General features: G+C 39.5%; 3 protein-coding genes across 9 annotated transcripts; 1 reads left to right on the top strand and 2 right to left on the bottom strand.

Annotated features, from left to right (window-relative positions):
- Positions 1-5,453: 5,453 nt before the first annotated feature.
- On the bottom strand, positions 5,454-31,797 carry Sac1 (phosphatidylinositol-3-phosphatase SAC1). 5 transcript variants are annotated; one of them, XM_076183806.1, is made up of 3 exons: positions 31,620-31,770; positions 20,222-20,482; positions 5,454-8,975 (listed from the first exon to the last, which is right to left on the bottom strand). In XM_076183806.1, exons 2-3 carry the CDS (start codon positions 20,456-20,458, stop codon positions 7,413-7,415), a joined length of 1,800 nt encoding a protein of 599 aa, XP_076039921.1. In that variant the 5' UTR covers positions 20,459-20,482; positions 31,620-31,770; the 3' UTR covers positions 5,454-7,412. The 5 variants fall into 5 exon arrangements, with proteins under 5 accessions (XP_076039921.1, XP_076039922.1, XP_076039923.1 ...); XM_076183807.1 differs by lacking the exon at positions 31,620-31,770 and adding an exon at positions 31,410-31,523; XM_076183808.1 differs by lacking the exon at positions 31,620-31,770 and adding an exon at positions 24,314-24,452.
- A 35,465-nt stretch (positions 31,798-67,262) lies between these two features.
- Positions 67,263-73,153, top strand: Trx2 (Thioredoxin 2). Its single transcript, XM_076183804.1, has 4 exons — positions 67,263-67,411; positions 69,194-69,298; positions 69,463-69,588; positions 72,277-73,153. The coding sequence occupies exons 1-4, from the start codon at positions 67,388-67,390 to the stop codon at positions 72,340-72,342; spliced, it is 321 nt and encodes a 106-aa protein (XP_076039919.1). The 5' UTR covers positions 67,263-67,387; the 3' UTR covers positions 72,343-73,153.
- A 4,617-nt stretch (positions 73,154-77,770) lies between these two features.
- On the bottom strand, positions 77,771-130,664 carry LOC143024725 (uncharacterized). Of its 3 annotated transcripts, none has more exons than XM_076183803.1 (10): positions 130,515-130,664; positions 105,615-107,194; positions 101,982-102,106; positions 97,326-97,406; positions 92,757-92,908; positions 90,128-90,191; positions 89,737-89,822; positions 83,722-83,851; positions 81,492-81,640; positions 77,771-78,604 (listed from the first exon to the last, which is right to left on the bottom strand). In XM_076183803.1, exons 2-10 carry the CDS (start codon positions 107,022-107,024, stop codon positions 77,799-77,801), a joined length of 3,003 nt encoding a protein of 1,000 aa, XP_076039918.1. In that variant the 5' UTR covers positions 107,025-107,194; positions 130,515-130,664; the 3' UTR covers positions 77,771-77,798. The 3 variants fall into 3 exon arrangements, with proteins under 3 accessions (XP_076039918.1, XP_076039915.1, XP_076039916.1); XM_076183800.1 differs by lacking the exon at positions 130,515-130,664 and adding an exon at positions 114,382-114,416; XM_076183801.1 differs by lacking the exon at positions 130,515-130,664 and adding an exon at positions 114,326-114,369.
- Positions 130,665-135,000: the final 4,336 nt, after the last annotated feature.

Raw genomic sequence — 135,000 nt, 5'->3', positions numbered from 1 at the left:
CTTCCCATTTCTGACTCCAATTCCATACCTTATTCAGGTCTTCCTATAGTGATTCTCAATCCGTTTCAGTTTTTACTTTCCTTAACAATTTAGCGTCGTCTGCAAAGAAGCTCATGTAACATTTCACATCATCATCCATGTCATTCACATAAATAGCAAACATTATTGGAGCCAATACAGATCCTTGCGGTACTCCACTGATCACCTCTTTCCAACCTTAATGTTTTTCTCTGAGCACTACTCTCATCTTTCTACCAATCAGGAAGTCCTCCATCCATTTTAGTAGGTTCCCTTGTATCCCTCCTATATGTTCCACTTGTAAATATTAAATCTAGTCTCAACGACTACTCATTATTTCTATATCTGGTGTTTTCACTGTGTGTGTGTGTGTGTGTGTGTGTGTGTGTGTGTGTGTGTGTGTGTGTGTGTGTGTGTGTGTGTGTGTGTGTGTGTGTGTGTGTGTGTGTGTGTGTGTGTGTTGTGTATACATTTGTGCTTGGACGAATATTTCTATGCGCGTGAACATACGTGTAGGTTGTGTATACGTTTGCGTATGAGTGTGTGTATATTTGCGTGCGCGTCCGTGTATATATTTATCTAATTTTATCACACAGGAAAGAAGCAAAGCTCATCGGATCCTATCTCTTACGTGTGCGTGTGTTTACTTAATTACATACAGGAAAAGAGTAAAGTTCGTTGAATCCCGTCTCTTATTCTCCAATTCACCATACCTAACCTAGAGTTCATGTACTGCTCCAACATGGTTTATATATTTATACATCTAATTCCCAATTATAAACTTTTCATTTCATTTCGTGTATTTTCCCAGCTTTGGGCTATATCCCCTTCTAGACTATTCCAAAATGTCATGCATCTATATCAGTGGTTCCCAAACTAGGGGGCGCTCCACCCTACGGAGCTCAAAAACATTTAATTAGAATAATACAATCATTCAAAGAACAAATATCTATCATTACATACATGCAAAGTATAATTATAGGAGTCACTCCAACCCGGTTTCTATAAGCTAGTTCTCCTTACACGTTTTGGACACGTCACCGATAACAACCACACTGATGCCACTGAGGGACTCGTCACAAACTCCCAATACTTCAATCCTAGAATTTCTAATCTTGTAAGGAAGAAGCAGCAGCATCCATCTCACTAAATTAGTTCATAATTTGTGCATTAGTCTCACCCGAGTCTTTCCAAATATTATATGCTATATTTTCAAATTATCTATTCTTAAAGTTGCAAATAAATTTTGCCAATTTAATGTTCAAATTTTTTTTCGCTCCCTTTGAACCAAATGTTTCGTTTTTCGTTACTCAGAAAAATGTCTCTGGAATATACTATTATTTGAGTAGCTTTCATTATCAAATTTTAATACAATCAGAAATATGTTTTCCTGAACAATGCTAAGAAATAAATGCAAGAATCATTTAACATGAACAAAAGAGGGAGGTGGGGCGTGTGGGTCTACTGGAAGCAAAAAAGGGGGCGTCAGGTACGATTTTTGGGAACCACTGATCTATATGGAAAACTATTTCTTCACATCCTTTGAACATGAAGGCGTTCTTGATTTGTTTTCATTACCTCTAAAAGCACGTGCATGTTCAATGCCCTGTCAATAGTCATTACAAGAGAGTAGGGTGGCAGCAGGGAACTGCGTTAGGTCGGAGAGAGCATTTACTCTCTTCCTTCATTTGTATTTTTTTGTTTTCCTGCTGTGGCTGCAGATCAGGTGACCCTGTATGTGCCATACCCTAACCCTTTCCTAGTGTGGGGGTGAGCAAAGTGGATCCTGAAATGGGCTGCTCAGTGAGTCAGACATACAGCTGGGTGATGAATTGAGGTGTCTTGCCCCACTCCTTGTAATGGACAACCACTACCCTTCATTGCTCCATTGCGAGTTGTGACAAGGGACTTCCAGAGCTCACCACCTCTTAGCCCCATCATTGCACACTATCACTTATGGGACTTCAATTAGTAACATGGGAAGAACAGTCATTGTAAGGAGGAAAAGATATTATAACTAATCATACTATGTAACTATCAGTCTCACCACCTTATACTTAACATTAACTTCCTTGGTGGGTATCAATCTAGGAGGGTGTCACAAGGTGATGAGCCGGAAGTTTACTTTTCCAAGAGAGGAAGAAATCTTAAATCCTCTATTGTTAGTACTTTATAAAACACAGATTTTGGGAACTAATTGTAGTCAGTCATTTAATCACTAGCATGCATTCTGCTTTAAATAAAGGCCATGTGAAAGTATCCTAGCAGTAAGGAGGTAGACCATGAAAGTCTAAACACAAGCACAGGCTTTGATACACGCATTCCTACAACTGTGCTCTGAAGAAACAGATTCATTCTGCATGTACTGAATTGCATAGTGGGAGATGCACATGAGGGGATGATGTATTTATGTGCACATGTTAAGGTATATATACTCCCTATTGCACATGCTTTTTCATTGATACAGTTCAGTCAGTCAATCCACTGCCTTAGGTCTCTTGCAGAGGATCCATGGTTCCCAACTAACTGGCAACTACCACCAGACTGGCCCACAAGTCAATTCAAGGAAAATATATTGAGTTGTTACTTGGGTATGACTTGTGATTCACCACCATGGTCTTTGGATCACGTGCTGGACTCATGATCGACAGTTAGTTCCCTCTCGGAAGAGAGCTCAGAGCTTGTATGACCGATCTATGGGTAATACTGTGACCTTACACGCACACACACACCCAACTCCCCACCCACAAGAGTTGGAGTAATGACTTAAAGTGCAGCGATACTGAAATTATTTCAGCCCTGGGCAGGATTCGAACCTGGACCGCCGTAGTGACAGTCAGGGACTCTAGCAACTGCGCCACCAAGTCGTGTGAGATTGGTGCTACATGATGCACTGGCAAGTGGCAGAACTGATGACTAGAGGATGCTAGACAACCTTACAGAGAAGACCCAAAAGCCTCCCAGTTGCAAAGGCATTGACCAAACTCCTGAGGAGCTAGTACAGTACCTGGTCTTCAGATCAAGCCCAGAAACTCACTCTATCCTCTCCTTTACAATTGTAAAGGCATTCACTAAAAAGCAAAATTTAGGAACAAAAGTACAACAGTTTTTTTCAAATTCTTTATTTCAGTAAGAAGTTGTTAGCATAAGTAATATTCAATGGCTTATAGAGAAATAATCCCGGTCCCAATGTTTGTACAGAACTCACTTCTTCACTATATGACTACAGTTTCTGAAGCCAAGTGACACTTTATTTGAGGTATGGTTTTACCATCCCATACAATGCCTATTAACGTTTCATCACGCTGTTACTCAAAGCTTTTTCACTTTAATCTATAGGATGAGAAACTGTACAAAGTCTCACAAACAACCTTCATATTCGCATACAGATCATTACCAATTATTCATTACTCCATTATGCACCAGTCTGATTAATCTCTCCGAAGTCGTACATTTTTTTAAGTCTCCTATGGCACACTTTCATTCATTACAGATATTTGCTTAAAACACTCCCACGTCAGTGCTTGATTTACAATACACTATGATTCAACAATTTTCAATCTGATATTGCATAGATTTTTCACATCTGTTCTCAGACAATACTTCTGACAACCAAAATCCAAAACTACATATCTCATGGTTGAATTCCCTTTCATGAATTACTTTTATCATAATTTCAAATGTGGATAATCTATGTTTACAAAGGTGGTTCAGTCCACTTCTAGTAACAGAATAAAAACAAATACTAGAGAACAAATTACCACCAAACAGTCTTGTCCATGAGAACAAATACAATTAAACTATACTAACAGCTTTAAAATCAACATAACTGTAATCTCCTTTAATAACCAATAATGAATATAAACACATAAACACACAATCCATATACATACACTTATATATATACACACACACACATGAGTATATATATATATATATATATATATATATATATATATATATATATATATATACATACATATATATATATATATATATATATATGTGTGTGTGTGTGTGTTGAAAACAACAGCATTTTTGTGGTTATTCAACTTTTTCTGATATTCTCAATGTTTCAAATCCATACTAGATATACTGTATGTTTAGCCAACATTTGACTTTCCATCAAGGTGCCATAAAACAATATCACAAATTACGCCACAATCAAGAAATTTGCAGGGAATGATTGATTAATTCCACTAAAATCACTGGGAGTTGTCAGGAGCCCAGAGGACTTTTAACTGCTCAAGGCAATGGATATCAAAGTTAGTCTCATCCCTCAACATCCAATCCAACAAGTTTTCTGTCATGCCTTTATCTAATTTATCCCTTACGAGTACAACCCAGGCAGATTCTCAATCAGGCACCTCTTCACCCTCCTCCCCTTCCACATCCCACTCCCCTCCTCAACCAACCACCATAACCTTAAATCAATCATGAAGATCAGACTGGCTTAAGTGGGTGAAAAAAAAAAAAAAAAAATCTCTTTCCTCCACCCCCCCTCCAACACAACCATCATCAGTAACTTCACCACAGCCCCCTCTTCCACCCCACCCTACTCCACCTGACAGCAGAAGGTGCACATATAAAAGGCATATTACCTTTTAGTTTTTCCCTATTGTCCGTATTAGATGTAAGTATCAGCCATCATATGTATTAATTTTTCATTCCTGTTATACTATTTGTTTTCATCACACTATTTGTAATTATTTGTCTTGTCATTACAGACAACACTGAAGATGTCTTATTAAAGATGAAATATTGAGTAAATGGAAGATTATGCGAATTTAGTTTGTGGTCATCCGCCTGAAGTAAAATCCATCATTAAATAACTGCAAAAAGGCTGTAGTTTTCAACTCCAGGTCTTCTTTTACAAACAAACACAAACATATATGCATATAATTATATATATACATATATATATATATATATATATATATATATATTATATATATATATATATATATACACACACACACATGCACACACACAGATAGAATACTGCATACTTATATATACATAAATATACAGAGAACAAGATCAATGGATTGATACAAATACACATGCATGTGCACACACACCCTCACATACATGCACACACACACACATACACACACACACACAAACACGCACATACAGCTTTCATCATGTGTTGATTACAAATCCAACACATGATCCATAACCATGGAGAATCATGCACACACACACCCACATGTGCACACACACACACACATTATATATATATACATATATATATATATATATATATATATATATATATATATATATATATATATATATATATATATGTATTTTTATGTATATATGCATACATACATATATATTTATATGTATATATGCATACATACATTATATATATATATATATATATATATATATATATATATATATATATATATATATATGTATATATAAATATATATATATGCAGTTACTTTAGATACTGCTTTAAACATTATATAACTACCTGTGCTTCTGGAACTACTATTCTTATAGTAATTCTTACAGAATCTCAGAATAAATCCTGGTCACATTAATAACAATCTTTCAAATCAAATCAGAATTTAGTTTCAATTACATACTCAATAGAATATACATAACTATATGCAGTACATTAAATCAATTAAATTCTATAAATATAGGAATCATATATAGAAGGTAAGCTATACTCATCACCAATAATTCTGTATTTGCCCTGATTATAAATAGTTAATAAAACAACAGTTACTAAGTGCCAAAACAGGCTTAGCTTGACACATTTCACTGACAGAAACAAAATAGAGTAAATATCATTATCTTACCATGGAAAGGAATGGTGATAAAGCTGGTGGAACAACAACAAAAAATAAAATAAAACAATAACAATAATAATAATAAATTAGGTAAATAGTACCACAGTATGTGTGCCCTCATCAATTAATCTTGGTATGAAAATACTGGGAACAATATATAAAATTTAGGATAGTAGTCATCACAATGTTTTGACTGATCCATTTAATAACAGGTTACTAGCTTCTCTTACACCCTTTTCGGAGATCAACATTAACATGCTGCCATAAACATCTTACACCTTCCAGACTTCTACCATATTCCAATCCTTATATACAACATGACACATTTCAATTACCATATGAACATATAAAATGTATAACAGATGATGAGGCATAATACCCCCTGCTTAGACTTCTAATCATTGTCTGATAAGAAGCATGAATGGAAATGTAGGTGTAAGGCAGTTAGTGCTTACAATGAAATCTGACCCCTCATCAAGCAACAAATCTTAGTGCACGTTTTTGCTACTAGGGTAACACAATAACATCATCTACATTACTATAGATTTGTCCAATTTTCCAAAAAAATTTGTTTCATGTTTCAGTTTCAGCAAGCATGGCAATAATGCTTCCAGGTTAAGCAAAGTATTTTGTGTTTTCTCTGCATGGAGTTCATGTATGCGTATGTGTAAACCATAGGTCATTTCCCCCTGACTGTGGGGTGGCTGAATCAAAGCACACACCCACATCATAGGGACCAATGATGGGTGCCTCCTTCTGGTGGTCCTACAAGGGTGACAGCAGAGAGAACTGTCTCCTCACAGCCTATTTTCAAGAACCATCAACCTAAAGTGACACAATGTCTCCAGACTGGGCCCATGATCTTTATCAATTTGAATTGTATTTCTTCCACCTTTTCACATATGAGGAGCTAATAACCAGCAACTAGTGACACAGAAACGTAAGTGCAACATGGGCATCAGTCCAAGGTTTCTTCCCAGAGAGATCTATGAGAAGGTCCAAGGACCACTGTCAACTGCTATGGGGGTTACAGGTCTCCGACCAGTGAAGCTTGATGCAACAATCATTATCATCATTATTACTTACAACATAAACAAATAAAACCCATTTAATCACCCCTCCTACCTCAACACCCTGGAACTGAAGACTCACCCTGTCCCATGTGCTGTTGGAGAGATCTTGGGCCAAGAATGTGCACCAAAGATCAGGTTCTCCAGGCTGCACCTACAGATGAGGGTGAGAATGTCAACAGGTGGGCAGCAGAGAGATAAATTTCTTTGACATCCATCTTGTAAGACAATCAATTTGTAGGTACCCGTCACTGGTCCCTGGGGTATATTTTGGTATATTTTGTCATATAAAGAAATTCAGTTAATGTTTTTTTTTTTTTGCTGTACACAAATTACTTAAATCTTGGTGTTTAAGATTACACAGCATGTGATCCAAATTCTTTACTAATGTGAACATACCTCCTTTGAGTTTCCAGTGGTAGCATCTTTCTACGAGTGCAAGTGACCCTACATTGGTAAATGCTGTAAGTGATTATTTCCCTGTAACAAAACACTAATGCACAACTTCCTTTTAGCCTACACTTGGAGGAGAAAGTAGACTGTTAGTACCAACTGGACACAGTTTTGGAGCATTGACCAGCTGACTCCCCTGGTGCAGGGTAGCTATGAAAGCAGAAACTGTCATTCCTGCCCAGAAGAGGAGAGAGAGCAGAGTGTAGGATGTGTAGTCTGATGGTAGAAGGATGGAGGCAAATACCATCAAAAGGCTGAAGAAGACAGCAAGAGGAAGGAGTAACAGGCGAGGGTTGCGGGTTTCCTTGAGAGGACAGGGCTTATTAACACCTTCAGTTGGTTCTACTAAATACTTACCCAGGAAGAGATCAATGGCATCCTGACGGTCACCATCAAAGAAGTTGTTTTTTATGTACCTGACAAGCGAGTTCCAGCCATCCTTTACCAGTCCCATACGCGTCCTCTTCCCAGTCCTTGTGAAGTCGGTCTTGAGAGCTCCAGTTCCAGCATATTCAATGCTGATTGTATCAGCATTATCAGCCCAAACATTGCGGAACATGCTAACAAAAGCATATTGGTCGTCAAGGTTCTGATTATCATGAAGTATTCCCATCTTCATTAATGCCACTTGCAGCTGACGTTTTGCTAGCATTGACTGTACAACATTAGTACGATCTAGGCAGTCAATGCAGTTGGTACGGAAGACCCCATCTTGTTCTTGCATGACGACACCGTCACGGAAAAGAAAATATCCCAATGCCTCTTGCTGGGGAGCAATACGATCCATTAAGATGCTTAATCGATCCCATCTCATCTTTCGGCACTCATGATGGAAGTCAAAGTATTCATAGGAAACCTTGTCCTTGATGATCTGCTTTGTACTTGACTGGACGAGACGCTTGAAGTTTTCCTGAAGTTTACCCTCTACACCTTTCTGATCTATGAGGTTAACGGAAATCTGGGTCCCGTAACATAGCACCTCAGATTCAAAGTGACGTATGAATGCCTCCTCATGGCTGGCCAATGCAATTTTGGGTGGGGGTTTGTACCGCAAATCAGGATATTGTGACCAATGAAGAGGAATAGATCCTCTTGACTGCACAAAAGATGACCTAAAGTCCCTAAATTCAATAATTTGCTCCGTTTCAACATAATTTGCAACAAAACCATCTGGATCAATTCCCCTGGTCCACATACGGGTGCCAGCTCGGTAAACACTTCTACGGGAGACAACAATCCACGTGAACCATTCGCCACCAATGCTGCACTGTTTTATAGACACAAAACCGTGAACAATGGGGAGGCAGAAGGGACTTATCTCACTCTGAACGCACAAATCACGAAGTAGATGTTGGTTCCAAACAAAACGCACATCAGCTCTTTCGTGCAATGGCATCTGTAAGAAATCTTCAGCAGTGTAGTATAGCCTCTGCAGGGTATGGGTGAGGTCGTACGAATACGAGAAGTAGAAATGAGGAGTCGCTAGTACGTGCTGTACCATGGACAAGTATTTATCATTAAACACCTTCTGTTCTTGTGTGAGGGCAGCAGTAGACCGGGCGTATGGAACAATCTGAGTGCTTGCCATCCTCCATATTGTCTGGCTGTTCAGGGTACCCACCTGTTAGAAAAACAAAAAATTTACTTGAGAGGAGTAAAATATAAATTTCACAAGCTAAAGAACAAGCTCCTTTTTGAAACCTTAAAAAGTTATTGAATATTTCTTAAGCTGCTCTATGACCAATGTGGTCGGAAACCTTGGTTCTGACCACCTTCCAATCATCATCACCACCAAAACAAGATGCACCCCAGTTGGCCAGACACACATACACCAATTACAAGAGAGCTAACTGGGAAGCTTTTACTGAAGAGACAGAACAACATTTTGAAACACTTAACAGTACACCAATCACAAACATAAACAATGCTGTGCACACTTTTAATACAATCATACAAAACGCAGACAAGAGATACATCCCTAGAGGCAACAGAAAATCACACAACCCCAACTTCACACCAGAAATCCAAGGCCTCATCAGACAACGAGACACACTTAAACACAATACCCCCACACCTATCCCTCAAAACATAGCAAACCAAATACAAACACTAAACACTGTGATTGCCAATAAAATACATGAACAAAAAACACAAAATTGGCAAAACTTTATCAATACACTTGATCACAAAACAAACACCAGCAAATTGTACAAAACACTCAACAACATTACACTATCCAACAGTAACACAACACGCTCTTATGCAGCAATAATCACAACAACAGACAATCTACCCTCAAACAGACAACAAGCAAACGCACTCATAAATTATTTTGCACAGACAAGTCATCTCACTTCTCACCCTGACGACTGACGCACTATTCGACGTAAGAAAGACTTTCCCACAGACTCAGACTATACACCCTTCATAGACAGTCAGACAAAACACATAATACATAATCTCAAGCACTCATCTGCCTGTGGCCCTGATAACATAAGTAACATCCACCTAAAACACACTGGACCACAAGGTATACACGCACTCACAAACACTGCAAACTACAGCTATTCACGCAACACTATACCTGACATCTGGAAGCATGGTAAAATAATCACCATTCCAAAACCGAACAAAGACCCAACAATCCCACCATCGCACCACCCAATCACACTTCTCTGCACCCCCTCTAAAGTCATTGAACGCCTAATACTTAAACTTGTCACACCACATATTCCCCTTGCTGACTCACATCATGGTTTTTGGCCACTACACTCCACAAACACTCTTCTGATAAATCTCACACAAAGAATTTTAGATGGCATCAATTCAGATAGGCCCCACCAAAGAACACTTCTTATAACATTAGACATTAGTAAAGCTTTTGATGCTATCCCCCGCCACAACCTAACAAATAAAATATATAACACAGACATGCACAATAACACCAAAAGATGGCTGGCCAATTATCTGGCAGGTAGGAATGCTTACGTGTCATATAATGGCCAATCATCACACATCAGAAACATTAAGAATGGAGTATCACAGGGCTCTGTTCTATCCCCCACACTCTTTAATCTATACATGCATGACTTACCCACACCAGACACCTCAGAAATACAAATCTCTTCCTATGCAGACGACATAACAATCACATGCACACATCGTAACACAGACAAAGCTGCAGAAATAATCCAGCCATACCTTGATACACTCAACACATGGTTCATCACAGACTCAAAATAGCTCCAACCAAATCTACAGCAACACTTCTCACCAACTGGACAAAAGAACACAAATACATACCTCATCTCTACATCAACAACACTCTAATATCACACACAAACACACCGAAAATTCTTGGCGTAACATACAATACATCCATGTCTTTCAAACAACACATCACAAACATAAAAAACAAATGCACACCTAGACTTAACGCACTAAAGTCAATCACTGGAACAACATTTGGACAAAACAAAGAAACCAATACAACAATATACAAACAATGCATACGCTCAGTGATGAATTATGCGAGCCCTGCATGGGCTCCTAATTTCAGTGAGACACACCACAATACCCTTCAAATCATACAAAACAAAGCCCTAAAAACAATTACAGGCTGCACAAATATGTAATTTTCGCAGGAAAATTAATTTTTCCCTGATACAAACCTGAGGTACTCCTTACAATAGGATACTTTCGCGTAGCGCGAATATTTCTACTGCGAAATTAAAATCCACACTCTGTGGGTCTGGGCAACGCTTATCCTCAGTAAGGGGCCCCATTGGGGCAAGGGGGGGGGGGGCCCTTGCCCTCCACCACAAGTCTCGCACACTATAACCATTCTCTGAGCCAGGTATGAATTAAGCACAAGGTTTGTCAGGCAAGGAAAAGGAACTGTTTAGAGGGGTGGTTGAGGAGGGCCATTAAAGGTAAGGAGTACCTCAGGTTTGTATCAGGGAAAAATTAATTTTCCTGCGAAAATTACATTTGTTCCGAAGAATACAAATTCTTCGGTACTCCTTACAATAGGAGACTCGGACTTAGGAGGGAAGGAAGTTGTTATCTAGCCTGGGAAACCGCTGTAAGGAAAATCTAGTGTGCTAAGACTATGTTGACCAGACCATACATTCCTCTCACTTTGAAGTGCACCCCTTTCTGTTCCCTGGAGTGGAGACAGACAGGTTATAATCACTTTTGTACCACTGAAGGGCTTGAATTGATTCCCTTGGAATGCTTGAGAGCCCGTGGGTGAGGTAAGGGAATGTAAGAGTATGAGAAGGACTTTGGAAAGTTATCCCTGCAGTTGCCGATCCAGAACCTGGATGAGTTGTCAGGGTCGGCTGTGTGCTCTTGAGGAGGGGTATATCATTTTCAGGACTTCTTGGGCGGCCACTATGGGGCCCAAAGATAAGTTACATACATACTTACATACATGCATATACCAAAGGCTTTTTCCCCCTTATACGGGAGGTAGCCAAAAAACAAAGGCATAAACCACTCCCACCCATTCCATCCCCTACATACTCCACTCCCCTCTACCCTCTTCCCTCTGTCAATAATATTACCCAATAGGGATCAAAGCTCCCCATTTTCAAAACCTATCAATTCCCTCACCTCCGTCAGGAGGTGCAGCCCTGAGGGGCTGACACTTAGTCTCCAGACTGGGCCCAAGATCTCTCTCTTTCAACTTCAGCTGTATTTCATACTTTTTCATACATACAGAGCTGACAGCCAGTGGCTGCCCTCCTCTCTCTACAACCTTAAGCAAGTGACAGAGAAAAAGTCCCACATTGGTACAACACTGAGAGCAGTCCAGTTTCTTGTTAAAGAAATCTGTGGAAGGTTCCATAGACTGTTGCCAGCCCCTGTGAGAATGCAGGTTTTCCACATAATGAAACTTGAGGCAACAATTGATTATCCAATATGGATTACTGCAAACTATTTCTTATCATGTAGGAATGCTTTATAATGCAAATAACTTTTCCTAACTTCCAAACAAAATATAAACACAAGGACTGGTTCTGATATCTGAAATGTTCTTGATATATATATATATATATATATATATATATTGTGCCATATATATATGGCACAATAACTGGTACAAGCTACAATAATAGGATTGTGGGAGAGATATATGTACTGCTGCAGAAGACTGAAGTGGCTTTTCACTATATGGATGAAGAGATGATGAAAAAACTCGTCAAAACTCTGACCCATCCAAGGAAGGAATATGCATCAGTAGTATGATCCCCAGAGTGAAGGATAAACACAAGACCAAAAAAATAAAAAGGGCAGCAACCAAACTAGTCCCCAGCCTGGGAGATAAACCATATAAGAAAAGACTAAAGGCACTGGGTCTGCCAACTTTGAAAGATCAAAGAGAATGAAGTAATATGAGTAAAGGGGATAGACTGCATCAACAAGAGATCTCTCGATTAAAGATGGGAGGGCGTTAAAATGCCATGGGAACAAATTAAGACTACATGTCTAAAGAATATGAAGAAATACAATTTTCCATATAGATGCATACATACATACGAATATACATATACCAAAGGGCTATTTCCCCCTTACAAAGGAGGTAGCCAAAGTCAAAGGCATAAATCCACTCCCACCCATTTCATCACCACATACTCCATGCCCATTCACCACCCCTCCCTCCCTCTTTTCTTGGCTCCTCATGGATGATGGGTCATCCCTGCATCTCACCCACTGCCCTGGGTCAGAAGCAATGTAGCAAGACAGAGGACATCCTCTCCGTCCCCTTATGCAGAAAAGGAGAAGACTGGAAGAAATCCCTTTGGACTGTGTCAGAATGTCATTCACATCCACTCCCTCACCCCCACATCCTGCACACATTCCCTTTCATGCATCACACCATCATCCATACACAACCATTCTCCACTCACCTCTATCTTCTGTCTTCTCCCTTCCTTCCTCAACAGACATCTCCCTCTTTCCCAATGCCCCCTTTACCCCATCCATCCATCTCATCCTTGGTCACCCCCTCACGTTCACTCCTTCCACCTCTGTCTTCCACACTTCTTTTACTAATTTTTCTTCAATCATTCTTTCCATTGGTCCAAACCATTCCAATACTCTTTCATCAACCCTATCTCCCAACTTCCTTTCCAACCCTGCCCTCCTCCTCAACTCCTCTTTTCTCACTCTATCCAACCTAGTAACCCCTACCATACTTCTCAGGCATTTCCTCTCAAATACATTTAAACTCTTCTTCTCTTATGTTTCATGTTTCTGCCCCATACAGTGTTGTCGGCACAATCACCCCTTCATACAATCTCCTCTTAGCATCCATTTCCAAATGTCTATTTCTCATTAATTTTTTAATACCCCAAGGCATTTACTTGCTTCTCTCAATCTACATTCTACCTCCACCTCCACTCTCCCCTTTCCCACCACATTCACACCCAAGTATCTAAAGCTATCAACTTCATCCACCCTCTCTCCCTCAATACTAATTTCCAATTTGCTGCCATCCTCTTCCCTTGTACATCTCATCACCTTACCTTTACCAACATCTATCTTCAACTTCCTTCTTTCGCACACCTTACCAAACTCCATCACTTCCTTAATCCCTCTCATTTGATTCTCTCATCCTATTTTGCAACCAATCTGTAAATGTTCATTTCTTCTCTTCTACAACCTTCTTTGCTTCATCATCCCACCACTCACTACCCTTCCTTCTATTTCCTCTCATCCTCCTTGTTCCACACACCATTTTTGCACATGTGACTCCTTGAAGCAACCCCATTCCTCCTCCACTCCTAGTTCTATTTTATTCTTCACTCCCTCCCACTCTTCTCTCAGTTTCTTCTTATACTCCTCCTTTTCTTTCTCATTTAAGCAGTTTACTCTAAGCAACTCCTTCGGTCCTTTTCCTTTTCCTCCATCTATCCTCCACACTAAACTTACCTTCCACCAAAAAATTATCTGATATTCCCCTACTCTCTCCCCTAAGATCATGTACATCCAAAACTCTTCCTACTCTTCTCCTAGTTACCACTATATAGTCTATTAAAGCCCTATCTACCACCGTTCCATCCACCACCCTCTCCCATGTGTACTTATGCTTGATGTTCTTCCTAAACACTGTGTTAGCTATCATCAGCTTTTTTTCTAGACACATCTCCACCATCAACTCTCCATTATGATTTTTTCCTGGCACTCCACACTTCCCAACCACTCACCTCATTTCTCATCCTATCCATCCTTGAAATCCCCACCATACTTCTCAAACATTTCATCTTAAATGCATTTAAATTTCTCCTTTCTTCCTTTAATGCCAAGTTTCCACCTCATACAGTGTCATAGGCACAATCACCTCTTCATATAAGCTTCTCTTTGCATCCATTCCCAGATACCTATTTCTCATGACCCTTTTAATTCACCCAAGACAAATCTAAGTACAGACATACATACAAATACCAAAGGCTTTTTCCCCCTACACAGGGGGTAGCCAAAAAGAAAAAGGCATAGAAACCACTTCCACCCATTCCATTTCCTATATATTCCACTCCCCTCCACCCTCCCTCTTATCTTGGCACCTCCTGGATGATGGGTTATCCGTGCATCCTGTACACTGCCCTGGGTCTGAAGCAGTGTTGCAAGATACAGCACATCCACAGCAAGGCCACTTCATAAATTCGGCAACCCCCCTCTCCATCCCCCCATGCAGAAAAGGAGAAGACGGGGAGAAATCCCTTAGGGCTGCGTCAAATTTTTCTCAAACATACTTCCTCACCCCCCATCCCCCACCCACTCCCCCTCATGCATCACAGAATCATCTATACACAACCCCTCTCTATGTATGATAAAATATTGCTTCTGCATTGCTTCTGACCCAGGGAAGTGGGTGAGATACAGGGATGACCCATCATCCAGATCAGTGGTTCCCAAACTAGGGGGCGCATCTCCCTAGGGAGGCATGAGGAGGATACAAGGGGGGCGTGAAGTCATCTGCTCTAAAATATTTGTTTAATTAGAATAATAAAATCATTCAAAGAACATATATCTGCCATTACATACATGCAAAGTATAATTATAGCAGTCACTCCAACCCGTTTTCTATTAAGCTAGTTCTCCTTACACGTTTTGGACACATCACTGATACCAACCACAACTTGCTAATGTTCAAACTTTTTTTTTCACTCCCTTTGAACCAAATGTTTCGTTTTTAGTTACTTAGAAAAATGTCTGGAATGTACTATTATTTGTTTGCGTGGCTTTCATTATTAAAATTTAATACAAACAGAAATCTGTTTTCCTGAACAATGCTAAGAAATAAATGCAAGAATCATTTCACGTGAACAAGAGGGAGTGGGGGCGTGCGGGTCTACTGGAAGCAAAAAGGGGGCGTCAGGTAAGATAGTTTGGGAACCACTGATCCAGAGAGAACCAAGATGAGAGAGAGCGAGGGGTGGTGAATGGGAGTGGAATTATGCCTTTTGATCTTGGCTACCTCCCTGGTAAGGGGGAAAAACCCTTGGTATACAAAGCGGATCATATTGCATACTTGGGAAGTATCCACAAAAATTTTCAATAAAATTATTTTAAAAAATACAAAAAATAATTAGACACTTATGCCATCAATGCTACTTCCTGATGGGGAAGCCCTTGGCTTTGATGACCTACTGGAGTCTCTTGGGGACAGAATCAGCCAAATTCTGACAGTGGGAGGCAGGAATTTCCTCCCATACCTTACACCTTACGGATGGCTGTCTCAAGCTTGGGAATTGTAGACATGTCCTCCTGACAAAGGCATGCCTTCATGATGGCCCATGAGTTTTCTATGGGAATATTGGGTGACTGAACAGGCCAATCCCCTACGTAGTCAGCCTCACTATCAATGAACCACTTTTTGGCTGCCCTTGAGGTATGGCAAAGGGCACCATCCTGCTGAAGGATCTCACACCCAGTTTTTGCAACACACTCCCCTAAATTCTCCTGCAGGAGGTCAATATAGAGTTCAGAGTTGACAGTCTGGCCCTTAGGGTGTATTACAAGGTTCCCCAAACCACCATAGCCAAGGGTGCCCCACACCATAAGATAGGGCAGGTGCTTAACTCTCATCACTGTCAAGTGTGGGTCACATGCTGACATGGTAGGAGACTTCCACACCTTTATTCCCTTGCTCTCACTTATACAAAAGGTCACTTTGTTGGTCCAAAGGACCTTACACCACTGAACAAGGTCCCAGTCTTTATGATCCTTGGCAAATTGGACATGGCAGCACCACTGTTTTGCAGTGACAAGGGGCTTCACACATGCTTTCACTTTCGAGTAATTTAACATACATACATACATATACCAAGGCTTTTTCCCCCTTGCAAGGGAGGTAGCCAAAAAGGGAAAGGCATAAAATTATTTCCACCCATTCCATCCCTGAATACACCCCACACCCCTCCACCCTCCCTCTTATCTGAGCACCTCCTGGATGACGGGTCATCCCTGCACCTTGTCCACTGCCCTGGGTCAGAAGCAGTGTCGCAAGACACAGCACATCCACAGCAAGGCCGCTTCATTAAATCGGCGATCCCCCCTCTCCGTCCCCCCATTGCATAAAAGGAGAGAACAGGGAGAAATCCCTTTGGGCTGCGTCAAATTTTGCTCACACATACTACCTCACCCCCCCATTCCCCCGTCCATTCCACCTCATGCATCACAACATTTTCCATATACAGTCAAACCTCGGTTTTCGAACATAATCCGTTCGAGAAGGCTGTTCGAAAAGCGATTTGTTCGAAAACCGAAACAATTTTTCCCATTATAATCAATGTAAATAATTTTAATCCGTTCCAAGTCTAAAAAACAACTTTTTCTAATTTTTTTTTTACTATTTTACACCATAAACTGCACTGTATACTGTTTACCATAAATAAGTGTATCCCACTTCTTTTCTTAAACTTTTCAAACCACCCTCTGCTTGCTTTAAAATCAAACCCTTCCGGAATAATGCTAGGATCTTTTTTTATCAAATCTTCATACAATTGTCTTGCTTTGGCACAAATTGCATCTTCACTAAGAGTATCACCTGCTAACTGTTTCTCATTTACGAAAATCAGCAAAAGTTTCTCCACTTCCTCCAATACCTGTGGCCTTTGTTTGCTAAAAACACTTGATCCTTTAGCCACATCACTTGCTTTAACCTGGTCTTTATTTTTTAGGATGGTGCTTATCGTCGATTTCGCCATCCCAAACTCCTTAGCCAACGCAGACACACGAACGCCAGATTCATATTTCGCTATTAATTCTTTTTTAAATTCAATAGTTTTGCGCACTACTTTCCTCTTTTCTTCACCACTTGAACTTGCTTTCTTTGGACCCATGATTAGGGGCTAATACACGATGCAAAGATGAAAAAAAGTCAGATTTACGTAAATAAGAACGAACACGTCTGCTCGGAATGAACTTTAATCGCAAATGCGCTACAGAGGAAGCGTCCTTGGCGTTCGAGTTCTCTCGGCTCGCGAGTGAGCCGCGTTCGGGTACGCTCGGCTTCTTTCGATTTGTTCGAGAGCCAAAATTTGGTCGAGTTCTGAGACGTAAAATTCTCGAACTTTTTGGTCGAAAACCGATTTGGTCGAGAACAGAAGCGTTCGATAACCGAGGTTTGACTGTACAACCATTCTCCATTTACCCGTCTTCTGTCCTCTCCCGTCCTTCCTCAACAGACATTCCCCTCTTCCCCAAAGCCCCCTTCACCCCATCCATCCACCTCATACTAGGACGTCCCCTCATGTTCACTCCCTCCACATCTGTCTTCCATACCTCTTTTACTAGTCTTTCTTCACTCATTCCTTCCATGTGTCCAAACCATCCTAACACTGTTTCATCAACCCTATCTCCCAGCTCCTTTTCCACCCCTGTTCTCCTGCTCACCTATTCATTTCTCACTCCAGCCTAGTAACCCCCATCATACTTCTCAGACACCTCATCTCAAACACATTCAAACTCCTTCTCTCTTCTTCTCTTATGTTCCATGTTTCTGCCCCATACAGTGCTGTTGGCACAATCACTCCTTCATACAGTCTCCTCTTAGCATCCATCCCCAAATGTCTATTCCTCATTACACTCTTTAATCCACCAAGGCATTTACTCGCTTCTCTCAATCTACATTCTATCTCCACCTTCACTCCACCTTTTCCTGCCACATTTGTACCCAAGTATCTAAAACTATCCACGCCCTCCAGTCGCTCTCCCTTAATGCTCACTTCCAGTCTACTGCCACTTTCACCCCTTGTACATCTCATCACCTTACTTTTATCTTTAGCTTTCTTCTATCACATACTCTCCCAAACTCTGTCACCAACTTCCTCAATCCCTCCTCCGATCCTGCCACAAGTGCAGTGTCGTCAGCAAACAACAGCTGGCTCACCTCCCACTTTTCTCCATTTTCTTTAACCATCTCCAATCCCTTGCCCACTACCCTTGCATTTACCTCTCGCACCACCCTATCCATGTATAAGTTGAACAGCCAGGGTGACATAACGCATCCTTGATGAAGTCCCATCTTTACCTCGAACCACTCACTCTCTCCATTTCCAATCCTGACACAAGCTCTACTACTCTCATAAAAACTCTTGACAGCTCCCAGAAGCTTTCCTCCTATCCCGTATATCTGCATAACCTCCCACAGTGCCTTTCTGTCTACCCTATCATAAGCCTTTTCCAGATCCATAAAAGCCCAAAAAACATCCTTCCCCTTTCCTATAGCTTTCTCACATATCTGTCTTACCACAAAGATCTGATCTACACAACTTCTACCTGTCCTAAATCCACACTGTTCCTCACCAATTACTCCTTCTGTAATTTAACCACTTCTGAATATTTTCCTGAATTGTCCTGATGGAGTCATCACTGAGGAACTTAGGGTTCTTTTCCTACAATTCCTTTACAGTTGTAGAAGGGTTATGGTCCAACTGATATTTTACAAGCCTTAAAACCTTCGGGTAAATCTTCAGGGCCTTGCACCTGGCATGTTTGTGGAGGGGCACAGTATCAACCCCTCAACCCAAGTGCCTTTTTGTTAGGAGTCAGGACAGTACACTCAGTCACACCTGTTGCCTTGGCTATTTCTTGATTATTCTTTCCCACTTTGTGTAGTTCAATCACTTTCACAATGTTATCATGCACTGTGCAATTTCCAGGCAAAAGGGCAGGGCACACCCCAAAAGTCAGTGAACACCATGAGGAAAAACAAAGAAATTCTGTGACAACACAAAAAAATCACTTCCACTGAAGGACAGTCACAGACTGACCGGCTTTGTCTCACATGGCTATTGCATGGGTGAATGGCTGAAGGTTGCCAGTTAGTCACTTTCTCCCGCATGGTTTTGTGAACAAGATATCACACGGGTCCTAAAAACACGGACTGTTATGCATACTCAAAAAGTTTGCAAAGTGGTCCGCGCTAACTGTATAAATGTAAGATAAAATTGGAAAATAAGGAGACATTGCCCCATTTCAAATCATATGTGACTACCCTTAGTCAGCTAGAAGGGCCGGACGTTGAGTGAGTGAGTGAGCAGTGTGAGCGAGTGATATTACTCATCATGTATATGGTGGCGTATACAAGAGTAACTGACAGAACCTCTTGAACATTCCTGAAAGAGAAAGAAAAAAACAGAGAGGGAGAAAGTGAGTGAGGGAGTGAAAGCAAGAGAAGAGAAAGTGTGAGAAACAGAAAGAGACAGAAAGAGAAACACGAATATAGAATACTATGAAAGTCTTGAGAAGTGATCTTGAGATGCAAGAGGTTTCAAATGAATGGATGGATATAGAGAGGATAAAAGAAGAAAATGAAGGTTCTCATACACAAAGACTACAATTTGCATAACCCACCTTTTCCCTTTTAGTGATCAATATGAGATAAGGCCCAGCAATGAGATGAATTATTCCCACGATGCCGTATATAGTCTTCCGAGAAGCACTGAAGGGGATCTGTCCATTATTTTCCTCTAAGAAGACATCTGCTGAAATTCGGTCAATCACAAGGAGTTGCTGTGAACCTAGTGGCTCAATGAAGAACCTGTCATCTGTACAATGAAAGACAAGTTCTTGGAACACATCCCCAGCCATCCTGCCAAATCTTCACGTTTCACCCTGAAAAAATAAATCAATCAATCAATCAATCAATAAAATCAATAAATAAAAGATATGGTATAATCAATCAATCACTCAATCAATAAAATAAATAAATAAAAGATATGGTATATTTGTGAATTAATACTATTATCTGTTTTTCTTTCATTGAATATGGCAATGGACACTTATATTACCTAGACATTATTACTGTACAAATTTAGATTTTTAACAATCATTCCAAGACTACAGTGTACTGTACTACATTACCAATACAATACATACACTTTCACCCATATACATAACATGGTATCACAATATTTGACATATTTTTCTAATTTGTGCAACATACCATTATTCTAATCTGTTCAAGTAACTTAGTGTTCATATTTCCAAATGAAACCTATTGAGTACAATCAAAAGGCTGTAGTAAATGCTTCCAAGAAAACCATGTAAAAGCAGGCAACAAAAGCCAACAAAATGTGGATGAAAACATCATTATGAGGGCTGTAGTCTACGTTAGAAGCTGATTATCATAAAGGTTAATCGTGGCAACTACTGGTAAATTATGGCAGAATATTCATGCACATAACCACTCCTTCTCGACAAGCGTCAAAAGCACGAATCACCAGAGGATGATGTCACCCTGCACTGGTGGAACGCTATTCCTCGTGTTCAACCACTCCTCTTTAGCAACGATTGATACAGATGCAGAATACTGAAGATACAGCAAAGCTGCATCTCTCTGCCCCTCTGTCTGAAGGCAAGAAATAACCTAAGGATTTATTTTTGTTTTTAAGTTTGTTCATAATACAGTAAAATTATATATATTCTATAACAGCAGAATGTCAATTCAATGTTTGAACTTGCTTTACATCAAATTCACATTAAATCATGAATTACAGAGGAGCTTAACTTTAATCAACATAACATTACATCAAAAAAATATTTCATTGAAATAAATCGCTTTGTACTTGAAACAGGGAAATATTTCAGGTGGGGTTGGAGCACAAGAGAGATATTGGTTTCAAAAGGGCTATTGTTCCCTCATTGCTGATGTTGTTTCATTATCATTCATGTTACATTATGAGTGACAACTCAAAGAGGTGGCTCCCCAGACAGGTTAGGTTTGGGGAAACTATGTTCAACATTACATTTCTAGCTCTTTCCCCATGTGGGATGAGAGTAAAAGATCCCAAATAGGACTGCACAGTCATGTTGCTGCCAAGCAGTCTTACTCCCTGGTCCTACCACAAAGTGATCACTGGGCTTACGGTGCCTGCCATGCGGATTACGAAAACAGGCTTCAAGTGATCACCATCTCCTGGCCCCAACACTATGCATCATTCCCAGAGGACTTATGGTTGCTAGTTGGAAGAATGAAGTTTTGTTGATTTGTGGAAAAGATGACTGACAATGACTGAATATAATGATCCTTATCTATGTAAATGATATGATGAAGATACAAGCTATGCAAACATGTTCACAGATGATGCAAAGATCACAAGATAAGAGGGAGATGAGAAATATAAATTGTTGAAAAAATAAAATGGAGCCATAAGCAGAAAATGAATGTCAATGCCAGAAAATATCAAGTACTGAAGATGGGTAATAACTCAAAAAGACCATTGTTGAATTATTCAATGGGAAACTTGTTAATTACAAAGATGAAAAAGAGATCAGGGAGTGCTGATTAGGAACTAACTGCCACATGACAAACCAGTAAGATTGTGTGTGTGTGGGGATGGGGGGGAGCACATAGATGGCTCAAGAACATAAAGGTGTCCTTTCAATACATGGATGAAGAAATTAAGAAAAATCAGACCTTAATCTGTCCAATAATGGAATAAGTTGCAGTGATATGGTCCTCACACAAATTGAAAGATATGAGGAAGATCAAAAGAATACAATATAATTCCTAGCCTTGCAGGTCAGTTGTGAGGAGACTGAAAGCACTGGATTTGCCATCACTAAGGGATCAAATAAAGAGGACTTCAGTACTGTGTTCAAATCATTGGCAGGATTGGACAAAGTTGACAGAGAAGTTCTCTTCACTTGGGATAGGAGGGCATCATGAAGTCATGGACACTACGGGTCACTACGAGCATAGCTCTCCTCCCACAAAATACAACTAGGTAAATACAAGTTAAAAAGGACCACATTCCTCAAGTTTGTGAATAAATACAGTTTCCTATACAAATCAATCAATCAGTCAATCAAATCAGCCATCCTGAGTCTACTGCTGAACAAAGGTCTCTTTCACAGCATTCCATGATTCACACAACCATGCCAACCTGTCACATCACTCCTCCAAACTTCTCAATCTCGTCTCTCCACCTTCTGTCTGGTCTCCCTCTTCCACACTTCCCATCTCGCAGCGTCCACTCAATAACACATTTGCTCTATCGCTCATCAATCGTTCACACTAACTTACCTACCCAATTCCACTTCCTCTCTTTCACCGCCTCCACAATATCTTTCACTCTAGTCTGCTCTCTCACCCAACTTGCTCTCTTTCGGTCTACTAGCGTTATTCCCATCATTGATCTCTCCATTCTCCTCTGTACCATCCTTAGCTTTGTTTCCATTGCCTTCATCAGTTTTCAAGTCTCACACCCATAGAAACTGTATGTTAACTTTAGGAATAGCCTATGAACTGATACAATATGGCACAAGCAGGGTTATACTGATGACAACTGAAGTGCATAAAGGATCTAAAGAATTATAATTTTTCATACAGATGACATAGCAAAACCTAGGCCTGTACATAATTTAAAATAAGTCATGATAATTGGAGAAAAAGACAAGAATCCATAAGAGCAGCCCCCTTGCTGTTCCCTACAATTGGGTAAACAAGTTTTCATGATATTTTAAGGAAAATAACTACTAGATGGGGTACTGTACCCCCAAGTTCTGGGAAATGAGGCTAGCAGTCAGTCAATTGATGTTAGGAGTTTCAGCACATAATCCCTAATTAGCGTCAGGCAATAAAGCTACACAGAGGGGTCCATGGATGCATCCCCTGGCTAAGTCCTAAATACATGTTAGGTTGAGAATTTGATTAGGCCAGGTGAGACTATGGAGAGTAAGATAAAGTTAGGTTGGGAAGCAGATTAGACTTCAGCTGGAAACATGTACGAGTGATCAACCAATCCACTGCCTTGGGTCTATTTTGCAGGAGACTCACTTCTCCCAGGTAACCAACAATAGCCATTGGATTGGTCCATCAGTCATTATGGGATGAAATATTGTATTCTTTTCTGGGTATGACTATGGTGGGTCACTGTTTTACTATGGGCTCATTCCCAGATTGTTGGAATTTTCTCACACTTCCAGGAGTGAGGGCATATATATATATAAATATATATATATATATAATTATATATATATATATATTTTTTTTTTTGGGGGGGGGGGGTCAAGGTGTTTTAGATGGTACAAAACAGAAAAAAACATTGGCGGAAATCAATAACAGAAAAGATGGTATCTTTTTTTTAGAAGTGCACACCTTTGTGGTATAGCATTAGAAAATCAAATATTAATTTTGTAAATTATAATACATCAATGTAATAGATATAATAGATATTTTACTTGGCAGAAATCAATATCAGAATATGTTGCTAAAAGCTATGCAGAAATGAATGAAGATGCATCAACTCCTTTAGACACCATCTTTCTTTTGATATACTGTATTCAGGGGTCAGAGACAATGACAAAGACCTGATGACCTCTAGAATTACAGGTACCAACTTGTGTACAATCCAGAATTATACAAAACTTAAGGGGCGTATGATAACAGTATATGAAGTGTAAAGCTCTAAAATAACAACTTGAGTAACCAAGACTGCCTGCCTGCTTGCTGACTTGACTGCCTGGTGGTTAGTACTGTCCCCCATCCATATGAATAGAGGTAGGAAAGGTGCAGGTAGGGGAGGTGTCACTGTTCATCGGCCCTCTCTTACGTCCAGCTCAGCTGATCGCCGCAGTAGTGTTGGTAGCCCTGTAACTCATGTTGTTCAGAGTCAACAGAATGTATCAACTGTGCTGGATGGTGCATCAGCAATAGTTTGTGGTACTTGTAAGGATGTTGTCGGTAATGACGCTATTGGATGCGACAAATGTGACCGATGGTTCCACCCCACATCTATGTGTCTAGGATTACCGGTCAAGGTAATTGATGATATTGTAAAACTAGAAGGGGATGGAATTTTGTTTGTCTGCTTGATATGTAGGGTAGACAAGCAAAACAACCGAGCTGGCACAAGTAATGTAGACAAAGGCACAATTAGACAACTTTCTGAAATGGTCATGGCCCTTTGTGCTACAGTTAAGACATTAACCCAGAAAGTTGATAATTTAGTCTCTCAGGGGAATGCGAGTACCTCACTCCCTTTGCCAGTTTCTAATAATCAGCTGTCAACTAGACAGGTTATTAGGGAGGAGATTAGGGAATTACAGGACAGAGAGCGGAGGAAGGACTCTATAATTTTGAGAGGCCTGACAAATGAAAATGAGGATGAAGTTAGGTCTAAATTTAAAGAAATTTCTTCTCTTCTGATTAATAAGGAGGTTACTTTGGATGAGGTTACCTGCTTAGATGCAGGCAAGGGACTTTTCAGGGGAAAGATATCGAATACTCAGGACAAAAGGACACTCCTGCAAGCAGCACCAAGACTCAAGGACTCTAAATTCAGTGGTATCTATTTGCATAGAGACTTAACATACATTAAGCGTCAGGAGCTGCACAACAGACGTGCCGCCAGGGCGACTCATGAGACTGTTTCCCATGGTTCCCAGGTCACAGTACCCACTACCCAGGTCCCTATCAGTTCTTTAAATTTTTAAGCCAAAGTTGTATTCATAGTACTTCCACATTTTTCTCTTTGTATTTTGCACACGCTAATGTAAACTCACTTGTAAATAAAATTAATCATGTGGATAATGATATATCGGTATTGGGTATTAGTGAGACTTGGCTAACTTCAAATATAGCTGATGCTTGTGTTGCTTTACCTCATTACGTACTGTTACGTAAGGATGCAGTAGATAATGTTAAGAAGCATGGGGTATGTTTATATATAAAGGACAGCATTAAATATATTGAGATTGTTGTTGAGGTTCCTAATATGCTAGTTGTTTTTCTTCCAGACTATTCTCTATATTTCATTTCTATATATCGTCCACCATCTAGTACTACCACTGATAATAGCACCCTAATTAATTTCCTTACAGAATTTTGTTTGGGTAAAGATGTAATCCTAGTTGGAGATTTTAATTTACCAACTATCAGATGGAATGATGACTTAATCTATACAGGACTCTCAGCTAATGATCTAATTTTTTATAATTGTTTTAACCTCTTGGGATTCACACAGTGGGTTCATGAGACCACTTATTATAGTTCAGGTAATATACTTGATCTAATACTTACTTCTGAAGACAGGGTAATGGATGTGCAAATATTGCCTCCTTTCCCTAATTGTGGTCATTCTCCAATCAAATGTGAATATATATCTCAACATCCTCCTTCGAGCGACGAATTACCACCACATAGATTGTGGACCAGAGGGAAATACAATGTGATTAAGGAGCAATTGTCGCAAATTGACTGGGATTACGAATAATGTATAATATCTTCCTTGAGTATGTTCATCATTTGATAGAGTATGTACCAGTTACTACCAGGCTTCATAGTGGTCCTCCATGGCCAGTCAAACCTCCTTTATCTCTTAAAAAAGCTAGATCTTTAATGTGGAGTAATTATAAAGAAGTCCGCTCACAAATTGGCAGAAATTCAGTTGAAGCCGGAGAAGCTTTACATCAATTTCTGCAAATCAATTACCAATACAAAACCTTTGCCATTAACAAACAGTCAGAATATGAGCTTTCTTTGGTAAATGACATGGTGTATAACTCTAAGCTTTTTCATGCCTATATTAGGAGAAAAAAGGTAGCAAGAGTGGGTGCAGGACCTTTAAAATCTCAAAGCGGGCAGATTGTTAATGAGGCAATTACTATGGCTGATATATTTGCCACAGCTTTCACATCAGTGTATATACAAAATGTCGAGGCTAACCCATTACCTCATCAGGTTCACGGAGGTACAATAGGGGATCCTGATATATCGCAAGAATCTGTGACTAAGGCAATTGCACAGCTTAATTCTTTTTCAGCCATGGGACCAGATGAAGTGCACCCTTATTTTTTAAAGACCTGTATTGAACAGTTATCTTACCCATTAACACTCATTTTCCAAAAATCATATGCAACGGGCCGGTTACCAGCTCCATGGAAAACATCATTTGTTGTGCCCATTTTTAAGAAAGGTTCCCGTGCAGATCCATTAATGTATAGACCTGTATCATTAACATCAGTTGTGTGCAAATCCTTAGAAAGAATACTTGCTAAACTAATATATGATTACATTGAGGAAAATAATTATATCTGTTAACACATGATCAATTTGGTTTTCGCCCTGGAAGATCTACCGAAGATCAGTTATTGATCACGTATGATGAAATTACTCTGGCACTTGATCGTGGAAAAACAGTCGACTTGATTTTATTTGACTATTCCAAGGCCTTTGATGTTGTTAATCATGACATTTTGTTGGACAAATTGATAAACCTAGGGATTACAGGCAAAGTTCTTTTCTGGATTAAAGATTTTCTTACAGAACGGGTAATGAATGTTGTTGTGGCACATGCTAAGAGTTCACCTAAGCAGGTAACCAGTGGAGTCCCTCAGGGATCAGTTTTGGGGCCTTTACTCTTCTTGCTGTACATTAACTTCATTACGTCAAATACCAGGTCTCCTACTAAGATATTTGCCGATGATTTGAAGCTGTATGTTAGTATTGAGGTAGGTTCAAAAGCTAAGATGCCTTGACTGCGGTGAGAAGATGTCAGGTGGACATTGATACTCTCTACCAGGTATCTGAATCTTGGGGACTTGCACTCAATCCAGCAAAGTGTGTGGCCATAAGGTTTACCAGAAGCAATGCTTTTTGGACAGATTTGGTAGATGTTCATTATCATGTCAATAACGTATCTATTCCATTTCAGGAATCAGTTACGGACTTGGGTGTGTGTATTGATAACAAACTTAAATTTCACCAACATATTTCTAATATTGTACATAAAGCAAGTGGAGTATCAACCAGTATTCTCCGATCAACAGTTAATCGGCAAGACTCTTTTATGCTTCCCCTTTTCGCCACACATGTGCGTCCTTTGCTTGAATATGCATCCTCAGTTTGGAACTTGGGTTATGTAGGAGATGTTAGACAGTTGGAGTCTGTACAAAGGAGATGGACAAGGGAGATACATGGATTGGAGGGTTTGGATTACTCGCAGCGACTTAGGACTCTTAACTTATATTCAATTAAAGGGAGATTACTTAGGCATGATATAATTAAATGTTGGCATATTTTGCATGGGAAACTAGCAATTTCTCGTGATGACTTGTTCCCTCGACCCTTGTAGCACAAGGGGCCATGACTTCAAAATTGGTCACACCAGAACACAAGTAGAAGTACGGAGAAGGTATTTTAGTATTAGATGTGTGAATCTGTGGAATGAATTGCCAGCAGAACTTGTTAACTGCAGTGATATTGATGTGTTCAAACGAGGTCTTACCGCTTATCTCGGTGATATATCATTTGATTATATTGCATAAGGCAGTACCAATCGACACCTTGACACAGCTCCATGCAATGTTGCTGCTTATGATACACTATCCAGCCAGTTGCAATTAATATATAAAGGTCATGTGTAGAATTATGGGCTGGCGTATCAGCAGAGTGCGGCTTCCTTGCCTACATCACAAGCTGGATGTGGATGGGAAGCCCACCAGGTAAGAGAACCACATTACTAAATGCAGGTTAGGTTAGGTAGGTAGGTTATGTTAGAATAGACAAATTGATCATACTTTAATTTCTTTGACCTCTGCCTGTACCAAAACAAATATGGCATCTCAAGTAGTCAAAGTGGCCATGTTTGTTTGTTTACAGCTTTTAGCAACTTTTTCTATGATTGATTTCTGCCAAGAATAATGTATACTATGTTGATATAAATGACAAAATTATTATTTAATTTTCTGTTGCTGTATGACATAGGTGTGTACACTTCTAAAAATTTACTGAAAAGATTTCTAAAAGCAATATGCTTATGAATGTAGCCACTGAGACTGCTTGAGATGCCATTTTTGTTTTAATAGATGCTGTGGTCAAAGAAGTATGATAAAGTTGTCTACTCTAACCTAACCTAATCTGCATTTAGTAATGCGATACCTATAATTCTATAGGTCAATAGGGTCATCATTATCAGTGATATTGACAGCCAGTTTAGGTATCTGATCAAACTGTGGGGTGTACAGGAGTTGCACAGCTTTAAAAAATACACGAATCTCAGCTCTGTAGCACCATTTTAAAAATATGTATTGTGCGAAGTACTGACACAAGTACTGAGGGTGTATTCCAGATCCTATGGTCACAGCTTCATTAGGTAGTGTATTTGCTTTTAGCGGGACTGGACAGACAACATGGCGTCTCGATCCTAAGATCACAGCTTTGTACGGTAGTGTATTTTCTTTTAGCAACTTTTTTTTGTTATTGAATTCTGCCAAGAAAAATATATATTACATTGATGTATTATAATTTACAAAATGAATAATTGATTTTCTAATGCTATAATGCGTAGGTGTGCACTTCCAAAAAAAATACCCAAAAGAAAATGGGTAATACATATAACTCTGAATAAAAAAGCCAATTTTATATATCTAGCAACTGTCAATTTCTTCTTTATATATAATGTGACATGCTATTACTACTGTATGGCCATGTTTTTGGCAGAAAAACAAAGACCAGTTATTATTCTCTTTATTAGATTTGGCCAAGGTTAGGCTAGGTCAGATCGCGTCTTCCCAAATATTAGCCGAAGCATCAATATTAATTCTTACCAACAATGGTGCTGATCTAACATGGCTATTAAACTAAAATATCATGAAAATAGGTGTTTTACTTTTGTTTTTGCCAGACTTTTTACTACAAACCTGCATGGTAATGACCCCTTCACCTAAGTTCCAGGCAAAAAGTAACTGATCAAACCTTATCTTCAGCCACCCAAAAAAGTGAACAGAAGGAAAATGTAGCTCTAAATAAAAATGGGAAATGTTATGCTTGCCAAACAAGCTGGTCAGAAAATGATGGACCACTGTATAATCACAAACAGGAAACGGGCATCATCCTTATGTTTACTGAACACGTTTGCTAAAGTAAGTTCCTCCCTCATACACAGGGTTAAACCTATTTCAATCAAACTTTTGAGAGCAAAGAGTATCCTACATGTAGGTAGGTCAAACACCACCAGAGGCGCCACCGTCGATGACGAGCACAATAGTGCGTCATTTTATGCGCACGCCATTCAAACGGCCAAATTTACATACCGCAGGAAATTTAATTAATAAAAATGTTGTGTGAGTGTATTTAGTACGATTGTAGTAAATTTCAGACATTCACATCATCAGTTACATGTCGGTCAATAAAAACATAAGATAAACATGGCGGCCTGCATTCAGCAGTAGATCGAAAATTGGTATATGTTTCAACGTAAAAAATGAGCTAACAAATTTATCGTGCGGGCAACTGACCATAATTAACCAAAACTACTAGTATCGCGGATTATTCTAATACCAAAATAAAGTCAGTGTGTTACGGTAGAGCTGAGAAATCGGTGGTTTTAATTGTTTTTTTTTCTATCGGGTCGGATTATCGGATAACAACATCAACATCCATCCCCCCATCTTATCTATCACTGGTGGTATGGACCAAACTTCACTCTATTAAGTTTCTTACTATTATGTTATTAGTGTAATAGACTTATAGTTGAATTATTTGAAATATTTCCTTTAAAATGTGTGATTTTCATGTAATTTGATCGAAGAGAAGTTACGTTTTCATCCTCCGTAATATTACGGACCACAGCTACGATTCGTCCTGCCCACTATCTATGATCACTGGTGGTATGGATCAAACTACACTATTAAGTTTATTACTATTGGGTTATTAGTGTAATAGCTTGCATATAATTGAATTATTCAAACTATTTTCTTTAAAATGTGTGATTTTCATGTAATTTGACGGTATTTGTAGCTGTGGTGGGTAATTTTGCAGAGGATAAAAACGTAATTCTATTATCAAATTACATGGAAATCACACATCCTATAGAAAATAGGTCAAATAATGCAACCATATGCTAATTTTTTATATAAAATTGTGCCTGTCAGTAAAAACCGTTATTGTTTACGTTTGATTGGCGATTAGTCAGACCGCACGTTTCGGCCCGATTTCCTCGGACAAAATAGGCCCAATTTAATTCCATTCAAAATGCAATATCTCGAGAACTAGGACAGCTAGATGGATCATTCAAATTGCATTATACTCATAGCGACTTTTTGCATCCCATGAGAACTACTTCAGCTCAAATATCAGGAATTCCATTTTCATATTGACCTAGCTACTACATGTGTATTCTTGACACCATGTTATTCTTTTTACTATTAACAAAGAATACATCACTCTACCACTGTACGGGTTAAAAACAGATATTGCATTTTAAAAGAACAAACAAGGGCTGCCATCAGTAGTAGTACATATTCTTAACACAATATGCAACTGTAGAACTGGGTAAAATGTTCTCATACAAGCAGTTTAACCAAACACATGACATCTCCCATATCAGAAAGTACAACACTGAGAATAATCTACCATGATATGACGTGTAATAATATATAACTGCCGTACTCTTTTAACAGTAACCAATTTTCGGGGTTTACATTGTAAATAACTTGATCAATTCGATTGGGGAAAGATTAAAATAGTGTGACAAACGTTACTTTAGACTTTAGTCTTGTTTACAACGAAGTAATATGGACAATGGCAATCAAATACCCTGTGCTGGTAGTACAGATATAATCCGAAACCTGAAAAAGGCACCAGTTGACGCCTCCTCTTAGCAGGCTGCAACCTACTTTTCGTACACCTAGTGACATGTACACAACATGGACTTCAATACAATTCGCGAATCCATACTTTTTCTGTCAAAGAAGTCAGTATAACAAACAACAGACATGAGAAGTTGAAATTATTCTCGTAACTTACTATACTCTTTAAAACATGCTTACTCGTCAAAGAAGATATGTATTGGTACAACTTCGTGGTGTGACAATTTTCTCGTAAACAAACAAAACAGTCAGCTGTCCCAATAGCGCACGGATGTGCCGGGTTTCATCTCAGATTACAAGGTACTCAAATTGTATTGTCAGACTTCCTACCAACCTAGAACCAATTTTGACATATGAAATTATTGCAAATAGTGTTAAACGTATTTATTATGCAGGGGAAATATGAAAAATAGCAAAAGTATAATAGATGCCCTTTTATTTTCAAAAGTTGACACTTTACTCATCAAACAAGAAACTAAAATTACTTTTACTAAATATGATTCTATATTAACTATACTCATAATAAGAGTGTCAATAATAAAAAAGAAGAAATAGATTTTGAATGAAATACTTCTCTACATTCATTATTCTCAATATGTCTATATTTGATATGAAATATTACAATATTATCTAGATAAAATAAAGAAAATTAAAGAAGATACCGTGGCCAAAATATCAACGAATGATCGTATTTAAAAGATATGGTAATACATTTGTAGTAGTTACAAGTAAAGTTTATAACGTCACCCCTGTTTGCCATAATAGAAAACAGTTGTTTGGGAGAATGGAAATGCATATTGCACAAAATTACCTAAAGAGATAATGCCTGACGTTCCCATAGCAACTCGTCGCATGGAATTCAAGTTACAAAAACAAGAAAAAACATATATATGTTTGTATAATATTAATACACCCATTTCCTTATACAAAATACCACATGTTTGGATTGTCTATGGTGACGTGTGCACAACCTATATAAATAATTAAACAAATAAATGACTAAATGTACACACACACACACGCACACACACACACAAATATATATATATATATATATATATATATATGTATACATATATATATACATATATGTATACATATATATATACATATATACATATATATATATAATGTATATATATATATTCTATATACATATATATATATATATATATATATATATACATACATATTCTCTTACAAATTTACAAACTCATTATATATTCCTGAATATGTAGACATAAACATGGCATATAATTCCCTGTGGAATAAAATGATTTCCGATGAATACGTCATCGACCAAGATCGATAAATGGCTGGGTTACTTTTGTTGGTGTGTTTATAATAGTTTAGCCCAGTTCAGTGATAAAGCTTGTCCCTAATGTATAATTTTAAAACGAAATATCAATTAGATAATAATTATACTTTACATCCTTTTTCTCAACCCCCTTATAAAGATCATGCTTGGCAACCTACAAGTTTTGAAGTTTGCAACTTGGTTATATTTGCCCTTAGAATAGTGTAATAAAATCAAGGGGGGTATATAAATGCACTGGGACTGGTAACGATATATATTGAAATGCCATATCAAATTCACAATATTCACCTGTACGGCAAATGCTAAGGACAAAACGAGTGTTCCGAAAGCTGCAGATAAAAACAAATGGCTCCCCCAATTGGCGTTGGTTAACTTGTTTACGCAGCATCTCGATATGCCATGAGTTGAACAAAAACAGCCAAGTTATAAATGTATTCCATAAATGAGATAGTATTTGTAGTTTCTCGCGCTGATTTGATATAAAGATATTGTGGTCATTGAGCAACGTATCACTTACTTTATCCACGTTATTTCCTGCTTCTTCGTCGACCCCGATGACGAAGACTCTTCTAGCTAGTTTCTCTCTCGCTCGTATCGCCTATCAATCCTATCTTAGCTAATTATTCTTTATATTTTTCTTCCACTGCACTTTTCTCACTCGCTCTCTTCCCATCGTTCGCTTCAAATACACACTGCCCGTACACATCGGCCAACAGGGTTCGCTTCCTTCTACACAGTTACCTTTGACCCCGTACCGGGTGTGTCAACTGCACACCGATATTCGCATCACATCCACCACATTCATATCACGCCCACCTCTTGATCTCGAGATCAACATATTCTTTGTCTTCTTCGTTTCCTCCATTTCATACTTCGTCCTGCAGCCATACCGGAGGATGTCTATTACGCTGCGGTCGTCGAGGCGTTGCTCCCCCATCCACTACCGCGTCGTAATTCTCTCCATCGTTTTCTCCGCCATCCACCATACGACGAAGATCCAGGATATGTTGTGATAGTCCCTCGACAGAGATGATGTTCCGCGAATTTACCTCCGTTACGATAACCTTCGTCCACTGTGAGGTGCATTTATCATCCTTTGGCTTCACCCATACCTGTTCCCCCATCTATAATAAGACAGCGTCAGTCATATTTAAATAAGGCCTGATCTAGGGGACATATACCAAAAGACTGCCTCCATGGGCACTACAGTATTAGTGCCCTTCCGGCGATGGACTTAATAGTGCGATGGTGCCGTTCTACTATTATATTTCCGCTCGGCTTGTAATCAGTCCTAAAGAACGTCTCGTGCTCCATTTATCCAGCATTTCTTTCAGTGCTCCCTTTGCGCGGGTGATGAACGATGTATTTCTGGACCCCGTTCCTGAAATACATTATTCATCACCTGCGTAATTTCCAAGGTGCCATTTCACAATGACCTCTGCTGCCCCTTTCGTGCGTATTCTCTTCTCAGCAGTCAGTATTGAGTTCATCCATCCCGCCACCGTGGCTGAGTCTGTCCTGATTTTGATCTCGCGATTTCATCGCCAAATTGACTTCTTTTACAACCACATCCAACTCCGATACGTTAATGTGATGGTAGCCACCTTTTTTGCGCTGCCACGCCCCATCTTCGACTACCCCACCTCCTATCTCCAGGATTACACCGATTGCTATGCTGCTAGCATCAGACCATATTACACCTACAGTATATTCTATTGTGGTGCACCCCACTGTCCTTTCACTGTATTGTCGCGTCTCGCCTGTCGTACGACGTCACATATCATCGTGAGCGTGCCCTCATCAACCTTGTCTCCCCAACTCTTCAACCCTGACCGCCTCTTAATATAACTGCACGGCACACGGAGCCAACCTGCGATCGGGTAGTGGCCAACCAATTTGCCACACAGGGAGAAGAGCTCTCTTATGCTCATCTCGTCCGTTACATCCGGGATCTCGTTGCCTCTCCCAACATCGTTCCTCCTTCCATCGGTTCCGGCTCATTTGAGGCCAACCCAAACCGAGCTAAGTGTTCCACTGCGTCCGACGCCGGTACAACAGTATCATCCACTAATATGTCATCGAGGTAAGAATCCGTGCCCTTCTTCATCACTTCAGTCTTCTCCTGCACTGTCTCCAGGATTTTCGTCATTATTCTCGGAGCTGAGCACAGCCTGAATCCCAGTCTGGTCAAGCAACATGCTTTATCTTTATATTTTATTAGTTGGTATTTCCATAGCTTCTTTGCCACGTGAATTTGCAAATAAGCCGCCCGTAGATCTACAATCGTGGACGTAACCCTCATTTGGCGCCATTTGCGTAGAGTCTCGTTACATATGTCTACAAAATCATCACCAGTGTGACACCTTACAAACTGGTTCAACTCTCGGAAGTCCAGCACCGAACGTACTTTGTTCTTGGTCGGCTGCACTACTGACATCAGAGGCAAGACTCCACCCTCCTCCGGTTCCTCCCAAAGACTCAAATCTCCCTCATCAATCCACCTCTGCACTTCGATGTCAAAGTTATCCCTCACCCCCTTTCCAAGAGTCCGTTCATAGCAGCCGACTTTATTCTTCAATATAGGCGAGCCTCCTTTGAGGTACCACTCTACCCCCCACTTCTGGACATCAAATTTCGCAAGAAAGTCTCCGTCCTCAATTGTACATGGTGCCGCCTTCTCGTCAGGGTCGAGCTTCGTGGTGACACTGCCCTCCACGGCCCTCATTGTCATTCCTACGTCTGTTTCCGGCATCTGACGGCGCCTCTCTCTCCATTTCGTACTCGAGTTACGTATTGCCCCAACCCTCACTTGTCTGAAGACAGACGTGACTTCTCCGAGCTGTGTTATTGCATACACTCCCAGCACCACTTGAATTCCCTCTACGACCGTTCTAATAACAAGCACCTTTAGTCGTATCGGAATGCCCTCCACCTTCATTTCAACTTCTTGGTCGCCTTTGCATTTTGTCTCCCTTCCGTCAACTGTCATCAGGGCCGCCATATCTCCCTGTCTGAATCCTTTAATCAGGTCGGCCGTTACAATCGTGGTTGAACAGCCGGAATCTACTAGTACTCTTACACGTCTTCCTCTCAGCCAGACATCTACAGTTGGCATACAGTTGAGGAGCGCCCTTACATTGGTTGGACGGCAGTTCACACAACAGCCGCCCCTTGTCCGTTTCCCTGCTCGCATTGTCGAGCGATATGTCCTGTTTCTCCACATTCGTAACATATAGGCTCCGTCTCTCCACAATCCCTCGCGAGATGGCCCGAGCGCCCACACATATAACAACGCATCCTAGGTAGTCCCCCTCCGTCCGCTGTAATCACCCCTGGACTTCCGCGTTTTCCCTTTTTTATCGGCCGGTGGACTCTGACCCAGCAGGTCTACCCCCTTCCCGGATGAATCATCGTAGTGGCATCTCGATCCTCGGTCTCGTGCAAGGCATTTTTATTTCTCTGTCGCTATTGCATCCTATCATTCTGTGTCCTTGTGAAAAGTCTAGCACGGACTGACTACCAACGCGCCCATGTTTGCAGACACGGCATCATCTACTTCCTGTAGCCCAGCGGATACGTGATCTGGGAAGCCATTCACAAACACCATTCTAACTACTTGTTCCAAACCTTCGCCTTTAAGTCTCAACAGTCCCGTTAATCTGCTAATTTCGTTGACAAAGACGTCGACCTGTTTGCCAGCCCAGTGCATTCTTTGTAGCCGATTAAACGATTCGAACGCACTCTCAGCGAATGCCTCTTCGAGTCTCTTTTTCAGTTTTTCTGCAGTTGTGGAACCACCTTTTTTTCGGGATTAATCAGCCCCGATGACTGGAAATTACATTGTCCAAGCATTATTTTTTCTGAAGCAGTCCCTAGTTATGTATAGAAATCCTAATGTATGGCGGATGCCAGCCGATTATTGTCATACAAGTTTCACAGGATGATACAACTACAATGAGCATTACTAACAACAATGGCGTCTGCCGGAATTTGCCGAAGTGCGTTCGGAAATCCTCGGTAAAAAGGGAGGGATCGGTGGATTTTCTTGTGATCACAATTTTTTTTTTTTTTTTTTTTTCTAATGCGACAATTTTTGGAGAGAATAATTTTTGTTGCCAATAGAATAAACAAATAAAAATGTATGTAATAACCTTATTTTGATGCAAAAACATATTTAATTGCTTTTTCATTACTTTTTTTTCAGAATTTAAGGACTTTTCAGTACATGATTTTTACTAACAGAATACAAAAATTCAGTACTTTTTACATTTGCGTCTGAACTTACATTTTCATTACTCTGAAGTGTTTGAAAGAAATTATATTGGAAATATATAGATAACGAAACAAAATATTTTATTAGTCACGCTACCTTTCCAACAACAGTTATCTCAGCCGATCTTGGTTCTCATGAACAAAACTGATACAAAACTGATACAAGACATTGGCAGATTGGAAAAAGTACAACGGCGAGCCACAAAACTGATTCCAAATATAAAAAATAAATCACCCAAAAATCGACTAAAATATATAAATCTGTTTCCCTCCCCCCCCCAAAAAAAAAAAAACACGTAGACTCAGAGGTGACTTGATACAGATCTTAAAGATTCTAAAGGAAATTGACAACATCAAAAGTGACAAAATTTTCACACTGAATGAGAATCCGACAAGAAAGAATGGACTTAAACTGTTAGGAAATAAATTTAATTTGGAAGTGGGTAGAAATAACATAGGTAAAAATAACAGTAAGTACGATTACAAGTTATTTGGAAATTCGTTAACAAAAGTGGATAGTGAAAAAGATCTCGGCGTAATTATCAGTAACGACCTCAAATCATCCAAGCAGTGTATTTCAGCCTCTGAGAAAGCAAATAAGATTCTAGGACTGATTGCGCGATCTTTTGATTTCAAAAGTCCATCACTCATTAACAAGCTATATAAATCGTTAGTTCGTCCACATTTGGAATATGCTGTTTCCGTATGGTCACCGAATCTCATTAAAGACATTGACAGATTGGAAAAAGTACAACGGCGAGCCACAAAACTGATTCCAAATATCAAAAATAAATCATACGAAAATCGACTAAAACATATGAATCTGTTTTCCCTAAAAAAAGCGTAGACTCAGAGGTGACTTGATACAGGTCTTTAAAATTCTAAAGGGAATTGACAACATCAAAAGTGACAAAATTTTTACATTGAATGAGAATCAGACAAGAAACAATGGTCTTAAACTCTCCGGAAATAGATTCAATTTGGAAGTAGGTAGAAACAACTTTGCCAACCGTGTAGTTAATGAATGGAATAAACTTCCTGCACAGGTAGTGCAATGTAGTTCAGTTCAAAGCTTTAAGAATCATTTAGATAAATACCTAAGTAAGATGCTGTAATGATTATAATTTATCTTATATTATTTGTTTTTGTTTTGTTATCATTTGTCTGTCTGATTTTTATTTATTATTAGTTATATGTCAATTAATTATTATTTACTATTTACCTGTTTGTTTATTATTTAACTATACCTATGCATTTATTTATGTATTTTATTTGTTATTTACATTATCATATTTTTTATTTTTTATTTTATTATTAATATGATTTTTTTTCGCATCCGACCTAGATATGGATCAAAAGGTCTCCTGTCGGCATGCTCCGCCTTTGTAATCCTTTGTAAACAACTTCGCCAACCGTGAAGTTAATGAATGGAATAAACTTCCTGCAGAGGCAGTGCAATGTAGTTCAGTTCGAAGCTTTAAGATTCGTTTAGATAAGCACCTAAACAAGTTGCTGTAATGCCTGCCATTTGTTTTATATTATTTGTTTATTTGTTTGTTATTATTTCTGTTTATTATTATTTGCTTGATTATCATTTATTATTATTTATCTGTCAATTCATTATCATTTACTATTTACCTGTTTGTTTATTATTTGATTTTACCTACTTACTTATTTGTTTATTTATTATTATTTATGACATTATGATTCTTATTTATTTACTTATTGTTAATTTTTTTCGCATCCGACCTAGTTATGGATCAAAAGGTCTCCTGTCGGCATGCCCCTCCTTTGTAATCCTTTGATAAACCAGCCACGAGCCAGACATCGTACATGGCAGACAGAAAGAGTTTCCCTAATTTAGACAGGACTTTGTTTTTTGACCGCGTCAGGTCCCGGTCGGTGTGTGTGTGTGGGGGGGGGGGTAGCCTTCATTCTTTTGAGGGTTCGGAAGACCCCGTCCGGAGTAGTGGGTAAAGAATTAATGGAGTATCCGGGCAAAATGGACGAACTGGCCTCGTGTCTTCAACATCCGACTGTTCAAAGATCGGACTTCTAAAGAAGATGATATCCTGAGTTTATGGTGTCGATGGCTCTTCCCACTTTCCAGAGAGAACAGTCTGAGCTGTTTTCTTCCTGTACCTTCTAAATAACTCCTGAATCCGCTGGTACTCAGCTCTTTTCGTTCTACACCCGAAGAGAGACCTCCTCAATTCGAGATCGAGATTGATCACCCACTCTGAATTCAAGACCTCGGTGCGTGCCTCGATCGCCTTTGAAACATCTTCCTTTCTCGAGGTCAAGGCATAAATTACCGTCACTACTTTCTAGCTCGACCCTCAACACAGTGAGTAGAGCACTCTTGTAATCGCGTTTGCTATGGGCGTTTTCCCCATTATCTGTCGATGCAGATGGTAGCCAAGACCAACACTCCACCGAACGCAAAGGGGCCTCTAGGAGGTGATGTGGACTCCTCCGAACAGTCAGTGTCAAACAGGGGTCGAGGATCAGAAACTGGAGCTGACGTTACGGTGACCCGCCGCTCCACTAACGCCTTATACCCCTGCCTTTTTCTCTGGCCTTTGTTGGACTCAAGGAACCGGGAGGGGCGGTCCATCAACCGTTGGTTGATATTGAGGATCCACTCCTCACACAGAATAATCGAGGATTTTCCTTGCGCCAAAATGTGGGCCTTTCCAGGGTCCTACTTTGCTCCCTGTCTTGCATCCAGATCTCAAGTTCTAGTCTCAAATGCCCGGGGTTGCACCACCCCGGCCCAGACCCTCCTTGATCGTTAACTCTCGGCCACATTCAACGCACATGAACATGAAAGTGATATGGAAGTGCTTACTGCTACACGATCTCGTGTGCACCCTTACGGTATGATAGACCAGCTAATGTGTCATAAAGGTCTCGGGAAGAAGATAACCGTACTTTTTAGTAGCCCGAGGCAGCTCACCATTAAAACAGAAAACCTCACGCCGGGTTATATTATGTGAGAGGCTCAAACTCTGGCTGAAAAAAATATCTGGAGTTAATAAACACTATATATATATATATATATATATGTATATATATATATATATATATATATATATATATATATATATATATATATATATATATATATATATATATATATATATATATATATATATATATACTGTACATGGTGGAATACTTAGCTATTAGCAGCGATGTAATTCATATAATCAAACCCGGCCGTCGTGAGTCTCGATCGTAGGTCCCCTGAGCGTGAATCCTGCTATCTATCATTAGGCCACACTGAACGTACAAAACTATCTATATCCTAATGCATATACTATCATCAAGGGTCAGGACCGGCTGAACACTTCATCCCTGAAGTCCGTTTTCTACGATCGCCAAGGTCAACGGGATTCACGCTCAGTGGACCTGCGATCGAAACTCGCGGCGGCCAGGTTTGATCATTCAAACTACATCGCTGCTAATAGCGATATGTTTCATGGGAGTTCCAACGGCGAAACGAACAAAAGCTTCGTGGCTGCTTTGTCCACGAGTGACGTCGGTGATCATGATTCACCACCATGGTCTTGGATCAGGTGTTAGACTCGTGATCGACAGCAATTACCCTCCCGGATGAGAGCTTATATATGACCCGATCCATGTGTAATGGTGTAATTTTACACACACACACACACACACACACACACACACACACACACACACACACACAACTCCTAGCCCATTATTTTGAGTGACGGTTCGTAGTGAAGTGATGCTGAATTTTTCAGGCCTAGGCGGGACTCGAACTCGGATCGCTGAATAATCGGTCGAGAACGGTACCATAGCAACGTCCAGCCGTGTTTGCGTGTGTGTGTGATTCATCATGGTCTTGGATCACGTGTTGGACTCGTGATCGACAACCATTAACCTCCCGGATGAGAGCTCAGAGCTCGTATGACCGATCTATGGGTAACACTGTGACCTTACACGCACACACACACACCCAACTCCCCGCCCACGAGTTGGAGTAAAAACCCGCAGCGCAGCGATACTGAAATTATTTCAGCCCTGGGCGGGGAACCCGGACCGCCGTAGTGGCAGGCGAGAACTCTAACCACTGTGCCACTAAGCTGTGTGTGTGTGTGTGTGTGTGTGTGTGTGTGTGTGTGTGTGTGTGTGTGTGTGTGTGTGTGTGTGTGTGTGTGTGTGTGTGTGTGTGTGTGTGTGTGTGTGTGTGTGTGTGTGTTTACTTAGTTGTATTATACGATAAGGGGAGCTATGCTCGTAATGACCCGACTTTACCTCGCAACATCTAGTTCGTTCTTAAATTCTTGTATGGTGTGTGTGTGTATTCACCTCGGATCTGCTGCAGTCTCTCGAGACAGCCAGACACCACCCTACGGCAGTGAGCTCAGAGCTCATTATTTGCCGATCTCTGGGTAGGTCTGAGACCACTCACACACCACACACCGGGACAGCAAGGTCACAACTCCTTGACTAACATCCCGTACCTACTCACTGCTAGGTGAACAGGGGCTACACGTGATAGGAGACAAACCCAACTTATCTCCGTGTGTGTGTGTGTGTGTGTGTGTGTGTGTGTGTGTGTGTGTGTGTGTGTGTGTGTGTGTGTGTGTGTGTGTGTGTGTGTGTGTGTGTGTGTGTGTGTGTGTGTGTGTGTGTGTGTGTGTGTGTGTGTGTGTGTGTGTGTGTGTGTGTGTGTTCTACCAAATTAACTAAATGTGTTCAGGGAGAGACCTATGTCCTTGGGGGTATCTTCTCTGTGCGTACGCATGCACGCGAACGCCTCATACAAAACCTGTTAGCATAACAATAAATGCACGACCTTTCTAAGCGGCTCAACTAACGGTGATGCAAATGCAATTCAACCGAATGCGTGCGAGTCTCCGAATGGTTGTCGATACAGTCTCGCTGTCACTTGGCTCAGGTTTTGTTTGACGGCAAGCGGTTTTATCCGGTTTACAGTAACAATCGGGATGTAGATGAGGAGGAGGTATGAGATCTTCATCGACTCGGGCCGCCGAGCCGGGTCGTGTCGGCCAGCCGGCGACTCTGACGACTCGAGAGCCTCAAGCGAATCAGGCGACAGACGCCAACGAGACTCGACTCATCTCTTGTACTTTGTACTTGGCAACTCTGTCGCCGAATAAAGAATTATCACATTACTGTGGTATTTCTCTGGGCACTCACTAGCAGCGATGAGGCAGAAATCCAGGTTTGTGGCATTTCCATAAACTTCAGTGGAAGAGTTAGTACAACGACAAGGCACTTACAAGAGGTGAATCTTATGATAGTAATAGTTATAATAATAATAATAATAATAATAATAATAATAATAATAATAATAATAATAATAATAATAATAATAATAATAATGATGATAATAATAATAATAATAATAATAATAATAATAGTAATAATAATAATAATAATAATAATAATAATAATAATAATAATAATAATAATAATAATAATAATAATAATAATAATAATAATAATAATAATAATAATAATAATAATAATAATAATGATAATAATAATAATAATAATAATAATAATAATATTGATAATAATGATAATTATGATAATAATAATGATAATAATAATAATAATAATAATAATAATAATAATAATGATAATAATAATGATAATTATGATAATAATAATAACAATAACAATGATAATAACAATAATAATAACAATAATAACGACAGCAATAATAACAACAACAATAATATTTCCCTCTGTGTGGGAATATGTTGAACCAAGGTACCTCCAATAGCAGGAACAAGAAGTTACGGACCATAAAATTCCTCTCCCTTACGGACCCGAGTTTCGCAGCATTCTGAGTGTTGATTAATCTCCACTCTAAGAAGAATGTTGACCATTTCTAGAAAGCATTATCCCTCCTTTCTAATAACCTTCTCAAATCCCCCTCTGAACGCCTGCATGGCTGCTTTTTGGTAGGATATTGTCTACAAGGAGAAAAACGCTAATTATCACGGACAACGAAAAGCAATATCCTAGCCTATTTTCCAAAGACTTTTTTCGTTCCTAATATTGGGAATTTCCGAATTCTAGATACTCCTAACATGATTCCTTTCAACTCGGACCGAATAATCCCGGGTTTAGAAACTAACACAATCTTAGATTAGCGACACACTAGGCTAACATGCTAGTTGCTTTTGTTGGGTTACAATATTCTAGACTTCCGTATGAACATCTCAGTAATGTGTCTAACATTCGTATTCTAGATTTAACTTCTCTTTGTTCGTCATTCAGCTTTTCACTCTATGACGTCATCAGGAGTAATTTGACATTAGGAAAATTCAAATGCAAAATATCGTCACCGAAGTCGTTTCTACTCAAACGAAATAGCAAAAGTAAGTAGCATGCTAGCGAGAAATGCCTAGTGTGCCGCCATCTTTAAACGCATTTACTACTTCGCAATTTGTTCATCAAATGGATGGGCTTAGTCCGTCATTGGGAATAGTCTACTATGAGGTAGAAATCATCTTTCACGGGGAAGAAGTAGAAACGAGTTTAATGTTATTTATAATTGAGTCGAGGTATTTTCTCTTTATTTGATTTGTTATTATAATATAAAACAACTAAAGGTAATATAGGAATAAATTAAATTGAAACAATATAAGGGAAAACACAGCTTTATCATTATTAGGAGAATAGATGAATAATCCTGGTGGAATGCATTTGTCAACATAGAGATTAGAAAAAAAAGGGACGAAACATTAATGTAATGTAGCGAAATTACAAATAAACTATTCATCACCATTAACCGAACAAAACCTCCTGCAAGCTCAAATGAACAGATGGTATGAGCGTGCGAGTTTGGTCACTGACTACCTGTAACATTCCCGTGAATCAATCAATAATGCGACAAGTTGCCCATACCAACGCCACAAACATCAGGATACACATATCGTCTACCCACTCCACGCGAATCAATAACAATTATCCTCGCGGTGCGTGCGATCCAATTCCTTTAGAGAAGTGTCTAGGTAATTTGCAGATCTCCAATGAGCTGGGTAATGGCTTGGGTCAGTCAACTAGTCAACGATAGGCGATGGACCATCCCCGACCTATTTCATGATTCTCACGACTGCGTCAGCCTCTGTTATGTTACCCCCTGCAAATTTGTCTACATTTCGTCTCTTCACCTTCTGTCACTTCTTCGCTTTCCATCTTGCAATGTTCAGTCAACAGCACATAAGCTTCGTGTGCCACCTTCCTTTCTGGCTACTTGCACTCTTTAATCTCATTTCCATTCCTTTACCGCATCCACAGCATATTTTACTCCAGTATGTTCTCTTACCTAACTTACCCTCTTTCGGCCTTTCTGTGTTACTCACAGCACTGATCTCGTCATTCATCACTGTGCATTCTCTAGCTTTGTCTCCATCGCCTTCGTCAAATTCTAAATCCGTAGATCATAAATGAGACTATACACTGACTGTAAACTGTCTTTTAGATATATTGGTGAAGAGTTTTTCAAGGTGCTCGCCCAGCCACCCAAACAATTTTTAATCCAGTGTGATCTTTTAATTTAACTTTCATGATCTTTAGTAAGTTTTAGCATGAAGAATTCACAATTGTACTCTTCAACGTCAAGATTCTCACTATTTACTATAAATGTTTTACTTTAAATTTCATAGTTGAACATCACTTTAGTTCCACCCTTGGTCCTCTTCAAACCTACCCAGTAAATACCCCGAAGTTATAAGTGTTATCTAATGAAAAGAAGGAGCATGCAGATTATAACTAGATGGGACAAAACAGAAAGAGCTGAACTGGACAAGATCTTACATAAGGAAGGGACCAGACAAAAGGAAAAAGAAAACATGAATTCCATATATATATTCTTGATTGAGAGGATCAGGAGAGGAACAGAGGGAGTAATTGGTGAGGAACAGTGTGGATTTAGGACAGGTAGAGGTTGTGTAGATCAGATTTTTGTGGTAAGACAAATATGTGAGAAAGCTATAGGAAAGGGGAAGGATGTTTTTTGGGCCTTTATGGATCTGGAAAAGGCTTACAATAGGGTAGACAGAAAGGCACTGTGGGATGTTATGCGGACATACGGGATAGGAGGAAAGCTTCTCTGAGCTGCCAAGAGTTTTTATGAGAGTAGTAGAGCTTGTGTCAGGATTAGAAATGGAGAGAGTGGTTTGAGGTAAAGGTGGGACTTCGTCAAGGATGCGTTATGTCACCCTGGCTGTTCAACTTATACATGGATGGGGTAGTGCGAGAGGTAAATGCAAGGGTAGAGGGTCAGGGATTGGAGATGGTTAAAGAAAATGGAGAAAAGTGGGAGGTGAGCCAGCTGTTGTTTGCGGACGACACTGCGCTTGTGGCAGGATCGGAGGAGGGATTGAGGAAGTTGGTGACAGAGTTTGGGAGAGTGTGTGATAGAAGAAAGCTGAAGATAAATGTGGGTAAAAGTAAGGTGATGAGATGTACAAGGGGTGAAAGTAGCAGTAATCTGGAAGTGAGCATTAAGGGAGAGGGACTGGAGGAAGTGGATAATTTTAGATACTTGGGTGCAAATGTGGCAGGAAAAGGTGGAGTAAAGGTGGAGGTAGAATGTAGATTGAGAGAAGCGAGTAAATGCCTTGGTGGATTAAAAAGTGTAATGAGGAATAGAAATTTGGGAATGGATGCTAAGAGGAGACTGTATGAAGGAGTGATTGTGCCAACAGCACTGTATGGAGCAGAAACATGGAACATAAGAGAAGAAGAGAGAAGGAGCTTGAATGTGTTTGAGATGAAGTGTCTGAGAAGTATAATGGGGGTTACTAGGCTGGATAGAGTGAGAAATGAGGAGGTGAGGAGGAGAACAGGGGTGGAAAGGGAGTTGGGAGATAGGGTTGATGAAAGAGTATTAGGATGGTTTGGACACATGGAAAGAATGAGTGAAGAAAGACTAGTAAAGGAGGTATGGAAGGCAGATGTGGAGGGAGTGAACATGAGGGGACGTCCTAGGATGAGATGGATGGATGGGGTGAAGGGGGCTTTGTAGAAGAGGGGAATGTCTGTTGAGGAAGGACGGGAGAGGACAGAAGACAGGGGTGAATGGAGAATGGTTGTATATGGAAGATGTTGTGATGCATGAGGTGGAATGGAGAGGTAGTGTGTGTGAGCAAAATTTTGACGCAGCCCGAAGGGATTTCTCCCCGTCTTCTCCTTTATATGGGGGGACGGAGAGGGGGGGTCGCCGATTTAATGAAGCGGCCTTGCTGTGGATGTGCTGTGTCTTGCGACACTGCTTCTGACCCAGGGCAGTGGACAAGGTGCAGGGATGACCCGTCATCTAGGAGGTGCTAAGATGGGAGGGAGGGTGGAGGGGTGTGGAGTGTTTTCAGGGATGGAATGGGTGGGAATGATTTTATGCCTTTTCCTTTTTGGCTACCTCCCTAGTAAGGGGAAAAAAGCCTTGGTATATGTATGTATGTATATATATATATATATATATATATATATATATATATATATATATATATATATATATATATATATATATGTTCACTGTAAACCCACTATCGGAGAAATAATAACGGAAATAAAGAGAAACTGTATATTTCGACTACTATCTGTAGTCCTCTTCAGCGAAATGCATTCTGTAAGCATTCTGCTGAAGAGGACTACAGATAGTAGTCGAAATATACAGTTTCTCTTTATTTCCGTTATTTCTCCGATAGTGGGTTTACAGTGAACTTTTATAAATGTGTTATGACATACCAATCTCCAATATATATATATATATATATATATATATATATATATTTATATATATACATATATATATATATATGTATGTATATACAGTATATATATATATATATATATATATATATATATATATATGTATATATATATATATATAAACACCAACGGCTACGTCAAAATATCATTCACACATACTCCGTCATTCCCTGTCTCCCACCCACTCTCCTCCATGCATCACAGCATTATCCATATATAACCATTTTCCACTCACCCCTATCTTCTGTCTTCTCTCGTCCTTCCTCAACAGACATTCCCCTGTTTCCCAATGCCCCTTTTACCCCATCTATCCATCCATCTCATCCTTGGTCGCCCCCTCATGTTCACACCTTCCACCTCTACCTTTCATACCTCTTTTACTAATCTTTCTTCACTCATTCATTTCATGTGCCTAAACCATCCCAATACTCTTTCATCAACCCTATCTCCCAACTCCCTTTCCACCCCCGTTCTCCTCCTCACCTCTTCGTTTCTCACTCTATCCAGCCTAGTAACCCCTACCATACTTCTCAAGCATTTCATCTCAAACACATTTAAAGGTCAATTGAGAAGGTTTTCAAAGAGGTTGTGAATATTTGATAGATGTATGGCTTAGTCACTTTTTGATAAAAAATAATGCAAAAATAATGCCTTATTATTACTTAATGTGATAAAAAGGCCTATCAAAATATCGATAGCAGAAAAAACATTCCTTCGCCGACCTTCGGCTGTTGTCGTAAGGCTGTTAAGTCAAGCTTGCTGTTTACATTCTTATGCATACCATGTGCGTGCATTATAAATGCCGTGACGCCCCGCCAACTTAATAAATGATCTGTCATATTTCGTGTGTTAGCAAGGTTTTATCAAGTATTTAGTTCGAAAATGGTTTATTGTGTCGCCGGAAATTGCAACAATGATTCGACGAAACAAACATCAGCGCTGGAACTGTATTACAAGGTTATGTGTTTCTTTGCTCCCAAGACTTTTTTTATGAAGCAACGAAAGGAAGGCGAGTGGGTGTGTAACTTCAAACATCTCTTGATGTAATTTCATTACGGTAATTCAGGCACAAGGGGGCCGAATTCATATTGAGAATGGTAAAATTTATGCATGGTGATTGAAAATTATCATTATTAATTTTCCACTTTCAGACTACTACTTGCTGTCCTTTATTTCAATGAAAATTCATGTAGAAAGCAGAAAAGTGGAAACAATGGAGAGGCACAATGAGCCATGTCGTATCTCAAAGCCAAAGTAGGTGTTGCAGTGGCGAAAGAGAAGGAGGTTGATCTAACATATGCTGAGTGTATGAGGCATTATTGTGCTACATATTGCATCCAAACTGTGAAACTGCATAGGACTTCCTACCGGAGCAATGTGACAAGTTCAAAATACTTGGCTAAAAATGTTGTATTGTTCTGATAATATGACAAACTAAACAATAAAATGTACAAAACATAAATCTCCATTTTTTATTTACAGAATATGTACAAATTCTAATCAGTGAATTACTGAGGTTGCATTCTGAATATCCATCATACAAACTTGCAAGAGATGCCAAACTTCAGCCCACTATGAAAGTTCCTGGACCAGTCTGTTCCAAGTATGAAAAAACAAGAGAAGTATGACATCATCCAGAAACAAAGGTCCAGGTTTAGTTGTCTAATACAGTGAATTTTTTCATATACCAAGGATAAATAGTACTCCAAATATAATTCCAAGAATCTGAAGCAAAGTCATTGCTGAAGGGTATTTAAATCCTGTGTAATGTCCATCTGGCGCAGACCATTTTTTCCTAATTTGGTCACTGTCACACACTGGAAGGGGCAGGCGATTTTTTTTCCAGTCGTTGCCAACACCACTCCACTAAATTACAATAGGCAAGATACCTATACAACCTGAAAGAAATAAAAGTACCAATTTATGATTATTCATTTTGCTGTAAATGAATAAAAATATGCATTTTTTACATAGTCTATTGTGTGGGTATATATATATATATATATGTGTGTGTGTGTGTGTGTGTGTATTTACCTAGTTGTATTTACCTACTTGTATTTTACGGGAAGGGGAGCTATGCTTGTAGTGTCCCGTCTTCATATCTCATTTTATCTAAACTATTTTTAAATTCATGTATTATTTTTGCACACTACTTTCTCATCTAACTTGTTCCAAATGTCTATTACTCTGTGAGGAAAGCTGTTCTTTTTCAGATCTCTTCTATAGCTGTCTTTCTTGGTTTTCTTTCCGTGTCCTCTTGTATTTCTATCATCCCATTTTATTAGATTCTCTCTATCAATGATTTCTATGCCTTTCATGATTCTGTAAATAGCTATCAAATCTCCTCTCTCTCTTCTTTGCTCTAGTGTCTGTAGTTCAAGTTTTTCTAGTCTCTCTTCATATGATAGTTTTGAGAGTGTTGGTGCCAATTTTGTAATTGCTCTTTGTATTCTTTCAAGTTTTTTAATACATTTTTTTGTACTTGGTGACCATATCGTTGCTGCATATTCCAATCTTGGTCTTATCAGGGTGATTAGGATTTTCTTCACCATTTCTTCATCCAGGTATGTGAATGCAACGTTGATTGTTCTTATTAAATTATAGGTTTCTCCAAAAATCTTATTTATATGTTTCTCAGGTGACATATTATTCATAATAATGACTCCCAGGTCCTTCTCATTTTCTACTTTTTTTATTCCTTCTTCTCCCAAATTATATGATCCTGTTATTCTATTTTTGCTTTTTCCAAATTCCATTATACTGCACTTTTTTGTATTGAACTCCATCTCCCACTTCCTACTCCATTCCTGTACTTTATATAGATCTCTCTGTAGTGATTCACAATCTTCTTCGGTTTTCACTCTTTTTAGTAGTTTTGCATCATCTGCAAAGAAGCTCATATAGCTTTCAATTCCTTCATCTATATCATTAATGTACATATCAAACATTATTGGGGCCAGTACTGTTCCCTGCGGAACACCGCTTATTACTTTATCCCATTTTGAGTGCTGGTCTCTTATCACTACTCTCATTTTTCTTTCTTGCAAAAAGTCTTCCATCCAATTTAGCAGTTTGCCCTGTATTCCTCCTTCAGTTTCTAATTTCTTAAGCAACTTCTTATGTGGTACTTTGTCAAAAGCTTTCTTTAGGTCTAGAAATGCACAGTCCGCCCATCCATCTCTTTCTTGTATTATATCTATTAGCCTTGAATAGAAACATATTAAATTGGTGACGCATGATCGTCCTTGTCTGAATCCAAATTGCCTTGGATTTAACACTTTGTTTTTTTTTTTTCTAAATATTTTACCCATCTACTTTTGATAATTCTTTCACAAATTTTTGCTATTGTACTTGTTAGAGAGACTGGTCTATAGTTGGTAGGTTCTTCTTTATTTCCCCCTTTATATATAGGTACTATATTTGCTTTTTTCTAATCTTCTGGAACTTTTCCTTCTTTCAAGGAACTGTTTAGTATGCTATGTATTTTGTCTGCCAGTTCATTCCTGCATTCTTTCAGAATCCAGTTTGCTATTTCATCTGGTCCATGCGATTTTCTGACATCAAGATTACTCAAGTGGTTCAATATTTCATTCTTTGTTACTTCTATTTCTTCCATAGGGGGGACTTTCTCTTTCCATTCGTTCGCCTTCAGGTTGTATGTTCTCCCTTGTAAACACTGATTTAAAATGTTTGTTCATAATTTCCGCCATTTCCATTTCCTCAGTGTATTCAACTCCCCCTTGTCTTAATTTCTCCAAGTCTTGTTTGTTTTTCAGTTTATTGTTTACAAATCTGTAGAATAGTTTTGGTTGATCTTTACACTTTTCTATGACATCTTTTTCATATTTTCTCTTTTCCTCTCTGCACGTTTGTACATATTCATTTCTATAACTGGTATATATTTTCCATTTTTCAGGTCTTCTTTCTTTTTTCCATCTGGTCCAGGCTTTGTCTCTTTTGTCTTTTAACTCCCTACAACTTTTGTTGTACCAGCATTTTACATATTCTTTTTCTTGTTTTTGTCCTGGGACATACTTTTCCACTCCTTTTTTGTAAATTTTTGTCAAAATATTCCATTTATCTTCCACTGATGTTTCTTCTTTGTATATTTCTTCCCAGTTTTCTTGTTGAAAGAATTCTCTTATTTTATCAAAGTTTGTTTTTTCATACATCATTCTTCCTTTTCTATATTGTTAATTTCTTTTCATATATTTTTCTTCATTAAGTTCCAGTTCAATCAATATGTGGTCACTTTTACTTATTGGTGTTTTATATTCAATCTTGTCCACTATTCTAGGTTCAGATGTAATTATTAAGTCTAGTCTCGATGGTTCTTCTTCATTTCTATACCTAGTGTTCTCCTGTATCCATTGTGTCATTGTATGGTCAGTAATCATCTCAAGTAGAGCGTTTCCCCATGAGCCGTCTCCACCCTTTACTGTCATTTCTTCCCAGCAGATTTCTTTGCAATTAAAGTCGCCCATCATAACTATTCTTCCTCCATCTTCCATTATTTTATTTAATGTTATCTTTGTGTCCTCTAACATACTTTTATGTTCACTCTCCTCCCATGAGGCTGTTTTCGGAGGCACATAATTTATCACAAACTTTCTGCTCTTCTTATCTCTGTCTTCTACTTCTATCATAATCATCTCTACTGTATTCTTTCCATATATGACACCTTTCACGTTTATATCCTTCTTAGTCAGGAACATAACTCCACCCCCTTGCTTTTTCTCTCTGTTTCTAATCCAATATTTATATGCATCATGTCCTACACTGTTGGGTGGTAGTGGGCATTTTAATTTTGTTTCTACAATTCCCATTATGTCCGGTTCTTTTTCTTTCAAATAATCATTCAGCTCATTCAATCCTGTTATTAATCCATCTATATTTGTGTAAGACACTCTTAGTTTTCTGCCACTTCCATTGTGTTCTCTGTTTCCCTTTTGTTTTTCGCTTGTATGTCGAACTGCCTTAGTTTCATATTCACTACTCTCCAATAGAATCGCTCTTTTTCTGACTCCGTTCTGCTCTCGTTTTTTTTTTTCCCCTTAGCTTCAAGTCTTTTCTGCTTTTCTTCCTCTCTTTCCTCTTTATTCATTTCCCTTTTTATCCATACCTTTTTATATTGTTCACTTGTTGCTAGTTTCCCTGTTTTGGATAAGATATTCTCTGCCGTCGTTTGTGACCTGAATTTAATCTTAATTGGTCTAGTCTTATCTGTACTATACTTTCCGAGCCTGAATTTTTCCTCAATTTCCTTCATAATTTCTGGTTCATCTTCCTGAACTAATTTTCGTAAATTGCTTACTTTTTAATTTTCCTCATTGGTTCTTGAGGTTCTATCTGGGTTATGTTTCTCTTCCATTCCTAATATAATTATACATTTCTTTTTATCAGCTAAGTCTCTTACTATATTCTCCTTCTGTCTCATCACTTTAATAACTGGGTCTTCAGTTTGTTCTCTCATTTGCTGTTTAATCATGTCAGTAAATGCAACTTTACTGTTTTCTTGAATTGCCTTCCATCCCTCTCTGTTTTCTTTATTATTCATCTTTAACTCTTCATTCTCCTTTTTTACTTATTTTAACTGTCTTTTTAGGTCTTCTATTTCCTTAGTTAAATTTTTTGTTCGCCTTCTCTAGTTCTTCCAATTTTTCAACCCTCTGTACAATTTTGTTAACATGACCGAACCTACGCTCCAAGTCCTCGATCATCTTATCGACCTTCTCTTCTAGTCTTGTCAGTCGGGGGGGGGGGGGGGAGGGGGGGGGGGGTGTTTGTGTCCCCCCCCCCCACCCTCTTTAAATCCCTGGAAAATATTCTCATCACTTTCTACTGTATTGCTCTTATCTATACTTCTAATCTTTACATATTTATTAGACATTTCGTCGTCACTCAGCTGGTCGGGGGGCCGTTTGTTTACCTTTCGCCTGTCTGCCTGGGCCAATTCTTCTCCTTCCTCATTTCCTTCCATTTCCCCAGCAATCCCTCCCCTTCTCCTCTTTCCCTACTTTCCCACTACCCCACGAGCAATTTCCCCCACCCTGTAAATACAATAGGCACTTCCTTTGCTTTGGGATCCACGAAACTTCACTTTTCTTCAGAACGTCCTCTAAGCCGTCCGTTCGTTGAAGTGTGTGTGTGTGTGTGTGTGTGTGTGTGTGTGTGTGTGTGTGTGTGTGTGTGTGTGTGTGTGTGTGTGTGTGTGTGTGTGTGTGTGTGTGTAGAAAAATCTAAGATCTTTACTCCAGAGATGCCACAGTTCAGTAAAATATTCATACGATAGAAGTATGCAATGAGTTGCAATGTCCCAACGATAAATCAAGCCGATGGGAGACATTTCGGTCTACAACGTGGTCGGATGAAATGAAAAGAAATAAACCCGCCAAGTTTCACCAGACACTTTATACAGTAACCCAATAGCCCAAGTGATACTGTCGTTGCTGATAGAAGTACAAGAAGTAGTAGTTGATTCTACTATTGATCCGCTGACCTTCAAGTCTCCGTCTGTCCCTTGCGTGACGGCTACCTGTAGGCTCGTCCCTTCGGGCAGGTGTACTCCGCTCAAGGTCATGTCGATTGCAAAGGAATACAAAAGAATACAAAGGACCACAATGGAAATAAGCTTACATGCTTTTTTGTATTATTCTCGGCAATTGTAATTTCGAACTATGTGTTCTTTTTATTATCTGTATTCCATTTATTTGATCCGTTGCCAAATAAAATTATTATTATTATTATTATCATTATTATCATTATTATTATTATTATTATTATTATTATTATTATTATTATTATTATTATTATTATTATTATTATTATTATTATTATTATTATTATCATTATCATTACTATTATTATTATTATTATTATTATTATTATTATTATAACAGACTTATTGGTCCTTACACGGTTGTTTGCGAACTGAAATGGAGATTAAACACGGACTTAATTGCATGAGGTTACGATGCTGAGAAATAAGGTAGACTAGGGTTTGACTCCATATACAGACACATATATGTTATATACTGATACATAACACAGATACTATACAAATGTATTTTTGTAGTTTAGTATTATAAATACATAGCCTTACACACACACACACACACACACACACTTTCAACGAACGGACGGCTTGAAGAACGTTCTGAAGAAAAGTGCAGATTGTGGATCCCAACGCAAAGAGAAGTGCCTTTTTGTATTTGCAGGGTGGGGGGAAATTGCTCGTGGGGTAGTGGGAAAGTAAGGAAAGAGGAGAGGGGGAGGGATTGCTGGGGAAATGGAAGGTAATGAGGAGGTGGAGGAATTGGCCCTGACGGGCCGCCGAAAGGTGGACAAACGACCGCAAGACGAGCTGGATGATGACGACATGTCTAATAGGAATGTGAAGATTAGAGGTATAGATAGGAGCAATATAGTAGAAAGTGATGAGAATATTTTCAAGGGATTTAAAGAGGGTGGGGGGGACACAACCCCCCCCCCGACTGACAAGACTAGAAGAGAAGGTCGATAAGATGAACGAGGACTTGGAGCGTAGGTTCGGTAATGTTGACAGTATGATACGAAGAATTGAAAAATTGGAAGAACTAGAGAGGGCGAACAAAAACTTAACTAAGGAAATTGAAGAATTAAAACAACAGTTAAAAGAAGTAAAAGAATAGAATAAAGTCAAAAAGGAGAAAAATATGGAGACCAATGATGGTTGGAAAAAATTCAAGAAAATATCAAGGTTGCATTCACTGACATAATCAGACAGCAAATGAATGAACAAACTGAAAACTCAGTTATTAAAGTGATGAGACAGAAGGAGAATATTGTAAGAGACTTAGCAGACAAAAAGAAATGTATAATTATATTAGGAATGGAAGAGAAACATAACCCAGATAGAACCACAAGAATCAAAGAGGAAAATGAAAAAGTAAGCCAATTACTAGAATCAGTTCAGGAAGATGAACCAGAAATTATGAAACAAATCGAAGAGAAATTTAGACTCGGAAAGTATAGCACAGACAAGACCAGACCAATTAAGATTAAATTCAAGTCACAAACAACGGCAGAGAATATCTTATCCAAAACAGGGAAACTAGCAACAAGTGAACAATACAAAAAGATATGGATAAAAAGAGAAATGAATAAAGAGGAAAGAGAGGAAGAAAAGCAGAAAAGACTGGAAGCTAAGGCAAAAAACGAGAACAGAACGGAGTCAGAGAAAGAGAGATTCTATTGGAGAGTAGTGAACATGAAACTAAGGAAGTTCGACATACAAAAGAAAAACATAAGGGAAACAGAGAACACAATGGAAGTGGCAGAAAACTAAGAGTGTCTTACACAAATATAGATGGATTAATAACAGGATTGAATGAGCTGAATGATTATTTGAAAGAAAAAGAACCAGACATAATGGGAATTGTAGAAACAAAATTAAAAGGCCCACTACCACCCAACAGTGTAGGACATGATGCATACAATTATTGGATTAGAAACAGAGAGAAAAAGCAAGGGGGTGGAGTTATGTTCCTGACTAAGAAGGATATAAACGTGAGGGGTGTCATATATGGAAAGAATACAGCAGAGATGATTATGATAGAAGTGGAAGACAGAGATAAGAAGAGCAGAAAATTTGTGATAAATTATGTGCCTCCAAAAACAGCCTCATGGGAGGAGAGTGAACATAAAAGTATGTTAGAGGACACAAAGATAACATTAAATAAAATAATGGAAGATGGAGGAAGAATAGTTATGATGGGCGACTTTAATTGCAAAGAAATCTGCTGGGAAGAAATGACAGTAAAGGGTGGAGATGACTCATGGGGAAACGCTCTACTTGAGATGATTATTGACCACACAATGACACAATGGATACAGGAGAACACTAGGTATAGAAATGAAGAAGAACCATCGAGACTAGACTTATTAATTACATCTGAACCTAGAATAGTGGACAAGATTGAATATAAAACACCAATAGGTAAAAGTGACCACATATTGATTGAACTGGAACTTAATGAAGAAAAATATATCAAAAGAAATGAACAATATAGAAAAGGAAGAATGATGTATGAAAAAACAAACTTTGATAAAATAAGAGAATTCTTTCAACAAGAAAACTGGGAAGAAATATACAAAGAAGAAACATCAGTGGAAAAGAAATGGAATATTTTGACAAAAATTTACAAAAAAGGAGTGGAAAAGTATGTCCCAAGACAAAAACAAGAAAAAGAATATGTAAAATGCTGGTATAACAAAAGTTGTAGGGAGTTAAAAGACAATAGAGACAAAGCCTGGACCAGATGGAAAAAAGACAGAAAACCTGAAAAATGGAAAATATATACCAGTTATAGAAATGAATATGTACAAACATGCAGAGAGGAAAAGAGAAAATATGAAAAAGACGTCATAGAAAAATGTAAAGATCAACCAAAACTATTCTACAGATTTGTAAACAATAAACTGAAAAACAAACAGGACTTGGAGAAATTAAGACAAGGGGGAGTTGAATACACTGAGGAAATGGAAATGGCGGAAATTATGAACAAACATTTTAAATCAGTGTTTACAAGGGAGAACATACAACCTGAAGAGATTGAATGGAAAGAGAAAGTCCCCCCTATAGAAAAAATAGAAGTAACAAAGAATGAAATATTGATACAATTGAGTAATCTTGATGTCAGAAAATCTCATGGACCAGATGAAATAGCAAACTGGATTCTGAAAGAATGCAGGAATGAACTGGCAGACAAAATACATAGCATAATAAGCAGTTCCTTGAAAGAAGGAAAAGTTCCAGAAGATTGGAAAAAAGCAAATATAGTACCTACATATAAAGGAGGAAATAAAGAAGAACCTACCAACTATAGACCAGTCTCTCTAACAAGTACAATAGCAAAACTTTGTGAAAGAATTATCAAAAATAGATGGGTAAAATACTTGGAAAAAAACAACGTACTAAATCCAAGGCAATTTGGATTCAGACAAGGACGATCATGCGTCACCAATTTAATATGTTTCTATTCAAGGCTAATAGATATAATACAAGAAAGAGATGGATGGGCTGATTGTGCATTTCTAGACCTAAAGAAAGCTTTTGACAAAGTACCACATAAGAAGTTGCTTAAGAAACTAGAATCTGAAGGAGGAATACAAGGTAAATTACTAAAATGGATGGAAGACTTTTTGCAAGAAAGAAAAATGAGAGTAGTGATAAGAAACCAACACTCAAAATGGAATGAAGTAATAAGCGGTGTCCCGCAGGGAACAGTCCTGGCCCCAATAATGTTTGCTATATATATTAATGATATGGATGAAGGAATTGAAAGCTATATGAGCTTCTTTGCAGACGATGCAAAACTACTGAAAAGAGTGAACACGGAAGAAGATTGTGAATCACTACAGAGAGATCTAAATAAAGTACAGGAATGGAGTAAGAAGTGGGAGATGGAGTTCAATACAAAAAAGTGCAGTATAATGGAATTTGGAAAAAGCAAAAACAGAATAACAGGATCATATAATTTGGGAGAAGAGGGAATAAAAAAAGTAGAAAATGAAAAGGACCTGGGAATCATTGTTATGAATAATATGTCACCTGAAAAACATATAAATAAGATTTTTGGAGAAACTTATAATTTAATAAGAACAATCAAAGTGGCATTTACATACCTGGATGAAGAAATGGTGAGGAAAATCCTAATCACCCTGATAAGACCAAGATTAGAATATGCAGCAACAATATGGTCACCAAGTACAAAAAAATGTATAAAAAAAACTTGAAAGAATACAAAGAGCAATTACAAAACTGGCACCAACACTCTCAAAACTATCATATGAAGAGAGACTACAAAAACTTGAACTACAGACACTAGAGCAAAGAAGAGAGAGAGGAGATTTGATAGCTATTTACAGAATCATGAAAGGCATAGAAATTACTGATAGAGAGAATCTGATAAAATGGGATGACAGAAATACAAGAGGACACGGAAAGAAAATAAAAAAAGACAGCTTTAGAAGAGATTTGAAAAAGAACAGCTTTCCACATAGAGTAATAGACAGTTGGAACAAATTAGATGAGAAAGTGGTGTGTGCAAAAACAATACATGAATTTAAAAATTGTTTAGATAAAATGAGAAATGAAGACGGGACCCCACGAGCATAGCTCCCCTTCCCGTAATATACAACTAGGTAAATACAACTAGGTAAATACACACACACACACACACACATATATATATATATATATATATATATACTATGCATGAGAAATCACATGAGCTCTTTACTCTAAATATGCAGAAAAACCACCAAGGAAAATCATAAAATTATGACCGAGCGCTTTCGTCTATTTAGACATCTTCGGGGTACATACAATAATGATACAAACATGAGTATATATATATATAGATTATACACGAGCGATTCTTCAGTCTCGATTGCGATGGCATGGAATTAAAAGTTGTTTGTGGTTGAATAATATCAATTGATCGCTGGGAACCATTCAGTGTAGATGTATAATCTATCCCACGTGCACATAATAGCTAAATGCAATATCATAGCGGAGGTGGGTTGAACGCGATATTTCGTGTAGATGTATGTAATTCGAGCATACAAATATAAGAAAATCGTACTCAACTTATATCTCTCTTGATAGCGCATTGGTTTAAGTCACTGTAACTTTGTTACGGGTTAGCTGGGTTCGAATCCTCGGCTCGTCCACGTTTCAATTTCCAACAAAATGTCTCCATCGAGCGATTCTTCAGTCTCGATTGCGATGGCATGGAATTAAAAGTTGTTTGTGGTTGAATAATATCAATTGATCGCTGGGAACCATTCAGTGTAGATGTATAATCTATCCCACGTGCACATACTAGCTAAATGCAATATCATAGCGGAGGTGGGTTGAACGCGATATTTCGTGTAGATGTATGTAATTCGAGCATACAAATATAAGAAAATCGTATTCAACTTATATCTCTCTTGATAGCGCATTGGTTTAAGTCACTATAACTTTGTTACGGGTTAGCTGGGTTCGAATCCTCGGCTCGTCCACGTTTCAATTTCCAACAAAATGTCTCCATCGAGCGATTCTTCAGTCTCGATTGCGATGGCATGGAATTAAAAGTTGTTTGAGGTTGAATAATATCAATTGATCGCTGGGAGCCATTCAGTGTAGATGTAGAATATATATATTATATATATATATATATATATATATATATATATATATATATATATATATGTACACACACACACACACACACACACATATATATATATATATATATATATATATATATATATATATATATATATATATATGCGTGTCTGTGTGTGTGCATTTATACACACGTATTATCACTGTTTACATCAAGATCTAAGAATATAAGGTCTAACCACTTCCGACCGAATTTCGAGGGAGTTGGCGCAGCGGGCCCGTGAACGTCACCTGGCTGTTCAAAGTGGGGTTAGCGGGTCCTATAGCTGTCAGTTGAAGCTGGTCCGTCGTTGGAAAATGACGTTGCCTTCGCTCGCACTGCTCCACGCAATTAGTTATATTCTGACAAATATTATATAAAATATATATATATAAATATATATAAAATATTATAGTTCCTGTCTATATATATATATGAATATATATGATATATAATATATATACATATGATATACAAAATATTATAGTTCCTGTCTTCCTTGGCGTTTCACAGTTTTCTTCAGTGTATCACAAAGAGAAAATGGACTCAGCCAAATGACGTCAGAAGCTGCGCAGAAGAATGTAAACGGTCTGACCTGTATATTTAGACCTTGGTTTACATCATACTAGATCTGATACGCATAGAAGCAAACAAGCTCCCAACACAAACTGTAATGGTAACGCGGTCTTTGTTTTCTTCCATCACAAACTAGAAATTGAGTCGAAAACTTGAAGAATTTTTATGAGCGGTCCCTCAACGACAACACAGGACAGAGGGGCATGGATAGTTCATCTGTTTATGCAAGGAGGTTAATATGATAGAAAAATTAATAAAAAAAAATCTTCTGTTTGTTCATAGGCCTATGGCATGAATGCCATAGTGTACAGGGTGTCCAATGAAATCACATCAAAAATGCAAAAAAAAAACTGTATTACTCACAATGTGATAAAGCACTACAGGAACAAGCATACTGCTACTTTGTAAGCAGAATCACGACTGACTCCGACGCCAAGCCTCGCCACCAAGCTCAGAATTGGCGGGAAAATCATACACGCTTCATGAACACTTGGTTCTCACAATAATACATTAAATGTACAATAATAAATATACAATATTACAAATATGTATGTACAACACACAAGGAATATTCTATACCACCATCACAATAGGCCTAACCATGCTAACCTCCTTGCATGGAACAATTCATGCGACTGAAAGACTGTACGAATATGACAGATGGTATAGAAGACAACTTTACTGATGACGATACATCTGAGGAAGAATCTGACAGTGGGGAAGAATAACAGTTCAGAATCAGGTAGCTGGTATCGTTCGTTGCCTCCCACTAATGAAACGTAGTCGTGAAAGGAGGACAGGCGATGTACTGTTAACTATCACGCTTATGGTTCAATATATTGTAGGCTTGAAACTTTCTATGCTGACTGCAATCAATAGCAGTTTTATTTGGCACAGACTTGCCTCTTCCCGTTTTAGTTTGCAAATCGAGAAAATTCCGACCAGTATGGACTCCAAGTGAACTTCTCCAAAGTCGATCTAGTATATTTTGAAGAATATGGAGAAAAACGAGTTTAAAGTTAGAAAAAGTAGTTCATTGCCATTAAATATATTACATATATTACGTTATTACACAATTTCAATGTCGGTAAAAGACAAATTGACCTTGACAGATTGATAACATATACTTCTCGCTTCACAATTCTGCAAAGAAAAAAAAAATCTGTTAGTTTGACCCTCAAAGAGCGGCTCTAACGGATAACCCCTAGAAACGAACATTAATGATGGGCCAGCAAATACTTTCGTGAAATATGCATTATTTCCAACCCAAACATTAAGGTGTCCTTTTGTCCCAAATTTGATAGTGAGTTTTTGCACGGCTCTCGGACTAGAGCACAGTCGCAATATAGAAATGTCCTTATTCAAACGCATTTCGTTGATAGACTTAACGGACGAAAGCTGAGGGAAGGGAGGTACTTTGTCAGTAATAACCAGCGCATCGAAGAAATTAAGTAATATAAAGAATAGAGGGGAAATTTGAGGGGGCTGGCAAAACGGAGAGGTAGTACAAGTCACAAGGGAACAGCATTCTTTTAATTTCCGAGTGTTGATTCATTTCCAACCATAAAAGAATGCGGAGTGACTTGGTGGTAGGGATGTCACTAAAATATCTACAATAACATTAAACACGCAGTAAATGTCCCCAGTGGTGTATAAGGAGAGGAAGGCGACTTTGCCTCTTCTGTTAATAATGTGGATTTCCCCAGTGTAATTTTTTTCCTCCCCCAACCGTCTCCGATCCACAAACACTCCTTAAACACATGTACACTCAACGACATGAAGAGAAACACCACCCAACATTTACTGTGTTTGTTTCTCCTTGCCTCGTTTCATAATGTTGTGTTTGTGAGCGATGCGTTTCGTAAACTAACGACAGAACATGATATCAGACTCTATCAAATATTCATCCCAGTGTGAAGCTAGGTTGGCAGTTGTGAGTTTCCTACGGGTTGTACTGACGTGGTGAATCAGGGTCTATGTAAAGAATGAGAAGAAACACAAACTGTTTGGGTAATGACGGTGGGACCACAACGAAGCAGCGCTCACAGGCAGAAAAAATAAACAGAATCGACAGAATGACAGAGGGAGTATCGATCACTCGTGGTGAGGAGTTAGTAGGGGGAAGTAACTGGAGAAGGCAGTGAAGGTTGGGCTGTCATGAAAGGGTGTGGGGTTGGAAGAGGTGCCCTCACCCCCTCACCCAAGCTCCTGCTCAAGGAAAGCCGGTTACTATTGCCACAACTATTTGACTTAGTTGGTTTGCCAGATAGGTGGATGGGTTACTTGGTGAGTTAGTTAGAGCCGCCCACCCCCACCCCATTACCTCGTCGTCGATCCTTAGGGTAACAGGAAAAAAAAATCTATTGGTAAGTGGAGGTCGGTTCGGAAGAGAAACACCGATCAAGTCATACTCTCAATAAAAAATCTCCCTGTATATATATATATATAATGTATGTATATATATATATATATATATATATATATATATATATATATATATACACAAACACCTGGCTTCGCCAGGCACGGCTACGCCATGGGTGCTTGGCCTGCGGCGGTGCTCGCTTCGCTTCGCTTGAAAATCTTTGTTGTTTCGTAGAGAATCATTGAACTTAATCACCTTTCGATTAAATTCCCGCACAGATTCCTTAACACAAAAATTTTTGACAGCCTGGTATAAGCTTGGAAAAGTTTGGGCATGTTCATTCCGTAGTCGGCAACTCAAACTCTTATCATTTTGTAAAGTGGCTTTTGAAATTTTCCGAGTACCTGTAACCCACTTCCAAAAATGTCGATGCTTCTTTTTGTCGGCTTCGGTTTCTAAAGGCATTGTTCCTGGTGATCTAATCGTAAGATTTTCTGCCCTCCTTTTTCAACGGTTAAAACTTTTATTACACACGTGTCCCTTTTTGCCGGTTCAGTGGGGGACAAACGTACACCCGGGTTCATTAAAAGACAGCCGGGAGTCATTTAAATTTTAGTTATTCTTATATATATATATATATATATATATATATATGTATATATATATATATATATATATATATATATATATCACTTATAACCACTCTTGGAGAAAGATAAGCTGAGATACAAAGTAAACCGTATATTTTGACCACTAGCTGTGGTCCTCTTCAGCAGTTACATATATTGGGTACAAAGACAAGCAATATATGTAATTGCTGAAGAGGACCACATCTAATGGTCGAAATATACTGTTTACTCTGTATCTCAGCTTATCTTTCTCCGAGAGTGGGTTTAAGTTTTATTTTACTCATGTACTACGACATTTGCGTTACTTTATATATATGTGTATATATATATATATATATGTATATGTATGTATGTATGTATGTATGTATGTATGTATGTATATATATATAAGGGAAATTTCTCATATAACACCGAACAGAAAAATCAACACTTCCATGTTTCTGGTATCCTTCGCCCTCCTTCTCTGTGGTGATGTACATCCCTGTCTTGGCTCAGTTGCAACGAGTCCCAAAACACCCATGTGTAAGCTGTCTAAAAGGTCTCCGCCGCAACAGTACAGCCATCAGCTGCAATCCCTGTGGGGAGTGGACTCATGCCAAGTGTTGTGAAATTTCTCTCGAAACCTACAATGCCGCCTTGGTGAATAAGGATTTTTTCCACTTCAATTGCAATGGGTGTACACTCAAAGAACTGCCCGTAAGCGCGCCAGTGTCGATGTCCAAGTTCCTCGCAGCTCCCAGAAGTATAGAAAAGCTGCTCTTCAGGCTGCGTCTCGAGGACCGTTGCTTCTGGCAGCTTAATCCCCAGAGCACCATGGAAGACCGCTGGTGCAACCACTGCCGTGAAGAAAATGCCGCCACCTCCTTCACTACCTGAGTGATTGCCCCGCCACCTCCCTCTTTCCTCAGACGGGGACCACCGGCTCCCTCTGAGGGTCTTGTTAGTCCCCTCTGCCGCCTCCAAAGCCCCTATGAGCTCCGTCAGCTACTAGAGTGTCCGCCGCCGCTCTAACAGCTGCAGCCTCTCTTTTCTACTGCCCCCCTATCGCCCCTCTGAATAGCTACACTATTCCACCTCCTCTCCACAAGGAGTGTCTTACATAAACACCACCGCACGGGATCAAACAAAGCCCGTGGGAGTGATACTTCACTCAAAAAAAAAAAAAAAAAAAAAAAAACACCCCCACCCCAGTCAACACCCGGGGATGACTTCAACTGTTTCAACAAGCAAGGCCTTCACTTCGTGCACTTGAATGCTACCAAAGATAGACGAGTTCCGTCAACTAGCGCGGCGCACCAGGGCAGAAGTCATCGATGACACCGAAACCTGGCTAGACAGTACCAAGATCTAAGGTATATTTAGACCTTGGACAGTACCATCTCAGACACAACTAGGGCGATGAGAGACCAGCACGCTTCCGATTGCGCCACCAATGGACAAGAAAAACAATATATTTAAAAACTAAGCCACAGGACACAGACAATTGATTTTACATTTCATAAGTTGGACATTGCATGAAAAAATAGTTAAGACGATATGAGCAAGATTTGAAGAAATAACGATAGATTAAACAAGAAGCATTTAAAACAAGTGAACAAGGCCTGATTGAGAATGATTTCCAGAAATCATTCTCAATCAGGCCTTGTTCACTTGTTTTAAATGCTTCTTGTTTACATCTATCGTTCACTTCTTCAAATCTTGCTCATATCGTCTTAACTATTTCTTTGTAATCTAATTTCATAGTAATACATTCCGTGCTGCGAATAGTCTTAATTTCAAACTAACACTAGACGTCTTTTATGTTAGAAAATGTTATATATAAGTGATAGTTACGATACAAAGATAAAAAAACAAAAAAATCACCTATTTGTTAAAGATTATATATATATATATACATATATGTATATATGCATATATATATATATATATATATATATATATATATATATATATATATATATGAGTGGATGGGTGGTGAGATAAACACAGGGAACCGTTTAGGGATTTATTCTGACGTTTCGTCCTTACCAGGACTTCTTCAGAGTACATGCACATTCAAACAATTCACCCCCTAAATACCCGCCGAATCTATCCGCGTTCCACCATGATCGACCTGACCTCTCGTCCTCCTACGCTCTGCCTCGCGAAGTATCAAGCGACTGGCCGTCTTTGTTAATTTAATAAACCCATCGCGGTGGTTGTTGTTTGGATGGGAAGCGATGTAAGCTGCTTCAGTTATTTTCTTTCTTTTCTTAGGAAGTCCTTTTTGCAGCACCTCTACTTTGTTCCAGTCTGGTAAGTGGCCGTGAGTATCTACATGAACCACTAGCGAGTTTGATACTCGGTGTGCCTTGACGTCTTTCCTGTGCTCAATTGTCCGTTTTTTAATACCTCGGCTGGTTTCCCCGTAGTAGCTCACAGGACAGTTTCCACACGGTATCTTGTAGACGACACCGTTCTCTTCCCTGTTGGCCACGACTTTATTCTGGTTCTTAACAATGTCTCCTATTTTCGTTCCCGTGCTGATCGCAATCTTGATGCCGGCTCTAGTGAGCAACTGTCCTAACGCGCCTGAGTGGCTCGAGTTTGGCACGGACAAATAATCCCTGCTACCATTTTCAGTCACGTCTCCTCTGTTCCTTATGCTTCTTTTTGCTATCTTTAAAGCCTTTTCTCTAAGTCGGTACAACAGCCCTTCCGGATAACAGAGTTTGGTGAAAACGTTGAAAATGTAATCTATTTCATCTTTGATAAATTCTTCACTACAAATGCGGTATGCTCTCAGGAAGAATCCTATTACTACTCCACTCTTTATTCTCTCGTTGTGGCCGGAGTAGTAGTGAATGATGTCGTCTTTATTTGTACTTTTTCTATGAACCGAGAATGCGGTCTTGTTCTCTTTCCTCCAGATGACGGTGTCGAGGAAGGCCAATTTGTTATCTGTCTCGTGTTCAACAGTGAACTGGATGTTTCGTTCGACATTATTTAACCTCCTCAACCTTGAGGAGGTTGAATAATGTCGAACGAAACATCCAGTTCACTGTTGAACACGAGACAGATAACAAATTGGCCTTCCTCGACACCGTCATCTGGAGGAAAGAGAACAAGACCGCATTCTCGGTTCATAGAAAAAGTACAAATAAAGACGACATCATTCACTACTACTCCGGCCACAACGAGAGAATAAAGAGTGGAGTAGTAATAGGATTCTTCCTGAGAGCATACCGCATTTGTAGTGAAGAATTTATTAAAGATGAAATAGATTACATTTTCAACGTTTTCACCAAACTCTGTTATCCGGAAGGGCTGTTGTACCGACTTAGAGAAAAGGCTTTAAAGATAGCAAAAAGAAGCATAAGGAACAGAGGAGACGTGACTGAAAATGGTAGCAGGGATTATTTGTCCGTGCCAAACTCGAGCCACTCAGGCGCGTTAGGACAGTTGCTCACTAGAGCCGGCATCAAGATTGCGATCAGCACGGGAACGAAAATAGGAGACATTGTTAAGAACCAGAATAAAGTCGTGGCCAACAGGGAAGAGAACGGTGTCGTCTACAAGATACCGTGTGGAAACTGTCCTGTGAGCTACTACGGGGAAACCAGCCGAGGTATTAAAAAACGGACAATTGAGCACAGGAAAGACGTCAAGGCACACCGAGTATCAAACTCGCTAGTGGTTCATGTAGATACTCACGGCCACTTACCAGACTGGAACAAAGTAGAGGTGCTGCAAAAAGGACTTCCTAAGAAAAGAAGGAAAATAACTGAAGCAGCTTACATCGCTTCCCATCCAAACAACAACCACCGCGATGGGTTTATTAAATTAACAAAGACGGCCAGCCGCTTGATACTTCGCGAGGCAGAGCATAGGAGGACGAGAGGTCAGGTCGATCATGGTGGAACGCGGATAGATTCGGCGGGTATTTAGGGGGTGAATTGTTTGAATGTGCATGTACTCTGAAGAAGTCCTGGTAAGGACGAAACGTCAGAATAAATCCCTAAACGGTTCCCTGTGTTTATCTCACCACCCATCCACTCATCTGTCTTACATATTTCAATATATATATATATATATATGTATATATATGTATATATATATATATATATATGTATATATATATATTAAACAAGAAGCATTTAAAACGAGTGAACAAGGCCTGATTGAGAATGATTTCCAGAAAAAAATCAGTTGTACAGGGAGACCACACCTACTTCTCAATAACCAATTCCGTATTGTGAGTATTCTTATATTATTCAAGCTAACACTAGGCATTTTTGGGTCACTTGAAGAACTGTCACCCTAGAACGCCCACATCATCACCCCATGAGATCCCTATCTGAAGAATTATCACCCCAGTACGCTGAATATCATCAGTGGAATGAAGATTAGGGTAGGTTAGGTTGAATGAGGGTTATGCTTGTTGTCATCAACTTGCACAACCGAAGAATCGTAACCTAGGATGACCCACATGAAGAATTGTCACCCTGTCGAAGTCTGGTGTGACGATTCTTCATGTGATCCCGTTTTATATTTTCGAAAATGCTAAATATAAATTACAGTTACGAAACGAAGATAAAAAAAATTACCCATTTGTAACAGAAAAGATATCAGAGATTCGCTCCAATATGACGTCACCAAAAGTGACCAATGAGAGCCCTACTCCGTGTTTGGGTGCTGCGATGGTGGCGCCTTCACTGAAACACCGCCGAAGTGTCGGTACTTGCTGGCAAGCCGCGGAAGAAAGCAGAAGAGAACCGGGACAACAAACCCACACTAATTTTCAAAATGGTGTATCAAGTCAAGGACATGGTAAGACGTTACAATGTGCAACTGAAGTACGATTTGTATACGTGGAATGATTGAACTAATCGAAAACATTCAGGAATTTGCTGTGAGAACCATGGACACAATGAGGTCGAAATGACTTTTTGTTCTCGAATGCCCCCAAGGTAGCGCTTAAACTGTAATTGTTGATTGATTGGGTGAGAAAGCAAGCAAAATGTGCACCAAATAGAATAGTATTTCACATAATTATAAATTGTGGAGACGAAGGTTATCCCGAGAAGGAAAAAAATATGTCGATTGTTTGATGTTGCCAGTTAACTTTGACAAGTATAATATATCCAGATATTACTTGAACATCAACCTTAGTCTGGGTATAATGTATTTATCAGTGTCATGAAATGGCTTCGGTGTTAGGTTGCGAAATGTTGATGACGTCATTGTGTCAAAAGGCGGATTCGGTGTTGACACGATTTACCGTGATTTAGGGGGTACATGTTATATAATAAAGAACGTGCTTTGAATCGATTAAACCTGTGCATAACTGCTTATGTAGCAATATCTGGTAGTTCTTCATGCAGATTAATGCTGATATTTCTGTCCTGTAGTATAGTTTCCAATTCTTTCCTCGTTCCCGTAATATGTTATATATCACATTGATTTCAGAATTCCTCAGCACAACTTAGGCCTAATTAGGTCCTTTGAAATCACTGTATTTCATTGATTTATTCATTTATTTATTTTTTTATACATGGAGATATCTTCACTTTCTTTAGAGATATTTCTATTCTAAACTCATTTACCAGGTAATGAATATAACACAAGACAAGACCAAGTGATCACTTTTCCCCTTATCATCCTGAATTGCCTCTTGGGTCCAAGGGCAGGCCAGTTGCAATCAGTATTTCTTGAGCAATAGTGATATGAAAGTGGCCAGCTTCTGTCCTACTTTCACAGGACCACAATGGAAATAAGCATACATGCTTTTTTTTGTGTTATCCTCGGCAATTGCAATTATTATTTCGAACTGTTGTCATTATCTGCACTTCATGTATATTGATTCTTTGCCAAATGAATTTATTATTATTATTAACTACTATTTTAAGGAAGTTCTCAATTAGGCAGCGACCCCAGGATGTATGATGGGGACATAATACTCTAATATACATCCAAACCCCCATCACCGGTGAATGACAGTTGTATCAACTGAACTATACAAACAATAGGTCTTGCAATTTTTTCAGTAACATTTGTGCATGTTTCCTTATCTTGTATAACAATTCTCAAAACCCATATATATATATATATAATATATATATATATATATATATAATATACACACATACCAAGGGCTTTTTCCAGGGAGGTAACCAAAGTTAAAGGCATAAATCCACTCCCACCCATTTCATCCCCACATACTACACACCCATTCACCAGCTCTTCTCAGCTCCTGAATGACTGGTCATCCCTGCATCTTGCCAATATATGAAAGATTAAAATTGCCCTCGATTAATTGTCACATTATTCACATTTATGTCCTCAGTTTTTGCATTTACATGTTGGATCATCAAAAAGAATTCTAGATCATTTAATATTAGTGGCAACATTTAATGTCATAATGACTTCACCACCTGTGAGTTTATACTTTTTGCTTCTCATAAAACAAAGAACATTGTTACAAGTATTGCTTCCCTTGGTGTCGTGGGTCACACAGGTAGGATTGTTTTGTGACCAACATCAGGGTAGATTTCTATGGGGCCATTATATGATTCATATTTAGGATAAAGTAATACAAATTTTAATTTACAGGCTGACTTTGACAACCAGTTGACTGCAGCTGGAAGCAAACTGATTTTAGTAGATTTCTATGCTACATGGTGTGGACCATGCAAAATGATCGCCCCTGCTATAGAAGTAAGTTCCAGTGTTTATAATTTTAGGATTTATTCTTGATCCTCACTTACTCGTGACATACAACCTCCCAAGCAACAAGGCAGCATTCTTGATAGTCTGTACTTCAATGTGAAATGACCATCATGATGCCAAGAGTATCATTTACAGTCAAATTTCCTTTTCAGACTTTGGAACAAGAAATGGAAGATGTGGTGTTCCTGAAAGTAGATGTTGATCAATGTGATGATATTGCTGCAAAATATGATATCTCCTGTATGCCAACCTTTATCTATATTAAGGGAGGCGCAAAGGTAAGTTGCACTCGGTGTATTTACACAATTGTAATATTAGGGAAAGAACTATTTGCCTACTGGTAGTATACAGGAAGTGGGCAAGTCTCGTGGGGTTTTGTCTACTACTCTAATTTATTGTGGTTCAAATACATGTATGGTTCTAGCTTATACCTAGCTTCAAATTTGTACATGGTTCTGACTTGGCCTTTATCATTAATTTCCAATTATCATGTCTAGATTTTGTGGCTTTGCTGTGGATGTGCTGTGTCTTGCTGCATTGCTTCTGACCCAGGGCAATGCAAGGATGACATATCATCCAGGATGAGCCAAGAAAAGAGGGATGTGTGGTGAATGGGAGTGGAGTGGGTGGGGATGAAATGTGTGGGAGTGGAATTATGCCTTTTGACTTAGGCTACCCCTCTTGTAAGGGGGAGAAAGCCAAAGCTATTGGTGTATGTATTTCATGTATTGTTTCAGCTTGGGCTATATCAACTAAGCAAATGTTATGTTATGGATGGAGTAGTACCGGGGGTAGACATGAGGGTAATGGGCAAAGGATTGGAATTTGTTGAGAGACGGGAGGAAAGTGGGAGGTGAGCCAGTTGTTTCCTGATGACACTGCTATTAGATAGGTCTGAGACACCCAATGACTGTTTGGAAAGACATACAATATGAGAAAGTTGAAAGGAGACATGGGTTAAAGTAAAGTGATGAGATGTATGAGGGGTGAAGATGGCAGCAAGCTGGAGGTGTCTCAAAGTAGAAAGGTTATGGAAAGTGGATAGATTCAAGTATTTGGGGTTGTGTGGAGGTAAACTGTAAAGTGAGGGAACCAGGTAAACATCTTGGAGACATGAAAAATAGGTATCTGGGAATGAAGGCTGAACATTCTGGGGCTGCAATTGTTAGAACAAGACAAGAGGCAATTTAATTGTGTGAAATGTGCAGGCATATTTGATAATGGACTTGTTAGTACAGGAACAAAGAAAACCAGAGGCCAGGAGATGCAATTAAGAAAAAATACTGGATGTTTGGAGGGCAAGAACAGTTTTTCATATAGAATTAATTGCTTCTTGAGATAGTTTAGATGTATGGAGAGAGTGAATTAATACCACCAAGAAGTGTAAAGGAGAGGTAAAGTGAATCTGAGCAGAAGATGACATAAGAGTGAGATGGGGTGAAGGGGCCTTCAGTAAAAGTAATATATGTTGAGCAGAAAAGGGAGAGGGTGGGGTGGAGTGGAGAATGATTGTAAATGTATGATGAAGTGACACTACCTGAAGGGATTGCTCTTCATCATCTCAATTTACTCAAAGGGGACAAGCGCTGAATGGCCTACCGGCTCCAGCACTTTGCCTTCAAGCCAAAAATTTCATAAATCAATCAAAGGGGACAAGGAGGGAGGGTCACAATGTTAATGAAACAGTCGGGGTAAAACATGTTTGGTTATGGAGCCTTGCTGTGGAGATGCTGTCTTGTATTGTTTCTGACCCAAGTAGGCAAGTAGCAGGTGTGACACCCATTTCATCCCCCAATGTGCTTAAAGATTTTTGAAAGGAAATCTAATGACTGGAGGAGAGCCTTGGTTAACTACCTTCCTTAGGGGGAAGAAGCCATTTATATTAGATTTGAAGGAATAGTAAAGTCAGATGACATGGACCAGTTTAATGTCAGATTTGATCATTTGTAATGCAGAGTATAACATGACCTGTATACTAGAACTAGGTATATGTGTATATGGATGGGAGTGGTGCTGGAGGTAAAGGTGAGGGTAATGGGCAGGGAACTGGAGATGGAGTAGAGTGGGAGGTGAGGCAGTTGTTGCTTACTGACGACACTGCACTTGTGGTAGGGTCAGAAGAGGGATTAAAGTTTGGGAAGGTATGCAATAGGAGAAAGTTGAAGGTAAATATGGATCAATATAAGATGTACAAGGGGAGAGGATAGCGGCAGGTTTTAGGTGTTTGGGGTTGCATGTGGCAGGAAAGGGAGGAGTGGAGGTGAAAGTATATTGTAGACTAAGAGAAGCAAGTAAATACCTTGGGGGATTAAAAATTGTTGAGAAATAGTCATTGAGCAAGGCAAGAAGGCAGAGGATGGGGGTGAATAGAGAATGGCTGTAAATAGATGATGATGCGATACAAGGAAGGGAGTGGTTATATATGAATGTATTATGTTACAGCCCATACCTTCTTGTTTTTTATGCATGAGGTAACAGAGGGGGGGTTGCCAAGTGAAGTAGCCTTCCTATGGATATGCTGGGTCTTGCTGCATTGCTTCTGACTCAGGGCTGTGGGTGGAATACAGGGATGACCTGTCATCCATGAGGAGCTAAGATGACAGGGTGGTGGACTTGTCTACCTCACTTGTGAGGATTGAAAATTGGGAGTTTACAAATGAAAGTGGATTGTACACAAGCTCCAAAATAAACTGAAAAATTGGAGTTGCTTGACCATTGAAAGTTTCAAGTTGGAGTATTGGTGGTTGATTTTTCATCCTCCAGAGTCCATAATTTACATGGTGTAGGCATTAAGGCTCAAATGTACATAGATGAATTGCTTATGTTTAGTTAATTTAAACAAATTTACGACATTAGGAAAGCATTTGCAACAAATTAATGAGAAATAGAGGCTAAGGAAGTTTGTTACAACTACCCTTTTGCACTTTTATAATTTAAGTTCTAATTGCACTGCCTTTTCTTTCCAGCTTGACAGCACCTCCGGTGCCGATTTGGCCGAGATTAAGAAGCGTCTTACCACACACAGAAAGTAAAATGTTCCATCTAGTTTCACCTGGTCCCCAGTTCATCCAACAATGGATTATGCTTTGCCTCTGAAGGATTATTTTAACAATACAAATTTTTAACATACATATTCCAATGACTATTTCCCCCTTACAAGGATGGTGGCCAAAAAAAAAGATGAAAAATCCACTCCCACCCATTCCATCCCCACACACTCCTCCCCCATTCAACCCCCAACTCTTATCTTGGCTGCTCCTGGATGATGGGTCATCCCTGCATCTCGCCTCGCAGAAGCAAGGCCACTTCATTTGATTGGCGACCCCATCAGTCCCCTCGTGCAGAAAAAGAGAATGTTATTTTAATGCTTTGCCTCTGAAGGATTATTTTAATAATACAAATTTTTAACATATACCAATGGCTATTTCCCCCTTACAAGGGAGGTAGCCAAAAAAACAAAGGTGAAAAATCCACTCCCACCCATTCCATCCCCACCTCTTATCTTGGCTCCTCCTGGATGATGGGTCATCCTTGCATCTCGCCCTGCAGAAGCAGTGTAGCACGGCCACTTCATTTAATCGGTGACCCCCCCAGTCCCCTCATGCAGAAAAAAAGAGGGGATGTTATTTTAATGCAAGTAGAAATATAATTTTATTGAACTGAACATTGTTTTGCATTTCAAAGCTTTGTGGACAATGTTACATCGTTATGAAATCCTGTAGAAACTAATTATACATTTTATTCATGGCAATGCTTCCCATTTGTGCAGGATAGAACATTATTGTGCCTTGGCTCACAGCCTGATTGCATGATTTTTTTGTTAAAATAAAAGCATAAAATTTGGCTTTTTTTCTTTTAGCATCCTTTTGAGACTTTTGTGGCATCCCTATGCTCTGGAGTCACCCATTTGTCTATGTTTGGGTAAAATCTCTATTCATTGCGAAATGACTATGTTGCACTGTAACTGTCCTCCTTTAGACCTTTCTCCAGGAACTTAGGTAATGTAGCCTATCATGGGATATGAGGAAAAGTAGGATAAGGGATCCTGCTCTATGTTCATGCTTCAAGAACTCAGTCTGAAGTGGGTTTAGGAGAACTCCAAGCAAAACCTTGAATTTTGGGTCATTAAATGTGAGATTGTGCTAAAGATGCGAGTAAAGGGTAAGAGATTGGGAGCCTTTCTGAGAAGAGTAAGCCTTGAGTGAAACAAAGCCGAAAGGTTCGTGATTTTAAGTTTGGAAGAGTTTCCGTGGTGGTGATGAGGTTAGGGGGAGGAGTGGCTCTGCTGGTAAGGGATTCGATAGGAAAACACGTGGAATGGAGAGTAATGTCGTGAAGGTGTAGGATATTGAGTATGACCTGTTGGTGCCAAAGGGTGAGGAGGAAAGATTTTCGGTATAAATTTAAACTATTATTTAATTTGTAGGAATGTGGTATTGTATCTCGATGCTATAGTAGGGGATGAGTCAATAGATGTAGAAAAGTTGGGGTGCCAGGTATGACATGGTGGAAATGCTTCTAGAGATGTCTAAAAATGGAATTAATGATAAATGGTGTAAGAGAGCCCAGCTATATGCATTGGAAAGGGTGGTTAATGGGGTATTAATGGAATGTAATATCAAAAGGACAAGCTGTGGACATTCATGTTTACAGGAGACGGTGGTCAAGTTTCCAATTATTTTTTGGTAGAACGGAAGGGGTGGGAGGTAGAGGAGAGTTGAATGAACTAGATAGAGAGAAGAAAAGGGCATGTTATAGGGAGGAAAGACTGTGGGTAAGGACAGGAGTGAATATACGGAGGGTTAGAAGATAGTGGGATGAAGAGGTACAGGTGATAGTTTAAGAGAAAAAGCAAGTAGATGTGGATTGGTTGCTGTATAGGACTGGAAGGATAAGAGAGGTACTCTCCATGTTGCACCTGGCCACTGAGATGATGTTGCAACAAAGTGGGGATAACGTCACAGTAATAGTGTTAAGCTATGGATGATACATCGCAACACTAAATAATATGATGTCCAACAGGAATATCAATACAAGCAATGACATGATGTAAGTGAAGGTTGTCAAAAAAATAGTGATCAGACATCAGCCGCCCTCACCACAGCCTTTTGTGGACTGGTGTATTACATACATCTGGATCGCACTGTGCCAGTTCTAAAATATAATACAGCAAACTTTAAAACTAGTGAAAGTTGTTTGAGGTGAAGGTAGGGCTGCACCAGGGTGGTCCTATTGCAATGACTGTTCTATGTGTACACAGATGGGGTGGTACTGGAGGTAGATGCAAGGGCAATGGGCAGAGAATTAGAGATAGTAAGAGAGACTGAAGGGAAGTGGGAGGTAAGCCAGTTATTTGTTGATGTAGCAAAGTCGGGCAGTTTGTGACAGTCTGAGAGTATATGGAATAGAAATTTTAAAGGTAAATATAGGTAAAAAGTAAGGTTACAAGATTTACAAGAGGTGAGGGTGGCAATAAGATGGAGGTAAGTTGAGGTAGAGGTGGTGCATAGTTTTAAGTATTTAGGATCACATTTGACAGCATTGAGGAGTTGGGGGTAGAGGAAAATTGTAGAGTGGGGGGGGGGGGAAGCAAGTAAATGTCTTAGGGGACTTGCAAGTGTAATGAGAAATGAAGGCAAAGAAAAGACTGTATGAAAGGGTTGGTTGTGCCAACAACACTATAGGACAGGAACTTAGGATTCAAGGGAGATAGTAAAGGGATGTTTTAATATGCTGTGATACATGGAAGGGAGGTGGGGGGAGTCATGGAGTATGTGGGGATAATATTTTGAAGCAGCCTGAGGGGATTTCTCCCCACCTTCTCTTTTACTGCATGAGGGAGGGGGGCACTGATTAAATGAAGCAGCCTTGCTATGTCTTGCATTGCTTCTGACCCAGGGCAGTGGGCAAGATGCAGGGATAACCCATCATCCAGGAGGAGGCAAGAAAAGAGGAAGGGGTGGAGTACATGGGGATGAAATGGGTGGGAGTGGATTTATGACTTTGGCTACCTCCCTTGTAAGGGAGAAAAGCCCTTGGTATATGAATGTAGAAGGATGGTGGGTGTTATGAGGATGGACAGAGTAAGAAATTAGGTGGAGAAGGATCAGGCAGATAAAAGAATACTGGGACAGTTTGGGCACATGGAAAGTATGAAGAGTGACTAACAAAAAGAGTATGGATAGCAGGGGTGGATGGAGTGAACTTAGAGGGGAAAATCAAAAGTGATATGGATGGATGGAGTGAAAGGAGCCCTCAGTAGAAAGAATCCTGTTCAGTTAGGTGTAAGTGGAAAATGGTTGTGAATGTACTATAAATTGTATATTGGAATCATATAATGGTGGGTGATGAAAGAATAAGTAAAATATGGCAATAGACCGAGAACATACATATACAATAAACACCACCATATACTGGCACCAGTAAGTAAAATTAATAAATTCCCAGACATCCGGCACTCTATCCTCTCATAGACACACATTAAACAGCTTAACCAGCCAGTCCACTATTACTGTACTTCCCTTCTTCAGACATTTCACATGACACCCATCTAATCCAAGAGACTTACCTGTTCTCATAATCTTCAGAGCTACTTGCACCTCAACTTTTCTTCTTCCATTTACCCCTCCCATGACCATCATTTTCTTAGTACATCCCACTGCTACCACCAATCAATCCCTGTCCTCCTCCACCTCTTCCATCAAGATCTGGCCATCTGTGCCTTTTACCTCTTCTTCTCTATTTGACTTGCCACTCCCTTTCTTGCTTTCCAAAACATCTTTCTATTGATTTCAAAATTTTGTCATACTCCTCCCCCATTTTACATCTGCTCTCCTTTATCTTTTGTTTTGCATTTCTTTTTTCTTTCTCAGATTTATCTCTGATCCCTTCTCTTCTACTACCTTCTTCACTTCATAATTCCACCACTAACTACTCTTCCTTCTAGTCCCTCCCATCCTTCTTGCTCCACATACAATCTTTGCACACCTTGTTACTTCCTCCTTGAAACACCCCCATTCTTCTTCTACTCTATCCTTCACTACCTCCCCCACTTTTCAGCTTTTTGTATTCCTGCTCCTTTTCATTTAAAGTTTGCTCTAAGCACTTCGCAATCTTTTGTCTTTTTCCCCTTTATCAATCCTCCACTCTCAACTTACCTTCCATCAAAAAATTATATATTCCCCACTCTCTCCCCTAAGAACATGTACATCCAAAACTCTTCCTACACTATAGTCCATTAAAGCCCATCTACCACCCTCTCCCATGTGTACTTATGCTTGACTTTTTTCCTAAACACTGTGTTAGCTATCATCAAGTCTCTGACACATCTTCACCATCAGCTCTACACTATGATTTTTCCCTGGCACTCTACACTTTCCAACCACTCCCTCTTGGTTCAAGGCATGCATCCACTTCCACCCATTCCACTCCCATCTACCCTCTTGTCCCAAGTCCTGATGGTCAAAAACAATGCAGTAAGACAGAGTGCACTCACAGCAACGTGGAAAGAATGAGTGATGAAAAATTAGTAAAAGTGGTGTGGATGGCAGAGGTGGAGGGATTGAACTTAAGGGGATGAGATGGATAGATGGGGTGTTGAGAAAGGTGAATGTCTGTTGAGCAAGGAAGAGAGAAGGCAGGAGACAGAGATGCGTGAAGACTATATAGATGATACTGTTATGTAAAGAAGGGATGTGTGAATGATAATTTGACACAGCCCAGAGATTTATCCCGATCTCTTTTTCTGCATGAGGGTCATCAATTATGTTAAGCAACATCGCTGTGGATGTGCTGTGTCTTGCTACATTGTTTCTGACCCTGGGTAGTGGGTGGGATATAGGGATGACCTATCATCCATGAGGGGCTAAGATGAGAGGGGGGAAGGGTGGTAGATGGGAGTGGCTACCTCCCTTATATGGGTGAAAAAGCTCTTGGTATATATATATATAGAAAGGAAAAAAATATTAATATTCTAAAGTAGAAACTTCACATGAAACACATTTAGTTGAAAAACAAAATAACTCAATTTTAAGAAAAAAGTGCATTAATATTTCTATGTTGAGCACAGAAGGGAGGGGGTGGGGAGTGGTTGTGTGTGAATATTTTGATGCAGCCTAAAAGGATTTCTCCCCAAGTGAAACAGCCTTGTTGTGGATGTGGTGTCTTGCTGCATTGCTTTTGACCCAGGCAGTGGGCAGGAGACAGGTACGACCCTTCATCCATGTGGAGCTAAGATAAGGGGGAAACAAGGGTGGTGGATGGGAGTGGAATGGGTGCATGCCTTTGACTTAGTTACCTCTCATATTACCGGGGGAATAACCCCTTTGTATATAGATATAGAATTATGCCTAATACTAATGAATCTTTTATGCACCAAAATACCTTATAATGGAGGTAGCCAGTAAATACTAATGAGGATTTAAGTTTACCGACTTATGTAAAGGATAATAACAATCATCAAGGACTTGTCTTTATATTTTCATATAATTTACAATGTTTCTGAGTTGGTGTTACCCTTGACCATGACAAGGACATCACGCTCAAGCCTCTTAACAACATATACATTGGAAACTCCATCCTTAGGAAATTCCACTTGAAGCATTATCTCCTCCTCCTCCACCAGTTCCTCTCCTTTAGAATGTGGTAAGTTGACTAGCATGGGACTTTTAGCATCGTGATCAATGGTCAAAAGGCTGGTAAAATTGCTATCCATGGTAGAATTTTGTATCATACCAGTAGGCACAGCTTCTCCCATGGAGGGCAGCTGACAGTCTTCCTCCTTAGTAACAGCTAATGCCTGGGATAAGACATCCATTGAAAACTCATCTGACTTTCCTCCTCCAGCCAGTGCTTGACATGTGATGTCTTCTGTTACAATATGCTGACACACCTGTATGGTTAAATCATCTGTACTGACTTTATCTTCACTACTTGTTACAGCTGTAGTTTCCGATACAAGAGGCTGTCTAATTTGCGGGGATAGGTCGGTGTCTATGATTTGAACATTTGCACAACTTGTACCATCTCCTTCCCATCTTATAACCTCAATGGATGGGGCTGTAATTTCTACTGTACTTCCATGAAATTCAGTTTCAGAAGTGTTACCAAATATCTGTAGGCTTGTTTCACCACATTCTTGGATGAATGTAGAACCATTCTCTACATCGTTGAAGGGAAGTTCTGTAGTGATGCTCTCATATACGGGAGATTCAAAATCTTCTTTATTAGTAGGAAGTGGAGGTAAACTATTGCCTGGTGGTTGTTTTGGGACATCTTTTGTGGGACATCTAGCACCTGCAAAATAAAGTACTTAGTTAATTAGTTAGTTGGAGACTGTCACACTATACTTGGGGCAGCCCCTACTTAGGTGGGGAACCTCAACCTCTTCCATATGATGAAGCCTACATAGGTTTCATGAGGCACAAGTGAGTATACTAGGATGACAGTGTTGGCGTCCTGGTTATATTTATCTTGTAGTTGTGGCTGAATGACCCCCGAATTCTGAGAACTGACTTGATCATGTTTTCTGAGTTTATTATTAATCAGATTGAAAGGGAGCGAATGTCTGTTGAGGAAGGAAGGGAGACAGAAGATAGGGGCGAGTGGTCAATGGTTGTGTATGTATGATGCTGTGATGTACAGGTACTCCTCGTTTAACGACGACAATTGGGACCAGCGCGCCATCGTTAACCGAATTGGTCGTTAAGCGAAAGTGTATACATATACGTACATGTACTGTATGTACAATGTCCAGCAATACATGTATCTTTATTTTCGTGTATTTTCCCTCTTTTATACAGTACATTAAAGCTTTATTTACTGTTTATTTACGGTGGTTAGGTTCCTAAAATTACCGTATATGACCAAATCCGCGTATGCTGACATTCCATATTGAATACCGAGGTATTTTTTTAGTTTCGACCATGGGCGCAATATAGCAATAGAAAATTAATTATCAATTTTGTAAATTAAAATGTATCAACGTAATATGCAATTTTGTGGGCGGAAATGAAAGTAAAAAATACCTTGCTACAAGAAAATATGCTAATGAACGAAGTCGGTAGCATAGGCTCGGGACGCCATCTTGTTGTCTGCCAACGTCTCTCAATATGACGAGCCGGATGACATTTAATTTGCAGGTAATGATTTATTAAACACAGGTTAGGTTAGTTTAGTTTAGGTTAGACGAATTAATTTATCATAATTTCATTTCTTCGACATCGGCATCTATCATAACAAACATGGTACAGTACCATTCATCCGACATGACTTCATTACTTACGAAATCTGTTTTAGCATTTCTTCTTTATTTCCGCTCACTAAATTGCATATTACGTTGATACTTTATAATTTACAAACTTAGTAATTAATTTTCTATTGTTATATCGCGCCCATGGTCGAAACTAAAAAATTACCACTACCGGTATATACTGTACCCCAGGTAGTTTTTGCAGCTTGCAGGATGGTAATGTAGACCTAAGATTCAGAACACTTTACCTCACAGCTAATATCCACCGTACAAGTTCATTTATAACATCATACAAATTTGCCTCAGCCAACTTAATTATCGTACACGACGTCGTAACTTCGGGAGATTTACGTTAAACGACGTCATAAAGCCCGTCGTTACTCCGAGTTGTCGTTAACCGAGTAGGTCGTAAAACGAGGAGTACCTGTATAGAATGGAGTGGGGGATGGGGGAGGGGAGCGAGGGAGTATATGTGAATAATATTTTGATGCAACCCAAAGGGATTTCTCTGTCTTCTCTTTTTCTGCATGAAGGGATGGAGAGGGGGGTCGCCGATTAAATGAAACGGCCTTGCTCTGGATGTGCTGTGTCTTGCTACATTGCTTCTGACCCAGGGCAGTGGCTGAGATGCAGGGATGACCTGTCATTCATGATGAGCCAAGAAAAGAGGGATGGAGGGGTGGTGAATGGGAGTGGAGTATGTAGGGGTGAAATGGGTGGAAATGGATTTATACCTTTGACTTTGGCTACCTCCCTTGTAAGGGGGAAAAGGCCATTGGTATGTGTATGTACATATTTACCTAACTGTAGTATACAGGAAAAGAGCAATGCTCATTAGGTCCTGTCTCCTATTCTCTAATTTTCTAACATACTTCGACTCTAATTCTTGTATGGTTCCAACTTAATCTATATTTTTTATTTCCAATTATCATATTTAGATTTGAACTCATGTATTGCTTGAGCTTGTGTGTGCGTGTGTGTGTATTTACCTAGTTGTATCATATGGGAAAGGGAGCTACTTTCATGCTGTCCTGTCTCTGTATCTTGCGATATCTAATTTGCTCTAAAATTCATGTATTGTTTTTGCACACACTATTGTTTTGTCTAGTATATTCCATAACCCACCACTCTGTGGGGAAAGCTGTTCTTTTTCAGGTCTCTTCTATACTATCCTTTTTAAGCTTCCTCCCATTTCTTTTCTGTTTCTCTTATCCCAATTTAGTAAGTCTTCTCTATGAAGGACTTCTATACCTCTCATAATTCTGTAGATGGTTAACAAGTGTGTGTGGGTGTATGTATTACCTAGTTGTATCTTACAGGAAAGTGAGATATGCTTGTGGTGTCCTGTCTCTGTATCTCACAGCATCTAAATTGCTCTTAAATTCATGTGTATTTATTTACCTAGTTGTATCTTACAGGAAGGGGACCTACACTCGTGGTGTCCCATCTCAGTATCTCGCCATGTCTAATTTGCTCTTAAATTCTTGTATTGTTTTTGCACACACTATTGTTTCCTCTAGTATTTTCCATACATCCACCATTGTGTGTGTGTGCGTTTTCTGGAAAAGGCATCAAGCAAGCCTGACAGGATACAAACAAAGTATTTATGTATGAAGCCTTAACATTTTGTGTCCACCTCAAGGCTTTGAACTTAGGTCACTTATGTGGGATGTTAGATCACTATCCTTGAATTAACCTGGATTCCATAATAAAATGAATCACACCATGATAAAGTATATGCAATACTACAATCCCTTGAATATACACTTTCCAAAAACTAAGAAATTATTTTCAAAGTTTACTTAGTATCTGATTCCATAAAAAATATAAAACCCAGTGAATCACACACAACTGCAAATCGCTATAATAAGTAACAATAAAACCCCATGCTATTCAATTCAAGAGTATCATGTACTTAAGTATATACCTTACCATTATTTCTGCTATTCTTCTCCCGAGTGTGGAGCTTCATATGTATGACAAGAGTGCCCCGGAGAGCAAAGGCCTTCTTACACGTTGGGCAGACATGGCTCCTCTCTTTGGTATGGGTGACCATATGTCGAACCAGGGTCTGCCGGTGACTGTTTGTGCAATACAATTTCATTTTTAATACAATTATGAGTTACAAAATATCAAATCATATATATACTTAGGGCCTTTTCCCCCTTACAAGGGAGGTAGCCAAAGTCAAAGGCATAAATCCATTCCCACCCATTTCATCCCTACATACTTCCTTCCCATTCACCCCCACTCCCTCCCTCCCTCTTTTCTTGGCTCCTCCTGAATGATGGGTCATCCCTGCATCTTGCCCACTGCCCTGAGTCAGAAGCAATGCAGCAAGACACAGCACATCCACAGCAAGGCTGCTTCACTTAATTGGTGAAACCTCCCCCTCTCCATCCCCTCATACAGCAAGGTAGCAGAATTTAAGATGTAATAGCCGACCCCTTAAACCAATGTTTCAAAGGTGTTGTGGGGGATACAAGGATGAACAGAATGAGAAATGTGGAGGTAGGGCAGGGAGGAGCTGGGATGGAGATTGACCCAGCAGATAAGGTTGATCAGGGAATGTTGAGATGGTTTGGGCAAGTGAAGGGAGTAAGTGGAGAGAGACTGCAAAAGGAGTGTGGAAAGCAGAGGTGGATGGACTGAACTTCAGAAGAGGACCAGGGATGTGGTGGATGGTCTGGGTGATGGTGAGGGCACTGGATGCAAGGGGGGTTGTCTATCAAGCAAGGAGGTGGGCATAAATAGGGAGTGGTTGTATAGGGGTGAGGAAGTAATGGATTCCCATGGGATGTTCTTGTCCGTTCCATAAATTTCTTGAATGGATAAGGTGTGTGTGTGAGTGTGGGGGGGGTTGTCGTCATATAATAAAATGGTGGAGGTAAACCAGCTCCAGCTGCCAGGTTTTACTGTGGAACTGCTGTGTCTTGCTCCACTGCCTCTGACTTAAGCAGTGTCCCCCACCAGGGATGGCCCTTCATCCACAAGGAGGCAAGACAAAAGGGGAAAACAAATGAATGATGGATGGACATGCGACGGGGAACGGGCCTTTTGGCACACAAACAAAATTTTAATATTTTGTCAATAATAACTAGTACAGGTAAACGTCGACTTACGATGGCATTAGGTTTCGATAGAGCCATCGTAAGACGATCTCATCGTAAGTCGATCCCCACTCTGTTCCGTGGTCACTGTACCTAGCCTACCTGTATATTAACCACCAGAGATACTGAATATAGTCTATTAAACATGTACAGTAGTTTATTTAATTATTTTTATCCTTTTTACCATATTCAAACACTATAATATGTATTTTCAGTACGGAACTTAAATCTCGCGGGCAGCAGCCAATGCCAGCCGTACGACGTGACGTAATAATACTCGCATCATAAAATATAGTCTCCGCTTATATCGATCGTTCTCTCTTTCACCCGCGAATTTTGAAAACCACAGAGAATGAATCATTTGAGAGAATGTAAAAACACAGGGGCGACTACAATAAATATAATCAAGACGCCGATATCGCGAATCCACTTGCTCCTCATGACGCTTACGTGTGCGGCACCGTATGGAAGGGGTTAAATTATCATATCGTCGTCGTCATCGTAAAGTCGAACAATCGTAAGTCGCGGCCATCGTAAGTCGACGTTTACCTGTACTTCTAGTCTTGGGGACAATATCACACTTAAGAAGTCACTTAGATTTATGGATGGCTGCAGGACAGTGGGATTCTAGAAATTAAAAGTGAAAAGCACAGGAACCAATGACTGGTACCTGCAAGTTGTGGTCTCGAGAGACAGGTATCTGAGAGAATCAACAGCCTCGTAGCTATTTTCAAACCCTATCAACACCCTCACTGTCATCTGGAGGTTCAGCCCCCAACTAGCTGACATTCTGTCTCCAGACTATGTCCCAAAACCTATATATTTATCTACAGCATATATACATGCTTTGTCATTTAACATTGAACTATGTATTTTAGCACCTCACTACAAACATGAAAGCAGTAATGTATAAATGATTATCACAGTGAATTGTTAATGATAATACCTACCTACCAACATAAATTCTTCACACCTAAAAGAGTAATAAGACATAACTGCTATAGAATTATAAGGTAATACTGGAGAAACAATTTCATTTGGAAGAAACAAACCTGAAAGCAGCATTACAGTTAGAGCACGTGTATGGCCTCAGACCCCAGTGCTTCAAATAATGCCTCTTGAGGGCTGGAAGGGCCGAAAATTCCCGCTGACACTCACGGCATATATACGGAGGCTTTGTTGCTGGAAATAGATAGGCATAATGGTAAAGTATGTTGATGGGCTGTGTTTTGGAAGACAGGGATGACCTCCCCCCATCCACAAAGCTGAGAAGGGAGCCCCATTGATCACAGATTTTAATGTGATATATGAAGTTGGTGTGTGTATTGACTTGGTATAAGTATGTGTATTTACCTAGTTGTAGCTTATGGGGAGGGGAGCTATGCTTGTGGTATCCCATCTCTATCTCACAGTGTCTAAATTGTTCTTAAATTCATGTATGCTTTTTGCACACACTATCATTTCATCCAGTTTGTTCCATACATCCACCACTCTGTGGGGAATGCAGTTCTCTTTCATGTCTTTTCAATAACTGTCCTTTTACAGTTTCCTTCCATGTCCCCTTGTATTTCTCATATCCCAATTTAGTAAGTCTTCTCTATCAAGGACTTCCATACCTCTCATGATTCTATAGATGGTCAACAAGTCTCCTCTTTCTCTTCTTTGTTCCAGGGTCAGTAACTCTAGTTTTGACAATCTCTCTTCATATGACAGTTCTGAAAATGTGGGGGCCATCTTTGTAGTTGCTCTTTGGATTCTTTCAATTTTTCTTCTATTCTTTTTGTTACTGGGTAACCATAGTGTCGCTGCATACTTCAGTCTTGGCCTTATCAGTGTGACTAGTATTTTCTTCACCATTTTTTCATCCAAGTGAGTAAATGCCACCTTTATTGATCTCAGCAAGTTGTAGGTTTCTTCAACAATTTTGTTTATCTGTTTATCAGGAGACATGTCCTTTGTAATGATTATTCCCGGGTCTTTTTCAAATCCCACTTTCTTTACTTCCATTTCACCAATTTTATATTGTCCTAATATCCTGTTTTTACTTTTTCCAAATTCCACTATACTACATTTCTTAATGTTGAAGTCCACTTCCCATTTCTGACTCCATTACCAAAGTTTGTTCAGATCTCTCTGCAGTGACGCAGTCTATTTCAGTACTCAATCTTCTCAACAACTTTGCATCATCAGCAAAGAAGCTCATACAACTATCCACACCCTCATCCATGTCATTCATATAAATAGCAAACATTATTGGAGCCAGTGCCAATTCCTGTGGAACTCCACTAATCACCTCTTCCCAAATAGAACTCTTATCTCTGAGCACTACTCATTTTTCTTCCATGCAAGATATCCATTCCAATAGTTTACTTTGTACCCCTCCTATGGTTTTCAATTTTCTTAATAGTTTTCTATGTGGCACTTTATCAAAAGTTTTTGTACATACATATATACACCATTTGTACATACATACATTTCATTTCCCATATATTCCACTCCCCTCCACCCTCCCTCCTATCTTAGCACCTCCTGGATGACGGGTCATCCCTGCATCCTGTCCACTGCCCTGGGTCAGAAGCAGTGTCGCAAGACACAGCACATCCACAGCAAGGCCGCTTCATAAATTCAGCGGACCCCCCCTCTCCATCCCCTCATGCAAAAAGGAGAAGACGGGGAGAAATCCCTTAGGGCTGCATCATATTTTTTCTCATACATACTTCCTCACCTCCCATCCCCCACCCACTCCCCCTCATGCATCACAGCCTCATCTATACACAACCCTTCTCCAGTCACCCCTATCTTCTGTCCTCTCCCATCCTTCCTCTACAGACATACTCTTTTGTAAAGCCTCTTTTACCCCATCCATCCATCTCATCCTAGGACGCCCCCTCATATTCGCTCCTTCCACCTCCACCTTCCACACTTCTTTTACTAATCTTTCTTCACTAATTCTTTCCATGTGTCCAAACCATCCCAATACTCTTTCATCAACCCTATCTCCCAGCTCCCTTTCCACCCCTGTTCTCCTCATCACCTCCTCATTTCTCACTCTATCCAGCCTAGTAACCCCTATCATATTTTTCAGATATTTCATCTCAAACACATTCAAACTCCTTCTCTCTTCCTCTCCCATGTTCCATGTTTCTGCCCTGTACATTCCTGTTGGCACAATCACTCCTTCATATAACCTCCTCTTAGCATCCATTCCCAGATGTCTATTACATTTGATAAATTGAATGGAGAATGGTTGTATATGGATGATGTTGTGATTGCATGAGGTGGAATGGGCAGGTGGATGGGGGGTGAGGTAGTATGTGTGAGCAAAATTTGACGCAGCCCGAAGGGATTTCTCCCCGTCCTCTCATTTTATGCAATGGGGGGACGGAGTGGGGGGGTCGCCGATTTAATGAAGCGGCCTTGCTGTGGATGTGCTGTGTCTTGCGACACTGCTTCTGACCCAGGGCAGTGGACAAGGTGCAGGGATGACCCGTCATTTCAGGAGGTGCTAAGATAAGAGGGAGGGTGGAGGGGTGTGGAGTGTATTCAGGGATGGAATGGGTGGGAATGATTTTATGCCTTTTTCTTTTTGGCTACCCCCCTTGTAAGGGGGAAAAAGCCTTGGTATATGTATGTATGTTTTTTTTTTATATGATATACTTACTGTATAAGGAGTGTGCAATGCATAACTCTATAGTCTAAACATACATATTACATATACCAAGGCTTTTTCCCCCTTCCAAGGGAGGTAGCCAAAAAGGGAAAGGCATAAAAACACTCCCACCCATTTCATCTCTAAATACACTCCTCACCCCTCCCACCCTTCCTCTCATCTGAGCACCTCCTGGATGACGGGTCATCCCTGCACCCTGCCCACCGCCCTGGGTTAGAAGCAGTGTCGCAAGACACAGTACATCCACAGCGAGGCCGCTTCATTTAATCGGCGACCCCCCCTCTCCGTCCCCCTTTGCATATAAGGCGAGGACGGGGAGAAATCCCTTCGGGCTGCGTCAAAATTTACTCACACATACTACCCCACCCCCCACTTCCCCGCCCATTCCTCCTCATGCAGTCACAACATCATCCATATACAACCATTCTCCACTCACCTCTGTCTTCCGTCCTCTCCCTTCCTTCCTCAACAGACATTCCCCTCTTCCCCAAAGCCCCCTTCACCCCATCCATCCACCTCATCCTAGGATGTCCCCTCATGTTCACTCCCTCCACATCTGCCTTCCATACCTCTTTTACTAGTCTTTCTTCACTCATTCTTTCCATGTGTCCAAACCATCCTAATATTCTTTCATCAACCCTATCTCCCAAATCCTTTTTCACCCCTGTTCTCCTCCTCACCTCCTCATTTCTCACTCTATCTAGCCTAGTAACCCCCACCATACTTCTCAGACACCTCATCTCAAACACATTCAAACTCCTTCTCTCTTCTTCTCTTATGTTCCACGTTTCTGCCCCATACAGTGCTGTTGGCACAATCACTCCTTCATACAGTCTCCTCTTCGCATCCATTCCCAAATGTCTATTCCTCATTACACTCTTTAAACCACCAAGGCATTTACTCGCTTCTCTCAATCTACATTCTACCTCCACCTTCACTCCACCTTTTCCTGCTACACTTGCACCCAAGTATCTAAAACTATCCACTTCCTCCAGTCGCTCTCCCTTAATGTTCACTTCCAGTCTACTGCCACTTTCACCCCTTGTACATCTCATCACCTTACTTTTACCCACATTTATCTTTAGCTTTCTTCTATCACATACTCTCCCAAACTCTGCCACCAGCTTCCTCAATCCCTCCTCTGACCCTGCCACAAGCGCAGTGTCGTCCGCAAACAACAGCTGGCTCACCTCCCACTTTTCTCCATTTTCTTTAACCATCTCCAATCCCTGACTCACTACCCTAGCATTCACCTCTCGCACCACCCCATCCATGTATAAGTTGAACAGCCAGGGCGACATAACGCATCCTTGACGAAGTCCCACCTTTACTTCAAACCACTCACTCTCTCCATTTCTAATCCTAACACATGCTCTACTACTCTCATAAAAACTCTTGACAGCTCCCAAAAGCTTTCCTCCTATCCTATAAATCTGCATAACCTCCCACAGTGCCTTTCTGTCTACCCTATCATAAGCCTTTTCCAGATCCATGAAAGCCCAAAAAACATCCTTCCCCTTTCCTATAGCTTTCTCACATATCTGTCTTACCACAAAGATCTGATCTACACAACCTCTACCCGTCCTAAATCCACACTGTTCCTCACCAATTACTCCCTCTGTTCCTCACCAATTACTCCCTCTGTTCCTCTCCTAATCCTCTCAATTAAGATCCTCCCATAAGCCTTCCCTACTACACTCAACAGGCTAATCCCTCTGAAATTACTACATTCACACTTGTCCCCTTTTCCCTTGTAAAGAGGAACTATACAGGCACTACTCCAGTCCTCCGGTACTCTACCCTCTCTCCAGCAAACATTAAATAACCTCACCAACCAGTCCACCATCACTGCACCTCCCTTTTTCAGACATTCTGCATGACATCCATCCAGACCAGGTGCCTTACCTGCTTTCATCATCTTTACAGCTGCCTTCACCTCATCCTTCCTTATAGACTAAACTAACTTATAGACTAAACGAAGGCCTTAAAAAGTGTAAATCTAATTGGAGTCAGAGTCAGAGTCAGTATATTTTTTCCGACTCCGACTCCAGTGACACCGTAATTGCTTCCGACTCCGACTCTACAGCCCTGGTAGTATTACAGGGATTTTCAATCCTTGGGTCATAATAATATACATATGTACACATACATATACCACTACATATAACTCTACAGACTAAACAAAGGTCTTATAAAGTGTAAATTTAACTGGAGTCAGTCAGAGTCGGTATATTTTTACCGACTCCAGTGACACTGTAATTGTTTCCAACTCCAACTCCACGACTCCGACTCTACAGCCCTGGTAGTATTACAGGGATTTTCAATCCTTGGGTCATAATAATATATATATGTACACATACATATACCACTGGATTTTTCCCCCTTACAAGGGAGGTAGCTAAAGTCAAAGGCATAAATCCACTTCCACCCATTTCATCCCCACATACTCCACTCACATTCACCCCCCCCCCTCCTTTTCTTGGCTCCTCCTAGATGATGGGTCATCCCTGCATCTTGTCCACTGCCCTGGGTCAGAAGCAATGTAGCAAGACACAGAGCAAAGTTACTTCCTTTAATTGGCAACTCACCCATCTCTGTCCCCTCATGGAATAAAAGAGATGGGGAGAAATCCCTTCAGGCTGCATCAAAATATCATTCACAGATATTCCCTCACCCTCTCCATCCCCCACCCATTCCCTTCCATGCATGACAGCATCATCCATACACAACCATTCTCCACTCACCCCTATCATTTGTCTTCTTTCTTCCTTCCTCAACAGACATTCCCCTCTTTCCCAATGCCCCTTTTATCCCATTCATCTATCTCACCTTAGTTGCTCCCCTCATGTTCACTCCCCCACCTCTGCCTTCCACATCTCTTTTACTAATCTTTCCTCACTTATTCTTTCCATGTGTCCAAACCATCCCAATACTCTTTCATCAATCCTATCTCCCAACTCCCTACCCCCATTCTCCTCTTCACCTCCTAATTTCTCACTCTATCCAGCCTAGTAACTCCTATCATACTAGATTTATCCTCATCTTCACTTTTTCTGCATGAGGGGACAGACAGATTAAATGAAGCTGGTTTGCTGTGGATGTCCTGTGTCTTGCTACATTGCTTCTGACCCAGGGCAGTGGGCAAGATGCAGGGATAACCCATCATCCAGGAAGAGCCAAGAAAAAGAGGGAAGGGTGGTGAATGGAAGTGGAGCATGTGGGGATGAAATAGGTATTATGCCTTTGACTTTGGCTACCTCCCTTGTAAGGAGGAAAAAGCCCTTGGTATATGTATGTAAATGTTACTGTATAGTAACTATCACTTCACAGTCATGCATGGTAGTAATGTGGAATAGTTACTCCTTTTATTAAAGAAGTCAGAAGAACCATAACTCACCTTCATGACTGACACGATGGAACCTCAGCTGCAGCTGTGTATCAAGTACCTTCTCACATTCTGTACATGGAAACCCTTCCTTCATACTGTTCCCAAATAAAGAAGATAACATTAATCTAACCATACTTTGAATACCTTGACTATGAATATGTGTAAGACCATTGTCTACAGTTTTTGGAGGTATCTTTATAAATTAGTAAATGCTGGGAAAAGAGCTTATACTCTATTAAACTATTTTTAGTGTCAATTTACACTGTCCACAGCAACATGTTATGCTGCTATCATCACTGAACAAATCACATTAATAGCAATATCATCAGTATAGACAGTAATGGATAACTATGTTGAGAAAATATTTTTACACAAGGATTTAATTACCAATGCTACTTACAATGGTTTCACTTCCAGTTTTGTATCTTCCTCATTGTGTCTCTTCCTTAGATGAGTGAGTACATCTGAAACGAAACTCCTATATTAATATTCAACAAAGGAAAATAGTATGTGCATTGTCAAATTGAGGAAACATTTGCCATCTACAATTTCAAATTGATCCTATCAACCTTCACATACAATTCTGCAATCCTTGTATAGGAAAGAAAGGGGATAAAATGGGTGGGAGGGAAATTATGCTTTATCACTTTGGCTACCTCCCTTGTAAGGGGGATAGAGCCCTTAGCATATGTAAAGATGACAATAGGTACATAAATACATGTACTTAAGGTTTTTTTTCTCCCTTAAGAGGGAAGTGGCTGAGTCACATCCTGCACTCACACACCCATCTAAAAACTTGTTCGTTACACCTCCCATCTTAGCACCTCATGTCATCCCTGTCCCCAACTGCAATCCTCATGTCATAGGCAATGTAGCAAGACATTGTCTATACAATCGGGTTACATTTCTAAAAACTCAATCATACAATGATAGACTGAATTGCAATTAGGGTCAGCTGAAGGGTTGGAGAGCACTGAAAACTTGTCTAGCATGCATACAAAGGATTACAAAGGATTAAAAAGGCGGAGCATGCCGACAGGAGACCTTTTGATCCATATCTAGGTCGGATAAAAAAAAAAAAAAAAAAAAAAAAAAATTCATATTGATAATAAATTAAAACTATAATAATGTAAATAACAAATAAAATACATAAATAAATGCATAGGTATAGTTGAATAACAAACAAACAGGTAAATAGTAAATGATAATAAATTGACATAACTAATAATAAATGAAAATCAGACAGACAAATTATAACAAAACAAAAACAATTAATATAACATAAATTATAATCATTACAGCATCTTACTTAGGTATTTATCTAAATGATTCTTAAAGCTTCGAACTGAACTACATTGCACTACCTGTGCAGGAAGTTTATTCCATTCATTAACTACACGGTTGGCAAAGTTGTTTCTACCTACTTCCAAATTGAATCTATTTCCGGACAGTTTGAGACCATTGTTTCTTGTCTGATTCTCATTCAATGTGAAAATTTGGTCACTTTTGATGTTGTCAATTCCCTTTAAAATCTTAAAGACCTGTATCAAGTCACCTCTGAGTCTACGCTTTTTTAGGGAAAACAGATTCATGTGCTTAAGTCGATTTTCGTATGATTTATTTTTGATATTTGGAATCAGTTTTGTGGCTCGCCGTTGTACTTTTTCCAGTCTGTCAATGTCTTTAATGAGATTCGGTGACCATACGGAAACAGCATATTCCAAATGTGGACGAACTAACGATTTATATAGCTTGTTAATGAGTGATGGACTTTTGAAATCAAAAGATCGCGCAATCAATCCCAGAATCTTATTTGCTTTCTCAGAGGCTGAAATACACTGCTTGGATGATTTGAGGTCGTTACTGATAATTACGCCGAGATCTTTTTCACTATCCACTTTTGTTAACGAATTTCCAAATAACTTGTAATCATACTTACTGTTATTTTTACCTATGTGCATTACCTTGCATTTACTTGTGTTAAATTTCATTAGCCACTTTTCAGACCATTGCTGTAATTTATCTAAATCTTCTTGAATATCTAATTGGTTTGAGTGATCATTTGCCACTCCGCACAGTTTTGTATCATCAGCAAATTTGGAAACAGTAGATTTTAGTCCATGGTCTATATCATTTATATATACTATGAATAGAAGTGGCCCAAGAACGGAATCCTGAGGAACTCCACTTGCAACACTTTTCCATCCAGAAGTTTTTCCATACTGAAATAATATCCTAGAAAAAAGATGTAATATGTCTTTACCTCTTTACAGCAAGTACCAATACAACCCAGGGCAGTGGACAAGGTGCAGGGATGACCCGTCATCCAGGAGGTGGTAAGATGGGAGGGAGGGTGGAGGGGAGTGGAGTGTATTTAGGGATGGAATGGGTGGGAATGATTTTATGCCTTTTTCTTTTTGGTTACCTCCCTTGTAAGAGGGAAAAAGCCTTGGTATATGTATGTATGTACCAATACAACCAATACAAAATGAGGAGGTGAGGAGACCAGCTGGGTTGAAAAAGGAGTTGGGAGATAGGGTTGATGAAAGAGTATTGGGATGGTTTGGACCCATGGAAAGAATGAGTGAAGAAAGATTAGTAAAAGAGGTGTGGAAGGCAGAGGTGGGGGGACCATGGATGAGATGGATGGATGGGATGAAAGGGACATTGGGAAAGAGGGGGATGTCTTTTGAAGAAGGAAGGAAGAAGACAGATGACAGGGATGAGTGGAGAATAGTTGTGTATGGATGATATTTTGATGTGACCCAAAGGGATTTCTCCCTATCTTCTCTTTATCTGTATGAGGGCAGTGGGCAAGATACAGGGATGACCTGTCATCCAGGGGGAACCAAGAAAAGAGGGAGAGAGGGATGGTGAATGGGAGTGGAGTATGTGGGGATGAAATGGGTTGGAGTGGATTTATGCCTCTGACTTTGGCTACTTCCCTTGTAAGGTAGAAAAATCCCTTGGTATATGTATGTACCAATACAACTGTCACATTACTGTTAATTCATCTCGGCATACCTCACCTTTTTTGCGCTTGTATGATTGATTACAAAGGTGGCAAGTGAAAGCTGGCTTGCTCTTATCATGGACTTGTAGGTGCTGGGCAAGGTGGTTGCGGCGAAGGAATGACTGGTTGCATATTTTGCAATGGTGCATGCCATGTCCAGAATGTAATCTGTAATGTAGAGTATACAATATAAAATTTTACATTACCTAAACATGAGGGTTGAGATTGGTTTACATGCATATATCCACTTAGTTACAGTCATCTATTAAGTTGTACATGAATGAACCAGTGTTCTTGCATCTGTTCTCTAATAATAATAACCAGTTCCTCAAGTTTCACCGATTGTAAGCCCACAGCCATTTACAATGGCCCTAGAGCCCTCCTGGAGAAGAATTGTTAATCCCTCTGTTGTATTAATGTATCTACTTAATTGTTCCTGTCTACCATGAGAGTGGATGTGCACCTTGGCTGGTTACATCACTTATAAGGGGGTAGTGCCATTGGTATATACCAATGGCATATATATGAACATAAGAAAATGAGAATTTTCATGAAAGTGGCAGGTGCCAACAAGATTGATGAGTTAAACACCATATGAGGACGGAGCCTTTATTTGTACGACGTTTCGCTTCTTACAGCTTTTTCAAGTACAAGTTGAGATACATATGCTTGAGATTAAATAAGGGGAAAGGAGGGAACGGGGAGAGAAAAGAGGAAGGGGGGAAGGAAGAGGAGGAGGAGGAGGAGAGGAGGAGAAGAAGGGGGGGGGGATGGAACACTGGGAAAGGTTGAGAATGCTGGCCCAAATGTTCACAAAGGGTGGAATTAAATATTTAATTTTTTTTTTTTTTTGCTAATACCCATGGCCAGCAAAATTTTTAAATATTTAAATCCACCCTTTGTGAACATTTCGCCCACGGACGTTTGGGCCAGCATTCTCAACCTTTCCCAGTGTTCCATCCCCTCCCCTTCTCCTCCTCCTTCCCCCCTTCTTCTTTTCTCTCCCCATTCTCTCCTTTCCCCTTATTTAATCTCAAGCATATGTATCTCAACTTGTACTTGAAAAAGCTGTAAGAAGCGAAACGTCATACAAATAAAGGCTCCGTCCTCATATGGTGTTTAACTCGTCAAAATGAGAATGAGACTGCAAGAGAGCATAAGGCCTATACTAGGCAATTCCTTGTCCATTACCACCTGTCATCCCCATCCATAAACTTGATTGACCTTTTCTTACAACAACTGATAGTTTCAGCACTCACTACATGGTTACTTAAATCTAAATTTGTCCGATTTATATCCATTTCTGTGAGTCCTGTTCTGTTGTCTTAATATGATGACCTTGTTTGAATCACTCTTATTAAAGCCTTTGATCCCCTTGAACACCTCTATTAGATCACACTGCACTCTGCATCATTCCAGAGAGTCTAAATTAAGGTGTCTAAGCATGTCCTTGTAAGGTAAGTTTCTGAGCCCATGTATCATTTTGGTCATTCTCCTTTCTACAGATTTTAGTAAATTGATATCCATTCTATAGGACAGACACCAAGACTGTACTGCACAGTCAAGGATGGGTCTAATGCCAGATAATTTGATCATTACCTCTATATTTTTGTTCATAACTGTCCTAGCAATGAAACCTAAAGCTCTGTTAGCTTTATTTCTGGTACTAATGCAGCTGTTGTTTGCGGACGACACTGCGCTTGTGGCAGGATCAGAGGAGGGATTGAGGAAGTTGGTGACAGAGTTTGGGAGAGTGTGTGATAGAAGAAAGCTGAAGATATGATGTGGGTAAAAGTAAGGTGATGAGATGTACAAGGGGTGAAAGTGGCAGTAGTCTGGAAGTGAGCATTAAGGGAGAGCGACTGGAGGAAGTGGATAGTTTTAGATACTTGGGTGCAAATGTGGCAGGAAAAGGTGGAGTGAAGGTGGAGGTAGAATGTAGATTGAGAGAAGCAAGTAAATGCCTTGGTGGATTAAAAAGTGTAATGAGGAATAGACATTTGGGAATGGATGCCAAGAGGAGATTGTATGAAGGAGTGATTGTGCCAACAGCACTGTATGGGGCAGAAACATGGAACATAAGAGAGGAAGAGAGAAGGAGTTTGAATGTGTTTGAGATGGGGTTATTAGGCTGGACAGAGTGAGAAATGAGGAGGTGAGGAGAAGAACAGGGGTGGAAAGGGAGTTGGGAGATAGGGTTGATGAAAGAGTATTAGGATGGTTTGGACACATGGAAAGAATGAGTGAAGAAAGACTAGTAAAAGAGGTATGAAAGGCAGATGTGGAGGGAGTGAACATGAAGGGACGTCCTAGGATGAGGTGGATGGATGGGGTGAAGGGGGCTTTGGGGAAGAGGGGAATGTCTGTTGAGGAAGGACGGAAGAGGACAGAAGACAGGGGTGAATGGAGAATGGTTGTATATGGATGATGATGTGATGCATGAGGTGGAATGGGCGGGGGGATGGGGGGTGAGGTAGTATGTGTGAGCAAATTTTGACGCAGCCCGAAGGGATTTCTCCCCGTCTTCTCCTTTATGTATGGGGGGACGAAGAGGGGGGGGGTCACCAATTTAATGAAGCAGCCTTGCTGTGGATGTGCTGTGTCTTGTGACACTGCTTCTGACCCAGGGCAGTGGACAAGGTGCAGGGATGACCCATCATCCAGGAGGTGCTAAGATAAGAGGGAGGGTGGAGGGGTGTGGAGTGTATTCACGGATGGAATGGGTGGGAATGATTTTATGCCTTTTCCTTTTTGGCTACCTCCCTTGTAAGGGGGAAAAAGCCTTGGTATATGTATGTATGTACTAATGCAGTGTTTCCTGGATTTAAGGTCAGAACTCACTAGAACTCCCAAGTCTCACACCCAGTTTTCTGTAAAGAAAGTGTTAAGTTATATCTGCTTTCTGGTTTGTGTAAACCTATGTTTAACCCGCTGCACTTTGAGACACTGAAATTCATTTACTATTTCACTGACCATGTGAATAATTTGTTTAGATCCTCCTGCAGAATCTCGGCATCTTCTGACCTAATTCTATTGTCCAAGTCATTTATGCACATAATGAACAATATGGGACCCAAAACAAAACCCTGTGGAACTCTACTAGTAACACCCCTCCATTTGGATTTTACACTGTTTATAGTATCCAGCTTATTTTTTTTGTCAGTGATCCATGTTCTTATCTATTCTAACACTTTTCCTCCTATACCATGGGCTTTGACTTTAATTAGTAGTCTCTGGTGAGACACCTTGTCGAATGCTTTGCTAAAGTCAAGATAAATAGCATTGTAACTATCATTGTTATCTGACACCTTAAAGACATTAGTGTAAAAAGATAGAGGATTACTTACATATGACTTACCCTTGGAGAACCCATGCACAGTCACAAATCAAATTATCTCTCAATGTGATCTCTGTTTCTATTAGTTATTATTGATTCAAGCATCTTACCTATAACTGATGTCAAACTGGCCTGTAGTTGCATATAGATGATTTACCTCCCTTTTTGAAAACAGGAACATTTGCCTGCCCCTAAGCAACAGGCAAAAAACCAAAACCTAATTGTAATACACTTGTCAGAGCTATGAGTATGGGGTCACATTTCTGTATCTCCATCTATTAAATTTTGCCTTATGTTCATTTATGTTTACAAACATTTCATAAAAACCACCACTGACTCTGCTTCCATAGCATGGTTCCCAACCAACAACCAAAGCCACAAACATAAACACTTCACAAATTATATCAAATAAAGCATTGAGAGTATTAACAGGTTGCACCAAAACCATCTTAACAGGGCCTCTGCCTAAGAAAACTAAAATCCTTCCCAAAGATTATCATATGAATATTATAGTCACACAGTCCTATGTTAGAGACCTCATTACCACTCACCCATCTCATCATATCACACAAGCACTACCAGCTGAATGTAACAAAGCAGCTTACTACTCAAATTTATATAACAACTTACCACCAGTACCACACAATACATCCACACAAAAACACATTCATGCTCAGATCACTAAACAAGCTCTACATGACAGACCATTAAACTCAATATTTCACCTCCACACCCCAGACATTAGTCCTAAAGATTTTTTTCAAGAGAATAAGAGCCACACTGACATGCTTGCATTTATAACATCATCCAGCATTAAAACAGTATCAAAATAAGAGTAGTCCTGGCCACATAATCAGTGCCCTAGATGCAACCACCATGCAGAGGACACTGAACACCTCATCCTACAATGCCCCACGCTAACAATCCCTGGATAAAATCGTATTTCTTCCCTGAGTGACCTATGGGGCTACCTAGTGACCATAGCCAATTACCTGGGAGCTGTGGGTCTCCAACAGGAGAGAACTGGGACAAAAGATTACTTTTTCATTTATGAAAGGGCAGAGGTGAATGTGCTTCAGCTGTCAGGCCTTGCTGTGGTGTTATGTCTTGCTGCATTGCTTCTGACCACAAGAATTCATGGGAAAGGGAAAAATCAATAGATATTGGATGGGTGAAGGGTGGATGTATGCCCTGGTTGGCTACATTCAGGGGAAGAGGTCTTTTGGTATATAGATAGAGAGCTCTTACCTGGAATGGTCCACTAAGTAGCGTTGGTGTTTGAAGAGCTTATGGCAGACTTTACACTCCCATTTTCCTTCTTCGCTTTGGCTGTCAATGAAATACTGCATTAATAATTACCTATTCATCTAAATAGTCCTAGTTGTTTTCTAAATGTTAACATTTTCTAGAAAAATCATATTCATATCCTTACTCACTTCAGGATCCTTATGCAGGAAACATGGTTTTGGGATTGGCCAAGAGATCCCTCAACAATGAAATGTTATGTAGTCTGTGTTGAATGAATGAATGCATGGCAATGGAGCAGGATGTACAGTATGTATTGGTCTTGAGAGTTGTGTCTGCTTTGTAATCTATTAGATTTGGAAAGAGGTGTTGTGTGGTGCCCCTCAGTGATAATAACTATTGTGTCAAGCTTCCATAACTATAAACCCAAAGCCCCACAATAGCTGGCAATGGTCTTTAAGCCCACCCATTGATCTCTTTGAGGAGAAATATTGGACTGATGTCTGTGTTGTACTTGTATTTTATGGGAAGGGAGCTAGACTCGTAGTGACCCGTCCTTGTATCTTTCAGCATCTAGTTTGTTCTTAAAATCTTGTATGGTTTTTGCACACACTACTGTTTCGTCCGATTTGTTCCAGACATCCACCACTCTGTGTGGGAACTATTTTCTTTTTTCAGCTCTCTTCTATAACTATCCTTTTTGAATTTCTTTTCATGTCTTCTTGTTTTTCTTTTGTCCCACTTTAATAAATCTTTTCTGTCAAGGACTTCCATGCTTTTCATGATTCTGTAAATGGCCAGTAGATCTCCTCTTTCTCTTATTTATTCCAGGGTTGGTAGTTCCAGTTTGGACAATCTTTTTTCGTATGTCAATTTTGAAAGCGTTGGTGCCATCTTTGTTGTTGCTCTTTGGATTCTTTCTAACTTCTTTATATTCTTTTTTGTGCTGGGTGTCCATAGTGTTGCAGCATACTCCAATCTTGGTCTTATCAGTGACACTAATATTTTCTTTACCATTACCAGATCTAAGTAGTTAAAGGCTACCTTTATTGATTTTAGTAAATTGTAGGTTTCTCCAACTATTTTGTTATTATGTTTGTCTCTTTCAACTACAACTGCATTTCTTACACTTTTTCACACATGAGGAGTTGACATCTGGCAACTGCTCCAGTTCCGTTGCCACTTTCAGCAGATGACATGAAAACAGTACCACACTAGTATAACACAGACAATAGTTCAAAGTTATTTCCTCAAGAGAGATCTGTGGGCAGACTTGAGAACCACTGGCAGTCATTTGTTAGGCTGCTGGTTTTCCATTTAGTGAAACCCAAGGCAACTGAATCATATCTATATGGAGATTAATCCTGCTGATAAACCACAATATTGGTATAATGTTATCACCATGAGTCCAACTTTTGAACCAAAGAGTTACAAATGCCTTGATGAGGCAAAGATACAGTAATGAATGTGAGAGAGAGAGAGAGAGAGAGAGAGAGAGAGAGAGAGAGAGAGAGAGAGAGAGAGAGAGACAGAGAGAGAGAGAGAGAGAGAGGGAGAGAGAGAGAGAGAGAGAGAGAGAGAGAATGAGAGAGAGAGAGAGAGAGAGAGAATGAGAGAATGAGAGAATGAGAGAATGAGAGAATGAGAGAATGAGAGAGAGAGAGAGAGAGAGAGAGAGAGAGAGAGAGAGAGAGAGAGAGAGAGAGAGAGAGAGAGAGAGAGAGAGAGAGAGAGAGAGAGAGAGAGAGAGAGAGAGAGAGAGAGAGAGAGAGAGAGAGAGAGAGAGAGAGAGAGAGAGAGAGAGAGAGAGAGAGAGAGAGAGAGAGAGAGAGAGAGAGAGAGAGAGAGAGAGAGAGAGAGAGAGAGAGAGAGAGAGAGAGAGAGAGAGAGAGAGAGAGAGAGAGAGAGAGAGAGAGAGAGAGAGAGAGAGAGAGAGAGAGAGAGATGGAGTGAGTGAGAGAGAGAGGGAGATGAAAGATGAGAGAGATTGAGAGAGAGAGAGAGAGAGAAACTAAGCACCAGACCCTCAGGGATGTGCATCCTGATGGAGGTGAGGGTGTTGATGGGTCTTCCAGATGGGCAACAGGGAGATGTTTCTCTGATATCCATCCTGCAGGACCACCACTTGTGTGTACCCATCACTGGTACCTCACTAATGACATTAACCCACCAAATCTTATTACCACAATTATGGCAGAACACATTCTAATTAGCTACAGTGCTATACTGTAGGGATGACCCATCATCCAGGAGGTGCCAAGATAAGAGGGTGGGAAGAGGGTAGAGGGGAGTGGAGTATGTGATTTCTATGCCTTTGTTTTTTGGATACCTCACTTGTAAGGGGGAAAAAGCCTTTGGTATATGTATGTATATACTGTACTGGTGGTAATGAATCAAAGCCCTAAATCAAACTACATTTTACACTACTTTTAAAGAGTGATTGTGCCGACAGCACTGTATGGGGCCGAAACATGGATATAGACCATGGACTAAAATCTACTGTTTCCAAATTTGCTGATGATACTGTGCGGAGTGGCAAATGATCACTCAAACCAATTACATATTCAAGAAGATTTAGATAAATTACAGCAATGGTCTGAAAAGTGGCTAATGAAATTTAACACAAGTAAATGCAAGGTAATGCACATAGGTAAAAATAACTGTAAGTACGATTACAAGTTATTTGGAAATTCGTTAACAAAAGTGGATAGTGAATAAGATCTCGGCGTAATTATCATTAACGACCTCAAATCATCTAAGCAGTGTATTTCAGCCTCTGAGAAAGCAAATAAGATTCTGGGACTGATTGCGTGATCTTTTGATTTCAAAAGTCTATCACTCATTAACAAGCTATATAAATCGTTAGTTCGTCCACATTTGGAATATGCTGTTTCCGTATGGTCACCGAATCTCATTAAAGACATTGACAGACTGGAAAAAGTACAACGGCGAGCCACAAAACTGATTCCAAATATCAAAAATAAATCATACGAAAATCGACTAAAACATATGAATCTGTTTTCCCTAAAAAAGCGTAGACTCAGAGGTGACTTGATACAGGTCTTTAAAATTCTAAAGGGAATTGACAACATCAAAAGTGACAAAATTTTTACATTGAATGAGAATCAGACAAGAAACAATGGTCTCAAACTGTCCGGAAATAGATTCAATTTGGAAGTAGGTAGAAACAACTTTGCCAACCGTGTAGTTAATGAATGGAATAAACTTCCTGCACATGTAGTGCAATGTAGTTCAGTTCGAAGCTTTAAGAATCATTTAGATAAATACCTAAGTAAGATGCTGTAATGATTATAATTTATCTTATATTAATTGTTTTTGTTTTGTTATCATTTGTCTGTCTGATTTTCATTTATTATTAGTTATATGTCAATTTATTATTATTTACTATTTACCTGTTTGTTTATTATTTAACTATACCTATGCATTTATTTATGTATTTTATTTGTTATTTACATTATCATAGTTTTTATTTATTATTTTATTATTAATATGATTTTTTTTTCGCATCCGACCTAGACATGGATCAAAAGGTCTCCTGTCGGCATGCTCCGCCTTTGTAATCCTTTGTAAGAGAGGATGAGTTTGAATGAGTTTGAGATGAGGTGCCTGAGAAGTATGATAAGGGTTACTTGGCTCGATAGAGTGAGAAATGAGGTGAGGAGGAGAATGGGGGTGGAAAGGGAGTTGGGAGATAGGATTGATGAAAGAGTATTGGGATGGTTTGGACACATGTAAAGAATCAATGAAGAAATATTAGTAAGAGATGTGGATGGTGTAAGATGTGAGCGTGAGGAGGCAACCAAGGATGACATGGATGGATGGGGTAAAAGGGGCATTGGGAAAGAGGGGAATATCTGTTGAGGAAAGATGGGAGAGGACAGAAGATAGGGGTGAATGGAGAATGGTTGTGTATGGATGAAGCTGTGATGCATGAGGGGGAGTAGGTTGGGGATGGGGGAGGAGGGACTATGTGTGAAAAATGAATTGACAAAGACCAAATATGTATGTAACATAAATGAACAAATTACGACAATTATACAACTTATGTAGTGATACACACTATGCATCAATAGCAATACATACTTTGGATTGATGGATACTTGTGCAAAGTATATACTGTATAGAGAAGTGACATTATTAATAGGAGACAGGAAACCTCTAATCAAATGAGATATGAAATGCAACAAGTAATGAATCATTTTGATACCTTTTGGTTTCCTTTTTTAGGAACCCTTCATCACCTAGAAAACTGACTTAAGCCACAAACTAGACCCACAGATTTCTTTGTGAAGACATAGTATATGCGAAACATGGCAATGAATTAAAACATATTTACAGACTGTTTCAATAATACTCGAATGAAGAAATTTGACCACTACAGCCACAGATATTAAGAGCTTATACACGTATCATGCATAGATATGTGACCCCCTCAAATCAAGTATTTGCTGCAATATATCTCAATCTTACATCACTGCACTTGCTGTAACAATTTCTATCTTAAATATAATTATAATTCTCAATACCTTCAATCATATGTGGCCATACTATTCAAGTTTTCTAATGATTATTAGAGCACATGCTACTGTATATACTATACTAAGCTCATGATCTTTTAACAAAATCTCTACAACACACCTCACTGTATTCCTCACGTGTGTCCTCATATGTCGTAGTAACTGTGCCTTCCAAGTAAAGGTCCTTACACACAGCTGACATCTATACCCTTGGCACTCTGTAGCAGCGCCACTAGAATGTGCCTCCTACAAAGAAATGCTCTCATTAGGCAACAAATAAATCATCATCAGCAAAAACAACAAAATGCAAGGACATACTTTTACTGAAAAGGAAATGCAAACATACACACCATTCACATAACACTCAAAGCACTGAATTATCATGCACTATTTAGACTTTTGCTACTGCCAGACAATCTTATTCAGCTGAAGGAGTGTCAACACATTAAAGGATACCCAATTCATCCTCTCAAAACAGTGATGCACTTCACAGACTTTGTCAAGTTTAATCTCAGATAATTTTATTCAGCTGAATGATAATAACTAATGATAATAATAACCAATGCTTCAAGTTTCACTAACTGGAACCCTCCAGTCCCAGGGTTGGCAATGGTCCTTGGGCCCTCCCATAGATCTCTCTGAGAAGATAAATTGGACTGTTATCTGCATTGTATGCAGTTTCTATGCCACCAGCCAGTGGTAACAGTAATACAAGGGGTGCAGCTGCCAGTTGCCAGTTTTCCTTATGTGAAAAAGTGGAGGATTATTTCACTGATGATAACCAGCACTTCTAATCTCAGGGAAAATGTTGAACCAAAGAGGTGTCACACAAGTAGTAAAAGATGAATAGCTTCTGCCCCAGGGCAGGATATAAAGATGACCCATCATCCATGAGGAGATAAGATGAGAGGGAAACAAGGGTAGTGGATGGGAGTGGACTGGGTGGGTGTAGGTACATACCTCTGAATTGGCTACCTTCCTGGTATGGGGGGAAAGCGCTTTGGTATATTGATAAAAATTTCCTGAGTGGAGACTAGTCACCAGTCATAAAAGAATCCTGGGTGACTCTGGTCCGTATAGGTATTACTAAAATCACTAAAATATTGACTGCATAAAATTTATGCACTCAATATTCTATACAGGGAAAGCTAGAGGAAACAAAGTTGAAACATTGGACTATGTCTGAAGGTCAAGTGGCAGCTCAGTCTGGAGATCAAGTATCAGCCCCTCAGAGCTGACACCTTCTGATGGAGGTGAGGGCGTTCACAAGTTTTGAGGATGGATGGCAGGGGCATAGTTCATTCTGCTATCCATTTTGCAAAACGATCATCTGCTAGTATTCATTACTGGTCTCACCACATTGAATATAATGATAATAATATCTCTTGTCTCCTCAAGTCTCCTTAACTAGACATTTGCAGATCCACAATATTCAGCAACAGATATCTCCAGGACTGTTGTCTGTGTTATATATTGTTAATGCGAGTCTATGTCACCAGTTGTTATGAGGGGGGGGAAAGGGAGCAGTTGACAGTTGCTATTTGGAGGAGAAAAAAAAAAGGGAGGGCTGATTAAAAAAAGATCTAGCATAAAGTCTTGCCACCTGCTTGATATTAAACCACCAAGTGGAGGTATGTATATTGTTGGGATCTGAAGATGAGCAGCAGGAATATTCTTTCTGATTTCCATTTTGCAGGACCACCAAATGCTGGATTCCATCATTGGTTCCCTTACTATACTAAATGAGTTAAGAATCGATTTCTGATTCTATAAGATAAACCTGAGCTAGTGAAACATTATATCGAAACCTAAATCAAATCAGCTCAATAGATTGTTTTACAGGGACAAACCTTTGAAGAATGAGAACACATCTTTGGACTATAATATATAGAAATTCCAACCATAATATCTACCTCATTAATCTATAATTCAGTATTCTCTTCCATTTTCATGATTCATGTACTAGGCCATATTCTTCCCTTTATCAAATATATTAATCTATTCTCTTGGGTTTCTAGCAAGAAGCACTCACCCAATGACATTAGACAACAGCCCCTTGTTATCCCACTGACCTCTCGGAGAAGAAATGTATTGCTGTCTATATTATGGGATAATATGATCAGTGTCTTCTATGTGGTGTAGAAAAGGGAACTAATCCTTCATATCTAGAAGGGAACTGGCACAACTGCAAGGCAACTAGCACTAACTCCAACCCCTGCCTAGCACCCTTCCATTTACCTCCCTTGCCACACCATCCTTATACACACTGAACAACAATGGTGATGTTACACAAATCTGGTGCAGTCCCACCTTCACCTTAAACCACTCACTCTCTCAATTTCCCAACCTCACGCAAGCTCTACTACTCATGTAAAAAATATTGAACACCCTCAACAGATTTCCCCTTATTCCATACATATGCAACACAATCCATAATCCCTCTCTCTCAATTCTGTCATACACCTTCTCCATATATGTGAAATCCCAAGCCAGCTTTAAGTTTATCCTACCCTTTGCCAGAAACTTCTCATATATCTGCCTCACTACAAATACTTCTACCTGTGCACCCTTTTCTTTTCCTAAACCCATAATTCTCTGCTCCTCTTCTACTAATTTTCTCAACACCATCCTATACACCTTACCAACTACTTGTAATGGACTCATCCCTCTAAAATTACCACATTCACATTTGTTTCCTTTTTCTTTGTATATTAGAACTATACATACAGTCCTCCAGTCCATTGGAACATTTCCTTATGTTAGGCAAATATTAAACAATCTCACTTGCCATTCTACTATAACTAGTCCTCCCTTTGTCATATACTCCAAATGACATCTAATCCAGGTGCCTTACCAGTTTTCATCTCTTTTAATGTTCTTTGTATTTCCTTTTTCTATAACCCTACCATTCTCCTCTCCCACCCGTCATTTTCCTGGTATCTCCCACTGCTAAAATCAAAGCCTCTCTATCACCTTTACATTCAATAACTCCCTGAAATACTCTACTCATCTTCCCCTTTCCACCTCCACTTCCATCTGCATTCTTTGCCTTCTCTCAATCCTCTTACTCTTTTTACCTTCTTCCAAAACACTTTCCTTTTTTCATAATTCTTATTAAAATTCACTATCAAACACCTACCAACCTTACATATGTTTTTCTTCAGGTCTCCAGCATTTTTTTCTCTCATTTGATTTGCTCACCTTCAGCACTTCTCAGCCTCCCTCACTTTTCTTCCATCACCAACGAACTTCCACTCTCAATTTTCCTTCTATCAAATAATCACAATCCAGTGCCCTCTCTCCTATTTACATTTGCATCCAGAATTCTTCCAATCCTCCTTTTGACAGATTTGATAAGACTTGAGGTACTGGATTGACTCATTTCTCTCCTGAGCCAATATATGGGATTAATAATGGGCACCTGTATGTGATGGTCCTTCAGTTTATCAACACCCTTGTACTTGGTCCTTAGACTGGGTGCAAGATCTTTCTATCAAATTCCACAATTTATGCACCAATTTTTCACATACAAAGTTGACAACTGGCAATTGCTCTCCTCTAATTCCTATCAAATGTAACACCCATATTCTCATGAAACAGAAATCTGACATTTCTTCATGGAGACATCTATAAGTGGGCTCAAAGACTTGCTGGTTGCTATGGGTTCCACTCAGAGAAACTCAAGGTAGCAACTGACTGAGAGACTGATTGATTGAATCAACATTTCTAAAACAATTGTGTAAAAAAAACTTACAAGTGCAAAGTTTTGATGGCAGATTTTGAGATGATGTTTGAGGTTTTTGCTGTGAGTATAAGTACAGCTGCAGACAGGACACTTGTGAGCATTCTCATTCTGGTGGATATCTTTGTGGTTTTGGAGGTGCTCATTTGTCCCAAAAGACTTTCCGCATTCTTCACACGATAGCGAGTCAATACTTCTGCAGTGAGTTTCTAGATGCATGGTAAGAGCAGCCTTTGTGACATAGCTTTTATCGCACTGTGTGCACTGGTATAAATGCAATACATGCCGTCGTTTGTGAGAGGCAAACTGTTGTGTTGACATACAAAAAGTGATATTGCACACATTACAGTGCTTCTGATGAGCATTATGATAGAGAAAAAGATTATAACTATAGAAAACCTTATCACATATCTTGCAAAGAAAACAATTATTCTGGCCACTGTTGTGCTGGAAATAATTATGCATGTCAAAAGCATCAGCAGTCAAGCATTCCTGGCTACAAGCATCACATAAAAAATTGCAAATGAAATGTTGATGTGTTTCTTGTAGATGTAGATGCAATTTTTCTGGAGAACTGAATTTCAATCTGCAGTGGACACACTCATTTTTCCCAATCATGGACTTAGGATGACGCTTTACATGGTTGGCAAGCCCTTTCACAGTAAAGAATTTTTCTGGGCACAAAGCACATGGAAATACTGATGTATCATTTTGCCTTTCTTTCTCTTTTTTCTTTTCAGCTGTAACTTTAGTTGACACATACTTGGTCTGCACTATGTCTAGTGATTGACATTCTAAATTCTGAAGTGCTTTATTGATGGCTACTTGTTTTGACATGGATATAACATCTGCTTTAGTCTCCAAAGAACTATGAGTAGATGTGAGCTCCTTTGGGAATATTTCTTCATTATCTACCACGGGATTATTATGTTTTTCCTCTGCTTGTTGTACATATTTTTTGTCTGCCTGAATTTCTTTGGAAAATCCCTCATTCATTCTTAATAATGATTTAAGACAAGCATTTCTTTCAGATTTTCTAGAATATGATCTAACTGATGATGCACCACTAGGTCTGTGAGAGTGAATATCTTCATTCTTACATGTTGTAACATAACAATCCTCATCATTCTTGTCCTCAGTCATTAGAGCTTGGGCAAAGATGTTAAAAAGTGATTTAATATCAACAGCTGATCCTTCAGACTCTGTTGTATTTGTATTTTCTTTCACACAAAGAGTGGGTGTCAGCCATTTTGAATTCTCCAACTGAGTGACATTATTAAGATCTATTTGAAAGAGTTCTTGGTTTGGAATAAAGACACCAGTTGTGGCGGCCTCCATGCCACTGGAATGATTCTTTGGCCCATGGTGAACGGTCAACATTGATGCAGTCTGAACATCTGGCGAGGAAATCAACAAACTCATGGTTCAGTCTTACTGGACTTCTTTGTGACAATACTCCTTATACAATATAGCTGTTGGGACTATCAAGTTGCAAATTTTATGGTGATGGTTTCTTCAAAACTCCATTTCATCACATTTCAGAACCTGGTCATGTGCACGTCTGGTTTCTTCCAAGTCAAATATGCTTAACCCTGAAATGACAAAAGAAACATTACATACAGTACATCTCTTTCACAAACAAATGTGAACAAGAGAATCATAAATCATTTCAGACCCATATAACAGTCTACACAACAACAAAATAATAGGACGGAAAAGATATACTTGAATACAGTGTTTCAGTTTCATCTTCAAAACAACATGATTTGGTTTAACACTGTGAATTCCCCTTAAAGAGAGAGCTAGAAAAGTGTCTCCTTACAAAGGACTTTCTGAAGCATGGGAATTTACAATAGTATGACCTTACTATGATGTTCTCAGCCAGTGTCATTAAGCTGGTATGCAAGTAAAACTGCCTCCACTAACAGTATACCATACCATCATTGATTAAAAAAAAAAAAAAAAAAAAAAAAAAAAAAAAAAATTATAATACTAATAATAATACTAATAATAATAATAATAATTAACAGCTATATAGTTAATTAAGCTATTGCAGTTTCAACAATGAAGGGATTATTTCAAGCTGAACAAACTCTTGTCATCCACAACAAAAGCATCAAACTACTTCACTGGAAAGGGTAATATCAATAACGATAATGATAACAGCAGGGGAGCATATTGGCCAAGTGAACTGGGGGCACTGGCATCTCAAGACAAGAAGCTAGATGGATGGCAGTTCAAGTACCAATTGTAATGGCAGTATGGGCACATGGTCTTAAATCCCCCAGGCTATAGTAAGGGTACCAATGCCTATCCATCACAGTGGTAATGGTTGAAAAAGTAAACAAACAAATAGACAAACAAAGTTAAATAAAATAAAATAAAATAACAACAAAGTAATGTCATAGCACATGTGTAAAATAATACAAATAACCCACTGTCAGAGAAGAATGGACGAAAGTAAAAGATCCGTATATTTCAATCACTAACTGTGATCCTCTTCAGCACATCTGCTGAAGAGGATCACAGTTAGTGATTGAAATATACGGATCTTTTTATTTTCGCCTATTCTTCTCCGAAAGTGGTTTATTAGTATTATGAAATAAAATAAATTAATGAATGAACAAATAATAATAGTTGTTGCTTCTCTGACTGGAAAGCTGCAGCCCCAAACACAGCCAGCAATGGTCCAGCCCTCTCGTAAGTCTCTCTGTAAGAACTATTGGACTGTTGTTTGTCTCTTACTGTCACCAGCTCGTGAGGAGGATAGGGAGGTCAAGGAGGAGGATAATGAAGAGGATATGGAAGAGAACAAAGGAAAGGATGACAAGGAAGAGGAGGAGGAAAAGGGGGAGGAGCAGAATGAGGAGGAGAATAAGGAAGAGGAAGAGGAGAAGAAGAGGAGGCTGAGAAGGAAGTGGAGGAGAAAGAGAAAGGAGAATAGGGACAAAGAAAAGGAGTAGAAGGAAAAGGATGAGAGGAAAAAGAAGAGAAGAAGAGGCAGAGGAGGAAGTGGAGAAAGGCAAGGTGGTGATGGTGGAAGAGGAGGAGGAAGAGGAGGAGGAGGAGGAGGAGTAGGAGGACAAGTAGGAAGAGGAGGAGAAGGTGGACAAGAAGGAGAAGGAAAGAGGTGGTAGTGGTGGTGGTGACAGTGATGGTGGAAGAGGGGGAGGAGGGGAAGAAAAGGAGATAATTGGATGAGGTGGTGGTGGAGGAGGAGGAGGAGCAAGAAGGTGGAGGTAGATGAGTACAAGACCAGCAGTCACTTGTCAGCTCTCCTTCTGTAGGAAAGTGGATGACTAAAATCTCAGAGCAGACAAAGAGATCTTGGGCCTGGTTCAAAGACCAGTTACCAGCCCCTCAGGGCTGCACTTTCATTTAGAAATGAATGTATTGATGGGTTCTGATGATGCTCAGAAGAATGATGACTTTCTAGGACATCCATCCAGCAGAACCCAACTCTGGGACAGTTTAGAATGATTTTTTTTTTCTAACTCTATGAGGATGTGGGATTTCTCATAAGCTGAATAAAATATTCTGGTATTAGCCAAAACACAGTCATTGAATTATCTACTACTATTGGGAAGGGTAAGCAATCAACATATACAAACACATGACTGGGTAAAAAATTGGCAGCTACATCAAGGGATGAAATTACAAAAATAGTGACTGAATGTCATAACTAAAAAAAATAAATAAATAAAAAAAAAAATGCTTACATTGCTTCTATTCACTAATCAGGTTTCTTTTGAAATTCAGACCTTCCAGTATAAACTACTACATGCAAATTTTTATTTGTTCAATAAAACTATCCTTTACAAATACACATGAAAAAGGCAGAGAAAAAAGAAAAGGCAAACAAAACAAACTGCAAAGGTAGGAACTATAGTCTACACCTAATGCATACATAAATACTTACCACTTCATGGGCATATTGGGCACAGTTCAGATACATAATTTTCATTTACCAACCTATTTACATGATCAAAATAAAGTACTTTATAGTTGTCTCAACAATGTTGGGACAACTGATGAAATATTTGGCCGTATTCTACTGTCTGCACAGGAGTTATCCCATGGATTAGTCCTCTGATTAGCTGGTACAAAGCCCCATTACCTTGTCTTCACTTTAAAGTTGAGAATCATTAAGCTGTATTTACCTAACTAGCATACAAAAAAAAAAGAGCTATGTTAATAGCCATAGGCTCCCATCACTTCTACTGGTCAACAAGAAATTTGTCTAAAGGAAAACTATAGCTGTGGTTTATACATTTTTGCATGCAGAATCCAAAAATAATGTCCAATTTTTTCCATCACCCAGTTTTTGTGTTCCACAGTATGTTGTGTTACACGTGTTACATGGGATAAATTTCAATCAAGTGGCTGGCAACAATGAGTTTGGTCACACTGCGTGATTTGTGAAGCACTTTCAGCCAATCTGTTCATCAAGTGAACCCCATTTATTGATTCGGGGGAGATCTGAATGACTTTGTGCAGGATTTAAACTAGTTTCAATCTGTTCCTATGATTCTGTGATTCCTTCCCCAAATCAAGTGCGATTTGTCAAATCTGCCCACTCCATTTAGTGATCTGAACACTTATCATTTAAGTCCCTGTTTTCTCTTTGATCTGATGATTACTGGTCGAGTGCCTCTAATCTCTCCTTGTTCAGCTTTTCTGCAAGGCTGGGAATCCTTTTGGTTGCTATTCTTTGTATTTAGTTGCTGCGCTTTGTATTCTCTCAATCTTGCTTGCATCTTTCACTTTGTACGAGGAGCATATCACTGCTGCATATTCTAATCCTGGATAGAGTAGGGGCTTGGCATTTTTCATCATTTGTATCTATGCAGCAAGAAGCCACTTTTATGTTCTTTGATAATGCATCTGTCTCCCCTCATTTTACTGATAGGTCTGTCAGGTGACAGGTTATCCCTTATTAAGACCCAGGTCTTTCTCCACTTTCACCTCTGTAACTGTTTCACTTCCCATTGAATAATTTAATGATGGTTGAGTAATCAATGTACAATAGTGCCATGAACTATCTGTGATACAAGTCAAAACAAACTAATCAGGACCGTTTTGAAAATTCATCCACGTACTCATCTAGATTATACGCATTTTAAACTGTTAAATTGGTTACCTGTTGAGAAACGTGTTGCTCAGTTAAAGCTTAATCATGTTCACCAAATTGTGAACGACTCTTGTCCCAGTTACGTTTACGTTTACGTTGTCAGATACGTTTACACTTGTCAGAAATGCTCGTTCCCTGAGAACTCGTTCTAGTAGGTCATCTGTCATTGTACCTAGGTTTAATAGTTCGTTAGGGAAAAGTACTTTCAAATACACTGGTGCTATTGCTTGGAACTCTTTACCGACCAACATTCAATCAATTGTATCTAAAAGTAGTTTTAAAAAATCAGTTAAATGTTATCTTTTAGACACTGTTCTCTCTGAAGAAAATAGTTTATATGTTTAATTTACACTTCTTATAATCCTAATTTACACTTCGTATAACCTAGCTTTTATATAATAATCCTTTCCTAATTGTAATATGAGGACCACAGTGGAAATAAGTCTTTTGACTTTCTGTGCCATCCTCAGATGTACAATTATATATACTGTGTATAATATTGAGTCTTGTATGTATTGTACTTATTGTATGTATGATTGTATCCGAATAAAATTCAATTCAATTCAATTCAATTCAAAGGTATCACCTTTTCTTTGATTTCCATGAGTTATTACTGGATGAAGGTGGTTTTCCAGTGGATCCACCAGAATCACCTCAGTGGCCACCTTTAGTAGGTTGAGGAGAGAGACTTTGGAGCCTCTTGTTTTGCCCTGCCTCCAACTCCATATGTTCAATATTGTGTACCTCTGCAATCAGAGGTATTAAGTTCAGACTCTCCTTGAGGGAGGCCCCGACATCTGGGAGAGAATCTATCTAGGAGGCATCTATATCAGTAGCCTGGACAGCTTCCTATAAACCCTGAGGAGCCTCCCCAGTAGGGGCAGAAGAAACCACAACATTGTGATTGAGTAGTCACTGCAGAGGAGATGTGAGAAGCAACATTTATTTCAAGATGTTCTGAAGATAGCTGCTTTCTTGTAGATCACTGTAGATTAGGCTCAGGAACTACAGTGGGTTTTTTTTTGTTTGTTTTTTTGACATTTTGAGGAGCAGATACTTGTGTTGTTTTAGATTTGTCATTTGTTATTGCTGACTTTACTACCTCACTATAACTAGCTTTTGCAAGTTGTCTCTGAATGTCCCATGCTTAAATGTTCTGAGTGGGAATTAAGAACAGCTACTGCTTCTTTTTTATAAAATTTGCAATCCTTGCTTTTTGAACTGTGTTTTTCCTGAACAGTTTACACACATTTCTATTTTTTCACATTTCCCATGTTTGAGGTGGGCACAAACATAGCATAACTTGAATGTTGTGCAATGGCAAGAACAGCTATAACACTAAAGAGGCTAAGGTCGAAAAGGTTTGACATCATTTCTTTTTCTGTCATTATAGTCAGACAAGTCTTCATTCCAAAGAGTGAGGATAATCATAATGGAATTGGAAACTTTATACACCTTCAACACATTCATTGGATTCATATCCAATATCCAAGATTTCATCTTCAGAAAAATTGTGAAGATCTTGGTTAAAGGAAACTCCTTTTGCATAACTGAAACTGTAATGAGATTTAATCCCCTTCACATTACTATTTTCCTTTACTTTTAAACCATTCACCATAGCAGTTTGTTCAAGTGATTCAGTATGGACTAAGAAGCTGTTACATCCAAAATGCTTCACCTGGGAGTTGCTGATGTTACTGTACCTTAAGTGGGTTCTCAAAATTCTTCTAAAATCTTGGCCATATCTTTTATTGAAATAACTATCAACCACACTTCTGGTTAAAGAAGTCTATTCTTATCTGGACTACTGGTTTCCTCAGATTTATTAGGATGGTTCATGCCTGATGGATCTTCAACCATCAATCTTTTTTCAAGAATTTCTTTCCTGTCTGAATATTAATCAAGAGCATTAGCAGCAGCATCAAGGTTTGAGCAGGTAACCCAAGATTTCCAGCTCTTGTAGTCATTTGTCAATTTTATTCTTATTTCAATATTTCTATAGGTACTGAATTTTTCATATATTAAATCATAGCTCATGTCAAGTATAACAGAACTATGAAAAGAACACATCATCTCTAGAGGGTATCAGTGATTCTAATGTACCCATATTCAAGTTATCATTTACCTTTGAATTTTTTATATCCTGTACATGGTTGTCGCAAAAGGGGTCAGTTGTAGGGTTGACATCCTGCTACACGATGTTTGGTTTCGGGAACAAGAAAAAAAAAAAAAAACACCCCTTTCAGAGGGAGTCACTCCTCCTGGCTCAACATAGTTTGAGTGGGGACTTGTCTTCTACTAGGAAGGGGCTGCCTTCTTTAAGATGGGCTAACATTAGTCCGTGAGGGCACGGAGGCCCCTCCCACCACCAGCTCCAGGGGCCTGGCACCCTCCATTACCCGAAAATACCGGGGACTTAAAACAGGATCCCTGGAGTCCAACTCTTACCCACTTCAGTACGAGTCAAGTTCTCGCACGCAGCATTAGCTGCCATATGTACGATTCATCATATCACTTGCATTATAAATTATAGTCACTGCTGTATTAATCGTCCTCTTTTACTCTAAGTAATAATAAACACAAAAAAAATGTGATCAAATTAGTTCACAGAATCCAGGGATAACACGATGTAAAACTATAAAAAATATATAATCAAGATGCAGATGGCATCATCCTTGTGTACCCACTTGTGCCTCGTGACGCCTATATAGGCATCATTATACTGAATTGGTTAACAGACATGGTTTGCACCCCAAAGGATTCCCTCAGGGATTAAAGTGTCAAATCCAAAGCATTCCATTCCAAGGTCATCAATGAAAATCCATCAGCTCAGATTTAGTCTGGAAGCTCATGGGTGACCTCTCTTACTCTAGCATGGTAGAACCTGGCTGGCAAAGCTCAGCCCCTCCTTGCAAGTTGCAAGCTCCCCCAGCTACGTCAGAGTACTAGGTCATGGGGAGGTTATCACCATGAGCCTTAATATTTTTCACAAGTTTAAAATCCTCCTCCTCCTTGATTACGTCCCAACCAATAGTTCTTTATTCGGTTAGAGGACTGCAAAAAACACTAGTGCATCAGCCTCTCTCAAAAATTATAAAATTAGCCAAGACCAAGATGGATAGACAAGAAAGATATGATAATCATGTTAATGAAAATAAGTTATTTCTAACTCAAGCAGATGTAGTTTTTGGTGGCTAATTAGTAATTGTGACAATATTTTGAGTCGTATGTTCTGCATATAGATATACATAATACTTGATAGTTGATAGCAATGCATTGTATACATTTTTATTTTAGTTTTTACATGTCCACAAAAATACCTGAATTTGTCAATTGACAAAAACATGATTCTTACTAAGTGAAAATTACCCTAGTTTAATGTGGGATATATTATTTCTAATTAATCAAAATAACCGTTCTAAGAATCATATAGCAAAACTTTCATCTAACAAGTTACAAAAAGACAATGAAATTACAAACCCAATAGGCAATATACTCTAATGGAAATAAATCTTATACTTCTATCATTTGTTTACTTTCACGATTTTACTGTTGCACTATAACATTAAACTAATAAAAAGAAAATGCGTACTTCAAGCAGATTTAAACATATAACGATGACGCAAAAAATAAGGGAAACAATCCTACCTCAATGAAAACAAACAGTATTGTCGTAATGTTACGCTAAATATTTTGCTATACTTAGCGGAATCAAACCGATTATTTTTCCAGCGTATTTTCAGCAAACCTGGTCCAAGTTTACAATATCATTATGAGTGATTGATTGATATATTAAACAAATAAATATATGTACCCCCGCGTCGATAAGATGGTGCCTGAAATAGCCAAGAGAATAAAAAATATATATATGTCCATATACCAAGGCTTTTCCCCCCTTACAAGGGAGGTAGCCAAGTCAAAAGGCACGTACCCACTTCCACCCATTCCACTCCCATCCACCTCTCTTTCCTCCCTCTCATCTTAGCTCCTCATGGATGAATGGTCATCCTTGTATCCCGCCCACTGCCCGTCAAAAGTTATGTAGCTTCTTACACAGTGCATCCACAGCAAAGCCGCTTTATTTAATCGGCGACCCCCCCACCTCTCCGTCCCCTCACGTAGAAAAAGAAGAGAGAAATCCATTTGGACTGTGTCAGAATATAATTCATACATAACTACTCTCTACCCCCCCCCATCCCCGTCCCTTCACTTCCTTTCATTACAATATCATCTATACACAACCATTCTCCACTTACCTCTATCTCCTGTCTTCTCCCCTCCTTACTCAACAGACATTCCTCTCTTGCTAACGCCCCTTTCACCCCCTCCATCCATATCATCCTCGGTCGTTCCCTCAAGTTTACTCCGTTAACCTCTGTTCTCCACATCTCTTTTACTAACCTTTCTTCACTCATTCTTTCCATGGGTCCAAACCATCCCAATACTCTTTCATTAACCCTATCTGCCATCTCCTTTTCCACCCTTGCTCTTCTCCTCACGTCCTCGTTTTTTACTCCGTCCAACCTTGCAACCCCTACCATACTTCTCAGCTATTTGATTTCAAACACATTAAAACTTTTCCTCTCTTAAATTCCAATTCTCTACCCCATTCAGTGTCATCGGCAGAATCACTCTTCCATATAATATCCTCTTTGCATCCATTCCCAAATGCCCATTTCTCATGACACTTCAGTCCCCCAAGGCATTTATTTGTTTATTTCAGTCTACAGTCTACCTCCACTCCCAGTGGCGGCGCCCGGGGGGGGGGGGGCTTTAGCCCCCCACCAAAAAAAAGTGGCCAGCCCCCCCATTAGCCCCCCCAACTGAAATGAGCAAATTGAAAATTTAAAACACTCATTGAAATAATTTTATTAAGTGGAATTTTTAATTGCCAGGGCTAAAGATTTGTCAGCCATCAGTGCTAGCCCAACCATTAACCCCCTCCACTTCTGAAATGAGGATAATATATGTGTATTATCATATTACTATTAGCACACCAAAAAATTTGCTCAGCCCCCCCTTAGCCTCCCCAACTAAAAATTCCTGGCGCCGCCGCTGTCCACTCCTCCCTTTCCTGCCGCATGCGACCCCAAATACCTAAAAATAACTACTTCCTCCAGCCTCTCTCCTTTAAGACTTACTTCCAACTCGCTGCCACCCTCTCCCCTTACATATCTCATCACCTTACTTTTACTTACATTTACCTTCGACTTTCTCCTATCGCATACCTTCCCAGACTCTGTTACTAACTCCCTTAATCTCACCTCTGATCCTGCCACAAGCGCAGTGTCGTCAGCAAACAACAATTGGCTCATCTTCCACTTCCTTTTTATTAACCATCTAAAGTCCCTTGCCCATTACCCTCGCACTAACCTCCTGCACCACTCCATCCATGTACACATTGGACAACCATGACGACACGACACATCCCTGACGCAGCCTCACCTTTACCTCAAACCATTTACTCTCTCCATTTCCAATTCTAACACAGGCTCTACTACTCTCGTAAAAACTCTTGACTATCCTTAACAGATTTCCCCTTAATCCCCTATATCTACAGTACCTCCCACAATGCCTTCCTGTCTACTCTGTCATAACCCTTTTCCAAATCCATAAAGGCTCAAAGAACACCCTTACATTTTCCTAAAAAATTCTCGCATATTTGCCTTACCATAAAAATATTCACGCAACCCCTACCTTTCCTAAACCTATCTGTTCCTCACCAATTACTCTCTGTTCATCTCCAGGATGTACCTGAAAAAAAAGTCCTTCAAACGTCGTTTCCTTTTCGATATCGGCGCTTGCAGGCCCATATTTCCTATATCCGCAGCAGGATGCCGGGTCCCTAAAGACGTCGGCGTTAGGCTCACCACCGCCAACGGCACTACCATAGTCACCTACGGGTGGAAACACTTTTCTTCTCACCGTAGCCCACAGCGGCTACACTGGTGACCCGAGTGAAGACCATGGATGCGTCTCCCGTCGCTACCGTCCCCAACACCGGTCCAACTCTCCCGACAGCCACTAGGGGGACCAAACGTTCCGGACATTTGGTCCTTATTGTATGTTCTGAAGTATTCACGTTGTGTCACGCTAGAGTCTTTTTGCCACTTTTGTTTTGTTTTTGTTCACAGCCATGCATTTTATTTCTATTTGTATTTTGTAGTGCATTTTTGTTTTTTAATTTAGTCGTTTGTTCCTGATTCTTCAGTGCGGACATTTGGTGCACTTCTATTTACTCGTTGTCCTGTTGTTGTTTACTATGTGTCACCTATGGTCACTTTTTCTTTGTTTGTTTTATGTTCAAAATTGTAATTTTTATTTTACTGTAATTGGCATTGTAATGTATTTTATTATTTTTATTGTATGTTATTTTATTTTATTTTATTTTTGTATTGGATGCGTTGTACAATTGACTGCAAGGGTGAACCTTTCCCAGGTTTACCATTTCAGCGATTCATAAGGAGTTCACATTCTTGTAACCGTTATACCCCCTGAAGACGATTCCTGGACGGGAATCGAAACGTCGGGCAAATAAACCCTTCAATTGAATCTGGTGTTTGCTGTTTTCCAATATGGATCCCAGATTCCAAATCTTCTCTTACATATATATATATATATATATATATATATATATATATATATATATATATATATATATATATATATATATAAGGGCTCCTGGCCGCATGTAAAATCAGTTCAGTTTTACCTCCCAAATGAAGAAAAACTCACCAACGCTCTTTTCTCACAGAAGCATCGACGTCGCTACAAAGCAAATGCTTACTATGAACGTCTGCCAAAGACATTATCATTGGCAGACGACAAATTGTTATTTCAAGAACGGTCTAGTTTCTGCAACCGGGATTTATTGATAATTAATGGGTGATTTCAATTTTACCGACATTGATTGGATGACCCTTGAGCATGGCCATATAGGTAGTCGCTTGATTGATTTTCTCGTTGACAATTACTTAGTTCAGCATGTAAAAGAGCCCACAAGACATGGAAACTTACTCGATCTGTTGATCACTAGCCGCGAAAGCATGATAACCGATGTAGAAGTCGGTGAAACTGTTGGAAATAGCGATCACAACTTAGATACAAACTGCTAAAAAAAAAATTAGAATAGATACTTGTATTGCTAAAATACCCGATTTCAGTAAAGCAAAGTTCATAGGACTACGTCAGGAGCTTCAGCTTACAGATTGGGAGGCAAAATTAAGCAAAAGACCTGTAGATCAGATGTGGGAAATATTTCAAAATATGCTCACTAAGATGATTCATACTTACATTCCTTTAAGGACACGTCCCCCAAAACAGGCTCGCGCAAAATGGCTTGACAAAGAAACTGAAAATGTATTGCTAAAAAGAGGCGGGCTTACAAGAATTATAAGTGCTAGGGTGCATCAAATGACTATCAAAGTTATGTATTAATACAGAGATTACAAAAAAAAAAAAAAAAACGAAAACGACAATACGAAATGAATATCGCCGATAAATCCAAAGAGAATCCCAAAGAATTCTATAGTTACATTAGAGATAAAAAGGCTAGGAATCACATTGGTCCCCTATTATCTGCTGACGGCTAACTTGAATATTCAAATGAAGGAATGTGTGATATTTTAAACAATTAGTTTAGCTCAGTATTCGTAAACGAAACACCTCAAAGTGAACTCCAAACTGAAACCTTTGAAAAGTCTAGGGTAAACTTACTACGGTAAATATAACAAAAGAAAAAAATTAAAAGGTGTATGGAAAAACTCAAAGTTAATAAAACACCAGGGCCTGACGGTTGGCATCCAAGAACCTTAAAGGAAATGAAAAATGAGATTGTTGTTCCATTATAAATTATTTTCAAGAAGTCCATCATATCCGGAGATGTCCCAAGAGAATGGAAGCTAGCTAACGTTACTCCCATATTCAGAAAAGGTGTCAAAAAGAAACCAAATAAATACAGGCCCATAAGTTTGAATTTAGTCGTAGGAAAAATGATGGAAACTATCATCAGAGATGCTGTCGAACATTTTGATAAATGATAGCCAGCATGGTTTCAGACGGAAACGTTCTTGCGCGACTAACTTACTCGAATTCTACAACACAGTTATCTCGAATCATGACAAAAGAAACAATATAGATTTAATATATCTAGACTTTGCAAAAGCTTTTGATACCGTCCCACACGAAAGACTACTTACTAAATTAGCTTCACACGGAATAAGTGGTAGCCTATTAAGTTGGACTAGTAATTGGTTGAATGATTGAAAACAGAGAGTTGTTTTAAATGAAAAAAACTTCTGGATGGAAAAATGTTACAAGTGGAGTTCCTCAGGGTTCCGTTCTTGGGCCACTTCTATTCATAGTATATATAAATGATATAGACCATGGACTAAAATCTACTGTTTCCAAATTTGCTGATGATAGAAAACTATGCGGAGTGGCAAATGATTACTTAAACCAATTAGGTATTCAAGAAGATTTAGATAAATTACAGCAATGGTCTGAAAAGTGGCTAATGAAATTTAACATAAGGTAATGCACATAGGTAAAAGTAACAGTAAGTACAAGTTGTTTGGAAATTCGTTAACAAAAGTGGATAGTGAAAAGGATCTCGGCGTAATTATCAGTAACGATCTCAAATCATCCAAGCAATGTATTTCAGCGTCTGAGAAAGCAAAAAAGATTCTAGGACTGATTGCACCATCTTTTGACTTCAAAAGTCCATCCCTAATTAACAAGCTATATAAATCGTTAGTTCGTCCACATTTGGAATATGCTGTTTCCGTATGGTCACCGAATCTCATTAAAGACATTGACAGATTGGAAAAAGTACAACGGCGAGCCACAAAACTAATTTCAAATATAAAAAATAAATCATTCGAAAATCGACTAAAACATATGAACCTGTTTTCCCTAAAAAATTGTAGACTCAGAAGTGACTTGATGCAGGTCTTTAAAATTCTAAAAGGAACTGACAACATCAAAAGTGACAAAATTTTCACACTGAATGAGAATCAGACAAGAAACAATGGTCTCAAACTCTCCGGAAATATATTTAATTTGGAAGTAGGTAGAAACAACTTCGCCAACCATGTAGTTAATGAATGGAATAAACTTCTTGCAGAGGCAGTGCAATGCAGTTCAGTTCGAGGCTTTAAGAATCATTTAGATAGAACACCTAAGCAAGATGCTGTAATGACAATCATTTATCTTATGTTTTGTTTATTTGTTTTATTATCATTTGTCCGTTTGTTGATTATCATTTGCTTGATTCTCATTTATTATTAGTTATATGTCAATTTATTATTATTTACTATTTACCTGTTTGTTTATTATTTAACTATAGCTATACATTTATTTATGTATTTTATTTATTGTTTACATTATTATAGTTTTTATTTATTTTATTTATTTATCATTATTATGATTTTTTCGCATCCGACCTAGATATGGACCAAAAGGTCTCCTGTCGGCATGCTCCGCCTTTATAATCCTTTGTAAAATACACAACATATTGTTTATGACTTTCTAGGGGTGTGTGGGATCCATATATGATTCAGAGAGGGAGATAAGACGGAAGGCGATGAAATTTAAGACCAATTGGACTAGATAAATTGAGATTGGCCACATTGGAAGGAAAGAAAAACAGGTGACATGGTTGCTCTCTTTACAACCGTAAATTGTGTGGACAAAGATCTATTTGTTTAGCGTAAAAGAATATCAAAAGGACATAAATAGAATAAATCAAGGAGATTGAATGTTTGAAGAACTTTGAGAGTCAGTTTTCCGTACAACCGTAAATTGTGTGGACAAAGATCTATTTGTACAGCGTAAAAGAAAATCAAAAGGACATAAATAAAATAAATCAAGGAGATTGAATGTGTGAAGAACTTTGAGAATCAGTTTTCCGTACATACGCGTCAGTTTATGAAAAAAAATTAAGACGGACAAAGTAAATGAATTTAAAGTTTGTCAAATGGAGACACATATGTGTGGCTTCACGAACATAACTCATACCCAGTACAAGATATTACAAAGAAGTAAATGGATTAGGTAAACATACAAATTACCGCTCTCGTTACCACTGTTCCAGTATGTGGAAATCATTGCCAATTTTGCGGATCATTGAAATGAATACTGAAAGAGCTACTGAAGTCATATGGATGATATATCTATTTTTCGTGTTTTTAATTGACTCAAGTCATTGAAATGTCAAGACCTTTCCTTTGTTTACATACTGATGTGTGCGTTACATTCATTATTATTTTTATATTTCTAATATTTCTGTTTCACTGAAATGTTCCAGTAATATTTCACTATGATGAATGTTACGTACTTAACGTGAATAGAATCCTATTGTTGTGTTGTGTCACACTGTCACGCCCCTATGTGAATAAAGTCTACTGTATTTTTGTAGGCAGACCTTGCGTGAATATGATGTGTAAAATATTATTAATATGTATTTCTTAAAATGTTAAGCATTGCTCAATACCCGTCTGTTGGGTCGCGCCTCATTACGTACTGTCAAACGACGCCAAGATCAGAAACGTAACATAATTTGGCGGGAAAGCTCACTCTGCTTTCCCATTGGTTGGAGGTCTATAAACTACCGCTTTACTTACGTTTTGCCATCCTGAGATACGTAAGCTCCTATTCCCGGGGTATATACAAGCCAAAGCAGAGAGCGACCAGAGACACACAAAGAAAGTCAAGAAGCAGAGTGATCCACAACGAGAAAAGAACAGAGAAGACAATAAAAGAAGCAGACGACCAGGGCCCATCTGAATCTACGTAGAAATTATTCCACATTCGTCGATTAAGACAACTTCGCTAAACAAGTCCTTTAGATCACAATGATTGTCTATCTCCACTCAAAATGCACCGCCTTTGTGTTTTCCCGAATTGTTTCGGACATTCCTAGACTGCTGTTGGACTACGTGCGATTCGACAATCTGTTATTTCTCAACTATGAAACATCAATCCATATGTTACGTGTTCCCGACTACCAGAAGGTTCACCTACCAGAAGCTTCCCCTGCCAGAAGTTATCGTACATAAGCTTCACCTTCAAGCAACTAACATCAAGACTCGTCTACACCATAATCAAGGCTTCGTTTCACCCACCTGTTCTTACGTGCTACATACAAGAGCACACCCAGCTACTCTACTTGGTAAATATTATTATGTGTATATTCTATGTCATATATATTACTATATTTTATAATTCTATGTCAATTTATGTTCTGTGTTATTTCTATTCGTGTTATAATATTTAATCCTAACGAAGAGGTTAATTATCCTGTCTGAATTATCTGCCACTTGTCCGAACTCCTCATGACCTTAACTTTTTCTTTTCTTTTCGTGTCGCGACTAGCCTGGCCCATAGGTAGGTCGTGACAATGATAAATTACCTGTATTCGATGTGGTAGTTCATTCTAAGGGTGAAAAGTGAAACGCACCATATAGAATATAGTTATTTGTACATAACTGTAATATCATGACACATTTACACTTTATGTGCTGAATACATGGAATAAAATCAGTTAACCAATGAGCCATTTTGAGTCTCCTGCTAACCAAAGGCCTCTCTCAAACCATGCTATGAGTTACAAGACTACGCCAACTTCTGCCACGTCACTCCTGCAAACTTCTCTATCTGGTCTCTCTTCCACTCTTCCCATCTCTCGGCGTTCACTTAGTAACACATTTGTTCCATCGCCCATCATTGTTTCGCGCTAACTTGTCCTGCCCAGTTCCGCTTCTCCTCATTTATCGCCTTCGCAATACATTTCACTTCTGTCTCACCCAACTTACCCTCTTCCTGCCGTTCAACTTTACTCTCAGCACTGACTTCTATTTTCTCTTTTGCATTCTCCTTAGCTTTGTTCCCATCGCCCTCAATCCAGGTCTCACATCAGTACATTATAGCTGGGATTATACACTGATTATAAACTTTGCTTTTCAGAGAGTAGAGAGCCTCTCACTATGTTCTTATGTTGTAATCGATGGTGAGAGTCTTCAAGATGAAAAGTTTATCTACCTAGACCAGTTGCTAAAACTGGCTAAAGATCAAGAAATGATGGAAAGTGTTTGTTAAATACGAGAACATTATGAGGAGAAATACTTGTGGTTCTACTTTGGAGTGCGCGCGCACAGATTGCTAGTGCAGTAGTTAGCCTCTGGGGCTATCATGAGGGGCAGACCCTGGGACGAGCTCCACGCACGACTTGAAAAACATAAACATACTCTAAGACCTTAATCCTCTCCATGAGCAAGGGAATGTGTGTGCATTGACCATAGATGACACAGTACGAGTTCTGATTTTTTTTTTAGCCAAGAAGTTGATAGTTGCCGCCCGCGATTCCAGCACGCGATCTAAGCTATCTAAGACCATGGTGAATTAACCACGCACAAACACACACACACACGCACACACGTGAAGTCAAACTTTTACTCTCCACATTGAGCAAGTGTGTGTGTGTGTGTGTAATGCCATAGTATTTCCCTGGATCGCACAATATGAGCATTGGGCTCTTACTCGAGGGGAAATGGTTGTCGATCGCTAGTGCAGCACATGATTCAAGATCATGATGAAAATATGCATTAGACACAAAAACACATACATATGAATGAGCTGTTGAAGCGTTAGTGTCTAGAGCTGCCACGCTGCAATCTGAGACCGCGCCCCGCTTAGGGCGTGAAAGCTTCACAATGTTGTAAGCCGTTACTGTTACTGCCTCCCCTTGAGCAAGGTGTGTGGCGTGAGGTATGCCACAGTATTAACCATAGAACTCTCACCTAGGTAGGTAATAGTTGTCAGTCAGAGTACAGCGTTTGATCCAAGGCCTTGGTGAATTACACACATTATTTACTGATAATGTTCACGCGAATCTTTAAGAGATTACACCAAAGTGAGTCTATTCCAAGAGAGTGTTTATAAAATTACTGGTCACGCACACTTTATCTGCCCTGTGACTGAAGGACGACTTCAAAATATGGCAACCCTCCCTATATGCAGGAGTCCCGATGCGCATCTTCTATATTGTAGGACAGTATAGCGAAGTGCAGCAAATCCGAATCACATTCTTTATAGCGCTGCTAAGAGTCCAACTTAGGTGTGGCAACTACGGGGCTTGGGACACCTCCAACTCCCAGTTGTTTTCGAGCGCCCTCTGTGTCAACACCTTGCACAAGACCGCATCGAACAGGCACAGACAGCTGAGCCTTGGGCAGGAGGCCAAGATCACCTCGAGGGCGAGGGCACTGAAGAAGACCTGGCCAATCCCGTCGTACTCGAAAGCCAACGTGGTGACTTGGGTCAAGTGCGGCCCCAGGGCACACACCCAGGCCTCGATGTCCTCAGACGTTGTGGACCACAAGAAAGCGGCCCGGAAGTCTTGCAGATGAGGACATTTGGCCACAAGGCTCCTGACGAAATGTAGGTGTCCCCTACGTACAGCACGGGATATTTCCAGCTTGCGCACAGATGGGCACAGTGGCAGTTCTATAGCATCAAGTTCATCATCCGTGGGACCCAACACAAGCTTCAGTTCCTGTAGGTGGGATGTCCTGGGGAGGTACCGCAGGATGTCCTGGGTTCCCGTGTCGAGGCTGGTCATCGAAATCCGTAAAGCCTTCAACCTCCTGAGGTTCGCTTGGACGCAGGGATACCCGGTGATGTCACGAAAAATGTGGAACCTAAACACACAAAGATCTGGGAGGCAGGTCAGAAAGTCGCTCATCTCGTTACAGAGAAAGTGGACTTCGACTTCGTGCACCTTCTTCAGCAAGTCGCGCAAAATGTTCTTTTCCTCGCCGGTGATGGGAGTGGATTGGTATTCCCACGTCATGTCGTGGAATTTCTTCAAGGAGAGGGTCGGCCATCGGTCCTGCTTACATGTGACCTCCTTTAGCAGGTACTGGCGAAGGGCCAGGAGCATGGGGGCGCCTGTGATGACCTCAAGGTCGGGCATAAATTTCAGCATCTTGACAACAATGAGCGAAAATCCATAGAAAGACTTCAGCACGGGCTGCATGTGAAGTGACCGCAGACGTTTGCACCCTCCGGGCACCTCCTTCTTAGTGGGCACGGACTGGCCAACGAGAGCCCAGAAAGCCGAGTACCAGGTCATCGAGTTCTTCCACTCACAGGCTTCCAAGAACAGATGCTGCAGATTGGGACAGGAGCATCCCACGGCCCAAATGAGTTCTGGGGTTTGGGGAGTGGGACCACAGTCCAAGTAAGTAATAGCGGTCATCTGCAATCGCCTGAGGTCTATCAGTGTTTGAAGTGGATAGAACCCGGATCCCGAGTTCTCGCACGAGGCCCGAACCTTCTGGTAGAAAGCAGCAAGTTTCTCCAGCCGTCCACTCCACAGGTAATCAGAAGTGGTTTTGTTTTTTATTTGGTGCTCGTGTCTAAAGTCTATCATTCTGATAGTCTCATCAAACACGACTGAGAGAATGGTATCAAAAACAGACTTAGGGAGGCAAAACCTCACATAGAAAAAAGTGTCACTCGGGCAGCATTTCTTGAGCACCAGCATCACTTCCTGAAAGACAGGAGTCCTCAGGAGCGGCGGCACGCACGATGTGTACCTTTTTCTGAGACTTGCGATCGAATGATCGATTTCTTGGCAAATATCTTCGCAGGTCAGTTCAGCGTTGCCCAGTTCAGCCATGCAGAGAGACGCCCAGCCTTCCGTTTTCTCCTTCATTTTCTTCATTTCAGAAAAGAATTTCTTTTCGGATTCGAAGGGGTAATCCCTGAGAGTATATAGTTTATTCTTGAGTGTCTTTCGAAAGACCTCTTTTGTGATGACCTTTGAGGAACTTCCCACCCTACGCGGACACCCAGAACCATCATTCCCAACACCACGACTCAACTCGAGAGAAGTACCTTTCCTCTTCTCTCCACCGGCTTTTTTTGCCCTTTGGTGCTTTCCTTTGCCACCACTAGCAGAAGTGACGACCAAAGGCTTTCGGGGAGGACTATAGGCCCGACCTTTTTTGGATCGTCCCGACGGGTCCACCATATTGCGTCTGAGTGCCAGTTTCAAGAAACCATGAACTGTACACGCCTCGACCAAGGACAAGGCCGAGGCTTTGAGAGCGAGGTGTTGGAGGGTGGTGACGGCCCGGTGGAGGGGCATGTTAGAGAGAAAGCTTTGTGTTTGAGTACAGGTCGATATCTACGCGACTGTTGTCGTCTGTATTATAGATTGTCGCTTCACATTAGTGTCAGGGAGAAATTATGTAATTGATCTCATTTCTGAAAAGGAACACGAGGAAAATATATAAAATAAATCATTAGTAATACTGAAAATGAAGGTTAGACACATACAAATTAAAATAAGTCTGTATAATATGTATACGTATATGTATATGTACATATGTGCAACTGCGGGCATGTACATGGACATATATATGTAAATAAGGTGAGGAGCCTAAGGCCGGCCACACACGTGCAGTTTAAACAGCACGTGTGTGGCCGGCCTAAGGCAGGGGGCGCTTAACTGCGGTCGAAGCAGTCATATTTGCCTTATGCATTTGAATTATTGGCGCAGGTAACAGCCACTGCTAGAAATTGGAGAAAAATGTGGGATTCGAACCCACGCTTCCGATTGTGTCCCCAGTACATTTGCACGTGTTTATGCATGTGCCTTTTCCGAGTTTTGTTTTTCTTAGCTTGCATTTTCCTTCCATCCTCTTCTGTTTCTTTCCACGGTTGCTCCGTCTACTGTTCTGAGTCGTCTGTTCCCTCCTGTTGGCCGTCGTGGTGAATAGCCATCTCTGCTCGAGAGGAGAAAACTGAACCAATTGACAATCGTAGTGCCTAATAGGCGAATACGGTGGTTCGATGACGACATTGTGTCTTGTCAAGTGAAGAATCGGAAAATTGTTTAATGTAAAGTAGAAAACAGATGAGAGTAAAAGGGATGAGATAGGCAGTATGTTTGTGAGAAGAAAGATGGATGTGCTGGCTTTGAGTGAAACTAAAATGAAAGGGAGGGGCGAGTATGAGTTTGGGAGTGTAGTTGGGAGGTACTCAGGAGTGAAGAGAGGACGAGGGAGAGAAGGGGTGGCTATACTAGTGAGTGAAGAGATAGGTAAGCGTGTAGTAGAGTGGAAGGAGGTTTCTTCAAGGTTGATGTGGATGAAGGTGAAGCTGGGAAGGGAGATATGGGTTTTTGTAAGTGCGTATGGGCCTGGTAGTGAGAAGAGCGTAGAGGAAAAAGAGGCTTTTTGGGTAGATTTAAATGAGTGCATAGAGGGATTGGGGAAAGTGCCAATATAGTTGTATTGGGAGACCTTAATGCTAGGGTAGGAAACGAACCAATAGACGGAGTGATTGGGAAGTATGGAGTTCAGATAAAAGTCGTAGTGGAAAACTGATGGTGGAGATGTGTCTTGAAAGAGAGTTGATAGCAAATACAGTGTTTAGGAAGAAAGTCAAGCATAAGTACACATGGGAGAGGATGGTGGATGGAAGGGTGGCAGATAGAGCGTTAATGGACTATATAGTGGTGACCAGGAGTATGGTAGGAAGAGTTAAGGATGTACATGTTCTAAGGGGAGAGTGGGGGAATATCAGATCATTTTCTGGTGGAAGGTAAATTGAGAGTGGAGAAAAGGTGGAGAAAGAGGAAAAGGGCAGAAGGTAGGGAGGTACTTAGAGTGAACTGCTTAAAAGAGAAAGAAAAGGAGAATGAATATAAGAAGAAGCTGAGAGAGGAGTGGGAGGTAGTGAAGGATAGAGTAGAACTAGGAGTGGAGGAGGAATGGGGATGATTCAAGGAGGGAGTCATAAGGTGTGCAAGGATGGTGTGTGGAACAAGGAGGGCGGGAGGAAATAGAAGGAAGGGTAGTGAGTGGTGGGATGAGGAAGCAAAGAAGGGTGTAGAAGAGAAGAAGCAGGCTTTCATAGATTGGCTACAAATTAGGACGAGGGAATTGGATGAGAGGTACACAGTAAAGTGAAAGGAAGTTAAGCATAAGATAAAGGAAGCAAAGAGGAGAGCAGATGTGAAATGGGGTAAGAGTATGACAGAAAAAATTGAAAGTAATAAAAAGATGTTTTGGAAAGAAATTAAAAGAGGAAGAGGAGGTGAATCAAGTAGAGAAGAAAAGGTAAAAGGTACAGATGGAGAGATGATAATGAAAGAGGAGGCAGTGAGAGGAAAGTGGGCAGAGTATTTTAGGGAGTTGCAAAATATGAAGGAGGATAGGTAAGGAAAGGTAGCCGCAGTGAGAAGCGCTAAGAAAATGAGAGTGATGAGTGAGGAAAATGGAGGAGAAATAGGGAAGGATAAAGTGAAAGTAGCTGTTAAGATGATGAGAGCAGGTAATGCACCTGGGTTGGATGGATGCCATTCAGAATGTCTGAAGAAAGGAGGGGAGTGGAATATGTAGGGGATGGAATGGGTGGGAGTAGTTTCTATGCCTTTTTCTTTTTGGCCACCCCCGTGTAAGGGGGGAAAAGCCTTTGGTATATGATATATAGAAAAAGGGAAAACCAAAGATCGATAGGTGAAGCAGTGAGCTGATGAACAAGACGACCAAAGTAGAAGGTAATAGTGGAGTTGGTACCGCCACTGAGCAGGAATAGAATATTGATTACAGTAAAATGTTAAAAAAAAACCGAGTAATATAGATATGCCAAAAATAAGAATGACCACAATGATTTACTTAATAAACAATTAGCAGTTCAGGGAATAAAAGCAGAAGATTTAGAATGTCAGTTAGGTGATATAGTTAATTAAAAAGAAAATCATAAGAGAGAAAAAATGGAAAAATAATTATGACTAGTTAAAGAAAGAAGGAGAGAAGATGGGGGACAGTGTAAAAATATGATGGCCAAGGAGAAGGAAGAAAACATTAGAAAATCAAACAAAAACAGGAAGGTTGGATAAGATTTCATGAAGAAGAAGAGTTCGTTTTAATATGATTATGGGACACAAAGATAGAAAGGAAAGATGAGGTGTGAAAAAAGGCCATGAAAATAGTAAAGAAGTAAAGAAATTATAATAAGGGTGGTAGGAGACAAACTTAATAGTACTGTTGTGTCAGGAGGGAAAGAGGATAATTTATTAGCAAGAACGGAAAGAGAAACTAAAAAAAAGTGCAAGTGATTATTAATCATGAGGTGGGGATACATGAAGTTAAAGAATTTAGGAAATGCACGGCAAATGCCAATAGTTTCAATCACAAAGCACAATGGATGAGATAACTAACAGAATATGGAGAATAACAATCTGAGACAAGTTCAACAATGTAAGGAGGGATGTAACAGGGGAAAAAGAGAGAAAACACGAAAGTAGGCAGAAGTTAGAGAGAGAGAGAGAGAGAGAGAGAGAGAGAGAGAGAGAGAGAGAGAGAGAGAGAGAGAGAAGGACAAACAGGAAGATGTGTCTGATCATCACCTTTGCTGGCCAAAATAACGCCATGTCTCCATATCCTTTCCGAAGCAGGTGACACTCGAGAAGGACCTTGAGGATTACATCTAAGCCAGAGTAAACAAGACCAATCAAATCCTGTACCTTATCAGAAGACCCTTCGCTTACTTCGCTGCCAATACTATGTTCATCCTCTATAAACCTCTAGTCCGCCTGCACGTGAGTGGCCCTATAAAGGTGTCGTGTAGGCAACACCAATCAGACGCCTTACAAGAAGCTTGGATCAAGTGCAACTGCGGGCACTTAGTCTGATTCACTACCCATTGGTGTACACACGTATACACACACACACACACACACACATACATATGTACACACACACACACACACACACACACACACACACACACACACACACACACTCGGTGGCACAGTTGGTAGAGCGCTGAACTGGGAAGTAGAAGTGCTCCCAGTACCCAGTTCGAATCCTGCCCAGGGCCGAAATTATTTCGGTATCGCTGTGCCTCGGGTCGTTACTCTGACTCTCGTGGGCGGGGAGTTGGGTGTGTGTGTGTGTGTGCAAGGTCATAGCATTACCCATAGATCGGACCTACGAGCTCTGAGCTCTCTTCCAGGAGGGAAATAGCTGTCGATCACTAGTCCAACACGTGATCCAAAGACCAAGTGAACACACACACACACACACACACACACACACACACACACACACACACACACACACACACACACACACATATATATATATATATATATATACATATGTGTGTGTATGTGTGCGTGTGTGTGCGTGTAATATATATATATATATATATATATATATATATATATATATATATATATATATATTATATATATATATATATATATATATATATATATATAATGGAAACACTCACAAGTATGGTCCTGCCTTTCAAACCACTCAATTGAGACAAGGAAGCAGCCTGAAGGTCGAGTGGTCATTCTAGTTCAGAGTTGTGTCTTAGTGTGGAAGCAAACTTCCGAAATATGTGTTTCAATGTGCCAAGATAGAGACGTTCAAGAGTATATTGGACAAACACTGGATTAACAAGCCAGATCACGTAACCTGAGTGGACAAGCATGGCCAAGAATCAACCGAAGAAAATAATCTTTTTTTTAAGTGATGGATTAAAAAAATACAATATACCATATTTTGTCTCATCATTCTACCTTTTCTACACATTAAATCTACCCGGTCAAGTATGTTTATTTGAAATATACCTAGGCTTAAAACAATATATACACATGATTTTGAACCTGAAATTAAGCCAAAGTTTCACCAATGAAGGTAATTAGAGCAGAAACAAGGAAAAATAAGATCACACAAAAAAAAAATAGAACTTACCATTTGGAAATATCAGTCCGTTTTCGTTTTTAGATCCTTATATGTATGTTCTCCTTATAAAGATATTTCACTCCCCTTTCAAATATTTGCGTTTGATGTTATACCACGATGTGACGTGTGCACGTTTTCTGAATGCGTACGTTGATACTGAAGAGGTGAAAAAGAAAACAAATATATTTGTACACAAATCGCAAGGGAAATTAGTCGTTATATCTATTAGTTCACCTTAACAGGTCGAATACATGTCCTAATGATAATAGCAATGGTAATACTGTAATATGATTAAAATTTTCATAATAGTCAAGATCCTGACGCACCACTTAGCCACTATTATGCGACATGACGTCACAGCACTTCTAATATGTCGACATTTTTCTGATTTATTGTTATTTACTTGCATAGCTGCACGGGTCACAATTTATCTGAATTGTCTTGAACACACACACACACACACACACACACACACACACACACACACACACTATTAGCCATTTACAGAATCATGAAAGGCATGGAAGTCCTTGACAGAGAAGACTTATTAAAGTTGAAAAAACGAGGGTACATGAAAAAAGGATAGTTGTAGAAGAGATCTGAAAAAAAAAAAAATCCACACAGAGTGGTGGATGTCTGGAACAAATTGGACGAAACAATAGTGTGTGCAAACACCATACAAGAATTTAAGAACAAACTAGATGTTGCGAGATACAAAGACGGGTCACTACGAGCATAGCTCCCCTTCCCGTATAATACAACTAGGTAAGTGCACGACTCGATGGTGCAGTGGTAGCGTTCGTGGCCGCCATTCCACCCTCTCCCCGACACGACTTGTTGTCATCCTCAGGTCACAAGAGAGTGAGGGTAGTGGTATTTATTCCTTCCCTAGTACTTTTCTTTTGAGAGAGGTTGTTATTTAAAGATAGCATCCTCCTCCCACTTTGTACTACTGAAGAGGATTGCAGTTAGCAGTCGAAATATATAGACTCGCTTATTCAACTCTCTTTTTTCCGATTGTGGTGTTGTAGTTGCAAATGTTTTGGCGAAACCAATGTTTTTTTTAACAGACCCCAAATTAACAAGGAAACCATGTAGTGACAAATAAATCATAAACAATTAGTCACTACAATTATATCAAGACAGAGACTAGCTCATTGCAACCACGAAGTACTAATCAAATCAGTCAAGCGTAGAACGTGGTAATGGACGATTCTCTGCATAAAAAAGCGCGCGAATCAAACGCGTAGGGGGAAATGTCAAGTAAACAAATGAAGGTGCACAAATTCTTGTTGGAAACTCAGCCGCGTCACTTTGTCTCTCATTTCTTCCTGTCTCTAGTTCGCTTATTAGAGGAAGCTATATTCGAATTAATAGGTCACTCTCATATGTTTAGATAAAAAACACAAACAGGTGAATAGATAAGTACATCAATAAATGATTAATGAATGAGTGAATGAATAGGTGAAAAAGAAATAGATCAATACATAAATAGATTAATAAGAATTAAGTGAATAAATAAATGAACAGATAAATACACAGATATATAAACAAATAATTAATAAAAGATACAAAACAAAGTAACTGTAAAATTAATCAACCCATTAATAGATAAACAAATAGATGACTAGATAGGTAAACAAATAAAATCAAATACACAAATTAATTAAATATATTAGCAAATAGATATCTACGGATGAAAAGGTAAATGGAAGGGCCGATAAAATTTTTGCTTCGTGAGTTTGTCTTAAGACAAGTGACGAATTCAAGCCAGCAACGCATTCATACATCAAAATAACTAAAATAAAAGTAATAGTGTTTTGTTGGTGAAAATTAGTTCATCTATCTTTGGGGATGTGGAGTCATAGAGTTGGTAAAGGAAATGTTCAAGGAAAGCAACAACAACAAAAAGACAAAACATTAACTGCTTTAAAGAACAAGTCTGGACAAATTTTTCACGGGATGACAAAACGACTGATGACTACTTAACGTCAAAAAATTATTCTTGTGTCCCTTCGTGCTCCGCGTCGTCGTCACTTGATCAGTCGCTTGTCGACCCTCAGGAACGCAGGTAGGTTGGTGTAGGGTGTGTTGCAGACAGCAAATAAATCTAGGGGAGACGACATCTAGAAGTAACTCTTACTGTAGTGATGACTTACTGATTAATATTAAGCTAAATGACAAAATTGTATGACTGGTTATTGGTGAGATTGCATGGTGAAAACACTAAATTAGTACCTATCCCTTGCACTAGCTTAAAGATAGGCGATTATCTATTAGTGAATTTATAGAACTATTTATTACCGAAAACTGTCTATATGCGTTCCCAATTTAAACAAAGGGTTTCGTGAAATGCGTACTTGTTCTCAACTATCGTCAACAGCATTAAATCTAAATGTGCAAAATAAATTTATTCCCATCAAGTCAATACAGAAGAATAGTAATACTACCAAATGGATGACGGACAGGCTGAAATATGAGATCGGAATGGATGGAGGACTTTACGCAAGAATAAAAAACGGGGAAACACACCTTAGATCCAAATATAACAATATGGCAAGATATGTTAAAAGAACACACGCACAGCGAAACGTAACTATGAAAGTAAGGTTGCCAGACAAGCTAGATCCAACCCAAGGAGTTTCTTTCATTTCTACAGAACAAAAAATTAGGAAAGGATAGGCCCAATTAAAAACGACGAAAATGTCATATTAGAATCGGAGTAAAAAATGAGTGAGGCGTTTAATAAATATTTTCTCTCGGTGTTTACTAAGGAGTGGTTAAAGTACCTGACTGCGATCCGATTTTCAGTGGGAATGAAGAAAGTAGACTATCAAATATCAGCATTAGTAAGGTAAAAGTAGTCAAACAGATTGAAAGACTTAAAGCTACAAAATCCCTGGGTCCAGACGAAATTTTTCCAAGAGTGCTTAAAGAGTGTAAATTTGAAATCTGCGACCAGTTAACAGATATATTTAATAAGTCGGTAGACACTAATTTTATGCCTATTGCTTGGGGCAGACAAACGTTGTTCTTGTTTTCAAAAAGGGAGATAAATCGTCTATATGCAACTACAGGCCAATCAGTTTGACATCAGTTATAAGTAAAATGCTTGAATCAATAATAGTTAATAGACTCAGAGACTACACTGAGAGACAATTTGATTCGTGACTCACAACATGGTTTCTCCAAGGGTAAGTCATGTGTGACTAATCTTCTATCTTTTTACACTAGCGTATGTAAGATGTCAGATAACAATGATAGTTACGATGTTATTTACCTTGACTTTAGCAAAGCACTCGACAAGGTGCCCCACCAGAGACTACTAAATAAAACAAAGCCCATGGCATAGGAGGAAAAATTTTAGAGAGTTGTGTACCCTACACGGATCAGAGTTACGAAGCATTCTTTATAGTTGTGGAGACCAGTGTTCACCAAAAAAAAAAAAAAAAAAAAAAAAAAAAAAAAAAATGCTGATCACCTTTAAATTATCTAGAAATCTCTTTGCCGCCTCTATGACGTAATACCTAGCGCCGAGGAGTTGCAATCATAGAAGCGGTCAAGGAGGGATTTGAGGCGAGAAGCAAGACGAATGGATTATTAAAGTTAAAAGTGATTGAAATATTTTTTGAGTTGAGTTTCCATCCATAAAAGAATGCTATATCCTTCTGGTCCGTAGGGGTGTTACTCGTTAATGACTTGCGTAAAACTAAGAACCTGATCCATGCAGGAGTGGTTCGAGGTTTGGGTTGACAACAACAACAACAACGACGACGACAACCTGCCCATTCCACGGCCGTCTTGGAAAAACAAAAAACACAATGAAATGCATGGGATTAAGCCAGATGGTTTCTCTCGGTACACTTCTGGTACTAAACGGACTTTCTAGTACCAGGACCTCATACAAGAAATACATGGTTCTGGACGGACTCGATCTGGAAGGAGAAACTGAGGCGTTTCCTTCCGCAACGTCCACTACAATGTGAGTTTGTGTTCTTATATATTTGTTTGTTGGAAATTTGCCGGGATCGGAGCTCAACCTTGCTGAGGTCCTGAATAGGTCACATGTAGCACAGGAGTTGGTGTCCGCGTGACGCTACTTTGAGTTTATCGTTGTGTTGGCGCTGACCTGACCTCGACCTAGCTGAGGTTTCAACTGGAAAGGAAATGTAATAGCCATGATTTGTCCATCCTTCCATCCCACCGTGCTCAGGGATGGAAATAGGGGGATGCGCACGAGGGTATGGCGTATGACTAATTCTTAATTGTTTGATTAATTAACTATCTAATTGATTAAAAGGCGTAGATGGGCAGATGCTAATAGAAGTAAAGGCAGTAAAGAGAAGATGGGTGGAAGAGGGGCTGGGAAGACGACTGTGATGGGAATGAACTGTGCCGTGAGAAAGAGGTATCTGAAAATGGATGAAACAAATATGTGAAGGGATGATAAACCTACGACACTGTGTGGGGGGGGGAGACTTGGAATTTAAGACAG

Source organism: Oratosquilla oratoria, chromosome 4, assembly GCF_046742065.1.
Source record: "Oratosquilla oratoria isolate Oo_2021 chromosome 4, ASM4674206v1, whole genome shotgun sequence".
Taxonomy (NCBI): Eukaryota; Metazoa; Arthropoda; class Malacostraca; order Stomatopoda; family Squillidae; genus Oratosquilla; species Oratosquilla oratoria.
Note: the sequence above shows the minus strand (reverse complement) of the source record. Positions and strands in the feature narration are given on the sequence as shown.

Excerpts from the sequence above, each read along its gene's own strand:
- Sac1 (XM_076183805.1), bottom strand. The coding sequence starts at position 20,458 with ATGGCTGGGGATGTGTTCCAAGAACTTGTCTTTCATTGTACAGATGAC. Across the intron at positions 8,976-20,221 it reads TGATCACTAAAAGGGAAAAG|GTGGGTACCCTGAACAGCCA; the intron begins GTGGGTTATGCA and ends TTTTTCTAACAG.
- LOC143024725 (XM_076183803.1), bottom strand. The coding sequence starts at position 107,024 with ATGAGTTTGTTGATTTCCTCGCCAGATGTTCAGACTGCATCAATGTTG. Across the intron at positions 97,407-101,981 it reads CACGTGAGGAATACAGTGAG|CCAAAGCGAAGAAGGAAAAT; the intron begins GTGTGTTGTAGA and ends TTTCATTGACAG. Across the intron at positions 89,823-90,127 it reads AAACTGGAAGTGAAACCATT|TATGAAGGAAGGGTTTCCAT; the intron begins GTAAGTAGCATT and ends ATTTGGGAACAG.
- Trx2 (XM_076183804.1), top strand. The coding sequence starts at position 67,388 with ATGGTGTATCAAGTCAAGGACATG. Across the intron at positions 67,412-69,193 it reads TGTATCAAGTCAAGGACATG|GCTGACTTTGACAACCAGTT; the intron begins GTAAGACGTTAC and ends TTTAATTTACAG. Across the intron at positions 69,299-69,462 it reads TGATCGCCCCTGCTATAGAA|ACTTTGGAACAAGAAATGGA; the intron begins GTAAGTTCCAGT and ends TTTCCTTTTCAG.